The sequence below is a fragment of the Sturnira hondurensis genome, unplaced genomic scaffold (assembly GCF_014824575.4).
Source record: "Sturnira hondurensis isolate 20B ecotype Veracruz unplaced genomic scaffold, ASM1482457v3 Scaffold0020670, whole genome shotgun sequence".
Taxonomy (NCBI): Eukaryota; Metazoa; Chordata; class Mammalia; order Chiroptera; family Phyllostomidae; genus Sturnira; species Sturnira hondurensis.
The window spans coordinates 115,547-237,442 of NW_028093301.1; the positions used below are offsets into that span (position 1 = coordinate 115,547).

General features: G+C 40.2%; 1 protein-coding gene, 1 long non-coding RNA gene and 1 pseudogene across 2 annotated transcripts; 2 read left to right on the top strand and 1 right to left on the bottom strand.

Annotated features, from left to right (window-relative positions):
- Positions 1-18,183: 18,183 nt before the first annotated feature.
- On the bottom strand, positions 18,184-21,434 carry LOC118976091 (uncharacterized). Its single transcript, XR_005064196.1, has 3 exons — positions 20,653-21,434; positions 20,320-20,439; positions 18,184-18,702 (listed from the first exon to the last, which is right to left on the bottom strand). It is a non-coding gene; the product is annotated as an uncharacterized LOC118976091 (long non-coding RNA).
- A 150-nt stretch (positions 21,435-21,584) lies between these two features.
- AKAP10 (A-kinase anchoring protein 10) lies at positions 21,585-107,441 on the top strand. Its single transcript, XM_037030362.1, has 15 exons — positions 21,585-21,831; positions 35,754-35,801; positions 37,417-37,599; positions 40,345-40,902; positions 58,392-58,490; positions 65,147-65,231; positions 66,012-66,135; positions 67,512-67,648; positions 69,771-69,915; positions 71,632-71,802; positions 81,460-81,569; positions 84,498-84,580; positions 91,981-92,033; positions 92,645-92,740; positions 104,503-107,441. Exons 1-15 carry the CDS (start codon positions 21,744-21,746, stop codon positions 104,506-104,508), a joined length of 1,986 nt encoding a protein of 661 aa, XP_036886257.1. The 5' UTR covers positions 21,585-21,743; the 3' UTR covers positions 104,509-107,441.
- On the top strand, positions 38,815-39,159 carry LOC118976097 (cytochrome c oxidase subunit 7C, mitochondrial-like; annotated as a pseudogene).
- Positions 107,442-121,896: the final 14,455 nt, after the last annotated feature.

Below are 121,896 nucleotides of genomic sequence, written 5' to 3' on the forward strand. Positions count from 1 at the left end.
CCACCTTTACCAGACTCAGACCCAGTCCTAGGTGATCATAGCACCCAAGAGTAACATAAGTAAATGAGTGCCCTGGAGCATGCCAATGATGCCCCCTGGAGTTGTGCACCAGCAACTTTGCTGGCACCTGCAGAGAATAGTGTGACAGCCCAGGAGCCAAAACATGAACCTCAGAGAGGGAGAGATGATGGTTAAGTGGGTTACCAAATGTTGGTAGAGGGAACCTACCAAATTTCCCTGAACTTCCTCCAGAACAGGGGCTGGTGCATTGATCCCTGGGCTGACAGACCCCTCCTTTCTTGAGGCCATGGTCTCTATCCCCAAGTGCCTTGAATTTCTGTGGCTGTGCTGGTGAGGTCCTTGTCTTGAGGTCCTTCTATCTGCTGAGAGTGAGTGTTGACAACTGTGAGTGCCATATAGCAGTTGTGTAGAGAGAAGCGAGATGAAGTGGCAAGAAAACAGGCTTCCAAGCAGGATTTGGGCAAACTTTTCCTATAAAAAGCTAGAGAGTAAATATCTCTGGCCGTAAGGGCCATTTGGGATGTTTTGCAACCACTCAGCACTGCTCCTATATGTGAAAGCAGCCAGAGAGAACATGTAAATGAGGGGGTATGACTGGACGCCAATAAAACTACTTACAAGAACAGGCAATGAAGTGGCTGGATTTGGCCTTCCAGCTATAGATTGCCAACTCCTGAGTTTGAATTCTGCCCACTACTGGTCATTTGTAGGATCCTGACAAGGCATTCTGAGCCCCAATGTCCTATCTGTAAAATTAAAATTATGATACCTATACCTCAAGGATGTTAGAAGACTTTGAGAAATTGCATAAAGAGTTCCTTGCCCATAAAAGCATCCTGTGGATAGCTGTGTCACTACAGGTAAGACTCCAGAAGCAGTGAAGTCAGCATGGGCTGGATTAATAAGCTGCCAGTGAGGAGAGACCAGACAAAAAGTTCCCTCTGGCTCCTTTATACACAGATCACCCCCAAAATACTACCCCCTCTTTCTAGGACCTGGCGTCACCACCCCTTCCTCACCTTGCTTTGGGCGTGGCACAGCTCCAGTCTTTCCAGCTCCCTGGTGGCACAGTTAGCCAGAGTTGATTCCAGAAGCATGCACAAAGTGAGTCTGCACCAGACTGAATTACTATTTATTGCTATCTCTGCCTGTCTGCAAGGTGACTGATTGTTGCCTATGCACCAAGGGCAAGGCTATTTCTCTGGAAACTCATCTGTTACAAAAAATTCTTACAAACATTTCTGCCAAAAAGCAATTATAGGCTTTGGTAGTCTTCTGCATAGAAAGTGCACCCTCTGGCCATCTTGGTTTGGTGAATCCCACTTCAGGAGAATTCTATCTACTACCTTGTGGCTCTCATGTGGCCTTGCTTGATTTGAAAACAAAAGCTCTCCTTGACTCTCCTTCATTTCTGCATTCAGATTCCTGCGTCATATTTGTTTTCCAACTCCCCTAAGTCAGGGCAAAGAACACTGGAAACCTCCCGGCTGCATTCTCAAAAAGATACCCATGTGAAATCTGACTATTATTTTCAAAGGAAATGAACTATCAGATATGTCAAACCAAATGTTTATGCTGTGTAGCACAAAGAAAAGGGGCTTCAGAAGCAGACAAAACAATGTTCCCACCCTTGGCTCTGCTTTTTCTTAGCTGAAAGGTCTTAGGCCATTCATTTAATCTCTCTGAAGACTGGTTTTCTCATGTACAAAATGAGACACCCTAGACCAGGGGTATCAAACTCATTTTCACCAGGGGCCATATCAGCCTCCTGGTTGCCTTCAAAAGGCTGAATGTAATTTTAGGACTGTATAAATGTAGCTACCGTATTTTTTGAACCATAAGACATACCTAGGTTTTAGAGGAGGAAAATAGAAAAAAAATTTTGAAGCAAAAAAAAATGTGGTAAAGTATTTAATAACATAAATAACATAATATTTCATTCATGTAAATGTAAACAGAACTCAACATCAGCATTAACAACTATTATTTTTCCCAAATTGGTGGAGAGTGGGAAAAGTAAGTCTTATAGTCTGAAAAATACGGTACTGCTTAACAGTTAAGTGAGAGCTTGGCGCTGCTGTAGGGTAGAAACAAGGTGACAGGCTGGATAAAACAAGGTGGAGGGGCAGATTCGGCCAGCCTGCAGGCCTTGTGTTTGCCACCTGTGGCCTAAACTGTTGTGAGAATTAAAAGTAACATTAATCAAATGAAAAATTACTTAGACAATATCTGGCATACAGTAGGCCAGATATGGCCTACTCCACAAATGTCAGTCTCTCTCTCGTGCGTGCACGTGTGCACGCGTGTGCGTGTGTGTGTGTGTGTTGCATGGCATTGAGTGGCTCCAACTCCAGGAGACCCTGTTGAATGAATGATGTCTTGTTCTGTCCTCAAAACACCAGCTCAGCTCCTGCAGACTCACACCTGTGGCTTCTGTCATGCAGCCAATCCATTTCACATATGGTCCTCTTTCTTTCCTACTGCTTTCTTTTTAAAAAATTTTTTATTATTGACTGTATTACAGATGTCCCCATTTTCCCCTCCTTTGCTCACCTCCACCCAGCTCTCACCCCCTTCCCTCTGGCCATTATCATACTGTGTCTGTGTCTGTGTCTATGGGTTAGGCATATATGTTCTGTGCATAACCCCTTCCCCTTCTTTCATTCAGTCCTCCCCTCTCCCTCCCCTCAGAGAGCTGTCAGTCTTCTTTGTATCCAAGCCTCTGTTTCTTATTCCTTACTGCCTTCTACTTTTCCCTGCACCGTTTTCTTTTCCAAAGAGCCCTGCCTTCTCATGGTGTGCCTGGAGTCAGTCAACTTCAATTTGGTAATTTTTGCCTCCAGTAATTTCAGGCTTCATTGGCTCTAGGACCCACTTGTTTGTCTTTCTCACAGTCCTGGGATCTGCAGAGCTCTCCTCCAACACCATCTCTCAAATGAGTTGGAGGTTAGTCTCTTTCCCCTCTCCTTTTATCTAGATGCTGAAGCAAGATAGGCAACTAAAGAAGGGAACAAGGAGCCTGATTATAGAGGTTTAGACTCACTACTCTCCCTTTGGATGAGGGTGGTTGGGGGAGAGAGACAAAATGATTTTAAGTTAAGCCACTGTCTACAGTCTAGTTATTACAAGCACCCAAACTTATTAAATCAGCCTGAAACTCTTTTCATCTGCAAAAATGAGAGGATTCATCTTGTGAGGATTAAAAAATGTGTCCAAAAAAAGTGTGTCTACTAGGTACTCAAAAATGGTCACTGACATTATCACTGTGGTGGTAGTTACTGTTATTATTATACCACAAGGAGCTTCAGTTTTCTAATCTGTAGAGTGTCAGACTAGTGTGAGGCCATTGGTAAGTTTCCTTATAACTTTGACAGTCACTAACTGCAGGGTTCTCTGGTGAAATATATGAGCATGTCTAAGACATCTGGGATAAAAGATCACTCAAGGGCCATAAATGTGGTAGCACACTTGACCCTGAAGCGCAGCTGTTCCTGATGGGTTAGATACAACTCAGCTTCCCTTTTTATGTGTACAAAACAAGAACACAACAACAACTAAAACAGGTTGTCTAGCAGTCCATCTATTCCATTTCTTTATAGCCCTCACCTCAACAGAACATTAAAGATATGAGCAGTCAAACCTATGGTCCCTATGGGTACCCTAGAATCTGCAACTTTAGGGCCCTTACAAACACATGCTTTGGGCTTCATTTCTAGTGCTCTGAACTTGTTGGTCTGGAGCTGGAGTGGAGCACCTGTGTCTGTCCATGGCTTCCAACTCTGCTCTTGTACCTCTCCAGACTCGTGATCTCATCTGGCTTTCATCCCACCTCTGCATGGGCTCCAGATGGCTTCCCACAGGGAAAACCAGATGGCACCTCTCACCCCTGCTCTGGGGACACCACGTTCACAAGGCCCTGGAGTCTGTAGGAGCAGTTCTGCAGTACAGGCGAGGTGATGCCCTGTGGCACTAATCATTCATCAACAGGAGACAGGAGCTGGCAGGTGCAGTTTGTCCAGGTTCCTGCAGCACAACCCTCCAGCAATGGAATCCTTCTCACTTAGTGGTGGCCCACTCAACAACAGTTTCACATGGTCTCTCCTTTCCCCACTGCATCCACCCCTTGTCCCTCACCCCTGCTTTCTGGCACTGTGCTCCTAACACAGCCCTGCCATGGGCCCTGTACTACAGCCCTTGCTTCCTTGGTAACCCAGGCTGGGCCTAACTGGTGGTTGAGATTTGGGAGTTAGAGTATTTACCAGCATGACAGTAATAAAAACACCATTGCTGTGTGGAGGGGCAAATAACCCCATGCATGTAGGGGGAGACCCATGAGTCACAATCCCTCAGGCTTGCACCTGTGATCAACTGAGATGAAGTTTGGGGAAAGGTGGTACTTGTGGCACTTAAAATGTAAGGACCATGGAGCGGTCTGGCTTCTGGCTGAAAACAAAACAGTAGGCTCAGTGTAGCCAGTTGCCAATTCCAGTCACACTAAGAAAGCCACAGAGTCCCTTTGGCAGCTGTTAAAAGCTGCTGCAGGATAGACTTTCTGCAAAGCAGTCCTGGGAGTGGCAGACAGAATACACAGTCTTGACTGGTCTCCAAGTCAAAGTCAGAGTCCAGTGAAGAAGAATGGGTGTGAGCTGGGAAAAGGAACCTATGAGTAGATAACCCTCCAAAGCTTGAATTTGCAGATCCTCAAACCCCTTCTTCTCCCCAGAGGGGACTGTAGAGTGACCTCAGCTAAGGCAAGTGCCCTGCAAAATGCCACTTGTTCTACTGGAGATCCACTTCCCCACTCTTGATTGTTTCAAAGCTGTAGCCAGAGTCAAGTCCCCGCAATGCCTGAGTAAGAAAATCAGTTCCAGCTCTGGGACAAAATAGTACCTGTGCCAAAGGACTCACGGGCCCTGGGTAGTATGTGTTGCAGACCGCTCTGCCTGGTTCTAGGAATTCTATCTCTATCCCTTGTGGCTAAGGACGAGGGACCACCTTTGGAATGCCAGCCACAGGAGACAAAGCTTGTCTCTGGTAGCAAATGCTGCCTCAGTTTCCTCTCCTTACCCCCAAAGCTTGGTCAGAAGTCAATGACGAGTAAGACCCATCACAGTAGGGGGCAACCTAAGCCAGACTCAATCACTTGGGAGGCCTTCATGGAAGGACTCAGGGGGGCTGCAACAAAGAGGGAGCAATGGACTCTCACCCCCCCTCCAACTTTGACATAGCCCGAGTCCCCATGTTCTCAGGGAGAAGCACTCCCTGGCTCTAATCCCCTTAAGCCTGAACACCTGATGGGGAGAGGCGCAGCTCCTTGCCTTGCAAGAGTGTGTCCTGGGGGGAAATCTGGCATCACAAAGACTTCCTGATAAACCTGTGAAATCTGCTCTACTAAGAGTGCTTTCATTCATATGTCAAGGGTTCCAGCAGGAAACCTTAAAACTCTGTTCCTGACAGTCTCTGACTCAGACTAAACCCTCAGATTTCTTTGAAATGTTACCTACTGTTTGATCCTTGCTGCTCTGTATTCCTGTGTATTACAACCCAATAAAAGCCCTTGGAGGAAGGGGCTCAATGCCTTTTTCCCCTGAGAAACCGGCCATTGCTCACAGCCTTTTTCCTCTGGGAAAATGGTCACTTATACTCCCTAAGCAGATCACATCATGTCTCAGTCATGATTACTCTCATCTGTGGCAGCTGGGGGTACTTGTGAGGAAAGTTTCCCCCACAAGTATGCATAAAAAGAATCCATCAGTGGATTGAGCACAGGCCTGCGAACCAGACGATCGCGGTTCGATTCCCAGTCAGGGCACATGCCTGGGTTACAGGCCAGTTCCCGGCAGGGGCCAGTTCCCGGCAGGGGCCAGTTCCCAGCAGGGGATGCACGAGAAGCAACCATACATTGATGTTTCTCTTCCTTTCTCCTTCCCTTACCCTCTAAAGATAAATAAATAAAATATATATATTAAAAAAGAAGAAGAAAGTATTAAAAAAAATAATCCAGGGGTTGTGCAGAAGAGTGGATTTTGAAGCTGTCAGACTGGGGGAGAAGTGAAATATAACCTTGGGAGAGGGGAATTTTTTCTCAGTTGGGTTCTTCATCCACACATCAAAATCCATAACTGTGGCAAGAATATCCATGCTGGTCCTAATACACTGCTGGGATGGAACTTGGACTGGAGAAATGAGGAGTACATCACCAGAACTTCCTTGACATCATATTGATGAAAGAGCATAAGGGTTAAGGAGGTAGAAGGGTGGGTATTGATTTACATGTAGGATCTGAGAACCAACTGAATGGCACTGACTTATTAAGTCTATGGACCTGCGATGCTTGATGGCAGCAGTCTTCTGTTAACCAGCATGGACAGCAAGGGGTGAAACTATCAATGTGAATAGTGGGACTTTGGAATGGCAGAGGCCAGGAGACTGATTTAAATACCAAAGGAAGGAGTAGGTAAACCCTGTGCTCACCTCCTCTTGTGACCACATTAAAATTACAAACAAACTACAGAAAAACCATCATTGAGGACAGCCTGAAGTCTAGCTGAACAGAGGTCCTATAACTAAGGATATACAGAAGAAGCCACATCAAGACTAGGAGGAGGGGTAGAGACATGGAATAGGCTGGTCCCACACTTACGTATGGCAAGAATCAGGAGGGATATCTCAGCTGCAGAGGTTTCCCCTGAAGAGCAAGAGGTCACAGTACCAGGAAGAGAAGTCCCCCCAACTTCTGAACTTTACAACGAGTAGAGATTGTGACTGAGTAAGACAGAGTGCTTCTGGAGCCCTGTGCATTCCTTTTAAACGGACTGGACATGGACTTACTTGCTCACAAACTCCCTCACTCTGAGATCCAGCACTGGGGCAGCAGCTCAAAAGTCACTAGGTACATATGGGCAGGAACTGCACTGTCTGCTTCAGGGCAAGGGCTGGCAGGGGTACAGCTTTCTCCCATCCCGAAGTATTAGCAGAAGCTATTGTTTCTTTGCTGAGTGAGCCCTTTGCCTGCATTACATCTGAGTCTCTACCACCAGGCTAATACCTGTTCCCCCCTCTCTCCAACGCCAAACCCTCATCCCTGCCTTGTTGATTCCTTGTGACCCTACCCAAACTTCAGTCCCACCCATGCCACTTCCAGTTGTGTTTCTGTACAAACAGCCTGTTTTGGCTCATGCTGTGGACTTCCCTAAAAACTCTCAGAGGTTCACAAACCACAAACAAGCAGCACTGCCCTCAGTTGTTATGCCTAACAACTGTACCTGTTGTTAAGCATACCCATGCCCAGCACAAGTGGGAGCAAGCCTCAGTTTGTAGCTTAGCCATTCCCAGGCACCTCCAAGCATAGTGCAAGCGGCAACCACCTGCAGAACACTTGGTAACTCATACCAAGTGGCCCCAGGCAGAACACAGGCAGTAGCTGACCTTGGCCTACACCAGAGCCCTTCCCAATAGGTCCTAGAACCAATATACTAAGTGGCTAGCTTTAGACCACACCAAAGCACCACCCAAATACCTCCATGAATTACACAACCAAAGGTCCAACTTGGCAGGAACCAGAGTCTCATTAAAGTGAATCCTGCTCCATAAAGGCAGCCCCTGCATAACAGCTCCTCCACTGTAGTCATAGCCAGTCCTCACCACCAATCAGCTTGAGGATCGCTCCCTCCCACTAATGTGACAACAACAATCAAGGCTCAACTACAAGAGTAGTGCACACACAACCCACCCAAGAGATACACCTGGAACACCAGGTTCAGATGACCAGGGAGACATCACCACTGGGTCCCATAGGATACATTCTACATAAGACCACTCTACCAAGACCAGGAGATAGAGCAGCTCTATCTAATACATAGAAACAAATATAGGGAGGTAACCAAAATGAGGAGACAAACATTGCTCAAATGAAAGAACAGAAAAAAAAACCCACTCCAGAAAAAGAACTAAATAAATGATACAAGCAATCTCACAGATGCAGAGTTCAAAACACTGGTTTTAAGGATGCTGAATAATCTCAGTGAGAACTTCAACAAAGAGACAGAAAACATAAAAGTGGAGACTGAAAACAAAAAGAGAACTGGTCAGAAATGAAGAATACAATAACTGAAATAAAGAATACATTAGAGGGAATCAACAGTACATTAGATGAAGCAGGGGATCAAATGAGCAATTTGGAAGATAAGGTAGCAGAAAACACCCAATCAGAACAGATGAAGGAAAAAAGAATCCAAAAAATGATGATAGTTTCAAGGGCCTCTAGGATAACATCAAGTATACCAATATTCATATCATAGAGTACCAGAAGAGAAGAGAGAAAGCAAAAGATTGACAGCCTATTTGAAGAAATAATGACAGAAAACTTCCCTAACCTGATGAAGGAAATATACATGCAAGTCCAGGAAACACAGAGCATCCCAAACTACATGAACCCAAAAAGGACCACAATGAGACACATCATATTTAAAATGCCAAAGGTTAAAGAAAAAGAAAGAATCTTTTTTTAATTGATTTTTTGAGACAGAGAGAGAAACATAGATTTGTTGTTCCACTTACTCATACATTCAATGGTTGATTCTCATATCTGCCCTGACTAGGAATCCAACCTGAAACCTTGACATATCAGGATGATTCTCCAACCATCTAAGCCACCTGTCCAGGGTCCAAAGAGAGATGATTAAAAGCAGCAAGTAAAAAAGGAGTTAGTTACCTACAAGGACAGGTAACCTGATGTCTCAACAGAAACAATGCATGCCAGAAGGCACTGGCATGAATATTCAGGTGATGAAGAGCAAAGACCTATAACCAAGGTAACACTACCCAGGAAAGATATCATTTAGAATAAAAAACATATAAAGAGCTTCCCAGACAAGAAAAAGCTAAAGGAGTTCACTACTACTAATACACTATTACGAGAAATGTTAAAGAAACTCTTTTAAGAAGAAAAAAGGTCAAAATATAAATAATAAAATGGCTATAACTATGTTTATCAAAAATTACTTTAAATATAAGTAGATTAAATGTTCCAATCAAAAGACACAGTGGCTGAATGGATAACAAAATGAGATCCTTACACATGCTGCCTATAATAGACTCATTCCAGATAGAAAGATGCATACGGGCTGAAAGTAAAGGGGTGGAAAAATATATTTCATGAAAATGGGAACTTCCTGCCTCACAGGAGAGGTCATAGGAGAGACCCACAGGGTCCTTGAATGTACCCAAGCCTGCCCACCCACCCAGGAACCAGCACCAGAAAGATCCAATTTGCTTGTGGATAGCAGAGGAAGTGACTGAAAGCTGGCAGAGAGCTAAACAAGTGCCATTGTTCCTTCTTGGACCCCCTCCCCCACATACGGCAAGCAGCAACTTGGGTGCCCCGTCCTGGTGAATACCTAAGTCTCTGTGCCTTACTACATAACAGGAGCACCTAGACAAAAAATTGCCCAAGTTAAAGAATAAATCAAAGTTCCACAAAAAATACAACTGAGTGACAAAGAGATAGCCAACCTATCAGATGCACAGTTCAAAATACTGGTAACCAGGATTCTCACAGAATTGGTTGTGTATGATTGAAAAATAGAAGAAAAACTGAAGGCTATGAAAAGGGATATAAAAGAAAATGCACAGGGAACCAACAGTGACAGGAAGGAAACTGGTAACTCAAATCAAGGGTTTGGACCAGAAGGAAGAAATAAACATTCAACCAGAACAGAATGCAGAAACAAGAATTAAAAAAATGGAGAGAGGCTTAGGAACCTCTAGGATAACTTTACATGTTCCAACATCCAAAACATAGGGGTGGGGTGCCAGAAAGAGAAGAATAAGAGCAAGAAATTGAAAATTTATTTGAAAACATAATAAAGGAGAACTTCCCCAGTCTGGTAAAGGAAATTGACTTCCAGGAAGTCCAGGAAACTCAGAGTCCCAAAGAAGTTGGACCCAAGGAAGCACACACCAAGGCACATCATAATTACATTACCCAAGACTAAAGACAAGGAAAGAATCATTCTCTTTAAAAGCATCAAGAGAAAAGGAGAGAGTTACCTACAAAGGGGTGCCCATAAGACTACTATGTGATTTCTCAAAAGAAACATTGCAGGCAAGAAGGGGATGGGAAGAAGTATTCCAAGTCATGAAAGGCAAGGACCTACATCCAAGATTACTTTATCCAGCAAAGTTATCATTTAGAATGAAAGAGCAGATAAAATGCTTCCCAGGTAAGGTCAAGTTAAAGGAGTTCATCATCACCATGCCCTTATTACATGAAGTGTTAAAGGGACTTATCTAAGAAAAAGAAGATAAAAAATAGGAACAGTAAAATGACAACAAACTTACAACTATCAACAACCAAACCTAAAACAAAAACAAAAACAAAACAAGGCAAACAACTAGAACAAGAACAGAATCACAGAAATGGAGATCAGGGTTATCAGCGGGGATAGGGAGGCGAGGGGATGGGGGAAAAGGTACAGAGAATAAGTAGCATAAATGGTAGCCACAAAATAGACAAGGGGAAGTTTAGAATACTATAGAAAATGTAGAAGCCAAGGAATTTATAAGTACAACCCATGCACATGAACTAAGGGAGGGCTGGGAATGTGGGTGGGAGGGGCTGTGCAGGGTGGAAGGGAATAAAAGGAGGAAATGGGACAACTGTAATAGCATAATCAATAAAATATAGTTAAAAATAAAATGCAGTATATTAACCTCAAAAAACAAAAACAAACAAATGATGATATTTTGATTGGTATAGGATTCCAGGTTGGTAGTTAATTTTTCGAGCACATTGAAGATTTAATTTCACAGCCTTCTGGCTTCCACTGAAATTGCTGAAAAAAATCAGCTGCCTGAGTGCCATTCTTTGGAAAGTAATTAGTTTCCCCCACCCCAGCTATTTTTAACAATTTTCTTTTGTTTTTATTTCTGAAGTATTGTTATTAGTAATCTAGGTATGGGCTTCTTTTCCTTTATTTTGTTTGGGGTTCATAGTGACTCCTGAATTGATGGGTTGGTTTCTGTCTTCACTGCAGGAAATTGTCAGCCATTAATTTTTCAAATATTTTCTTCCACTACATTCATTCTCTCTCTTCTCCCCTTCTGGGACTTTGATAATCAAACATATGGCAAACATTCCCCCTGTATTTTCCCTGTCTCCTAACCTCACTACATGTTTCATTTTGGATATTTTCTTCTCATTTGTCTTCCAGTTCACAAATTCTTTTTAGTTATAACTCTGCTTACAGACTCATCTATTCAGTACTTTGATTCAGTTGTAGAATTTCTAATTTCTTCTTTCTCACGTCTACTCTGCCAGTTTTTATAGTGTCCAGTTCTCTGTCAAAATTTTATCTTTTATCTCCTTGAACATATAAGCACAATTATTTTAAAATCTATGTCTAATAATTCTACTATATGGCGCTGTGTGACTGTTTCTATTGCTCGTCATTTCTTGTGGCTCTTTTTCCTAACATCTTATCTCTTCATATGCCTGATGAGGGTGATTGTGTGCCAGACATAATACTTGAAACATTGTTCGTGGAAATAACTTGAGAACCTGAGTGATCTTATTCCAAGAGGATTTTCATTTTCTTCTGTCAGCCACCAGAGGGCACCAGCAATCAAGATTTTCTTAATTTACAGGCAGGTATTTACATTTCCTAGGCCACATTGCTGACTTGAGGCCAGGTTGCAATCCCTGCAAAGGCTGGTTTCCTTCTAGTGTAGTTTTTGATAATCAAACCCAAAACAGGCTGTGGGAGCTAATTTTTGTGTTCTAATCTGTGAAGCTGTCAAAAGCATTACTTATTTTAGTTTCTCAATCTCTTTTCTATGAATACTGAATTATCCCAAAGCAAGAGACCTCAAATGCAGTACTTAATTCACTTGATTTTTTGTTTATCTTGTCTATCTTTACCTGGTAATTCTTCATTAGCTTCTTTTTATTTAATTTATTTTTTTTATCTTCATTAACTTCTTATTGCCTCAATGTCTATTGATATTTTATTCACCTTTTTTAGTTTTTCTCAACAGGTAGGTAGTCCAAATAACCTGTTCCACTGTTCCTGGAAGTGGAAGTCTCTGCTTTGGAAATTTTAAAAGATTATTATTGTTATAATATCCTGACTGCTTATTTTGAGTACCTTTGATGAGAAAAATGTGCAATAAACTCCCATTTATCTTGCATGATTGGCGACTATAGAAGACACAAATTATGTTAAGCCCAAATTGCTTTGGTTCAGCTTTGATTAAAGCTAAAATCAAAAGTCACAATTTTTAAAAGATAAATTTTACAAAATTATCTATGCAAATTGTTTTGAAAATGTAAAACACTGGGTGAAGAAATAGCCTTTGTTGTCAGTAGAAGGAAAAAATAATAACAACTAGAAAAAAATAAATGAAATAGGTGAACACACAATGCAATATACAGATGATCTATTATACAATGGTACACCTGATACCTATATAATTTTATTAACAAATGTCACCCCAATAAATTCAATTTTTAAAAGTTTTAAAAAAGAAAAAAATTATATAGAATCTAAAGAACAATACAAAAGACCAATAAAACCAAGATCTGGTTCTTTGAAAAGATAAACTTTTAAGAAGACTCATCAAAGAGAGGACCCAAATAAATAAAATCAGAAATGAAAGAGGAGAAGTTAACAAGTGACACCACAGAAATTCTAAGGATTATAAGAAAATACTATGAACAAATTATAATGATATGCCAACAAATTGAACAACTTGGAGAAAATAGATACATTTCTTGGAAACATACATTCTTCCAAGGCTGAATCAAGAAGAAAATCTGAATAGGCCAACAACTACTAAAAGAATTGAATTCGTAATCAAAAAACTCCCAACAAACAAAAGTCCTGGACGAGATGGATTCACAGGTGAATTTTACCAAACATTCAATGAATTATATTTTACAAAGACCACCATTACCCTGATGTTCTACAACAACAACAAAAATACACTAGAAGAGAGAGAGAGAGAGAGAGAAGTATAGGCCAATGTGGTGAACATATATGCAAAATCCTCAATAAATATTAAGTAGTAAACCAAATTCAGTAGTAGTACATTAAAAAGATCATATACCATGAGCAAGTGGAATTTATTCCTGTGATGCAAGATTGGCTCAAGATCCACAAATCAATTAATGTGATATACCATATAAACAAAATGTAGAATAAAAATCATATGATTGTATGAATAGACGTAGAAAAGAATCTGACAAAATCCAGCATCCATTTATGATAAAAACTCTCAGCAAATTAGGAATAGAGGAAACAGACTTCAATACAATAAAGGCCATATATAACACACCCACAGCTAACATCATACCCAATGGTTAAAAGCTAAAAGCATTTTCCTTAAGATCAAGGACAAGACAAGATGTCCACTTTCACCACTTTTATTCAATACAGTATTAGAAATTTTAGCCACAGCAATCAGAGAATAAAAAGAAATAAAAGGCTCTCAAATTGGAAAGGAAGAAGTAAAACTTTATTCTTTGTAGATGACATGATAATATAGATTCCTAAAGATTCCACCAAAAATGTATTAGAACAGATAAATTAATTCAGTAAAGTAGCAGGATACAAAATTAATATTCAGAAATCAGTTGCATTTTTATATACCATTAGCAACTATCAGGAAGAGAAATTTAAAAAGCACTCCCTTTACAATTGCATCAAAAAATACCTAGGAACAAACTTAACCAAAGAGCTTAAAGACCTGTACTCAGACAATCATAAGACATTGAAGAAAGAAATTGAAAAAGATATAGATAAATAAAAACATATACTATTTTTATGGATAGGAAGAATTAACATCATTTACATGTCTATACTACCCAAAGCAATCTACAGATTCAATGCAATCCCTAACAAAATACCAATGGCATTTTTTCACATAAGTAGAACAAATAATCCTACAATTTATATGGAATCACAAAATAGCCCCAGTAGCCAAAGCAATATTGAGAAAGAAGAACAAAGTTGGAGATATCATATACTATAAGGTGATGGTGATCAAAACAGCATGGTACTGGCCTAAAAACAGACACATAGATCAATGGAACAAAACAGAGAGCCCATAAATAAATGTATACTTATATGCTCAACTAATCTATAACAAAGGAGGCAAAAATACACAATGGATTACATGAGGTAAAAGGGGTAAAGAGAGCATCTTCAATACATGCTGTTGAGAAAACTGGACAGACACATGCCAAAGAAGAAAGCTGTATCAATTTCTTACACCACAAAGCTCAAATGTATTGAAAACTTAAACGTAAGGCCTGAAATTATAAAACTCCTAGAAGAAAACATAAGCAGTAATCTCTTTAATACCACTCTTAGCGATATTTTTTGGATATGTTTCATCAGGCAGGGAAAACAAAAGAAAAAAATAAATGGGAATATGTAAAAATAAAGAGTTTTTCCACAGTGAAGGAAACTACCAACAAAATGAAAAGATGATCTCCTGAACAAAGAAGGTATTCATTAATGATATATCTGAAAAGGGGTTAATATCCCAAATATAATAGCAACTCATACAGGTGAACACCAAAAAACAAATGATCTGATTAAAAAATGGGCAGAGGACCTGCATAGACATTTCTTCAAAGAGGACACACAGATGTCGAAAAGACATATAAAAATAGTCTCAGTATCACTAAGCATCAGGGAAATGCAAATTAAAACCGCAATGAAATATCACTTCACACCTGTCACAATAGCTATCATTAATAAATCAATCAATAAATATTAGCAAGGATGTGGAGAAAAGGGAACCCTTGTGCATTGTTCGTGAGAATGCAGGTTGGTGCAGCCACTGTGGAAAACAGTATAAAGAGTCCTCAAAAAATTAAAAACGGAACCACCATATGACCCAGCAGTCCCTTTGGGATATTTATCCGAAGAAATTTAAAACACTAATTTGAAAAGATATATGCCTAAGTTTATTGCAGCATAATTTATAATAGCTAAGATATGGAAGCAACCCCAGTGCCCATCAAAAGAGAAGTGGATAAAAATGTTGTGGTACATATGTACAATGGAATATCACTCAGTCATAAAAAGCATGGCATCTTCCTGGCTGGTGTGGCTCAGTGGATTGAGCACAGGCCTGCGAACCAGAGGATCGCGGTTCGATTCCCAGTCAGGGCACATGCCTGGGTTGCAGGCTGGTTCCCTGCAGGCCAACTCCCAGCAAGGGACACACGAAAGGTAACCATACATTGATGTTTCTCTCCCTCTCCTTCCCCTCTAAAGATAAATAAATAAATAAAATCTTAAAAAAAATAATATGCCAGGTCCCATTTAAAAAAAAAAAAGCATGGCATCTTGCCATTTGTGACAACATGGATAGACCTGGGGGTATTAAACTAAGTAAAACAAATCAGAGAAAGACAAATATCATACGACTTCACTTATATGTGGAATCTAAACAATAAAATAAATAAACAAATACAAAAGAAACAAACCCATAGATACAGAGAACATTTTGATGGCTGCCAGATGGGAGTGGGTTGGAGAGATAGATGAAAAGGGGAAAGAGATTAAGATGTAAATTGCTAGTTATAAAAACAATCCTGGGGATATACAGTACTGTGGGAGCGACTTTCCTCGCAAAGTCCTCCCAGGTGCCATGGATGAAAGTAATCATGACTGAGACATGATGTGATCTGCTTGGGGAGGAGAGGTGGCCATTTTCCCAGAGGAAAAAGGCCGTGAGCAGTGGCCAGTTTCTCAGGGGAAAAAGGCGTTGAGCTCCCTCCTCTAGGGGCTTTTATTGGGTTGTAATACACAGGAATACAGAGCAGCAAGGATCAAACAGTAGGTAACATTTCAAAGAAATCTGAGGGTTTAGTCTGAGTCAGAGCCTGTCAGGAACAGAATTTTAGGGTTTCCTGCTGGAACCCTTGACATATGAATGAAAGCACTCTTAGTAGAGCAGATTTCACAGGTTTATTAGGAAGTCTTTGTGATGCCAGATTTCCCCCCAGGACACGCTCTTGCAAGACAAGGAGCTGCACTCCTCCCCAGTAGTTGTTCAGGCTTAAGGGGATTAGAGCCAGGGAGTGCTTCTCCCTGAGAACATGGGGACTCGGGCTTTGTCAAAGCCCGGTGGGGGCAAGATTCCATTGCTCCCTCTTTGTTGCAGCCCCCCAAGTCCCTCCATGAAGGCCTCCCAAGTGATTGAGTCTGGCTTAGGTTGCCCCCTACTGTGATGGGTCTTACCCGTCGTTGACTTCCGACCAAGCTTTGGGGGTAAGGAGAGGAAACTGAGGCAGCGTTTGCCACCAGAGACAAGTTTGTCTCCTGTGGCTTGCATTCCAAAGGTGGTCCCTCACCCTTAGCCACAGGAGTAGAGATACAATTTCTAGAACCAGGCAGAGTGGTCTGCAACACAGTACAACATATGGAATATAGATGATAATACTGTAATAACTATATATGGCACCAGGTAGGTACTAGACTTATCGGTGGATCACTTTATAAATTATACAAATGTGTAATTACTGTATCACACACCTGAAACTAATCTGTATGTCGTGTAACTGAAAAAATTTTAAATTAAAAATAGTTATAAGTGAATAAATAGATAAATAAATAAATTTAAGTTATAAGTGGGTAGTATATTTGATATTTAGGCATGTCTACAAAGGTTAGATTATAATACATCTTTCAATTTTATTGTATTTTTAAATCCTTACCCAAGGATATCTTTTACTGATTTTTAGAGAGAGAAGGGAGAAGGACATTGATGTGAGAGAGAAACATTAGTCAATTGCCCCTCTTGTATGCACCCCAACTGGGGATCAAACCCGAAATCTAGATATGTGCCTTGACCGGGACTTGAACCCACAGTGTTTTGGTGTATGAAAACAACGCTGTAAACAACTGAACCACCCAGCCAGGGCTATAATATATCTTTTTAAAAATCACCTTTTACTTTCTACTCCTTTTCAGTTAATTATTTAGCTTGGTTATGTTTACTTATAAAAATAATTGATAGTAACTTAATAAGGTGCTCATTTCAGAAAAAAAAAAGAATTAGCCTTTGTTTAGACAGTTGAGAATTTTAAGATATCAATATGCAGGGACAAAAGTCGGTTTACAGTTGCTCATATGGAAAATAATATAATACTAAATACTAATACAAGAATAAACTGTTTCGCATGCTCACAGCTGTAAAGCTACTTTTACCTACCCTGTATATATTTTGGCTCTGTCATAAAACTGTGTTATCTGTTTTATAAAAAGGTTTGAATAGTCTCTCTGAGGTTATGAACGATTGATACAGAAATTATGTTAGAATGTTTGTAGTAGAAGACTGTTCATTAGGCTTGTAATCAGTTTGTCATAGATTAACTTTATTTTTACCTTTTTTAAGATTTTAGTTATTTATTTTTGAGAGGGGGAAGGAGAAAGAGAGGGAGAGAAATATCAATGTGTGGTTTACCTCTCACACACCCACTACTGGGGACCTGGCTTACAACTCACAATGTGACCTGACTGGGAATTTAACTGGCAACCCTTTGGTTTTCAGGCTGGTGCTCAATCCACTGAGTCACACCAGCCAGGGCCACAGATTAATTTTATTTATTTATTTATTTTTAAAAAATATTTTTAAAAGATCTTATTTTTTATTTATTTATCTTTAGAGAGGGAGAGAAATATCAATGTATGGTTGCTTCTCATGTGTCCCCTGCTAGGAACCGGCCTGCAACCCAGGCATGTGCCCTGACTGGGTATCGAACCTCAATCCTTTAGGTTTGCAGGCCCACACTCAATCCACTGAGTTACACCAGCCAGGGCACATTAACTTTATTAGTTGGTTTTGTGATGATTGACTTGCTGATTTTTACCTCACTGGTTTGTTGTTATTGATACAATTGGTATAAAAAGACTGTGAGGATTCCCTTAAAATCGGGAACATAATTAAAGAAACTACTTGTAAACATGTATTTTGTTTTACAGGTAAATTAAAGTGACTCTAATAAATTAACTTGGAAATGCAACATAGAGTATTACTTTGCCACAACTAGGTATTCAGGCTAATGGAGTATTCTTGTTTTATTTCAACTTTATTCATATGTGGATCACCAAATTTCAGAAGATTAAGTGACCAAACTCTTAAAGCTTCCCCAAGTATACACACACTTTAATGGATGATGTTTCAGAAGGCACATGCAAAGCTAGTTATCACTCATTCCCTTATATTTGCCCAATAAATAGATCCCCCGTGTTGGAACACTGGGTAAATGGGTATTAGCTGGAGGTAGAGGGAAAGCTGTGAGGAAATGGCTTTGGAGTCAGACTGACAGTGATTGAAATCCCTTACTAGCCTTGGGATCCTGGATAAATCACTCGAGCCTCAGGGTCATCACCTGGGATTTGAGGGTAATGATGGTAGCCATCTCTAGGGCCTTTCATAGGGGAGAAGGTAAAGAATTAAATGAGGTTGTGATTATAAAGTACGTGATACAGGGAGAGCACATGACAAGTATTTCACAAACATTGAAGGCTGTTAGTGTCTTACTGGGAGGTAGTTGGCTGCCTGGGATGACAAAGGCAGCTCCAGAATTCTTCCAGGAGGGCCTCCAGGGCAGCAATCACATTGGAAGGTGGGTACCACACTGATATTCCATTGATTTTACACCTAGTTGGAGAGAATGAGGAAGAACTGGAGAAGATTTACAGAAACTGGAGTGCTCCTTCCATACCCCTAGTTCACTGCTCCTATCCCACAATTTTCAGGGCATTTCTTACACCCTCCCCTCCCAACAAATACGAAACAGCGTCTGACAAAGGGCTGGATTTCTAAAATGAATAAGAGAGAGAAGGGCACCACATTTTTTGGCTTAGAGTGTCTAACCACCTGTGCTTATAGCACTTCTCCCTTTACACTGGCTTGGCAGAGAAGTCCCACTTAGCACCCCCGCCCTGCTCCTCCTTGACTTCATTGAAAGTCTTCATTTTGGTTTGAGCGGGGGACGTAGGCCATGATCTGTGGTTTTATTGGTCACAAACAGAAGAATGGTTGCTCCTGAGCAGAGGCTGGTTTCCAGGGACTTCTCTGACCCACAGGGGCACCATTCAGAACCCTCTGCAACTCTCTCCTGAGGACTGGAGGACACAGCCAAACAGACATCCACTCTCAGCACCAGTTCAGGTTGAGGATATAGTGGGGCATAGAAGCCTTGGCCAGTGTCTCTTGCTCCTGCTGAGACACACTCCCCTTTGCCCAAGGAGAGGCTTGACCTTGGGTTCTGGAAGACCATTCTCTAGCTTGTGACCTTGGGCAGGTTATTTTGTTATTATTATTTGTATCCTCACCCAAGGGCATTTTTTCATTGTTTTTAGAGAGAGGGGAAGGGAGAGAGAGGAACACTCATGCAAGAGAGAAGCATCAATTGGTTGCCTCTGGCACATGCCTGGAAGGAGGATTATAGGCACCTGGGCCTGGACCCAGGATAGGAGCTATAACCTGGGCAAGTGCCCTGACCTGGAACCCAGTCCACGACTTTCTAGTTACAGGTGATGCTCCAACCAACAGAGCCACACTGACCAGGGCACTGGGCAGGTTATTTTTATGTGCCTAGTTTTCTCCACACCAAGACTGACTCCAAAGACTGTCCTTAATCTGGAGAGGTTAGTACAGTACTTGTGCATAGTAAACTTTCAATAAATATCAACTGTGAGTACCTTAAATGCCACAAATTGTTAGACAGGACAAAGATCTCAAGGTCTGGGCTATTCTTACTAAATGCTATTCTTGCTAAATGTAAAAATGTAAAATGTGGCATAGTATTTTGCAGACCAGCTGTAAAGAGGATAATATCGACAGGGGCCCAACCTGGTAAGCGTAGCCAACTGCTAAGAAGAAATCAGCATGGATTTCAGCACATAGTGTATAGAGGCAACAGCTAAGTTTCCCTTCAGGGAGACAGAACTTCAGGTATAAATCCTGTCTCCCTTACTTGCTACAAGGAAGCAAAACAGCTAAGTTTGTTAGACATGAGCCAGGGCAGTCAAAGAAAGGGAAAGAGAATAGATTATCCTAGTGCACTCCTGCATGTCTACAGAGCCTAAAGCAAATCTAAACTGGATGTGCCTCACCACACCAGACTTGTGGTCATCAGATTTCCTACTGAATCTCAAACATTGTTCAACCACATAGGCCACTAGTTCCAGTCACACACCACGTGGGCAGACAAGTGACAGGGGGCGCTGAAAGGACAGAAGCAGAAGTCCAGGAAAAAGAGCCCACGAATACCTGAGCATGGCAACTGAGAAGGCACTCGCACTCCGAGGTGCCCACGCAGTCCCTTCTGAGTGGGCCACCAAAACATCCTTACCCGCCTCACTGCACTTTGCCTCTTGATTGAAGTCTTTCCTTCAAGAAGACAAGAACAGAGTTCTTGCTGGTAACAAAAATTACCTTGTGACAGACACTGCTTGTTTTTGAACAAGAGGCGAACCCCTTGAGTTTAACAAAACCAAAATAGACAAATCAATTAATTTGCTCTAATTATATGGTGAAAAGAGCCCCAGCTGTAGTTAGTCTCAACGCTGACACACTAAATAATGTTGACAAGTTGCCTCTTACCTCTGGACCTCAGTTTCCTTGTCTGTCACCTGATGAACTTCATAGATTTTAAAAACCCAGTCTGCCTTTATCTACTTGCTGTGATCTTCCAGGCTCCTTGGCACCAGGAGCTTAAGGATACGATCTTGACTTGGTCCCTGGGCATAGTCATGGGGTGGTAAGGGGCAGTAAAAGTGGGAACACCTGTTTCCCTCTGGTTTAGAGGCATATAGACTGTAATCAGATTCACAGGAAAATGGCATTTGAACAACGCTTGAAGGATAATTCACCGGAATTTGCTCGGTAAATATTGGCGAGGCTTTTTACCTGCCTCTCGAACCTGAGCATTCCCACAGCTTGCGTTCTGAAAACAAGTTCAATCCTTTTTCATTGCCAAGGTCATTGATGGAGGGAGCTAGTGCAGCCGCATAAAAGGTTATGCCTCTTAGTCTCCACCCGGGGACCCTGGTCGCCTTCAACCCGCAGCCGGGTGGGGGTGGGGGCGTCGGCTTCCCTGGAAAAGCACGGGAAGGTGGTGCACGGTGAAGCTGCTCTGGTCCGCAAGAGCCTTTTAGCCAAACTCGAATCGAGAAACGGGAGGGGTTGGCCGGAGCGGGGCGGTCTTAGCCCCACCCTTTTAGAAAGGTACGCTCCTGACGGTGTCCTCAGCCGGATGCCCGATCCTAAGGCGGCACGCCAACACAGCTCGAGGCTCACGCGCCAGGAGGGTGAGTCCTGCAGGAACTTGGCCTGCACCACTCCACCGAGGGCCAGCGCCAGTCGCCGCAAAGCTGCGGCTAGGATCCTAGGTCAGTGGGTAGTGGCGTAGGCCGCAAAGGTTCAGGGGCACGCGAGCGGGGCGGGGCGGGAAGGGTAAGAGCGCGCGCCTCCCCACCCGGGACGGGGGCGGGGGCGGGGCCGGCGGCGCGGCCTCCCGTGAAGCCTCGCGCGGGGAAGGACCGGAACTCTGGGCTGGCGGCTTGTTGATAATATGGCGGCAGGGTCTTCCTGGGCATCTCGAGCAGGCTGTGGGGCCCACACCTGGAGAAAGGGTCTCTTTTCGGGCTAGTGCGGCAGCCGCTGCGGACCCGGACGCCCGGTCCTGTTGCTGAATGAGGGGAGCCGGGCCCTCCCCGCGACAGTCCCCCCGCGCCTTCCGACCCGACCCGGGCCCTGCCATGTCCTTCTTCCGGCGGAAAGGTAGCAGAGGGGGCGTCGGCGGGGAGCCTGCTGGGCCTCAGGGGCAGTGGTGGGGCTAGTGGGCCTGCGAGGGCCTGCAAGGGCCTCCTACGGGGCGGCGGTGAGGCAAAGGCCCCTTGAGTGCCTCTCTCTGTTCCTCGACTCTGCAGGGAAGGAGAAGGCAGCTTCCTCACGCGAGGTCATTGGGGGGATTGTCCACTGGTCCCACATCGTTTGGTGAAGCGTTTACGAATTAATGCCTGTTTGCGTAGGCATCGCTTTTCGAGGTGGGGGGTGTGTATACACTGTGAATCAAGCAAAAGGAAGTTTTTTTTTAGTACCTTGTTGGGAAATGTTCTGGCTTTTCAGAATTTTGAAAGTCTTATGTTTAAAAGCAACACGTGAAAAAATCGTTTTCGCTTAGTGCTGCTTTCTACTTTTCCTTTTTTGCGGGGAAGAGGAGTTGTGCTGTGCCTAAAATCACATTACTTACTGTTAAATGGTCCCTAATGAAGACTACTTTTGATGACTTAAGTTTACTAACTACTGGAACGCTACGTTTGTAAACACTACTCATATTTCTGATTTTCAGTTTCAATAACAGCTGCCCAGTTTTTAGGTAGAGACAGCGTGATTTTGTGTGTATGTGTGTAGTGGGTTGTTGCATTTCATTAAAAAATACCTACACAAAGTGAACAGTGTCTTTTGGGGCGATAGTGGTCTTGTATCACTTCTTGCTGCTTCAGAGAAAAGTACCAGACAAAAACTGGATTTGCAAAAAGCGTTAAACTAATAAATCAGGGACTTGAGTTTACATGACAGCTCCGCCACTGGGTAACCTAGAACAGAAAAGTGTGCACCGACTTTGCTCTCCTCTCTCAGCTGAGAATTCAGTTTTCCCTAAAGGTTCCATTAAACTATGACTAAATTAAAGGATTCCTTTGAAGTACATACAGAGTTTGGTGGATGAATGAAAACAGTGCTGAGTGGATGAAACCCAGAACTGTCTAATTTGTTTGACAGTTTTGAAGTGGGTTTTTTGTTATTATTCTATGTATAATGAGACAAACTGCGTGTTGCACAACAGACTGTTGTCTCAATTTATTCAACGAATGCTTTTGAAGTCTGCTCTTTGCCAGGCACTGTGCTAGGCTCTCAGCATAGAGAGCTCTGAATAAGACAAAGTCCCCGCACCCGTGGACCTTACTGTCTTCACTGTCTGCTGGAGCAGACACACAGTAAGTCAATCTCAATCTCTGTCAGTCTAGGAAGGTGTTTTGAAAGAGGTAACTTGACAGAGGAAACATTTAGGTTGGATGTTACAGAAAGGCCTCAGCAGATGACCTTGATTTAGAGCTGCAGGATCAGAAGGAGGTAACTTGTAGAGGCCAGGGAAGAGCATTATAGGCATAAAAGACCCTGTCCAAAGGTGGGGAGGCAAGAAAATAAAGTGCCCTTCAAGAAAGGAAAAAGTCATGCAACTCAGGCCTAGAGAGGTAGATGAGTCAGATGATTCAGAGCTTTATAGGCCATGGTTAGTTTTTATTCCAAGTGCAGAGACAATACTAAAGAAGAGTGATTCGATCTTATATTTTGTTTTTAAAAGATTTTTGTTATTCTAAATTCTTTTTGAATACTGTGATGAGAGTGGAAACTGGAGGTGGTCTTATTTAGGGATTTAAATACCATTTTTAAATACTACCCATATGCTTATGATTCCCAAGTTTACATCTCCAGCTTGTATTATCTCCCTTGAATCCAGGCTGGCATATCGCATTGTTGGCCCACTTTACACCTATTAAATATCTAATAAATAGACTGTTAATGGTTAGTTAATTCTATTGATAGATATAGGAGACTATCAAATAGGTGAGTCTTTAACTGACTGTATCTAAAACCTAATTTCAGATTTAGTTCTCCCAAAGGTTCATCAGCTTTTCCCATTTCAATAAATTTCATTTCTGGCTTTTTAATTGCTCTGGCTAAAATTTCAGAACGTTCTTGGATGTCTCTTTCACTCCTGCTCTGTATCTGATCCTGCAAAGCTGTTAGGTCTACGCTAGAACACCTGCAAATTCAACTACTCACCATCTCTAGGGGAGTCACCTCTCTTTAGATCAGGTGGGTAAGGGAGTCCTCTGAGAGGATGCCATTCCGACTTCAGCTTAAATGTTGAGAGGAAGCTGGTTTTATGAAAATTGAAGAAGCAGCAGCATTATTTTGCTTACGATTTGGTTTCCCTTCTTTCGTCCTTAACCCATATGGTACATTTTCAAAATGCCTCTGTTCATGTTCCTCTAATGGCTTCCTGTACATGTGGCCCTCAATAATCTAGGTCCCATTTCCTCTTTGCGTTCACCTCCTGCTCTCTTCTGACACTCTTCTTCCATATATATTGCCCTGCTTGTTGTCAAATATGTCCCCACGTCAGTGCCTTTGTGGTTCTGTTCTCTGCCTGGAAACCTCTTCCACAGATACCCACCTATTCTGCTTCCTCATCTCTTTCAGGGTTGTTTTTTGTTTTGTTTTATTTTTTTAATATTTTATTCATTTATTTTTAGAGGGGAAGAGAGAGAAACATTAAATAAGAGAATAAGAGATTGAATAAGAGAAACATTATTCAGTGGCCTCTTGCATATCCCCAACCAGGGACCTGGCTTGCAACCCAGGTGTGTACCCTGACCAGGAATTGAACCAGTGACCTTTCTGTTTGCAGCACAATGCCCAACCCACGGAGCCACACAAGTCAGGACTCTTTCAGGTTTTTGATCAGTTGGCCTCTTAGTGAAACTTTCTTTGACCATCCTACTTAAGATTATAGTCCCTGGTGCCCGCACTCCCATCCTCTTGCCTTTCTTTATTTTTTCTTTAGCATTTATCACCATCTGCTATACATATTAGGATGGAAGCCCACTTTTTTTTAATATCCTATATCTATGTCTAAGTCAGTGCCTGGAATATGGCTTGGAATTTAGTAAATGTTTATTGAATAAGTAAATAAAAAAAGAAATAGCTAGCAATAAGTCCTGTGCAGGGAATTTAAATAGCAATGTGGGAGCAGATCACCAAGGAACAGCCTAAGAAGATGGAATCTGAGACCTGAATGAGGTCAGAGAGCCAGCCCTATCAAGATAAAAGGAGCTGCCTTCTACCCGGGGAGATCTAGTAGTACACATGCCCTGGGCAGGAATGAGCTGAGTGTTCTGAACACTGAAAGGCTGAATGACTTGGAGAGGAGGACAATGAGGTATATTTTAGAGATAGAGACAGCATAACTTGAATGGTGATTGGAGTAAAGAAAAACAGAAAGCTTTGGGCTTAGAGCTCAAGATAGGAGGAATCAGAAATTCTGTTTTGGCAGTTGTTAGTTTGTGGTTAACTTTTGGACATCCGTGTGGATATGTTAAGGAAGCAGTTGGACATGCAAGTCTGTAGTTCTGGAAGGAGGTCAGAGCTCGAGATCTGGATCTGGATTTATAAGTACTTTGCATAAATGATCATTAAAGACAAGGGACTAGATGAGATCACCCAGGGAGTATACACATGAGTTAGGTTGAAAGGTTAAGCTTCCGTAGCAGAGAAACAGGAAAGAATAATGGCTCAAACAAGACAAACCTTTATTTCTCTCTTGTGTAATAGTCTATATTCCTGGTCATCAGGTGGCTTTGCTTCATAATCATTCAAGGATCATTTTCCTCCCATATTGTTATTTCTCTTGTACTTGGGTTGTGGTCTATTTTTTCAAAGGTGGGTGGTAGCCTCTTCTGACTTTTCTCAGTCCTCTGACCTGTGCATGGTGAGAGGAAGGAGTGTAAAGGAAAGACAAGCTTTGGCCAGAAAATGGCACATACCAATTTTATTTACATTCTGTTGTGAGAGCCTTGTCATGTGGTCTGGGATAATTGCAGAGGCTTCTGGGAAATGAAGAGTAGCTAGCCAGTTTTGTTCCAGGCTGTAGCTAAAAGGGGAGAATGAATTCAGTGACCAGGTAGCATCTCCTGCCATACTGTTGACAAGAAAGGAGCCTAGGAGAGGGCTCTGAGGTTAATATAGCTTTTAGAAGTTAAGTTGAGAAACATACCCAGGGCAAAGGAGAATTGAAAATAAGAAGTCAGGGATATAGGAGTGCAATGTCATGGAAGCCAAGGGAAGACTTCTCCAGAAAGAGGGAGTATTGTGTTGACTGTCATCTGCAAGGTCAAGATAATGTGGAAGTAATCAAACACTTTACGTGGTATCAGAGGAATGGGTGGAGGGAAGAATGTAAAGAAAACAGTAAAAACACCTTTTTAAAGAAACTTTGCAGTAAAAAGTAACAAAAAGTGTCAATAGCTGGAAAGGGATATTGAGGTGTGTTTTTGTTTTGTCTTTAAGAAAAACTACCAGAGCATGTTTGTATGCTGATAGGAAATGATCCATTAGAGAGGGATAAAATGATACAGAACAGAGAGGTGTTGCAGGCATGAGTACAGTTCTTGAGGAGACAGACCTGTGGAGTAGGGAGTAAGCCTGCTGATACCAAGATTACTCAGGACACGCTGCTGCTGGAAATGGTAATCGGTGCAACCGCTCTTGTGAAGTTAAAAAACCTCAAATCATATTATATATTGTTCATAGATAACATAAATCTGTTAAAGAATAAAAATGTGGGTGGCAACAATCAACATTCAATTTATGAATTTGTCTAGGGAGACGGGTAACAAAATCAGGGTGATATTTCAGTTGCCCCTGCAATGTTTCATTTCTTTTAAAAATTTTTCTGGAGCAAATATGATAATGTTAAGATTGATAAACCTGAGTTTTCCTTATATTAAGTTCTGGTCTTATCTGTGAGGATGGGCGGGGTAGGACAAAATGGCGGCTGAACTACAACCCGGAAAAGACGGCTGAGGTCAAACCAGAGAGCCAAAAGGGTGGGCTTTGCCAAAACGGATATCTGCCTAGCAACCTGAGCCCGAGGAGAACCACCAATGATATATTGCTGCTTTGTTCAAAGGGGACCAATCCCCAGCTCCCACGAAGAGAGCCAACCAAATAAAACCCTGCCATATTCCTTGCTTGGGTGCAACTTCCCCGGCCCCACTCTGCAGACAGGAGAACCTCACCTGGGTGTGCAAACCCCAATAAAGCTCTATACTGCCTAACTTTGTGGCTGATGGGCATTTCTTCCTCGGTGGAGCCTAAGAAAACCTTTCATTATCTTCACATTTTAAATGTTTCATAATAAAAAACGTACAAATAAAAAAAGTATCGTCAGTAGTACAAAGTAAGATAGCAGAAATGAACCTAAGTGGATCAGTAATCACAATAAATACAAATAGATTAAAATGTATATGGCTAAAATTCTAGTAAAAGTTCATGTAACTAAAAGATAAAGACACAGGTTGGATGATAAACTAAAATCCATCCATAAGTTATTTGTCAGAGATACAAACTAAACATAAGGGCATAAAGAAATTGAAAATAAATGGGTAAATACACTAGGCAAATGTTCACCAGAAGAAAGCTTGTGCATCAGAGGAACTATTGTACTTTAAAGTATAAAGCATTGTTAGGGCAAAAGGTCACTACATTATGATAAAATCAACAGGATGCTAGGAAGATAAAATTCTTAACTAGTTTGTATCTAATACCAGTATCAAAATGTATAAAGGACAATATACAGAATTACCAGGAGAAATCAACAAATTCATAGAGCTTTAAGAATACTGTTTTAGAAGATCAGTAATCAAAGTAAGCAGAAATGGGCTAACTCACGAAGTAAAAGGATGGTGATCTTTGGATTGGACCCCTGCTGTTTGTATTTCAATATAAAAAAGATAGTGGGAAGGTTAAAAGGAAAAGAATGGGAAAATAAATTATAGCTATACAGACATAGATATACAAACATCCCTGATATACAGAAATAAATTCCAGATAGATAAGAGCCAGAATTTGAAAATGTAAAACTTGAAATCATATAGAAGAAAGTGGAGGCGGAAAATCTGATCTTGGGGTAGGAAAGGATATTTTTAAAATGAGATAAGAAAATACAATTCATGGAATGTAAGTTTGATTACATTAAAATAAACTTGCTCTTGCTAGGTGGCTTGGTTAATTGGAGCATAGTCCTATGCACCAAAACATTGTGGGTTTGATTCCTAGTCAGGGCGCATACCTAGGTTGCTGGTTCAATGCACAAGTGGAAGAGAGCCAATCAATGTTTCTGTCTCTCCCCTCCTTGCCTCCCTCCCCCTCTTCTCTCTCTTTTTCTCTCTCAAATCAGTAAATATATCCTGGAGTGAGGATTGGAAGGGAAAAGGAAAAAAAAAGAAATAAAAACCTCATACAATAAAATATACCAAGGTATTTGCAATGCTAACAACAAAGGATTAGTATCCAGAATATGCATGGGATTTCTACAGAAAATAAAGCACATGAATAGGCAGTCCATAAAAGAGGAAACCTGAATAGCCAACAAACACAAAAGGGTGTTACATTGAAGAAAATCAAGGAAATGAATTAAAAACATCATCAAATACCACTTGAAAACTATTAAGTTGGCAAAAATTAAAAATACCAAGTATGCAAATAATGAGCACAAAGATTATGGAAGTTGATAGAACTACTTTGGTGAAAAACTCACGTAATTTGTTACCTTAGCAGCTTTATTACTAGGGATTTATCCTGGATAAATTCTTACATATAGACATAGGAAGACATGTACTACAATGCTTTTCACATCAGTGTTTGTGAAAACAAAATAAAACGTAAATTTTTTTTAAAGATTTTATTTATTTTTAGAGGGAGGGGGAGGGAGCGAGAGAGGGAAACATCAGTGTGTGGTTGCCTCTCACATACCCCCTGCTGGAGACCTGGCCAGCAACCCAGGCATGTGTCCTGTTTGGGAACTGAACCAGTAACCCTGTGTTCCTCAGGCCAGCACTCAATCCACTGAGCCACACCAGCCAGGGCTAAAACCTAAACGTTACCTAATAGGAAAATGGGTAACTAAAAGTGTAATTGTTTAAAGGAATTGAGCAGCTAAAATACACTAGAACTACATGAAAATTAGAATTGCATCAATATAGACAAATGTCAAATTGTATGAATACAAGTATAAGTGTAGAAAAAGGCAAATCTCTGAGATACATGGATTCAGTTCCAGATCACTGCATTAAAGACAGTGTCATAATAAAGTGAGTCATGCAAATTTTTTGGTTTCCCAGTGCACATTGTTTACATTATAGTCAATGAAGTGTGCAAGCAATAGCAATTATGTTTAAAAATAATGTGCATACCCTAACTGAAAAATACTTTATTGCTGAAAAATGCTAACCTTCATCTGAGCTAGTGGAGGGTCTTACCTCAGTGTTGACGGATGCTGACTGATCAGGGTGGTGGTAGCTGAAGTTTGGAGTGGCCATGGTAATTTCTTAAAATATGACAGCAGTGAAGTTTCCCACAGTGCTTGACTGTTCCTTTCATGAATGATTTCTCTGTTGCACGCAATGCTGAATGATAGCATTTTACCCCCACTAGAACTTCTTTCAAAATTGGAGTCAGCCCTATCAAACCCTGACACTGCTTCATTAGCTAGGCTTCTGTAGTGTTCTAACTCCTTTGTTATCATTTCAGACATCTCTACCGCTAATAGATTCCATCTCAAGAAACTACTCTCTGCTTGCCCAAAGGAAGCAACTGCTCACCTGTTCAAGTTCCATCTGGAGATTGCAGCAGTCCTGTCACACGTCCAGGCTCCACCTGTGATTCTCACTCTCTTCCTATTTCCACCACACTTGCAGTTACTTCCTCCACTGAAGTCTTGAGCCCCTTGAAGTTATCCATGAGGGGTGGTATCAACTTCTTCCGAACTCCTATTAATGTTTATATTCTGATGTCTTCCCACAAATCACAGATGTTCTTAATGGCATCTGGAATGGTGAATCCTGTCCACAGGTTTTCAGTGACTTTACTCAGATCCATCAGTGGAATCACTATGTATGGCAGCCTTAGCCTTACAAAATATTTCTTTTTCTTTTTAAAGATTTTATTTATTTATTTATTTTTAGAGAGAGGGGAAAGGAGGGAAAGAAACATGTGCCAGAGAAACAGCAATTGGTTGCGACCTGGCCCACAGCCCAAACTGGCAACGTTTCATTCCAGGGGCTGGTACACAATCCACTGAGCCACACCAGCTAGGGCACAAGATGTGTTTCTTAAATAATAAGATGTGAAAGTCAAAATTACTCTGTAACACATGGGCTACGGCTTGGATGCTGTGTTAGCAGGCATGAAAACAACACCAGCCTCATTGTACATCTACCTCCATCAGAGCTCTCGGGTGATGGGGTGCATTGTCAGTGAGCAGTGATACTTTGAAAGGAGTGTTTTTTCCTGAGCAGTAGATCTCAGTAGTGGGCTTAAAGATTTAGTAAACTATGTTGTAGACAGATGTGTTGTCATGTAGGCCAGAGGTGTCAAACTCATTTTCATTGGGGCCACTTCAGCCTCAGGGTTACCTTCAAAGGGCTGAAATAATTTTAGGACTGTATAAATGTAACTGTTAAGGAGTTGCAGTTACATTTGGCCCTTTGAAGGCAACCAGGAGGCTGATGTGGCTCCTGGTGAAAATGAGTTTGACACCCCTAATGTAGGCTTTGTTCTATTTATAGAGCACAGGCAGAGTTGATATAGCATAATTCTTAAGGGCCCTAGGATTTTTGGAATGGAGAATGAGCACTGACTTCACCAGCTGCATTTCCATAACAAGAGAGTCAGACTGACCTTTGAAGCCAGGCCTTGTGTTCTGTTCTCTTCTCTGGCTATGAAAGTCCTAGATGGCAGCTTCTAATTAAAGCCGCCTTTGTCTACATCAAAAATATGTTGTTTAGTATTACTGCCTTCATTGTCTTAGCTAGGTCTTCTGGCTAGCTTGCTGCAACTCCTACCTCAATATTTGATGCTCCACCCTGTGCCCCCCTTTTTAACATTTGTATTTTTAGAGATGGGGGGAAGGGAGGGAGAAAAACATGGGTCAGTTGTCTCTCACATGCCCCCAAAAGGGAGCCCAGCCTGCAACCCAGGCATGCACCCTGACTGAGAATCAAACTGGTGACCTTTTAGTTTGCAGGCCGGCACAAGCTACTGAGCCACACCAGCTAGGGCCACCTTGAAATTTTATGTTGTGAAGATGCCTTCTTAAACCTCATGAACCAGCCTCTGCTAGCTTCCAACTTTCCTTCTGCAGTTTCCTCACCCTTCTCAGCCTTCACAGAATTGAAGAGTTAGGGCCTTGCTCTGGATTAAACTTTGACCTCGGGGAACGTTGTGGCTAGTTTGAGTTTATCCAGACAATGTAAAACTTTCTTCATATCAGCAATAAGGCTGTTTTGTTTCTTATCATATGTGTCTTTACTGGAGTTGCACTTCTGATTCTAATTTCCTTCAAGAACTTTTCCTTTGAATTCACAGTTTGGCTAACTGGTACAAAAGGCCTAGCTTTCGACCTGTCTTGGCCTTTGATATGCCTTCCTCACTAAGTTCAGTCATTTCTAGCTTTTATTTTATTTTTTAAAATATATTTTATTGATTATATCATTACAGTTGTTGTTCTATTCCCCCCTTCATTCTCCTCCACCCTGCACACCCCCTCCCCCAACATTCCCCCTTTTAGTTTATGACCATGTGTCTCAAGTTCATGAGATTCTATATTTCCCCTACTATTCTTGCCCTCCTCCTATCTATTTTCTATCTACTGTCTATGCTATTTTCTGTACCTTCTTCCCCCTTCTCCTCCTCCCACTCCCCTGTTGCTAACCGTACATGTGTTCTTCATTTCTATGGTTCCACTCCTGATCTAGCTGTCCTCTTGGTTTGTTTTTGTTTTTGTTTTAGGTGTGGTTGTTAATAACTGTGAGTTTGTTGTCCTTTCACTGTTACTATTTTCATCTTTTTCTTAGATTAGTCCCTTTAACATTTTATATAATAAGGGCTTGGTGATGATGAACTCCTTGAATTTGATCTTATCTGAGAAGCACTTTATGTATCCTTCCATTCTAAATGAAAGCTTTGTTGGATAGAGCAATCTTGGCTGTAGGTCTTTGGATTTCATGACTTGGAATACTTCCTTCCAGCCCCCTCTTGCCTGTAAGGTCTCTTTTGAGAAATCCGCTGACAGTCTGATGGGAACTCCTTTGTAGGTGACTGTCCCCTTACCTCTTGCTGCTTCTAGAATTCTCTCCTTCAGGTTAATCTTGGCTAATGTAATTATGATGAGCCTTGGTGTGTTCCTTCTTGGGTCCAACTTCTTTGGGACTCTCTGAGCTTCCTGGATTTCCTGGAAGTCTATTTCCTTTGCCAGACTGGGGAAGTTCTCCTTTATTACTTGTTCAAATAAGTGTTCCACTCGTGGCTGTTTCTTTCCCCCTTCTGGTACCCCTATAATCCGGATGTTGGAACGTTTAAAGATGTCCTGGAGGTTCCTAAGCCTCTCCTCATTTTTTTGAATTCTTGTTTCTTCATTCTTTTCTGGTTGGATGTTTTGTTCTTCCTTCTGGTTCATTCCATTGATTTGAGTCCCAGTTTCCTTTCCACCACTATTGGTTTCCTGTGCATTTCCCTTCATTTCAATTAGTTTAGCCTTCATATGTTCCTCTAATTTGTGACTATAATCAACCAGTTCTGTTAGCATCATGAAAAACTGTGTCTTGAATTGTGCTTCTGAGGGGCTGGCAATTTCTCGGTCGCTGAGAGTTATCGGCTCTGGGACTTTGAGTTCTTCTTGTGACATCTTTTGGGCTGTTGGTGCCTGTTAAGTAGCAGGATCGGAGCCCTAGGTGTTCACCAGAGCAGGGCAACTAAGTCGCTGGGTTGTGATGCTGTATGTGGGGGCAGGGTCAGAGGAGCAATGGCGGTGCCCCCTGCCTGCTCACTTTTGCTGGGTTTGGCGCGAATGTGCAACCGCGCTCGGCCTGCCCCACACCCTCACCGGGTCTGCGATGCTACCCTGGCTGCCTACGTGCCTGAGTTGCCTGGGTCGGGGGATCCTTCCTGCCGCACCCTGCTCCACTGCTGACTCCGCCCCTCTTACCGGTTCAGTTGAACAGTTCGTTGTTGTTGGACTTCCGTATAGTTCAGTTTTCTGTTCTTTGGGTGTGTCTTTGTTTACTAAACCTTTGTTGTATTCAAACTTGGTTGTGGGAGAAGGCACAGTGTTTCCACCTATACCTCCATCTTGGCGGAAGTCTCCTCTAGCTTTTAATTTAAAGTAAGACTTCTTTCACTTGAACACTTAGAGGCCATTGTAACGTTATTAATTGGCCTAAAATCATTATTGTTGTGTATCAGGGAACAGGGAGGAGCCAGGAGAGGAGAGATGGGAGTGCCTGGTTGATAGAGCAGTTGGACCTCATTCAGTATTTATCAGTTCTACTTATTGTCTTGTATGAGAGCTGGTCGTGACATATCAAAACCATTAAAATAGTAACATCAAAGGTCACTGCTCACCATAACAAATACAATAATAATGAAAAACTTTGAAATATCGCTAGAATTACCAAAATGTGGTACAGAGACACAATGAGTAAAAGCTTTTGCAAAAATGGCACTTATAGGCTTGGCTAGATGCAGGGTTGCCACAGACTATCAATTTGTAAAAAATTGCAATATCTGCAAAGTACAATCAGGTGCAGTGCAGTTAAAGAAGGTATGCCCAAACCATTTACGTAATTTTTAAAGATGTGCAGAATAATACCATGATTTACTTTTTTATATATTCATATGTAGTAACAGCCTAAAAACATGCATGGCAGTCAGTGCACCTAATTTAGGATATATTTATGTACAAGAAGAGAAGAGGAACATAGAGATCAGGTAGTGAGTCATAAGAACCTTTAACTATATGTGTAATATTTAGAGGGGGAAAAGGAAATAAGGCTGAATGCTAATATTTGGTGAAGTCAGGTTGTGTGTGTGCTTGCATGTTTGAAATACTGAATAGAAGATCTTATGGGTGAGATAACAATGCATCGAGTGTGGCAAAGTGGAACTGTAGAAGTATATTTTGGTGATAGAATCAGTTGGTCTTAAAAGTAATGATTTGGGTGTGGGAAGTAAGGGAGAGACCATGTTAAGGATGAGTCCAAAATTGGGGACTGAGAAACTGTTTGGAGATGGTGTGTCCTTTATGAGAGAACACTAAGACTGCAGTAGGAACAGGTTTGGAAAAAGATGGTACATTTCGCTTTGGATAAAGGGAATGATAGATATAAGGTAGGTGGTTAAGTAACTGAATTTAAGATCAAAGAACGATTTAGAACCCTGGCTGGTGTGGCTCAGTGGATTGAGTGTTGGCCTGCAAACCAAAGGGTCACGGGTTTGATTCTTAGGACACATGTCTGGATTGTGGGCCAGGTCTCCAGGGGGCGTATGAGAGGCAACCACACATTGATGTTCTCTCCGTCTCTGTCTCCTTCCCTTCCCCTCTCTAGAAATAAATTTTTAAAAATCTTAAAAAAAAAGATTTAGACTGGAGGTATAAATTTAGTAACCATGGCATATCTCTGGTATTGAAAGCCTTAAGAATAGATAAGATTATCCAGGAAATACATACACATACACACAGTGGGACACAGTTGTCATACAAATCAATAACAGAACAATTAATAAGTAATGATACGGGAATAAGCTTTTGTGTACTTACAGTGGTAAATCTACTTTTGCCCATGCCTCTATGTGTTGAAAAGAAAGGGGATCCAAACCCTTTCCCCTAGAAACTCCCAGTGGGCAGAGGAGAGGTCAGCCAAGGGAACAAGCTAAGGAGTGGCTAGAAAACCAGGACAGTGGAGTGTCATGGAAGCCAAGATAAATTTGTATTTCAAGTGGCTGAAGTCCATTGGCAGATCGTGGAAGGGCTGCAAAGACCAGTGATATGTACTTGAAATGATCTTAACATCTGTCCACGTTTATTTCCACACACTTGCATGTGGACTTTTTGAAGGCAGGACTGTCCTCTCTAAGTCAGGAGAGTGTCTGGTACATAATAGGCACCCAAGTATTTGTTGATGGATTGATTATCAGATACTGTAAAAGCTAGTTATTTCTTGCTGCTGCCCTTCAATGTTTAAGAACACAAGTAGAGAGATGGTTACATTGTGGGATTTATCCTGATACTATTTTCATGGTGAGAGTAAAGAAAATGTCATGTTAGAAAACCACCAGAAAAGAGGATTAAAAATAGTCTTATGTTAGATCCTGTAAGAGTTTGTACTTGGCCTAGGCTGCCATGCACCTTCCTTTCTGGGACATGTTGTTAGAATATCTGCAATAGAAGCTCCATTGTTTTGTGTGATTTTTTTTTAAGAAACAAGTTGTTAAACCTTGAGTATTAGAAGTTTTGTAATTTTGTAAGTTTAGAATATTTGTGTTTGATGCTGTGGTGGGGGATACACAACAAACAAGATGTGATACACAACCAAAGAACTTTTTCTTTAATAGTGGTTAGTACATGGTAACATTAGTTAACGTCCTAAATTTACTGTGTGATGGTTACTCCTCTAAGCCCTTTAGAAGTATTTATTTTTTCATCTACAACCCACTAGGCTAGGTATTATAATTACTGACCTGATTTTATAAATTAACAAAATTGAGACCCAGAGGAGTAAAGTTACTTGTTCATGATCCCATGTCCAGTAGGTGGCAGAGCCAGAATTTGAACCGGGAATTCTGACATCATCTCTCCACAGCACACTCAGCGTTTGAGACTGAATGCTGTTCAGAGGTCACTTCCTTAGAGAAACCTCCCCTGGTGACTGTGTGCCCTGACCCTTCCCCCAGTCATCTAGCCATGTATAATAGAATTTTGAATACTCATCTGTTAGAATAAAGCTTGTCTAATTTTTATAGTGTATAGAATGTATCTTTTTTACTGGAAAGGTTGGTCATGATGCTCTTTTGTCTTCTAGTGAAAGGCAGAGAACAAGATAAGACTTCAGATGCCAAGTCAGTTAAAGGTGAGTTCAACAGCATTACATGGGATTAAAAAGTGATGTGCTTTGCACTTATGAACTTTTTAATCCTGTTGTCTTCTCTGTTCTTTTGCCATTAATCATTTCTGCCTTTTCTTAGAATTATTTACGATTGACTTATTTCTATTTAACTTTTGTATGCTCTTCAACACGTAGCATATGGTAGGCTTTTTTACTAAGCATCTGTTGGCTATCCTAGTAATTACAGTGAACCAGTGCCTTTCTTATTAATCACATATTTTATTGTTCCCCGTGATTTGTTGACTTTATTTTTAAAAAACCACGGAAAGTGCTGTTAACTTACAGCTAAGTGATGGCACTGCTAGCACAGGCTTGGTTTTCTGTTTATCCAGAAGTATGGGTGGTTACAGTTTGCACTTCATTACTTTGGATGAATGGCCTTAACTTAAACTTATTCTAAGTACTTTATTGGAATCAATGTATTGTCCCTATTCATAAGACTTTCTTAAGGTATAATCTCTCCTGTACTTTTGACTGATTTCATTCTGTCAATGTGTAAAGATTAGAATGGGAAATTGATAATGGAAGTTATTTCCATAGCCATTAAGTATAATTTTATAAATGGAATTTATTTATATGAAATCTGTGGATTGCTCCTTATTTAGATTTTTCTTTCAGATGTTTATATGATGTGTGACTAGCATTGAATATTAAGTCTATGTGCTCAGTTTTCCAGAGCAACTAATTATAACTTGTCAGAGATTCGTAAGATGATTTCGAATACTGCTTATTTCTAATAATTAAAAGTCGGTTGAATTCCATGTTAGGTCATAACTACCCTTTAACATGATTGGCGTTGGTAGAGGCTAAAAGCTGTTAGTAAGCAGAGCCTTGTGAACTAGATCTGGTTGTACTAGAAAGGAGGGAACTGGATGTCTCAGGCATACTACTCTTGTACACTAGCAGTGCAACTTTGGAAGTCACGTCACTTTAGAGTCTTCATTTGTGTAATGAAAGGATTGGCCTACCTAACTTCTAAACCTATACCAGGCTAAAAAAAAATTTAATGCTTGCACTCTGTTTATGACAGTAAATAATCTGTACTTAGCATTCCTAACTTAATTGAATAAAATCATTTGAAGATAACTTCATTGCATAATTCTCCCAACTCTTATTGAATAACCAATAAATATAGATACCTCAAAACAGGTATAAATATTCATGCTCTTAATCTGTGTTCTTTTATAAACACATCTCAAGGAATAATAGATTAAATTACAGTTTTCATTCTGTACTTTTAGTTTTGTTCCTTGGGCAAGCAAGGGTTAAGGAATGAAAAGGGCCAATTTTCAGAAAGTCTGCTGGCTGTGGTATTGTCTGCCCTCAGCTTCTCAAAGAAAGATCTCTTTCACATTCCTTTTGGCACAGTATTTTGAGGTTATAAATAATAATATGGCATTTCTTTCTACTTTTCTGCTGTTTGATTAATTTACCTTTCCCTTAGCCTTGTTGAGTGTGCTCACTTAAGAGAAATGTTACAGAACTTAATTTTTGAAGTTCTTTTTAAGCCCTCTTTTGAAACAATTTAGAAACTACCAATTTTTGTTTAATTTTTAACAATTTTTTGAAAAATTTATAGCCTCAATATCCGTACATTCCCCACAAAAAAGCACTAAAAATCATGCCTTGCTGGAGGCTGCAGGACCAAGTCATGTTGCAATCAATGCCATTTCTGCCAACATGGACTCCTTTTCAAGTAGTAGGACAGCAACGCTTAAGAAGCAGCCAAGCCATATGGAGGCCGCTCATTTTGGTGACTTGGGTAAGTAACAGTCACTTTTTGTTAACTTACAAAGGAGGAGGGAGTTGAGTATATTATGCGAATCTCCTGTCAATGGATACTGAACTGTATAATTAGAAGGAGCTTTGAAAAAGGTGTATTTTAACTAAAATAGCAGCTGTAAGTATAATGGAAGCACCGTTTGTTCCTATAAATACAAAATGTAAAGCACATCCAATGGAAAAATTGGCCATTTCCAGAAGAAGGTATACATTACATTGCCTGTGTGAAAAAGATGTCTCATTTCACAAATAATCAGGGAAATGCAAATTAAATAAGAAGTTAATGTGCCCCCTAACACATTAGCAACTATTTAAAGTTTGATGATTTGAGTGTTAATGTAGATGTAGAGAAATAGCCACTTCTTTTTAGTGGAACTGTAAATTGTTGAAGAATTTTTAGAAGGCAATTTGGAAGTATTTATCAAAATATATACAATCTATTGCCGTGGCTGGTGTAGCTCAGTGGATTGAGCGCGGGCCTGCGAACTACACGATCGCGGTTCGATTCCCAGTCAGGGCACATGCCTGGGTTGCAGGCCAGTTCCCAACAGGGGACTCTTGAGAGGCAACCATACATTGATGTTTCTCTCCTCTCCTTACCTTCCTCTCTAAAGATAAATAAATAAAATCTTAAAAAAAAAAATATATATATATATATACAATCTAGTCCTCAGATACACTCACATATATTCATAAAGATGTATACATGAGTATATATAAGGCTATTCATTGCAGTACTGTTGTGATAGGAAAAAATTAGGAACAGCATATAAATACCCATTAATAAAGAAGTGGGCAAATTTTGGTATACCCATACTCAGGAATACTTTGTAGACCTTTAAACGTTTGAAGAAGACATGGAGAAATGTCCAAGGTATGTTAAAGTGAAAAAAAGCAGGTTACATAGCAGTATATATAGTAGGATTCCTGTTGTGTTAAAATAACTTATTATCCCCCCACCCAAAAAAGATATACAGGAGAGTTCTTACAACTGCACATGAACCTACTGTGTCTCAAAATTAAGTTTAGTTGAGAAAATTGTAAGTCTTGCAGGGGGTCAGGATATCCTGAAGTTCATGAAACTGATGTGTACAAAGATGAACTAGTTAACATTGACAAGAAAGTCAGCAAGGATGATGACACGTGAATTGCTTCAAAGAATATGATTTGAATAGCAAAAGGTTAAGAAAAGCCCTTTTGAAAAATTGATGAAGGCACGAAAGGGGACAAGGTAGCAAAAAAAGGTCTTAGTGTGATAATGCCATTTTTTCTGTTTTTAGTTTATGCCTGTTTCGCAGGGCTTCCAACAGCAAAATGTTGGGACAGAACATTCTGAGATTCACCACCTCTGTGGTCTGTAGGAGCCACTCACTATGAGGAAGGTCCAGGAAGAATTTGTCATTTTTGGTGGAAAACAAGGGTGGTTACTAGCTATGATGACTTTGTATTTTGGATCTGGATTTGCTGCACCTTTCTTTATTGTAAGACACCAACTTCTTAAAAAATAAGGTTTTAGGTAATCCATGAAACAGATATGAAGAGGAGCATTTTTTTTTTAAGATTTCATTTATTTATTTTTAGAGGGGAAGGGAAGGAGAGAGGGAGAGAAATATCAATGTATGGTTGCCTCTCATGCGTCCCCCGCTGGGAACCAGCCCGCAACCCAGGCATGTGCCCTGACTGGGAATCGAACCTCGATACTCTGGTTCCCAGGCCAGCTCTCAATCCACTGAGCCACACCAGCCAGGGCAAGAGGAGCATTTTAAGAGGTGCAGTCTCTTTGAAAAATGGATCAAACTTTTGAACTCAACATACTAGATGTGTTTGTAAATAAACTTATGGCATGAATTTTTAATGCTTCTCTGGAATACAAAATGTGATAACTAAAAAATGTGATGAAGCCATCAGTTAATTTTATGAAAATGAACCTCTTTATGTTATCCTGTGACAGTTAAAAAAATTTAATTTTTTTCTAATAGCTGTGGTTTTACTCATAATTTAAATTTAATTAAATATAAAATAAACTTGTTTATATTAAGTTTAGTTTTATTTTTAAAGATAAAATTCCAGAGCTACTCTATTCTATTTTAAATAATGCTGAGAGTTCATAACACTTTTCTAGCTATGTCTGCACATCCACAATTGTTCCTTAGGGTTAGTTCCTAGAAATGGAGTTACTAGATTGACAGTCATACATGTTGCTAAGGTTTGCTGTCTGTTACGGAATGCTCCTCCAAAAAGATTTTGCCAGTTTACAGTCTCATCATCAGTGGCTGAGAATGCTCCCTGTTTTGTTGTGCACTACTTGTTAGTGCTTGTTACTGATTTTTGAAAAAATATCTTTCAATTTGACAGGCAAAAGTGTTATATTTATTTGCTTTCCTGGGATTTTTAATGAGGTAGAATATTTTTTTAAAACTTTACTAGCATTTTTTTCTTGCTTTGGGACTAGTATCTGAGTTTTTTTTAAAGAAGATTTAAGTGGTCTGAATAGCCATTAAAAGAGATGTAAGGATCATTTGAGTAACATAGAGCTTTTTAATAATTTTAAAAAGTTTTGCACAGGTGCTTGTTTAGAAACCAAAACCGTAGTGTTTCTAGTTCTTTATTCAATTACATTGCTAGGAAGTAAAGTTTTGAAGAACTTTGATGCTAAAAGTGAATGACTAACTTGTCATTTACCTGTTTGTTGCTGAAACTGCTAAAATTCTTTTGCTCTTTTCAGGCAGGTCTTGTCTGGACTACCAAATTCAAGAGGCCAAATCAAGCCTTTCAAAGACCCTTGAACAAGTCTTGCATGACACTATTGTCCTCCCTTACTTCATTCAGTTCATGGAACTGCGGAGAATGGAGCATTTGGTTAAGTTTTGGTTAGAAGCTGAAAGTTTTCACTCTGCAACGTGGTCCCGAATAAGAGCACACAGTCTGAACACAGTGAAGCAGAGCTCATTGGTTGAGCCTGTCTCTCCATCTAAAAAGCAAGAAACTGCAACATCTTTTGTAATGGAGTCTCTTGACGAGGGATTAGAGGATTCTAGCTCAGCCCAGTTGCTTATGACTCAATCAGAAGGAACTGATCTAAATTATAGAACTAGCAACTCCCAGAATCACTGGCTCCTTTCCCAGGAATGTGACAGTGCCCATTCTTTCCACCTTGAAATGGCCAGAAGAGAAGCTCAGGAAATTTCCGTGGAAACCCAAGAATCTTCCCCAAGACTTAAAGTAGCCAGGACAAATAGTCTCTCTTCTCCACTAAAGGAATTATCAGGAAAACTAATGAAAAGTAAGTATGTGGTTTCCATTTCTCTCTTTATTCTGGTTTTGTTTTGTTTTGTTTTGTTTGTTTTTTAGCATTGTACAAAATGGAACTTGAGATAGGGAATAAAAGGGCTGGAATAACTTTTTTCTCCCACATCAACTTTCAAATTTGGGAGGATTTGGTGAGTGCCCTGGAATAGGATCAGTGTATAGGAAAGGAGCCAAAGGGATATCTATAGTGATTGGATCCTCTAAGGAGAATTTTAGCAGAATTAACAAATGAAGGGTCAACTCCCATCCTGCTGTTTCCTTCTACAGATTTTGAAATCAAAGCATTATCCAGATAGGCTTAGTCCATCCTGTCTGTCTTAATTTTATTACAACCTGACTGTACTTTACAGATAGATTTATTTTTTAATTGCTAGTAGGTGACATTTATTGAGTTCTATGCTAAGGGCTATACTTGGATTTCATATAGTAATAACAACACTTCTGTGAAGTAGGCATTATTATCCTGTTTTACATGAGAAAACCATGGCTTAGAAAGGTTAAGTAAGTTGAGGTAGGCTATATAGTAAGTGGGGAGCTAGAAATATAGCCCAGGCCCAGAACAATAACACCTTACTTTTTTAATTCTCTATTTGGAAATTATGCACTCATTTTTCAATTATTACCTTCTGGAATTCTAATTAGACAGCTTCTGTTTTTGGTCCTATTTGTTCCTTGTTTCTCAAAGGGCTAAATGATTTTCTTTTTGTTCTTTTGCTTGTTCACTTTTTTCTTTTTCCATTAAGATTTATTTTTTTTAGAGCAGTTTAAAGTTCACAGCAAAACTGTGAGGAAGGTACAGATTTCCCATACACTACCTAAGCGTTGTTTTGGTTCAATCTTCTGAAGCAAATGGTTCAACCATTTTTTGAGCCCTGAGCAATAGCCCTTGAAACTGCAAGCTCTAAGTCTCTTGAACTTGGTGGTTTTTCTCAGGTGAATGCCCTCCCTGTCTTACACTTTTATTCTTGATTTACATTGGCTTCTACGGGTCCACAATTCCTTACCTACAATTCAGAAATCTAGCAAATGTCAACTGCTACAAGTTATTTTTAAAGTCAGTGAAACTTGCCCTGAACCAGTATGAACTGGTATTATTGCAGAAATATGAACGTGTTTGATTATGAGGTACTGTCCCCATGCTACTGGGGTATTGGTACAGTATATGTTAATAGTGTGTGACCTCTGTAAACACCTTCCCCCCAGTTCTGAATTCTAAAAGATTACCAGCTCCTGAGGTTTCAGATAAGGTTTCAGCCTATGTTTGTTTCTGAGAGGTTTTCTTAGGCTCCGCCGAGAAAGAAACGGTCAATCAGCCATAAAGTAGGCAACAAAGAGCTTTACTGGGGTTTGTGCACCCGGGCGAGGTTCCCTGGTCTGCAGAATCAGGCTGGCAAAGTCACACCCAGGCAGGGAATGTCGTGGGGTTTTATTTTCGTTGGCTCCCTGTGGGAGCTGGGGATTGGTGCCCTCTGAACAAAGCAGCAACACAGCATTGGTGGTCTCTTCCTCGGACTCAGGTTACTGTGAGGATGTCCATCTTGGCAAAGTCCAGCAGGAGCTTCCTTCTATCCCCGCCCACCCTAACAGTTTCTGCCTCTCATTTCCCATACTTGACCACAAACTCCAGTACACTTTATAAAAGCATTTCAGGAGAATTTAGTGTTGGGAAGAATTTTGTTGAGCATCTAGCCTACCCTGTTTTTAGAAATGGAAGTCCAAAGTCTGTTCCTATAATTTTAATATACTTTATTGTTTTTGGAAACTGTCTTTGTTTTGGTGGTACTTTATTTCAATAAAAAATAGAAAAAGTAGTGGAGTTATTACGAGAATACTTGTTTTTTTCTTTTTGCATTACCTTCAAAATTTATGTGCAGTTCAATTGACCTTTTCGACTTATACTTGTATGTATTTTGACACATGCATAGAATCCTTAACTGTTATCGCAAGCAGGCTAAAGATCAGTTTTGCCACCTTTTTAGTTAAATACCTCTGTATTCCAACACTTGGAATCACTGATCCATTCTCATTCTCTAGTTTTGCCTTTTCCAGAGTGTCATATAAGTGAATTTATATAGTATGTAGCTTTTTAGCCTGGTTTCTTTTACTCTGCATAATAGCTTTGAAGTTCATCTGTGTTGCTTATATCAATAGTTCATTGCTTTCTATTGCTAAGTAGTATTCCACTGTATGGTGGTACTGTCCATCCACCTATTGAAGGACATTTGGATATTTTCCAGCTTTGATGATTATGAATAAAGCTGTTATAAACATTTGTTTACAGGCTTTTCTATGGACAAAGTTTTTATATATCTCTAGGGTAAATGCCTTATGGGGGTGTTGGACTATGTGGTGTGTATTTAATTATGTAAGAGACTCCCAGACTGTTTTGTAGAGTGTCTCTACCACTTTGCATTTTCACCAGCAGTGTGTGAGTTCTATTTGCCTGTCTCTTTGCAAGCACTTGGTATAACTGGCTTTTTGTTTATTTGGGTGTTTTTAAGCCATTCTAACAGATGTGTAGTGGTATCTCATTATGGTTTTACCTTGCCTTTTCCTAATGGTTAACGATGTTGAATCATGTACATCTTTGCCATCTTTGGTGGATTGTTCTTTGGTGAATTGTTCAGGTCTCTCCCATATTTTGTTGGATTGTTTTATCATTGTTGAATTTGGAGAGTTTTTTATATGTTCTAGATATAAGACCTTGATTTTCAAATGTTTTCTCCTAGTTTATAACTTAATTTTTTTCATTCATCTAACAGCATCTTTCACAGAGCAAAAGAACTTTCTGATTAAATTCAGTTTATTAATTCTTCTTTTATGGATTATACTTTTGGTGTCATACCTGAGCGCTTTGCCTAATCAAAGGTCATGAAGGTTTTCTTCTATGTTTTCTTATGAAAATATTATGATTTTGTACTTTACATTTAGATGTATCGTCTGTTTTGAATTAGTGTAAGGTATGATGGTTAGGTCAAATTTTTTGTTTTATTTTTGCATGTGGATACCTGATTATTCCAACACCACTAATTGAAAAGACTGCTCTTGCTACATTGAATTGCCTTTGTACTTTGGTTGTCTTAGTGTAGGTCTATTTCTGGACTCTGCTCTGTTGCATTGTATGTGTCTTATTTCTTCACCAATGAGACTTAGTTAAAGCCTTAAAATTGGGTAGTATGAGTCTTCCAACTGTGTTCTTTCTTTTTCAGATTATTTTGTCTGTTCTAGTTTATTTTACCATAAAATTTAGAATCTTATCTCTATTATGAGAAATCCTGCTGGAATTTGTATTGGAATTGCATTCAAGCGTTTGGTCAGTTTGGGGAGAATTTACAATTTAACTGTATAGGTTGTTACAGTCCAAAGACATGGTATGCCTCTTCATTTGTTTAGCATTTTATAGCTTTTAGCATAAAAATTCTTTACATGTTTTGTCAGACTTACATCTAAGTATTTTATTAGTGCTTTTATGAATGGTATTTAAAAATTTTTTGTTTCTGATTTTTTAATGCTAGTTTATAGAAATATGACTGACTTTCATATGTTGACCTTTTGTGACCTTACTAAACTCACAGACTACTTTTAGGAGCTTTTTAGGTAGATTTCTTGGGATTTTCTACATAAACAATCATGTTATTTGTGGATAGAGACTGAATTATTTCTTCCTTTCCAATCTGTTTTTTTTTTTTCTTTCTTCTTGTCTTACTGCACTAGCTGGGACTTCCTGTACCATATTGATTAGGAGTGGTGAGAACACAGTCACTGTTAAGTACGAGATTGGCTATGAGGTTTTTTATAAATGCCCTTTATCAAGTACATGAAATTCCCTTCTCTTAATTGTTTATTTAGGGCTGTTTGGATCTTGAATGGTGTTGAATTTTGTCAGATATATTTTTGTGTCATTTGATATAACCATATGATTTTTTTTGTCTGTTAATAGAACATTGATTTTTATTTAATATTTAGTAAGCTTGCATTCTCATGGCAAGACACATTTGGTTGTGGTATATTATTCTTTTTATATTGCTGGATTTGTTTTCCTAAGCATTTTTATTTCTAGACTTATGATGCATGTTGATCTTTAGTTTGTTTGCTAGTACTGCTTTTGTCTGATTTAGGTATCAGTGTGATGCTGGCCCCAAAAATGAGTTGGGAAAGTTTTCCACCTCTTTCGTTTTCCAAAAGAGACTGTGTATTGGTAGAATTGGTATTAAATGTTTGGACCCTGGCTGGTGTGGCTTAGTGGATTGAGCACCAGCCTGCGAACCAAAGGGTCACCGGTTTGATTCCCAGTCAGGGCACATGCCAGGGTTGTAGGCCAGGTCCCAGGACAGGGGGGCTTGTGAGGGGCAACCACACATTGATGTTTCTCTCCCTCTCTCCTTCCCTTCCCTTCTCTCTAAAAATAAATAAATAAAATATTTACAAAATGTTTGGTAGAGTTTGCAAGAGCCTGGAATTTTGTTTTTCAGAATGTTTTAAATTATGAATTCAATTTCTTTAGTGTGTGTAAGACTGATCAGATTATCTTTTTAGTGATTACCAATTTTAATTGTTTATGGTTTTTAAGGAATTGTGAATTTAATCAAATTCTTGAATATATGAGTATGCAGTTATCTACCATTACCTTAATACCTGTTTAATCTTGGGTTTACAGTGATATCCCTTTTTCATTCCTGACATTGGCAATTGTGTCTTCTTTTTTGTTTGTAAGTATGTGTAAGGATTTATTTGTCTTTTTCCAAGAATCACCTTTTGATTAATTGACTTTTATCTGTTGTTTTTCTGTTTTCAGTTTAATAAATTTTATGCTCTGTATGTTTTTCCTTTCTCCTGCTTGTTTTGGATCTATTTTATTCTTTTTCTAGTTTATTAAGGTGGAAAATTTAGATTGCTCATTTGAGATCTTTTTTTTTTAAGATAAGCATTTAATGCTATAAGTTTCCTTCTAACCACTGCTTTAGGTACATCCCACATATTTTGAACTGAGCAAGAGTTAAATGTCTAACTTCCCTTGGTTCTTACCCTTTTGCCCATGGATTATTTAGAAATATGTTGAGAGGATCCAAGATGGCAGCAAAGGAGGTAGAAGTTACACTCACCTCCTTCCAGGACCAAACTGGAATTACAACTAAAATATAGAACAATCAACCTCAATAACCAACTGAAGACCAGTTGAACAGAAGTCTTTACACAAGGATTTACACAAGAAGCCACATCAAGACTGGTAGAAAGAGTAGAGGTGCAAAAAGTGCTGGTTCCGTACCCATGTGCAGTAGCTAAGAAACCAGAGAGATATCTCATCTGTAAAGGTGCCACTCTTAAGGAGTGTGGGGTCTCAGCCCTATACTGGGCTCTTCAGCCCAGAGCACCAGAGCCAGAAAGAGGATCCCACATATTATCTGGCTGTGAAACTCAGTGGGGATTCTGTCCATCGGGAAGAGACAGGAGTCTTCTGCAAATCCACATGCTCTCTTAAAGGGCCAGTGCACAAAATCACATTCACAGCCACTCACGCTGGGCTCTGGTAGAGGGCAGGTGGTGACTCAGAGTAGACTGGAGTCATGCAAGGAGAGACTAGGTTTTATGGCTCCAGGTAGAGAGCAGGATGAACAGCCATTGGTGTCGCTGTGCTGAGTTTCTCTCCCACATAGCCCACAGATGCCATCTTTCTTGGGTTGAGTACTCCCCACCATACACCATCAGCCTGTGAGAATGAAATTGCCTTATGACCATTGCCTCCACATCGCTGATAACTCCCTGAGACCTCACCTCACAACAAAGATTTGCAGGCACCTGGTGATTCACTGAGACTCAACCTCATAGAACTCACATGCTGAAAGAGGCTCTTTCAGTGAGTGAGCCTAATAGGCAGCTGGCAAGTGGAGGCTGATTGCAAGATGCCTTAGGCCTTTTGCCTACCTGGCCCTAGACTTAATAAAGGTGGAAGCTGGTTTGGGGGCTGAGTTTCACAGCCAGATGATATGTGGGATCCTCTTTCTGGCTCTGGTGCTCTGGGCTAAATAGCCCAGTATAGGGCAGAGACCCTACACTCCTTAGGAGTGGCACCTTTACAGATGAGATATCTCTCTGGTTTCTTAGCTGCTGCACATGGGTACAGAACCAGCACTTTTTGCACCTCCACTCTTTCTACCAGTCTTGATGTGGCTTCTTGTGTAAATCCTTGTGTAAAGACTTCTGTTCAACTGGTCTTCAGTTGGTTATTGAGGTTGATTGTTCTATATTTTAGTTCTATATTTTACCTTTCCACACAAGTCCAGGCCCAGCAGAGACAGCCACAAAACTAGATCCCTTTATAGCTTCAAACACGTTGGCAAGGGGTAGTCAAAGTCAGTGTGTGACATTGATTGGCACTTGATTCCCCTGCAATAGACTCCAGAACCAACAGACCCAGGGGAAGACTTAAGTCATTGTCAGAGCAGAACCCAGGTAGCTCCACAAGTGGCACACCCAAAGGGAGATCTTAGAATGCACCAGTTCCTCCTGAGTTGAATTCTGCTTTCTGTGGTCAGCACCTGAACAGCTGCTAGTACACTGTGGATGGGGTTGATCCTCATAATCAACCAGTGTGACGGTTGACCCCATGCACAAGCAGACTAACAGCAATCAAGACTCAACTAGAACAAGAGGGTCCACATAATCCACACAAAGAACATTCCTGATCACCCATATCAGGTGATCAGGGAGAGTATCTCTGGGTCCCACAGAACACCTATTGATAAGGCCACCATACAGTGACTGGGAGACAAGGCAAATGTACCTAACACACAGACAAACACACAAAGGCAGCCAATATGGAAAGACAAACAGGCCCCAAATGGAAGAACAGGAGAAATTTCCAGAAAAATAAGTGAGATGGAGACAAGTAATCTACCAATACAGAGTTCAAAACAATGGTGATAAGAATACTTAAGGAACTGAGTGAGAAGTTTAGCAGCATAAAAAGGACATAGAAATTATAAAAAAGAGAACCACTCAGAAATTAAGAACACAGTATCTGAAAAGAAGAATACAGTAAAAGGAATCAAAAGTAGGCTAGATAAAGTAGAAGATCAAATCAGTGATTTGAAAGACAGGATAGCAGGAAAACAAAGAATTAGAGCAGCTACGAGGGGAAAAAAAAAGTTTAAAAAAATGAGGATAGTTTAAGAGACCTTTGGGATACCAAAGTGTAATAACATCTGCATCAGGGGTAACAGAAGAAGAGAGAGCAAAGATTGAGACGCTTCTGAAGAAATAATGACTGAGAATTTCACCTAATCTGGTGATGCAAAAAGATACACAAATCTAAGAAGAACAGGATGCCTCAGAGAAGATGTATCCAAAGAGGCCAACACCAAGACACGTTATAATTAAAATGGCAAAGGCTAAAAACAGAAAATCCTAAAAGCAGCAAGAGAGAGACAGTAAGCTAAGAAAACAATCCAGTTTACCATTGTATTAAAAAATACCTAGTAATAAATTTAATCAAGAAGGTAAAAGATCTGAACTGGGGAAGTTATAAGCCACCAAAGAAAGAAACTGAAGATGATACAGGTAAATAAAAGCATATACTGTGTGTGGATTGGAAGGGTTAACATCATTAAACTGTCTATACCTGGCGAAGCAATCTATAGATTCAACACACTTCCTTTCAAAATATAAATAGCGTTTTTAATAGAACTAGAACAAATAATCCAAAAATGTATATGAAACCACAAAGGACCTCAAATATCTACAGCAATCTTGAGAAAGAAGAATGAAGTTGGAAAAATCGTGCTACCTGAATCAAAATATATTTCAAAGCTGTAGTAATCAAAACAGCATTGTATTGGTATAAAAAGAAACATAGATCAATGGAAAGAGAGAGCTCAGAATAAAATTCACACCTATGTGGTCAATTAATATTTGATGGAAGTGGAAAGTACGTACAATGAGGCAAAGGTGGTCTTTTAAATAAATGGTGTTGGGAAAATTGGACAGATAATGTAAAAAAATGAATATATACCATTTTGTTAACACCATATATAAGAATAAAATGAAAATGAATTAAAGACCTAAATGTAAGACTGAAATCTTAAATCTTTTGGGAGAAACATAAGCTGGAACATTTTGGACATTTCTCTTAGTAATATTTTTGATACATCTCCTCAGGCAAAGGACACAGAAGAAAAAAACAAATGGGACTACATTAAACTGAAGAGATTTTGTACAGCTAAAGAAACCATTAATGAAAATACAATCCACTGAGTGGGAGATGATATTCAATGATAACATCTGGTAAGAGATTAATACGCAAAACTTATAAAGAAGTCATACAATTCAATACCAAAAAAACACAAACCAATTTTAAAATGTACAGAATCCAGTGTCACCCCAATACATTTCAATAAAAAGGAAAAATATGGGCAAAGGACTTCACTAGACACTTCTCCAAAGAGGACATACAGATGGCCAACAGACATACAAAAAGATGCTCATTGTCACTAATCATTAGAGAAATGCAAATTAAAACCACAATGAGATATCACCGAACACCTCTCAGGGTGGCCATCATAAACAAATCAATGAACAACAAGTGTTGGAGAGGATGTGGAAATGCAGATTGTTGCAGCTACTGTGGAAAGCATGATGCAGTTACTTCAAAATATTGAAAATAAGCCCTGGACTGTGTGATTCAGTTGGAACATTGTCCCGTTACCTAAAGATTGTGGGTTTGATTCCTGGACAGAGCACATACCTAGTTTGCAGGTTTGGTGTTCAGTTGGAGCACATACATCTCTGGTTCAAGCATGAATGATCCTCAGTCTAGTATGTTCGGAAAGAAGCCAATCAGTGACTTTCTGTTGTATTGATCTTTTTTTCCCTCTCCTTTCCTCTCTGTAAAAAGCAATGAAAAATTGTTCCTGGTTGAGGATAAATACATATTATGAATGAATGAATGAATGAATGAATGAATTGCTTTATGACCTGACAATTCTACTTCTGGATTCATACAAGAAGAAACACAAGGCACTAATTATGCACACCTACATTCACAGCAGCATTATTTATAATAGTGAAAATATGGAAGCAGCCTGTGTCCATCAATAGATTATTTGGAAAAGAAGAATTGGTACATGTGTGCAATGGAATATTATTCGGCCATAAAAAATAAGGGCATCCGCCCTGGCTGGTGTGGCTCAGTGGATTGAGCATGGGCCTCTGAACCAGACGATCGCGGTTCAATTCCCAGTCAGGGCACATGCCTGGGTTGCAGGCCAGTTCCCTGCAGGCCAACTCCCAGCAGGGACGCACGAAAGGCAACCATACATTGATGTTTCTCTCCCTCTCGTTCCCCTCTAAAGATAAATAAATAAATAAAATCTTAAAAAAAAATAAGGGCATCTTACCACATGGACAGCATGAATGGACCTAGAGGGTATTATGCTAAGTGAAACAAGTCAGAGAAAGACATTTATTATTTCAATCATTTTGGAATCTAAGGAATCTAAAGAACAATATAAAAGAACAAACAAAACAGAAACAGACTCATAGTTACAGAGAATAAACTGATAGTTGCCAGGGGGAGGAGTATTGGGGGACTAGGTGAAGAGGTGAAGGGATTGAGAATTACAAAATAGTCATTAGGATATTAAGTGGAGCATAGGAAATATCAGTGATATTGTAATAACTATGGATGGTGCCAGGTGGGTACTGAAAATATTGAGGGGAACACTTTGTGATGTATATGAGTGCCATTATGCTGTGTACCTGAAACTAATACAAAGTAAAATTGGATACAAAATAAAATTAGATATAAGCTGTAATTGAAAAAATTAGATTTTTTAAAAAGATATCTATTATTTAGTCTCCTAGTTTGGGGAGAATTTTTTGTTATTGATTCCTGAACTATATTATGGTCAGAATATATTTTTATGACTTCAAATTTAAAAAATTCTTAAAAATTCTTCAGTGACGTAGCACATAGTATATCTTGGTGAATATCTTGTACAATGTAGAGTTTGTGTTCGGCCGATGCTGTGTGTCATGCTGCTGTTTATCTGTGGTAACCTCTCATGTTCTGAAGTAAGAACTGTCTGCTGCCAGATTTATATAGCCACTACAGTTTCATTTGATTAGTGTTTACATCGTACCTTTTCCCATGTATTTACTTTTGACCTACCTTTATCGTTCATTTTTTTAAAAATATTTTATTTATTTTTTAGAGGAGAAGAGAGGGAGAAAGAGAGGGAGAAAAACATTAGTAGGCCCCCCGCTAGGAACCTGGCCAGCAACCCAGGCATGTGCCCTAACCCAAAAACATCAGATACCCCCAACTGGGAACCTGGCCAGTGATCCAGGCCTGTCCCCTAACCCAAATCGACCTAGTGACCTTTTAGTTGCAGGCAGGTGCTCAATAGCCCACACATGCTTGAGCCATTCATTGTTTTAAAAGTAAGTTTCTTGTAAGTAGCATGTTTGCTGAGTTGGTTTTTTCTTAATCTATTCTGACAATATTGTTTTTTGTTGTTGGTAATTTTATTTCAGTGTAAATTTTAATGATTTACATTAAATCACTACAGTATGGTTATTTGAATTGTAATATGTAAATATAATTATTGATATTTGTTATTATAACCTGAATGTAATTTTATTGAGTGTAATGCTTGGATTTAGTTTACTATTTTATTATTTGTTTTTTGTTTCCTCTGTTTCCTATTCCTTTATTTCCTAGTTTCCTAGTTTCTGCTTGTTATGGATTGTTTAAATTTTTTTTAGAATATATTATTGAGTTCTTGGTTGTAGCTCTTTGTGTAGGGTTTTTTGTTTGTTTTTTTAATTTTTATTTATTTATCTTTAGAGAGGAAAGGAAGGAGAGAAGGAGAAACATCAATGTATGGTTGCCTCTCATGAGTTCCCCTGCCGGGAACTGGCCCACAACCCAGGCATGTGTCTTAACTGGGAATCGAACCGCAATCGTGTGGTTTGCAGGCCCACGCTCAATCCACTGAGCTATACCAGCCAGGGCCTGTGTAGGGTTTTCAATGGTTTCTCTGGAGATTGCAATATATATAGTTTTCGCAGTCTTAAAAGTGAAAGGATTACTTTTAAGGATTACTTAAAAGTAATCCTTTATCACTTCAAGTGGCAAGTAGTGATTTTACGGCCACATAGTCTGTTTACCTTACCATTTTACATATTGTTAGTTGTCATCTACATATGTTAAAAAAAAACCCATTAGATAATTTTAAATTTTGCTTTCAACTGTGATATGTGAAGAATTTCAGAGAAGAAAAATTGGCTATTTTATTTAAACCAGACATTTGCTGTATCTCTTTCCTTCATTCCTGAAATTCAGTTTTCATTTCTGTTATTTCACTAGTGTCTCAGGAATTTTCTTTAGCACTTTAGAGCAGGTCTGCTGTCAATTCTCTCAGTTATCCACCATCTAAGAAATGGTTTATTTTCCTTTTTCTTGAAATAATTTTCACTTGGTAGAGAATTCTAGGTTGGTAGTTCTTTTACCACTTTAAAATGTTGTTTGCTTCCTGTGGCCTCCATGGTTTCTGGTGAGAAATCTGCCATCTTGGAATCCTTACACTTAACATGGGGTTGTGTGTGTATGTGCGTGTGTTGCCACTTTCAAGATACTTTTGTTACTTTTGTTAGCAGTTTGCTTATAGTGTCTAGACATAGAGTTTTTTAGTTTCTTCCTATTTGAGATTCACTGAGCTTCTTGCTTGGTTTTATAAATTTGGTTTCATGCCATATTTGGGGGAATTTTTTGTCAGTGTTTCTTAAATTTTTTTTTTTTACACTGTGTAAATTTTTCCTTTCCTTTGGGGACTCCAGTGACCCAAATCTTATACGTTTGTTATTCCCCTGTAAGTTCCTGAGGCTCTGTTTACTTTTCTCCATAAATTATTTTCTTGGAAAATTTCTTTTCATCTATCCCCAAACTTACTCATTCCTCTATCATTTCCATTATGCTTTGTCTTCCAGTGAATTTTAACTTTGGGTTGTTACGTTTTTTAGTTCTAATATGTCCCTTTTTAAAAATCTTCTGTTTCTCTCTAGTGCAGTCTTCTATTTGTTTCACATGTGTTTGACCTCTTGGAGCATGATTATAATAGGTTCTTTTTTAAAAAAATGGTTTTTGGTTATATAATTCCAGCACCTGTGTCATCTTGTTAGGTCTAAGGGGTTTGACCCCTGGTCAGGGTATATACAAGAATCAACCAGTGGCCCTGGCTGGTGTAGCTCAGTGGATTGAGCGCGGGCCTGCAAACCAAATAATCGCGGTTCGATTCCCAGTCAGGGCCATGCCTGGATTGCAGGCCAGTTCCCAGCAGGAGACACACAAGAGCCAACCATATATTGATGTTTCTCTCCCTCCCTCCTTCCCTTCCCCTCTAAAGATAAATAAATCAAATCTTAAAAAAAAAAAAAAGAATCAACCAATGAATGCCTAAATAAATGGAACAACAAATTGCTATTTTTCTGTTGTGTTCTCTTTCTCTCAAAACCAATAAATAAAAAATTAGGCCCTGGCTGCTGTAGCTCAGTGGATTGAGCGCGGGCCTGCGAACCACACAATCGCTGTTCGATTCCCAGTCAGGGCACATGCCTGGGTTGCAGGCCAGTTCCTAGCGGGGGACTCACAAGAGGCAACCACACATTGATGTTTCTCTCTCTCTCCTTCCTTTCCCCTCTAAAAATAAATAAATAAAATCTTTTAAAAAATTAGAAAAACAAAGTACTTGTTGAGAGGGTGGGATTTTCTGTTGTTATATAATTGTTTTCTGAGTGTGTTTTAGGTTTCTTCTCGCTGTTTTTCTCTCTCCCTGTTTTCCTTTTTTCTTAATGTAGTGGGCTTACATGGGAGATCTTAGAGTGGTAGCAATATGTTTTAAGCTAATAACATTAATCACATACAAGAACTCTTTGCTATTAGTTCTCCCTGGCCCCATCCTTACCCCAGCACTTTTTGACTCAAATAAGTCATTTTAATTATTTTCTATAAAAATAGGGATAAGCTACTTTGCTAACCCCACAAGTTCTGTAACTATGGTTTACACACCCAGAGAGGGTCCCTGAGGTTTATTCAAGGGGGTCCATGTGATCAAAATGATTTCCACAACAATTCCAAGATGTCTTTTTTGCCTAATCATGTGGCAAATATACAGAAGCACTTAAACACAGAAGCACTTCTGCATACTGAAGCATATTACTTATGTTAAGGAAAAGTACATGTGTAGTTGATTGTTCTTGTGAATTCAAGTAGCTGCTTTTTAAATGGAATACAAGTTTTACTTAAAAGAGTGACTGTAGGGGACTTCCGCCAAGATGGAGGCATAGATGGAAACACTGTACCTTCTCCCACAACCAAGTTTGAATACAACAAAGGTTTGGAGAAACAAAGGCACAGCCAAAGGACAGAAAATTTAATTATACGGAAGTCCGACTACATCTAACCGTTCTACAGCAATGGTAAGAGGGGCGGAGCCAGCACCGAGCAGGGTCGGGCAGGACAGGTCCCCCAACCTAGGCGCACAGGCAGCCCGGAACCAGTTGGGGTGCGGGGCAGACTGACCGCGGTCGCACATTCGAGCACAGTGAGATGGACCACGCAGGCCCCAGGGGGCGAGGGCTGACAGCGGCGGTGGCACACTCGTGTGCAGTGGGACGAAACTCGTGGGCATGGTGACGACAGCAGCTGCGGCACCGGTGAGGGCCGCGGTGGCAGACGGACGCCATAGTCCTTCTTTGACCCCGCCCCCACATACAGTGTCACAACCCAGCGACTTAGTTGCCCTGCGCTAGTGAACACCTTAGGGCTCCGATCCTGCTACTTAACAGGCACCAACAGCCCAAAAGATGGTGCAAAAAGAACTCAAAGTCCCAGAGCCGATAACTCTCAGCGACCAAGAGATTGCCAGCCTCTCAGAAGCACAATTCAAGACACTGTTTATCAGGATGCTCACAGAACTGGTTGATTATAGTCACAAATTAGAGGACCATATGAAGGCTAAACTAACTGAAATGAAGCAAAATGCACAGGGAACCAATACTGATGGAAAGGAAACTGGGATTCAAATCAATGGAATGGACCAGAAGGAAGAACGAACCATCCAACCAGAAAGGAATGAAGAAATGAGAATTCAAAAAAATGAGGAGAGGCTTAGGAACCTCCAAGACATCTTGAAACGTTCCAACATCTGAACTACAGGGGTACCAGAAGGGGAAGAGGAAGAGCAACAACAAGAAAACTTATCTGAACAAATAATAAAGTAGAACTTCCCCAATCTGGCAAAGGAAATAGACTTCCAGGAAGTCCAGGAAGCTCAGAGAGTCCCCAAAAAGGTGGACCTAAGGAGGAACACAACCAAGGCACATCATAATTACATTAGCCAAGATTAAAATGAAGGAGAGAATCCTAGAAACAGCAAGAGATAAGGAGACAGTCACCTACACAGGAGTTCTCATCAGACTGTCAGCGGATTTCTCAAAAGAGACCTTACAGGCAAGAAGGGGCTGGAAAGAAGTATTCCAAGTCATGAAATCCAAAGGCCTACAGCCAAGATTGCTTTATCCAGCAAAACTTTCATTTAGAATGGAAGGACAGATAAAGTGCTTCTCAGATAAGGTCAAGTTCAAGGAGTTCATCATCACCAAGCCCTTATTATATAAAATGTTAAAGGGACTTATATAAGAAAAAGAAGATGAAAAATATGAACAGTGAAAGGACAGCAAACTCACAGTTATTAACAACCACACCTAAAACAAAAGCAAACCAAGAGGACAGCTAGATCAGGAGTGGAACCATAGAAATGAAGAACACATGTAGGGTTAGCAACAGGGGAGTGGGAGGAGGAGAAGCAGGGAGAAGGCACAGAAAATAGCATAGAGGGTAGGTAGAAAATGGATAGGGGGAGGGCAAGAATGGTGGGGGAAATATAGAATCTAAAGAACTTGAGACACATGGTTATAAACTAAGGGTGAGAGAATGGTGGGGGAGGGAGTGTGCGAGGGGAGGGGAATGAAGGGGGGAATAGAACAACTGTAATGGTATAATCAATAAAATATATTTTAAAAAAATAAAAGAGTGACTGTAGACAAACTATGGTTATGCAGACTTGGATATTTGACAGATATTTTCTTGGGAACGAATGAAGTAAACTTGTTATTTCAAGAACAGCTGACAGTATTTGTTGCCCAATGGTAAAATTTAAGGCTTTTAAGTGAAAATTATAGTTTTGGAAAACTTGTATTCCCCACTCTGCCCTCACAACTTTAAAGAGTCTTCCGATGAGATCATTGGTGATACTGAGGATGTGATTTCTTTTTCTACTCTCTCTGATGCAACATAGATTTGGAAGATGTGCATAAGCCAGTAAACCAGTAGTTTCCAAAATATATGATGGAAATATATGATGTTATAAAATCATGAGTTTGGGAGATAGGCCAGTCAGTTTTAATATAATAGAATATAAATTCACTGTTGTAGTTTCAGAGTCTACATTCTTACTAACCTTTAAGAAAGTACCATTTGCCAAGTTCGGGTGCAGAATCAGAGAAGACTATGTCCACAGTTATCTTAAAAAGCTATTAAAACATTCCTTTTTTGAAGTACACATCTCTGAAGCCAGATTTTCTTAACATGTAAAAAAGAAACCCATTTTTTCTCTTCACAGCTCTTCTGATACAAAATGTATGCTTTTCTAAGCAGTTCTCTAATTTTCTGTGGACAGTAACTGGGAATTTTCCAGTTTAATTCATTCTTATATTAACTGCCTGGACTTAGTGCAGAATCCACAAGTTAAGGGCTCAGTCTCACCAGACTGCTTCCACCACTACTTCAGATGCTAGTTGTAAGTCCAGACACAAGTTGTCACCTGTACTTCTGGCCAACCAGCTATAAATCAGGGATTTTTACAACAACTTCCTCTTGTTCAGTAATTTGCTATAATGGCTCAAAGAACTTAGGGAAACACTTTTGTTTACTGGTTTATATTAAAAGATAATAGAAAGTAAACAAATGAACAGCCAGAGGAAGAGGGACATGGGGCAAGGTCCAGAGTGGGGTCAAGTGTAAGAGCCTCTGACTCTGGAGATCTGGTGTGCTATCCTTTTGGCACATGGATGCATTTGCCAGCCTGGAAGGTGAAGCACTTCATTGAGGGTTTATGTGGTTCAGGTATATGGGCATGATTGATTAAAATATTGACCATTGGCCTGGCTGGTGTGGCTCAGTGGATTGAGCACTGGCCTTTGACCCAAAGGGTTGCCAGTTCAATTCCAAGTCAGGGCACATGCCTGAATTGCAAGCTAGGTCCCCATTAGGGGGTGCTTGAGAGGCAACCACACATTGATGTTTTTCTCCCTCCCTTCTCTTCTCTCTAAAAATAAATAAATAAAATCTTAAGAAAAACAAACTTTAAAAAAAACATTGACCACTGGTTATTAATTTATGATACCTAGCCTTTCTACCTTCCCCAGAGGTCTGGCAACCAGCACTCTTTCTGCCAGTCACCTCGTCACCACAGACTTTTCTTTGGTTGAGAGGGGCTTATTATGGATAATAGCAGATGCTCATACTGTCCCTACCACTCAGAAAATTCTAAGGATTTTAAGAGCTCTGTGCCAAGAACCAGAATGAAAAATGTTATTTTCTGTTATATCATGATGTCACAATATACATCAACCAAAAAAAAACCACACCCAAGTGAATGCCAAAGCAGATGTGAGAATCTAGTAGTTTGCTATCAGGGCAAATGTTAATGCCCTCTTCTGACTAATTTTTTCAGTTTGGAAAAGTTATTTTCCTCTAAAGCAAATATCTATGTTAACTTCTAGCAGATTTAACATTGTTAATTGTAACTGAGTCAGTTTTCTCATTTTTAATTTCTAATACCATATCATCTATAAATAAAACTCACATAAACAAAAATTGAGGTCCTCAATTTTTAAGATGTCTAAGTCCTGAGAATATAAAGTTTGTGGTTCATTGTATTAACATTCTAGGGTTTTGAAGATCAAATTAATGTTCATGAATGTGAAATCATTTTGTAACATATTTAAAATGTAGATTTATAGGTAATTTTTGAGCTCCTCCCTTTATATTGCTGATCAAGTCTTTCAAGTTCAGACTTTGAAAAGGAGAATGGAAAGAGAGCATGCATGTGTCATTGCTCTTATGGAGCTTGTTAGCTTAGTAGAGGAGGAATGCACATATAATTCCTCCGTTCCACAAATCAAACTGTGAACAGAAATATTATGATGAGATTTGTTTTATCCTAAATATATTTTCATGTGTATTTGTACTTGTAGTGCACATACAGGTACAGACATTTGTGTGTATGTGCATGTTTGTGTATGTTTAGGTTCACAGCAAACGAAGCCCTGCTGTTCATGAATATAATCCATTGCCAGTTCAATTTGCATTGTGAGTTTTAAAGTTTTCCCCTTCTTCCTTTACAGGTATAGAACAAGATGCAGTGAATACTTTTACCAAATATATATCTCCAGATGCTGCTAAACCAATACCAATTACAGAAGCAATGAGAAATGATATCATAGGTAAGCAGTGCTTGAAGCTATGGCCAAAGAAGTGCCTATTTTTCTTTTTTTTTTCTTTTTTAAAGATTTTATTTATTTATCTTTAGAGGGGAAGGGAAAGAGAGAAGGAGAGAAACATCAATGTATGGTTGCCTCTCCTGAGTCCCCTGCCGGGAACTGGCCCACAACCCAGGCATGTGCCCTGACCGGGAATCGAACCGCAATCATGTGGTTTGTAGGCCCGAGCCCAATCCACTGAGCCACACCAGCCAGGGCAGAAGCGCCTGTTTTTCATTATATGAAGTTCTCTTTTTTATCAACATGGAATCCTAGCCTGTTTTCAGATATCTTTTTTTCCCCCAGGTGTAATAAAACGTGTTTATTTTAAAGATTACAGACTGACTCTAAAGCACAGTTCTGTGTCCTTTCCAACTACTGCCACACAGTCTGACATTGCTTCCTTGTAAAGAAACACTAATCTCTTTCTTTGCATTTTTAAACCATTTTAAAATATATATATTTAATTGGTTATGCCATTACAGTTGTCCCATTCCCCCTTTCATTCCCCTCCACCCCGCACACCCCCTCCCCCTATTCCTCCCCCTTTAGTTCATGTCCAAGTGTCACAAGTTCTTTAGCTTCTACATTTCCCATGGTATTCTTGCCCTCCCCCCTGTTTATTTCTTACCTACCGTCTATGCTACTTATTCTCTGTACCTTCTCCCTCTCCTCCTCCTCTCACTCCCCTGTTGCTAACCCTCCTTGTGGTCTCCATTTCTATGGTTCTGCTCCTGATCTAGCTGTCCCTTAGTTTGCTTTTGTTTTAGGAGTGGTGGTTAATAACTGTGAGTTTGCTGTCCTTTCACTGTTCATATTTTCCATCTTCTTTTTCTTAGATAAGCCCCTTTAACATTTCATATAATAAGGGCTTGTTGATGATGAACTCCTTGAACTTGACCTTATCTGAGAAGCACTTTATCTGTCCTTCCATTCTAAGTGAAAGCTTTGCTGGATAGAGCAATTTTGGATGTAGGTCTTTGGATTTCATGACCTGGAATACTACTTTCTAGCCCCTTTTTGCCTGTAAGGTCTCTTTTGAGAAATCCGCTGACAGTCTGATGGGTACTCCTTTGTAGGTGACTGTCTCCTTATCTCTTGCTGCTTCTAGGATTCTCTCCTTCATTTTAATCTTGACTAATATAATTATGATGTGCCTTGGTTGTGTTCCTCCTTAGGTCCACATTTTTTGGGACTCTCTGAGCTTCCTGGACTTCCTGGAAGTCTATTTCCTTTGCCAGATTGGGGAAGTTCTACTTTATTATTTGTTCAGATAAGTTTTCTTGTTGTTGCTCTTCCTCTTCCCCTTCTGGTACCCCTGTAGTTCAGATGTTGGAACGTTTCAAGATGTCTTGGAGGTTTCTAAGCCTCTCCTCATTTTTTTGAATTCTTGTTTCTTCCTTCTTTTCTGTTTGGTTGTTCCTTTCTTCCTTCTGGTCCACTCCATTGATTTGAATCCCAGTTTCCTTTCCATCAGTATTGGTTCCCTGTGCATTTTGCTTCATTTCAGTTAGTGTAGCCTTCATTTTTTCATCTAATTTACAACTAAAATCAACCAGTTCAGTGAGCCTCCTGATCACCAGTGTTTTTAACTGTGCATCTGATAGGTTGGCTTTCTATTGGTCATGTAAAAGTATTGGCTCTGGGGTTTTGATATGTTCTGTTTGAGCCATAAAGTTTTGGTTTGTTCGCGCCTGTTATGTATGAGGGGCAAAAGCTTACGTGTCCACTGGGGCTGGTCAGCCCAGTCCCTGGGTTGTGACTGGGGGCGGGGTCAGGGAGGGAGCAATGGTGTTTGTTGGGCTCTCTCTCTCGGATAATGGTCCCCTCTGCCACTTCCCACAAGCAAATTGGGCCCTTCTGGTGCTGATTCCTGCGTGGGTGGGCTTGCGTTTGTTCTAGTACCCTTTGGGTCTCCCCAGCGAACTCTCCTGTGGGGCTAGGAGCCTCTCACGGCACCTCAGCCCCTGAAAATTTTTCCAATTGGTGCTTTTAGGCTTTATTTCTCTTTGCTGGGGCCCTGGGTTGTGCAGTCTGTCTAAGTGACTGTTTTTAAACCTGCCTGGTTTTTCTGTCCGGGAATGTGTATACATGGTCAGCCAGCCACCCTGCGAGCCTTACTGGGTTTGCTTGTTTTGACCCTGCATCCACCTGAGTCGCCAATCACTGCCTCCTCCTGCTGGGCCCCTCTCTGCTGGCCACCGACTTCGCCCCTCTTACTGGTCTGGATGAATGGTTTGTTGTTGGACTTCAGTACAGTTCACTTTTCTGTCTGTTTTGGTTGTGGTTTTGTTTCTAAATCTTTGTTGTCCTTAAATTTGGTTGTGTGAGGAGGTACAGTGTTTCCACCTACTCCTCCATCTTGGCCAGAAGTCCCCATTTTTATTTTTTAATTATAGTTGACATACATCATTATATTAGATTCAGGTGTTCACCCCAGTGATTAGACATAACTTACTAAGAGATCATACCCATCTGATACAGTACATAGTTATTACAACACTATTGACTATATTTTGTATGCTGTATTTTGCATTACATAACTATTCTGTAACTACCAATCTGTACTACTTAATCCCTTCATCTTTTTCACACACCCACCCCTCACCCTGCCTCCCATCTGTTTTCAGGTATCTGTAGCTCACTTACAAGCTTACCCTCTTATATGTTAGGCACAAATTCTTAGACTTTGACTTGAATAAAAACAACAGCAGGAACAATAATATCACACATATATTTACTGGGTCCCAGACAACATTCTAAGTACTCCATGGGTAAACTCATTTAATCTTCTAAAGAACCTTGCAGCATAAATATAATTATTATTTTATAAATGAGGAAATTGAAGCACATAGAGTAAGTAATTTTCCCAATATAAGCTCAGATATGGCAGAATCAGGATTTGAACCAGACCTGTACACATTAAGCAGTACGCTATTTGGCAGTGTTTTTTAATCTAGATTGAGACCAATCTCTATGTCCTCATCCCACTGCCCGAAAAACAATAGAGTAGAAAATCAAAGTACTTCACAGTAGTAAAGGCAAAGAAACATAATTTCAGGAAGTTTTTTTTCATTTTATATACATATATGTATGTGTATGCTGAGCCACATAGCATGTTTCTCTATAAATCACAAAAAAAGTTAAGAAAGCTTACTGTGTTGCCTCAGCAAAGCCTTATGTGCACCTGTAATCACAGATAAAAATGGTTCATTTATTCATCGAACAGCTATTTCCATCAAGTTCTAGTAGTAAGTTCTGTATTTTTGTTATGATAAATTAGTATTTTTTATTTATGAAATATAACAGGTTATTCAACTCTTAGCAGATTCTTCCCAGCATGAGGCTCTTTCAGTCTTTACTGTAGGTCCTTTGTACTCACTCATTACTGGAGGCAGCAAAACCTCCCCCAATCTCAGCTGTGCTCGTTACAGTCAGCCCACCATACTGGCCAGTGAACAGCCATTAGCTGTTTTGGGGTCCATCAGATGCGGCCCCCATTGTTTACCTTTTTTCTCTCTGACAGATACCTGTAACACATAGGTCTTAGTGGCTCTTGGTGGTTTGTCCTTATCTACCAGTATTTGGGGATTTTTACCCAGTTTTGTTGCAGAGTTGTCATGGGATTTTGGTTTTTCTATATAGTTTGTCTGTTTTTATATGGGAATTTGTTGCTACTGTCTTCAAGACTTCCCTAGACTGACTTTTTCTAATAATACATCTGGAGTGTCTTAACTGATTAGAACTTGGCTGGTTAAAGAATTGGATGGCTATTGGTACCTTAGGAGGTTTGTACCAATTGATAAACAAGCTAGGGTAGGGGGGACACAGAAGAGATTTTGAGCCCAATAGAACATTTGGAAATAAAAAATGTCATTGTAATTCTAATTTTTATTTTCTTAAACTTTATCAAATTAATGATGTAATCCCATGAGGAGAGAAATCTTCTGAAGGGTCAAGGTGACAACATCTAGTGATTGAGGGATCTGAGAAAGTTTCCATCCAGTGTCTATTATTATGCATTTTAAAAGGTCAATTACCTATATATCTTTAGAACAATTACTTTTTGTTTTTTAAACTCATTCTTCCAAATCCTGCCCGAGTTATTGGTCTCTTCAGTTGGCATATTTTAATACAGCTGTACTTTAAGTAAGTTATTATTTGAAGTCTACACTTAAGCTACTGTTATTGTGTCCCTTCTGCATAGTTTTATTGTAAATGTAATCCATGGGGTTTTGATGTTTCTGTCTAATCACTTAGTTTTTCTGTGGGGTTTCAAACTGACCCAAAGTCTGTGTTCCACAGGGTCCTCCATTTTCCATAAATCCTTGAAGTGGTGGGATATTAGAAATACTTGGACAGTACAGCTGACAGAATTTGCTTTTGGTTTGAAAGTGAGTGGTGTGAAAGGGAGTAAGGAATCCATCATGACTCAATATCTGAGAGAGGAGTTACCATTTACAAGATGAGGAGGAGAGTGGGTTTTATAGCTTGTGGGGAAAGTTGGGAGTTCAGGTGTTTGGTATCCAGAAGGTGAATGTCAGGTAGGAGTTTGTACATCTGTGTGAGGAGTTCATGAGAGAGGTCCAGGTTGGAGATATGTGTTTGAAAGTCATCAGCATATGTTTAATCATGAAACTGGATTACTGTCGAGTGTATGTGATGAGTTAAGACGAGAGACCTAAGGACGGAATTCTAGAGCAGGCCTAACATAGAGTCTGTCAGATGAAGGAAGAACTTGCAAAGGAGAGTTAGAAGTTAACAGCCAGCCCTGGCTGGCATAGCTCAGTGGATTGAGCTCAGGCCTGCAAACCTAAGGATCATGGCTCGATTCCCAGTCAGGGCACATGCCTGGGTTGCAGGCCAGTTCCCAGAAGGGGACGTACAAGAGGCAACCATACATTGATATTTCTCTTCCTCTTTCCTTCCCTTCCCCTCTAAAGATAAATAAATAAAATCTTTAAAAAAAAGAAGAAGTAACAGCAGTAGTAATGTAGACCCTTCTACATCAACTGTGTATGAAGGGTAGTTTTTTTCTGGAAGTCAAAATGTTCTGGAAACATTTTTCTGGAACTGAAAAATGTTTCTGGGGGTGAGGGAGTGATCGAAGGTGCTAAGATATGCTAATAGATTAAGTAAGATAAATAGTAGGAATGGAATGGATTTGGCCATCTTATGGGCAATTGGGCCAGCAATCATCTTAATTAGAGTGGACCTTTAGGGACAAAAGCTTAATTGGAAGAGCCTTAAGGGAGAATAGGAGGAATGAAGACAGCAAGTATGGGTACCTCTTAGGAGGCATTTTGCTCTACAGGTGAGCTGGAAGGGGATGCTACATCAAGGGACAATGGTTTGGGGTGATTTTTTTAAGGTGACATGTTAAAAAGAGATGGATGGTAGCATACAAACAAGTATACAGTGTATTTAGCTGGTGGGAATGAGGCAGTAGCAAAGAAAAATTTGATGCAGGAGAGAATGGGGGACAATTGCTGTGGTAAAACATTTATGAGAAGGTGGATAAGGATGGGGTCCTGTGCTCAAATAAAGGGTTGCTCAGGCAAGTGTGAGGACCATTGATCTGCTGTAACAGGAGAGATAGGTAAGAGATACAGGTGGGTTGGTAGATGTAGTGGGAAGTAATAGAAATAATTTTCTGATTGTTCCTATTTTATTAGTGAAGTAGGAAGCAAAGGGAATGGAAGAGGTGTTAAGATGTAGAGAGATGTGCCATGTCTAGGAGAATGTAAGAGTAAATGTACCAGGAAACTGTAGTACAGGCCTAGGGTTTCAGTAAGTTCCCACTGAGGTCTTGGACCTAATGTGAAACCAGCCATCATGGTTGTATGTTTTTTTTTCTAGTGATGTTTAATAGCTAAACAGCTTATTGATGTTCTGTAGTTTAGGCAGTTTCTAACAGCACATTTTTTGTCTTTAAATTTCTATTGAATAACATTTTTGTAAACTTTTTCCAGATAAATCTTTACACGAATCCATAATCCTTTAGGTTATAGTCCTAGAAATAAAATCACTGATGGAAAGGGTGTGTTCATTTTTAAAGCTTATGCTAGAAACTGCTAATTGTCCCTCCAGAAAGATATACTAATTTATATTCCCACGATGTTAAGCATTTAAAAATATGGATTGTTAAAATACTTTTGTGCTGGTTTACTAGACAAAAGGTGGAGTGCCTTCTTATTTTAATTTGTAATTATATTTATTTGATTACTAATAAGCATGCATATGTTTTCATATTTGCCATTTTATATTTGTTCCTTTGGAGTTGTCTTTTCATGTCCTTTGCTCTTTTATCTTTTGGGACATTTCTTAATAGTTTGTAAGACTCTTGATATACAGAAAATAATCTGTCATACGTAGTGGGAACTGTCACACATGCCACAAATTTTTCCCCTAATTTGTTTTTTGGAGTGTTTTGATGTATAGAATTAATTTTATGTTAAGTCTATATATGGTTAGAAAGACCTTCTGTACCTCAAAATCAACTATTCTATATTTTTTAGTTTCATTTAAAAACTAATTTATTTGTCTTTATAGTTATTTAATATTTGATTCATAAATTTTGGATTTAATAGAAATGTAATTATTTATCATTTCTTTGACAGCAAAGATTTGTGGAGAAGATGGACAGGTGAATCCCAACTGTTTTGTTTCAGCACAGTCCATAGTCTTTAGTGCAATGGAGCAAGAGTAAGTTAATTTCATATTTTTATATTTTGCATTCTTTCTTGAGAGTTTGGGTTTAGTATTAGGAATGGATTTCACTAACTGAAAACAATTTATCTTTGAGTATGTAAGTATTTTGGTTTGTGGGATCTCATAGGCATAACTCTTAAGACTATCTTGGTTAATGTTTTTTATGTAAATTATGAAGTCTTAAAAATAAAATAAGTTTTTATTTGTGATGTTAATATTTTCTAAGTTAAAAGAGTTTGTTTTTAATTCTGAAGTCATTCTGGTTTAACCGTAACAATTAGAATTGGTTTGTTTATTTAAACAATGCATGTGTCTTTGGGTAAATATCCTAATTTGTTAGTGCATGCTGGTTAAACTGCCTCCAAAGGGCTTTTTTTTTTTATTACTTACTGCTGCATGCTCTTAAAAAGAATCTTCGTGTTCATTCTTATATTTAACATTTGTGAAAGGGTGCTTTCTGTGTTCAAGGCCTAGTTAGATATAGTACCTGCCTGAAAGGAAGTTGCAGCCTAATGAGAGAAATAGGTCATGCTCTTCTGTTACTGTAATTATTAGGTAGCATGTGTTGGATATCAGAGGAAAGCTACAGAGTCACCAAGAGGCAGGAGAGATACTTACAGGGAGAGGAATCAGGAGCTGCCCCAGGGGAAGGGAGGTGATGTTTACCTAGGCTTTTAAGATAATATAGGCACAGTATGGAAAGAGTGTATTTTTCCCAATTAAGCTCTTTCCCTTGGCCGTTACCTCAGATTGTTCCTTTTTGTCCATGTGCAGGCACTTTAGTGATTTTCTGCGAAGTCATCATTTCTGTAAATACCAGATTGAAGTGTTGACCAGTGGGACTGTTTACCTGGCTGACATTCTCTTCTGTGAGTCAGCTCTCTTTTATTTCTCTGAGGTAAAATCTGCATTTCCTTTTATACTCTGTTAGGACATTTCAGCCTCTAAAATATAAATGCTGGTGACCTGTCTATAGAAAATACCATAGAAGAAACAAATCATTTTCCAATAGGTCAACTAGATTTAAATAATTTTATTATTGTTTAAATTGTATGTAATGGCAAGAGAACTTTAATGACATATTAGATTAAAGAGAGAGCCTGAAAATTCAGTATAAAATAACTGATTTTGGAAAACCTAATTAAGAAGAGGCATATTTTTAATTATTTGGAGCTGTTTTAAAACCACAGAATTTGATACTTGATTCTAGTATGCAGATATTTGCAGACCAAACTTCAGAAGAGAAAAAGGAAAGTAGTATTTTTTTTCTAGTATCATCACTTTTGCTTTAGTCACTTAGTGGGACTGCACAGTAAAGCATCTGCAAAACACAGTGAGTATACTAATCTCTTTGGGGGAAACATTTTGCATACCATGTATTTGTATATAACATGCGCCCATGTATAATGTGCATCCACATTTTTGGCTCAAAGTTTCAGGAAAAAAATCTCTTGTTTTAATTTTTTAATTCAGATTTTTATTTCTTTATATTTAGATACTTGGTTTTTTGTATTATAAAGGAATTTTAGCATTTATTTTTTAGCATATTATGTAGCAAATAATTACAAAACACAAGAACAGATGCAAGGTATTTCAGGTAGTATCCATGTCTAATGTGCACCCTTATTTTTCCCTCAAAAATTTGGGCAAGAAAGTACACATTATACACAGCAAAATATGGTAGTATAACAGTATTTGTAGGCTTCAGCAAATGAAATTCTTTTCTTGCAAGCAAATGACTATGAAGCAGAGGTAAGAGGATTCCCCAGTCTCACAAAGCAATAAACTTCAATACAGCTTGCATTCTGTGTCTTCACAAGAATACAGTTAAGTTTCGTTGATTTATTTTTTTCACTCCCTCTCTTTTGCCACAAGTTTGTTCAGGTTACTATGGCTGCATAGAATGATGGAAATGATCAGAAATAAAAGAGTTGGTCTAGTTACTTTATTCTTTGCATGTCTGCCAGCAAGGAACCACTAATCCATCTTTACTATAGTTTTTACTCCATTTCACTAAAGTTTGCATCCAGCCGTGTGGTGCTTGTATTTTTGTAAGTTTTTTCGTGTTTTTTTCCCCCCGAAGTAATGTTTTTAAACTTTTCAATTTCAAGTGACTGTAAGTTGTGATTGGCATTAAGTGAACACGTAGACCTGTTAGGTTTGGGTTTTTTTTTCTCATATCCTATATTTTAATAGTTAGGGCTTATAAATTAGTGGCGGTGAGATACATCTGAATGTGGTCTTATTTTCCTCTTTTGTATTTTTCCTTCCTAGTACATGGAAAAAGAAGATGCAGTGAATATCTTACAGTTCTGGTTGGCAGCAGATAACTTCCAATCTCAGCTTGCTGCCAAAAAGGGCCAATATGATGGACAGGAGGCGCAGAACGATGCCATGATTTTATATGACAAGTGAGTTTTATTGCAGATGTATTCAGCATTTAACAAATATTTACCAAGTATTTGATACATACTTCAGAAATACAAATGAATGAACTCAGTCTCTTCTGTCAAGGGACTCGGGGCAGCATAGAGCTGCTTTGCACATGATGTGTGTGCTTAGAGCAAAACTTTCTGCTAGAGAAAAAGGGGAGTCTTATGTGTGGCAGGTAGAACAGTGGTGTGGAGTTCATCGAGGGTTTCACAGAAGAAAGATTTAAGTTGGGTCCTGAAGAAGGAGTTGAGTTTTGCTAGCCAGAGAAGACAGAAAAGAACATTTTAGGCAGAGCACTGACAAGCAGAGTCATAGAAACTTGAGGGAATGCCGTACTTTCAAGAAACTTAAGTTTGGGTAATTGAAACTTGGCTATGGAATATTAGAAGAAGATGTAACAAATTGGAATAGGTTAAAGGGTCCTGAATGAACATGTATGGCATGTTGTGCTTTCTGATGCAGATCGCTCAGCCAGCTTAAGTAATCAGTGAATAATTAGTTTTCACTAGAAAGGAGAGGGCAGTGCAGTCTTACAGTGAACAGAACTGAAAATATCAAACAAGTGATAAAGCTGAGGCCAGCTTCACTTAACTTTTCTTATTTTGTGAAGAAAAGTAATGTGTTATTTGTATCCACAAACAAGTGCTAAGGGGATAGCTTCAGGGGAGAGAAGAACCCATGGAAGTTAGGGTTGGAAGAAAGCAGAGAGCCTCCAGATCAATGAGAGTTGCCGGGAGCTTATTCAGAGTAGGTTCCAGGCCTCTGTGAGTGATGTTCATTCAGCAGGTTTGAGGTATGACTGGTAATCTTTATTTTTAGAAGATACCCCAGATGATTGTGATGAACAGCCAGATTGAGGATCTAGTCTGATTTTCCTATTTTGCAGATAAGAAAACTAAGGCCAGGGAGGTAGTGACTTTCTCAAAGTAACAGAACAGATTAGTGGCAGCACTTGGACTGGAATGCAATTCTTCATGTTTGTCCAGTGTTTATTGTAGTATATTTGTGGAAAATATTATGTAAGAAACATTGTTATATGGTCATTGAAAAACACAGGTATTTACATTTAGAGATTTAGTCTGGGATGTCCCAAAATTCAAATCACAAAGGAATATTTAAGTATTTATTTGTTACAAGATGGAAGATTCTCTTTTTGCTAAGAAAGCACTGATAACAAAAAAAACAAGAGTTTTCTTTCTGCTGTAACAGAAGAGTGGCACTAATAAGGTCCTGGCTGGAACTCAGTCACTACACAGGGCACAGATGCTGTTTCCCCAGTGCTCCCATGTCCATGTGCGGGGAGCCATTTCTCAGTGAAGGTTACTATTAGAGTCCCTCATCCGCCTGTCGGCATCATCACAATCATGCCTTGTCCACCTTCCTGTAATGTATATCACAGAGAGGAGTCGGAAGCCATTAGAATACTTGGCAGAGACCATAAACATGTCTTTATCTTTTAATGCTTTTTTCTTTTTAGTATCCACTTTACAATCAGCTTACCAAAACACTAATTGCATTATATCCTGTTAAGTTAAAAATCTTTGTTATCATCAGTTACTCATTTTCCTTTAATACTAGTCATCAGCAAGTCCTATTATTCTATCCAAATACATCAAATTCATCCACTTCACCCTCAGTGCGATTTTGTTTTGAATTTGTACATGTATGTTATATGTGCCTCATAGTTGCGATAGTATGTTCTCATCGAATCCTGTGTAGGGATTTTTTTCTGATCTGTTTCCAGGGGAAATGACTGTCTTACCCTCATTCAAATTCATTGCTTTCTACCAAGTGCTGAACAGAGAATAGATTCCCATTAAACATGTGTGATTGATCAATTTCTTTGCATGGTTGTAGCCTGACCCTAGAAAATCTTAAATGAGAACTAAGTGTGAGGGAAGGCAGACAGAGGCAGCAAGCAAGCTCAGCTGTCTTTGGCGTAATGGAAGTAGAGGTTGCAGCCAGGCTGTCAGCACACAGCTCTGTAGTCCAGTTCAGGCCGAATCAGATACTCCCAGAGGAGGGTCTCTGGTGTGGATCGCAGATGTTGTGTGTATTTGATGCAGACTTTGTTTTACTTTGGCTATCTTTCTACCATAGGTACTTCTCCCTGCAAGCCACACATCCTCTTGGATTCGATGATGCTGTGAGATTAGAAATTGAATCTAATATCTGCAGGGAAGGTGGGCCACTCCCTAACTGTTTTACAACTCCATTACGTCAGGCCTGGACAACCATGGAGAAGGTAACCCAAGAACTTTGAAAGTGTTAAACTATAAGATTTACTGTTAGAACCAATAAAATACAAAATGAGAAAAAACAAATCAACAGAACAGTGGAAAATTTAAGTAGCACAGTATAATGATTAAGAGCAGTCTTTGAGTCTGACTCTTAACCTTTGTGAGCTTCAGGTAGTAACTGAAATTCTTTAATGCCATTTTCCTCAACTGTAAAACGGGGGTGATATGGATACTTATGTTGAAGTTATTTTGAGAATAAAAATGAGGTAAAATGTATATGAATAAAGTGCTTATTAATCAGATAGCTGTATTGGGGAAGGTTAACTTAGGAATGAACCAGAAATTTTCACCAATATTTTTCAACAGGGTTGGAGCACTAGTTTTATATAGTATCATGATCACTTATTAGGGTATCACTACTAGCTTATTAATAATAAAGTATTAGAGTTTGTGGATGGTTTATTCTTCTAATGAACTAGAATGAATGGCTTTTATAGGGAATTGCATAGAGCCCAGGATAAGCCCATGAGCTGACATCGCTGACATATGTCTTGTGTATCTAGGTGGAAAGAGTTCAGCAAGCACTGTTATATAATATCCACATAAACACTGAACTCCAGTAATATGGAAAAGTTAAATATAAAAATCAATCATTAAAAAGCTAGTGGTAAACTGAATAGAGTATCAGCTTATTGCCCAGGGATAATAATTTTTTCATGTTTAAAATTAAAATCTTTCTGATCTTAAAGGAAAAGTTCCAGGTCTGTGTCATATAAAGAATGTAAACTTCTTGGGTAATAAAGAAAATGAAAATACAGAGAAATTGAATTCTAATAATATATTTTACCAAATGTGTGTATGTAAAGAACTTACACTAATTCTAAGAATCAAGTAGGTAAATAAGAAAAAGACAAAGGCAATTCCTTCACCATTTCTGTGAGTATTTCTGTGCTAGCTCTTGGTGTCAGTGGTACACAAAAGAATCATGACTTCTGCCCTCCTGGAGCTCTGTCTGTGACAAGGCACACATTAAACATGGCCGTAACTATGTACAGTTGTGCTGAGTGCTGTGAAGGAAAGATTGGTGAGAGCAAATGCCAGCAATAAACACGAGAACTTATTCAGCATCATTCATAATTTTTGAATGCGAACAAAAACATCCATGCGTTATTAGGCATTTATTTAACAGCAATTTGAAAAACACAACCCCATGTTGGAAAGCCTGTGTCAAAACAGATCCCTCAATGTATTGCTAGTGGGACAAAATGACAGCATACTTCTGAAGGGTAATTTGGCCATATATGTCAAAGGTAAAATGTCCATACTGTTTAACTCAGTAATCACACTCCTAGTAACTTATAATAAGGAAATCAGTTCAAAAGTAAGTCAATACATACACAGAGACTTTAATATTTATAACAAACCAGAAAAAATCTAGTTTCAGTATATATCCATTGCCTAGACTATTTTCTGGTCATTAAGAGTCTAAATATCAAGGTTCTGTAATAGTTTCAGCAAATGGTTTTTTTGGGGGGTACCTATAAATTGCCCACGTATAATTTCATTTATAATGTAAACTTTGTATAAAGGGATAATACTTAAAATATAAAAAGGAAAATCATTTGTGCTAGCTAATAGAAATATAGGTAAAGTTTTGTTTTAAATAAGGTTTTGATTGTATTTGATTTCATTTTTAAAATAATGTTGGTCCTCCCATTTAGGTGTTCTTGCCTGGCTTTTTGTCTAGCAACCTTTATTATAAATACTTGAACGATCTGATCCACTCAGTGCGCGGGGATGTATTTCTGGGAGGGAATGCCTCGCTGACTGCTGCCGGCTCTGGCCCTCCTGACGACCCTCCCCAAGGCGGTGCTGACAGCTTGGCATCTCAGGTACTCTTGGCATCTCAGATTTGCCTCTGCCTTTAGAAAGGTGTACCAATCCTTTCCTTCAAATCCAGTAACAGATCCCATTTGTAAGTTTTAAGTTGTTGAAGAAACAAAGGAGGAACAAAATTAGCCTCTACTGTATATTCCTATCAAAGTGTTTGCACCCTGGCTGTGCACCTCGGTTAGAGTGTCGTCACAGTGTGTCTGAGCTGCAGGTCAGGGCACAAGCAAGAATCAGCCAGTGAATGCATGAGTAAGGGGAACAACAAGTTGATGTAGCTTTGGAAGAGTGCTTTGTGTGCTTATTTGGGAAATTTTAGTAACTAAATTTGGGGTGCTTTTTTATAGAATAATTGAGTGAACTGCTAGATTTCTTTTTTTTAAAGATTTTTTTATTTATCTTTAGAGAGGAAGGAAGAGAAAGAGAGAAACATCAATGTATGGTTGCCTTTCATGAGTTCCCTACTGGGAGCTGGCCTGCAACCCAGGCATGTGCCCTGACTGGGAATCAAACTGCGATCGTGTGGTTCACAGGCCCATGCTCAATCCACTGAGCCACACCAGCCAGGGCCCTAGATTTCTTAATGTTATAGTTCGCTGAAGAGCTTTTTGATTTCATTTTGAACTATAGCGATTGTACATTTTCTTTTTTTTTTTTTGAGTGCTTTCATATATCAAACCTTACTGATTTTCCCCCAAATCCCATAAAGTGGGTTATCCTCAAGAGAAGAGATCTAAGGAAGTACTAAATGAACTGGTTTTATTAAAGTCCCGCAGTAAGTGGTAGAACCAGAACTCTTCTATGTCTAGTGTTTTTCACCACAAGTTTAATAACATAGCGTGATTATTTCACCATCTGTTGACAAATAAATAACACTTTGGATTGTGGACACTGGGCCTTGGACACATTTTCTTAATTTATAAGACAGCACTATTTTATTGCCATAAATAAGGCTTTCGGTATGTTTTCCTCCTCTGGAGGTTGCACAGGAGGTAACCTGCTAGATGCGGTGCCATTTTGTTTCTTTTGTATAGGCTAGAATGTTTTTAGCTTTTTTAGGCATTTTAAAGGTCTAGGTACTAATTGTAAAAAGTACTTTTACATTGTGGTTGAAGTATAACCTACATATTGTAACTAAAATAGCTTGAAGACTTTCCATAAACAGAACTAACCCTTAGCCAGCATCCAGACCAAGAAACGGAGTTTTATCAGTACGTCAGAAACTCTCTTGTACCAGCTTCCAGTAACTAGCCTCCCCTTGCCAGGATGGCTGCTGTCTGACTTCTGATGGCATAGATCAGCGTTTTGTTTGTTTTTGTCATTTTATAACTGGAAGCACACTGTATGTATTTTTTCTTTTTCTTATACAGATTTATTGAGATACAATTCACATACCTTACAGTTCACCCATTTACATTGTGTAATTTGATGCTGTTTAGTATATTCACAGAATTGCTTACCTGTCACCACAATCCAAAGAAATCCTGTCCTTTAACTGTTGTCCTCCCAGTGCTCCATTCCTCCAGGCTACGCCAGTCTACTCACTTCTGTCTCCATTGAGGTGCTTATTCTGGATATTTCATATAAATGGAACCTTACCATAAGTGGTCTTTTGTGACTAGCTTCTTTTACTTAACATTTTTTCTTAGCATAATGTTTTCAGTGTTCATCTCTGTTTAGCGTGTAACAAGTTTTATTACTTGTTGTGGCAAAATAATAATCCATTGTGCAGACACACCACATTTTGTTTACCTACCAGTTGGTGGACATTTGGGTTGTTTCTGCCTTTGGCTATTACAAATTAGTGTTGATATGTTTTTGTTTCTCTTGTGTGTTGTAAAATAGATAAGAATAGAATTGCTGAGTCAAATGGTAACTCTTATCTTGATTACTGTTGCTTTGTAATAACTTTTGAAATAAGGAAGTTTCTGAACTTAGTTCTTTTTCAAGGTTGTTTTGACTATTTGGAGTCCCTTGAGTTTCCATTTGAGTTTTATGATCAGCTTGTCAATTTCTACAAAGAGGCAGACAGGATTCTGATTAAGAGTGCATTGACTCCATAGATCAATTTGGGGGTATTGCCATCTTAACAGTATTAAATCCTCTGGTCCATAAACATGACATGTCTTTTCATTTATGCAAATCACCTTCAATTTCTTTCAGCAATATTTTGTAGTTTTTAAATATAAGTTTTGTATTTTAAAAATTTTATTTCTAAATATTTTATTCTTTTTGATGCAAGTATAAGTAGAATTGTTTTCTTAATTTCATACTCAGGTTTATTATAAGTGTGTAAGAATATCAAATAATTTTTTATTGAGGTAAATTAATTTAACATGATAAAGTACACATGTAAGCAACACTTTGTATATTTCCGATGTTGTGCAGTCTGCACTACTGTCTGCTTACAGACCTTTTCATTGCCCTAAGTGGAAACCTTGTGCCAATTAGGCAGTCACTTCCCATGGCCACCTATTTTCTCCTAAGAGTTTTAGGCTTTTGATACATTTTGAGTTAGTTTTGCATGTTAAGGTCCAACTTGATTCTTTCACATGTGGATATCTAGTTGTCCCAGCACCATTTATTGGCGGGGGGACGGCGGGGTGGGACTGTTCTTTCACCATTGAATGGTCTTTGCATCCTTGTCAAAAATCATTTTACTATAGATACATGGGTGTATTTCAAGATTGTCAGTTCTGTCAATCTGTGCTCTTGCCCTTATGTCAGTACTACATTGTTTTGAGAAGTCTTTGTCCTCCAACTTTGCTTTTATTTGCAACATTGTTTCAGCTGTTCTGGGTCCCTTGCAATTCCTATGAATCAGCTTTTAGTTTTTTTATCAGGTTTTCCATTTTGATCAGGATTACATTGACTCTGTAGGTACTTGGGGAGAGTTGTCATCTTAACAATAAGCTGTCCAGCCCATGAACGTGAGATGACATTGTTTATTTAATCTGTCTTTAATTTATTTAAGCAACATTTTGTAATTTTCAGTGTATAGGTTGTATACCTAAATTTTTTTTAATTTAATTTAATTTTTTTATGTCTCACTTCTTTTATTTATTTTTTAAAATATTTTATTTATTTGTTTATTTATTTTAGAGAGAGGGGAAGAGAAGGAGAAAGAGTAGGAGAGAAACATCAATGTGTGGTTGCCTCTCACATGGCCCCCACTGGGGACCTGGGCTGCAACCCAGGCATGTTCCTTGACTGGGAATTGAACTGGTGACCCTTTGCTTCACAGGCCCATGCTCAATCCACTGAGCTATACCAGCCAGGGCTAAAAAAATTTTTTTAATTACACTTACATTCAATATTATTTTGTATTACTTTCAAGTGTACACCATAATGGTTAGACAATCATATGTATTACAAAGTGTTCTTCCACAATATTTCAACTAACCCACCCAGCCCACACATAATTAGTACAATATTATTAAATATATTCCCTGTGCTGTAGTTTATATCCCTGGGGCTATTTTGTACTACCAATTTGTACTCCTTAATCCCTACGCCTTTTTCGCTCAGCAGAATTGTTTTCTTAATTTCATTTTTTTAATTGACAAACTGTTTATTTCTAGGTATATCCCACCTGCCCACTTTTTGAATTTAAATATTCTGTAAAGATTTTTTTAATATCAAGCCCTTGCATGACATTAAGTTGTGATTATACTTACTTATCAGTTGCTTATTGCTGAGACGGTTCTTAATGACCATTTTCTTCTAGAGTGAATCAGGACTAGGCAATTGAAGTTATGAGTTCAGCTTTTGTGCTTACATTGTTTTCCCTGAAGTTGTACATATTTTTCTTAAAACTTTTTCTCAAGCTGTCAACTTGTTTTATCTTGAATTAGATCAAATTCTTCCTTTCCAAGAGTGTTTTTAATTTGTGTGTGTGTTGGGGTTTTTCTTTGTTCTTTGTTTTTGCAGTATGGAAAAATAAACCTTACACACCCTTCTATTCTAAAAAGATCACACATTATGAAACTGCCCTGACTGGAGTAGCTCAGTTGGTTGGGTGTCATCCCACAAAGTTAAAGGTCACTGATTTGATTCCCAGTCAGGGCACATGCTTGGTTTGTGGGTTCTGTCCAAAGGCAACCAATTGATGTTTCTCTTTCAAATCAACGTTTCTCTCCCTTTCTTTCTCCCTCTGTTCCCTTCTCTCTAAAAACAAATATGGTAAGTAAAATCTTTTAAAAACATGGTGAAACTGATTTTATATATAGTTAATCTCATTTTTAAAAGACTTTATTTATTTATCTTTAGAGGGGAAGGGAAGGAGAGAGGGAGAGAAATATTAATGTATGGTTGCCTCTCGTGCATCCCCTGCTGGGAACTGGCCTGCAACGCAGGCATGTGCCCTGACTGGGAATTGAAATGTGATTCTTTGGTTCGTAGGCCCGGGCTCAATCCACTGAGCTATGCCAGCCAGGGCTAATCTCATTTTTTGATTCATGATTGATAATGCATAGCAATGTAACTGCCTTTTGTGTGTGATCTTCTGCCTTCAACATTACTAAATCCATGTTAGCTTTAATAGTTTTCTTGTGGATTATTTAAGTTTTCTGTGTATAAAATCGTGTCATTTGTAAATAGAAAGTTATCTTTCTTCCTGTCCGCTTTGGATGCCTCTTACTTCCTTTTCTTGCTTAATTGTTCTGTCTAGAACTTCTGGTACATTGTTGAATAGAAGTGTTAAAAATGAGCATCTTTGGGAGACTTCCGGCCAAGATAGAGGCATAGATGGAAACACTGTGTCCCCTCCCACAACTAAACTTAAAGATAGCTAAGTTTTAGAAACAAAAATGCAGCCAAAACTGTGAAAATTGAACTGTACGGAAGTCCGACAACAACGAACCACTCAGCCAGACCAGTAAGAGGGGCGGAGTCAGCGGCGGAGCAGGGTCGGGCTGGAAAGACCGTTCTGTCTGACCAACCCAGGAGTGGGGGTGGAGGTGGTTGGTGGATCCCAGGCGCGGGGTGGCGACAGGCGGATCCAGTGAGGGCTCAGAGCGGCTGGCTGACTGCGGTCACACATTCGCGCACAGATAAACCAAGCGAAGGAGTGAACAGTGAGACTGCTCAGGCTAGGGCCCCAGCGACGGGAATAAGAGCCTGAAAGCACCAACTGGAAAGATTTTCTCGGGGTCAAGGGGCCGGGAGAGGCTCCCAGGCCCACAGAGAGTTCATTGGAGAGAACCACAGGGTCCTGGAGAGTACATGGGCCCACACATCCAGGAACCAGCACCAGAGGGGCCCAGTTTGCTGTGAGAAGCCGCAGAGGGGACAGAAATCTGAGAGAGAGCCTAGCAGAGCAAAGTGCCATTTTTTCCCCCTCTCTGACCCCGCCCCTACATACAGCGTCACAGCCTAGCAACTGGGTCGCCCGGCCCCGAAGAACACCTAAGGCTCTGCCCCTCAAACATAACAGGTGCAAACAGACCAAACATTATGACTCAAGAACAGCTCAAAGCCTCAGAGCCTGTAAGTCTAAGTGACCAAGAAATAGCCAGCCTGTCAGATGCACAGTTCAAAATACTGGTGATCAGGATGCTCACAGAATTGGTTGATTTTAGCCACAAATTAGAGGAACATATGTAGGCTAAACTGATTGAAGTGAAGGGAAATGCACAGGAAGCCAATAGTGATGGAAAGGAAACTGGGATTCAGATCAAGGGAGTGGACCAGAGGGAAGAAAGAAACAACCAAACAGAAAAGAAGGAAGAAACAAGAATTCTAAAAAATGAGGAGAGGCTTAGGAACCTCCAGGACATCTTTAAACGTTCCAACATCCGAATTATAGGGGTACCAGAAGGGGGACAGAAACAGCCACGAGTGGAAAACTTACTTGAACAGATAATAAAGGAGAACTTCCCCAATCTGGCAAAGGAAATAGACTTCCAGGAAATCCAGGAAGCTCAGAAAGTCCCAAAGAAGTTGGACCTAAGAAGGAACACACCAAGGCTCATCATAATTACATTAGCCAAGGTTAACCTGAAGGAGAGAATTCTAGAAGCAGCAAGAGGTAAGGGGACAGTCACCTACAAAGGAGTTCCCATCAGACTGTCAGCGGATTTCTCAAAAGAGACCTTACAGGCAAGAGGGGGCTGGAAGGAAGTATTCCAAGTCATGAAATCCAAAGACCTACATCCAAGATTGCTTTATCCAGCAAAACTTTCACTTAGAATGGAAGGACAGATAAGGTGCTTCTCAGATAAGGTCAAATTCAAGGAGTTCATCATCACCAAGCCCTTATATGAAATGTTAAAGGGACTTATTTAAGAAAAAGAAGATGAAAAATGTGAACAGTGAAAGGACAGAAAACTCACAGTTATTAACAACCACACCTAAAGCAAAAGCAAACCAAGAGGACAGCTAGATCAGGAGTGGAACCATAGAAATGAAGAACACATGGAGGGTTAGCAACGGGAGTAGGAGCAGGAGAAGGGGGAAGAAGGCACAGAAAATAGCATAGACGGTAGGTAGAAAATAGACACGGGAGGGCAGGAATACTGTGGGAAATACACAATCTAAAGAACTTGTGACACTGTGACACATGGACATGAACGAAAGGGGGAAGAATGGTGGGGAAGGGGCGTGTAGGGTGGAGGGGAATGAATGGGGAATGGGACAACTGTAATGGCATAATCAATAAAATATATTTTTAAAATGAGCATCTTTGTCTTGTTCCTCATCTCAGGGGGAAATCTTTCAATTTTTCATAATTTAGGAATATGTTACTTGTGGGTATTTCATAAATACTTTTTATGATTTGGAGGAAGTGCCCTGGTACTCCTAATTTGTTGAATGCTTTTTATCAAGAAACTGTGTTGGATTCTGTCAAATACTCTTTCTTCATCAGTTGAGATAATTATTATTTTTTTAAATATATTTTATTGATTATACCATTACAGTTCTATTCCCCCCCCTGATTCCCCTCCACCCGCACACTCCCTCCCCCACCATTTCCTCCCTTAGTTTATAACCACGTGTCTCAAGTTCTTTAGATTTTATATTTCCCCCATTATCCTTGCCCTCCCCCCTATCTATTTTCTACCTACCCTCTATGCTATTTTCTGTGCCTTCTACCCCTTCTCCTCCTACTCCCCTGTTGCTAACCCTCCATGTGTTCTTCATTTCTATGGTTCCACTCCTGATCTAGCTGTCCTCTTGGTTTGCTTTTGTGTTAGGTGTGGTTGTTAATAACTGCGAGTTTGCTGTCCTTTGACCTTATCTGAGAAGCACTTCATCTGCCCTTCCATTCTAAGTGAAAGTTTTGCTGGATAAATACTTGGAATACTTTGACTTGGAATACTTCTTTCCAGCCCCTTCTTGCCTGTAAGGTCTCTTTTGAGAAATCCGCTGACAGTCTGATGGGTACTCCTTTGTCGGTGACTGTCTCCTTATCTCTTGCTGCTTCTAGGATTCTCTCCTTCATTTTAGTTTTGGCTAATGTAATTATGATGTGCCTTGGTGTGTTCCTTCTTGGGTCCAACTTCTTTGGGACTTTCTGAGCTTCCTGGATTTCCTGGAAGTCTATTTCCTTTGCCAGATTGGGGAAGTTCTCCTTTATTATTTGTTCAAGTAAGTTTTCCACTCGTGGCTGTTTCTTTCCCCCTTCTGGTACCCCTATAATCCGGATGTTGGAACGTTTAAAGATGTCTTGGAGGTTCCTAAGCCTCTCCTCATTTTTTTGAATTCTCATTTCTTCATCCCTTTCTGGTTGGATGGTTCGTTCTTCCTTCTGGTCCATTCCATAGATTTGAGTTCCAGTTTCCTTTCCATCCCTATTGGTTTCCTGGACATCTCCCTTCATTTCAGTTAGTTTAGCCTTCATATGTTCCTCTAATTTGTGACTATAATCAACCAGTTCTGTGAGCATCCTGATAAACAGTCTCTTGTATTATGCTTCTGAGAGGCTGGCAATCTCTTGGTCGCTGAGAGTTATCGCCTCTGGGACTTTGAGTTCTTCTTGTGACATCTTTTGGGCTGTTGGTGTCTGTTAAGTAGCAGGAGCGGAGCCCTAGGTGTTCACCAGAGCAAGGCAACTAAGTCTCTGGGTTGTGATGTTGTATGTGGGGGCGGGGTCAAAGAGGAACAATGGCGTCCTGTCTGCCTCCCGCCATCGCGGCCCCCACTGTTGCCGCAGCTGCCACGGTCACCGGGCCCACTCGTTTCGTCCCACTGCACACGAGTGTACCACCGCCGTCAGCCCTCGCCCCTTGGGGCCTGTGTGGTCCGTCTCACTGTGCTCGAATGTGCGACCAAGATCAGTGTGCCCCACACCCTAACTGGGTCCGGGCCACTTGCGCGCCTAGGTCGGGGGATCTGTCCTGCCCGATCCTGCTGGCTCCACCCCTCTTACCCTCCCTGTTGAATGGTTAGATGTAGTCGGACTTCCGTATAATTCAATTTTCTGTCCTTTGGCTGGTCTTTGTTCTCCAAACCTTTGTTGTATTCAAACTTGGTTGTGGGAGAAGGCACAGTGTTTCCACCTATGCCTCCATCTTGGCGGAAGTCCCAGTTGAGATAATTATTTATTCAGGCTTTTGGTTTTTGCTCTTGATATAGTATATGCACTACATTAATTGATTACCAGATATTAAGCCAGCCTTTCATTCCTGGGATAAATCCCACTTGGTTTGTGGTATATAATTATTTTTGTATGTGTCTAAATTTGACTTGCCAGTACTTTATTGAGGACTTTGCATCTATAATGAAGACAGACTGGTCTGTGGTTTGTTGTGCTGTCTGGTTTTGGAATCCAGATAGCAGTGGCCTCACAGAAGTGCTGCCACTTCTTTACTCTGGAACTTCTTTTTTTTTTTTTTTAGTTATTTTTTAATTTAATTCTAGTTGAAGTACAGCTTTCTGTCTTATATTATGTGCCCTTCTTGCTGCATTAAGAGAACCCTCCCTCACCTTCACCCTCAAAGAATGTTCTATAAGTATCTGCACAATTATTTATTTTATTAATTTAACCTGTTCTTTAGTAATGAGTATTAAGGTGTCTTCTGTCTTTTGTTATTTTAAACAATGCTGCAGTGAATAATCTTATATATAAGTCATTTTGAAGAACTGTAAGTCTGTAATTAAATTTCTAGAAGTGAAATTTCTGGGTCAACCCATGGCTACCCATGACTCTGCATTTCATAAAAGCATCAATTTTGACTTGCTTTTTATGTGCGGGTGAGGAGTGGAGAAGTAGAATGGTGGAGGGGACCTTAATACACTCAGGTAGCTGGTCATCTTAGAAAGTTCCCTTCAGTTTGTTTTGTCATCTGGCATTCATGCTTATCTTGTGAAAATTGGGCTTTACATTCATTAGGCATATGTATATGTGTGGATGGGAGTTTTGTACACTAGGAACCCTAATGCTGTGAAGACAGCATATCTGTGGGAACTTCAGTGGTTAAGAAAAACAGATTTGGCATATGAATTCATCTTGTACATTTTAATAGTTGCTTTTTTCCTGTAGTTATATATTGATACATTTCAGAATCATTGCTGTTAAGCATCACAGTAATGATGGGGTTGAGTGAAAAATTACATGTATTTGAAACACTGCAGATTTTGTAAAAATCTGTCATATTCCAAAATCAGGAGTGATTTGATTCTTAAATAATATACCACTAATTTTACAATTTCTCTTGTAGACCACTGTGAAAAAAGCTAGTGTTAAAATTCTGAAAAATTTTGATGAAGCAATAATTGTGGATGCTGCAAGTCTGGATCCAGAATCTTTATATCAACGGACATATGCAGGGTAAGCTTGGCACATGTCTAGAATTTTTTCAAGTATAGGGAATTTTGCATCTTTTTATATTTTAACTTAATCTATTTTAATCTACTATTATATGCCCAGCACTTTTACAAATAGTGTACAATAGGACATGTTTCAGAGTGAAGGCTCAGGAATGACTGCTGGGTTTTAGTCTTGTCTCAGCTACTTACTGGCAAGTACTTCACCTCTTTTTTTTTTTAAGATTTTATTTATTTATCTTTAGAGGGGAAGGGAAGGAGAGAAGGAGAGAAATATCAGTGTATGGTTGCCTCTTGTGAGTCCACTCCTAGCAACTGGCCTGCAACCCAGGCATGTGCCCTGACTAGAAATCGAACCGCTATCATGTGGGTCACAGGCCCACGCTCAATCCACTGAGCTACACCAGCCAGGGCAGTACTTCACCTCTTTATGTCTCAGTTTTACCATCTGTAAAATAAGGATAAAGTTACTTCATTGGGTTATCAAGAGGATTAAAGGAGATAACATATAAAAGCATTTAAAGCATGCCTACTATTTAGTAAGCACTCCACAAGTATTATTATCATCATTATTCCATCACCATGAATGGGATAGATGCAGTGTCATGTTGATATGGTACGTTGGGGGCTATTTTGTCCATATTTTATTTGATTCACATGTTAACTATTTCAAAGGCCCTGTCTTAAAAGCAAAAATAAAGTACAAAGATGCTAATATCACTTATTATGGTACAAAGATGCCAGTATCATTTTACTTTATGACTAATAACTTGTAAAAAGGAATAAAATGATTCTTTTGTATTTGAGAATTAACTTGGTTGTTTATATTGTCCTGTAACAGAAAGGCAGTGGTTTGTAGGATATGCCACTTACTAAATTTCATGAAAGATAAAATTATGGAATCACTTCCTCTTGCCTAAATAAACCTCTGCAATAGCTTGATTACTCAACCCCAACCCCAGTCCCAGCAGTGCCATAAAAAAGGGATTTAAACATGTTTAATTGCTTTTATCAGAAAGTAACAGTGATAGTTGGAAGACCAAGGAGCATGAAAGGTGCTTTCACATTGTCTTTGGAAAGCACACTTCAGCTGTGTCAGCATTGCTTTCTTCTTTTAGGAAATGGTGCACTATAAGCCTAAATGAGTTAATTTCCAAAGATGATATTTATTCTTAAAGAATAGTTGGTTCATTTATTTAAAACCTTAAGAAAGTGTGAATTGCAGAGTTTTTTGTGTATAGAATACAGTTTTTAAAAAATAATTTATAAAATTGGTTATAAATAGAGGTGATTTTTCCTCATCTTTTTAAAAAAGATTTTATTTATTTATTTTTAGAGGGGAAAGAAGGAGAAATGTGTAGTTGTCTTTCATGCACCCACTAATAGGGACCTGGCCCACAACCCAGGCATGTGCCCTGACTGGGAATTGAATTGATGACCCTTTGGTTTGCAGGCCGCTGCTCAATCCACTGAGCCACACCAGCCAGGGGGATATCTCCCCATCTTTAAAGGTAGTTTCCAGTGTTTACTTTTATGATTTTAGCATCTCCCTGAAATTTTTGTCAAGGGAAACAAATTTCTGTCAGTTGGTGTAGTGGACCCATATATGAAATTACTTATCTCTAAATATGAAATGACAGAAAGGCTATCTCTAAAATCAGATCCACTTTGCCTGAAAGGAAATAATATATAAGTATCACAAAGTTTGTTTTTCTTTTTTTAACTAACTTTTAATTACAACTATATTCATCTCTTCCTATAAAAAATTAAATGTGTAGATAACACTAATGTCCCCTTTGATCACACACCAGTGCATATTTTCTCTCCTTCCTGATTAGGATAATCATTGTTATAATATAGTGTATATTTTTGTTTGTTTATTTTTGTGCAATTGATACCACAGTGTATTCTGTTTCTTATGCTTTTAGGCATAGTGAATTTTGTAGATTTTTCTATGTTAGTCTATACAGATTTACCTCATTTCAAGTATCTCATAGTATTCTACATATAATATTAATTAGAACTTATAACTATGGCAAAATGTTCCATTATAACATGTTGTGCCACTACTTGGTCATTTAGGTATTGAGTATTTCAGTTTTTAATTTTTCACTGTTAGACACAGCATAGCAAAGCACCTCCTTTTATATCCTTCCTTGTTCCACGAAGCAGATTTAAAATTTTAATAGATCTTACTAATTTACCTTTAAAAGTATTTGTACATTTTACATTCTTACCAGGCATTAGTAAAGATACCAATTTTCCCCACATTATTGTCAACATTAATATCAGACTTTTAATTTTTTTTAACCAATCCTGTATTATTGCTCATGAGATGGAGATTCTTTTGGCATTTTTGTTGGTTGTTTAGGACTTTCTTTGAATTGACTCTTCATCTCCTTTTCACATTTCTCTCTTGGGTGATTTCTGAATGACTTGTTGGAATTCTGTATGTTTTTGGATATTAATTATTAGTTAGTAATAATCTGTTAAAATAAGACCTTTCATTATGTTTTTTTACCTTTTAACTTTGCTTTATATTACTTTAGCTTTTTAGCATAATTATGTTATATATCACTCTACTTCCATAATATATTTTATCCTACCATTTTTTTCTCTTTTATGAAATTATCTGGCTATCCTTGTGCTTTTTCTTTTCTGTTTGAATCTTAGAAATGTGAATTACCTGTGAACTTGTCATGTTTCATAAACCTTTTTGGGAATTTGAATGGAATTGCATTAAATTAAAGATTATTTTGCTGTTTGTGAGGAGCAGTTCTATTTAAAAGTAAGCCTCACTTCGAATAATGTGAGATAGCTAAAAATTGTATTTCTTGCTTTTTAAATTTAGATGAGATGCTTTAAATTTGGTATTTTTCTTCTGAATTTAAAATTGATTGTTAGAAATTATATTTTTTTCATATTTACATAGGAAGATGACATTTGGAAGAGTCAGTGATGTGGGACAATTCATCCGGGAATCTGAGCCTGAACCTGATGTAAAGAAATCAAAAGGTTTGTGCTGTTTTTATACTTCATATTAAGCCTTTACTCACATTAGTCATTGGCTGTAAGTGAAGGATCATTTCAGATTTAAACTGTTTATTGTATAAATTAATTGCTATACATTTGACCTGTGTTTATAGTCACAAGTGAGTATAAAGGCTTCATGTAATCACATCTCTATATATAGTCTTTTCTGTCTGAATCAAAAGTTATTTAACTTGCTTTACCATGCAGAAGACACATCTGTGTAAAAAAATTCTTGTCACCTTTTTATTTAATGGTGAAAATACCCACTTTAGGTTGGACTTGAGGTTTATCTTGAGACCCTTTATCTTATTAAATTTCCTCTAAATTGCTGAAAGTTGTTATGAAATGTATATGGAAATCATTAATAGGTAAAATTAAAACCCTTTGTTTAATTGGCAGGAGAGTACTTGGTCAATTCCAGGAGTCAAACACAAAAATTCTTTTTGTGACACAGTGCATGTTTTTGGAATACTTTGGGAATCAATGTGGATCCATTTAGATGATACATAGAAATTTTTCAGTGTAATGGTACTGACAGTATTGTGTTGAGTAAAAGATACTAACTTTTGTAAGAAGAAAATACTCCATTTTGATGGGTGTTTATAATTTTCCTATTGAACTTAATAGTATTGCATTCCTATTATGTTTATCTTACTTTTTAAAGCCACTGTTGTTGGGCTAATGAATCCTGCCACTTTGGTTGATGAACAGTCTCCTTTTGGATTATATATACCTTGACAAAGTATGTAAAAAATACAATTGTTAAAATAATTTAGACCCCAAAAAGGGCCTGTTACCTACTTGACCTCACTAGTTTATTCAAGTAATTAATTTTATTTACTGTTTTGTCAGAGAAAGAAGTTTGAGCTCTACACAGTTGGGGAAAATGTAGACTGAAAGAAGTCTATACAGTTAATTCAGTAAATAATTTTTGAGTGCCTATGTGTACTCACATGCTCAGGGCAGGATAAAATATACAGATCCTGCCATTAAGACACAGTTTTGTAGTATCTTTCATTGGGTAAAAGAAGGAGGTCACTGGTGGCCTTAGAGCAGAGGAAGTACTAGACAGCCTCTTGGGGGGCTTGGCCAGGAAGTAGTCTGCATGGTCAGTGGGGATGATAGAGGCTCCAGTATTAATAGAATCTCAGAGCTGTTTTGTTTTTTTTATTAAAGCAGGTCTTATTTCTCTGGCAGCATGTTAGAGGAATTACATGTTAGAGGAATTCTTCCTCATGAAGAATGTTACTGCTCCAGAGTGCTGAGTGCTCTTTAGCAACACTGGTTGTGCTGGGTGTTTGCAGTTTGTTTTTGTTTTATGTGAATTGAACTATATTATAAGTAGTTAAAGACATACAAGAACGTTTTCCCAAACCAGTGTCTCTGCTCATTCTATTTAAGTCTCTTCATTTTATTTATTCATTCATTCTAAAATGTGAGTGCCTACTATATGCATCTACCATTCTAGGTATTGGGAAGAAAATAAAATTCTTGCCCTCGAGGACCTTACATTAGAATGGAGGAGACAGTGAATAAACAAATGCTTTGTATGTGCATGTGTTTACATACTTAATGTATACATGCAAGCAGGGTAAGCAACCAGGAGAGTAGTGGGGAGTGCTGTTTTAGTGGTGATTGTCAGGAAATGTCTCACTGAGGAAGTAGCATTTTGAGTAGCATCCCAAGCAAAACAGGGCAGTAAGTCTTGGCAGAAGGAACAAGAATAGAGTTCTTGAGGCTTCAGAGTTCTTCGTGATCAAGGAAGAGCACAACCAGTGTTGCTAAAGAGGAGTAAGGAAAGGTGCTGTGGTTGAACACGAGTAAAGCTGGGACTCAAAAGTGTAGGGGACACATTGCAAGTTGGAGCAGGGAAGTAACAGTATATAATTTATGTTTTGAAGCAGTGGCTCTAGCAGATAATTTGAGAAATAGAGTCTAGGGGTTTAGGCTGAGAAGCAAGGAAACAGCATTCTTGCCATAGTCTATGTAAGGGATGACAGGGGTGGCTGTGGATTATGTGTGGGATAATGGTTGTATTGGGGTTATATTTGAAGGTAGAGCCAACAGGATTATATCTTTCCCACAAGCCCATCCATCAAGTTACCTGCATTATTAATTTGAGACATGCCTGTGTAAAGGAATGACTTCTGACTAAATAAATTGACTAAATAAATCTGTATATCCTGGTACTTCCTCTACTTGTCCAGATGTCTCCTTAAGTCATGTACTTTTTTGGCAAGTAAATGACGTAATGTAGGAGCCTACAGATTCAATTCATTCAGCTCAGAAGTCATTTAAGTGATTCCTGTGTGCTGAACACTGTACTAAATGCCAAGGAAGCAAATAGAGGATGTAGTCTCAGTTTTGTTTTAATCCAGTTTACTCCCTTTGTTATGACACTGACTTGGTAAACCTTTAGTTATCCTACCCTAACCTGTAGTTATCCTTTGTCTATCTTATTAGACACTATATTCTGTGATTCAAAAATTATGCCTGGCACATGGCAAGCACTCATTACGTATTTGTTGATTGAATTAACCTAGAAGAGTTTCAATAGAGATATCTGGGTGGCAAGATTATGAATCTCATTTATTTTAGGAAAAAAATTTTTTAAACTGGCAAAGACACTAAAGATTACTTTATTCTTCTGAGGATACTCACAGAGCCTCATTTCCCCCTTCTCAGACCCAAAATAGTGGAGATTTTCTTAGCATTTTCAAGTTCATGCAAATCTTAGATGATACATCTGTGGATACCACCTTCTTATCCTATAAATGAGGAAGTTGAGGATGAGGGAAATTGTAATTTGTTAGGGATCAACATGGCAGGTTTAATAGCAACCCAAGAGCTTTGGTTTTTGACAGTAGTTGGTAGTTCAGCCCCACTTCTCCCTTCCTCACCTTCCTTCCTGAGGGTTCTTTCAAAGAGTATCCATCAGTTACCAGTCTACAGTTTCAGTTTGGGTTTTGAAATCCCGATAGTAGAGCACAGAGAAAGGATTGAGTTTTGAGAAGGGTGTGTCTCAGAGGCTTCTGAAAGTATGAGAACTTTGCTTTCAGGGCAATCAAGGTAATTTTAAAAGTTACATAGAAATCATCTAGGAGAAAGTGTAACAAGAGGGAATTGTAAAGGGTGTTGTGAGCATGTGATCCCTGTAGTGGCTGTCCTCTAGTGTCTGGATGCAGTGGTGGGAGATGAAGCTGTACTTACGTCTCATATTAAGAAACCTGGATTTCTGTCATATAGGTATCAGGGATTTCTAAGCAGAATATTGACTAGATGCATTTTTCTAACAGTACTATAGGAACAAATTACAGTTAGGGAGAGACTGCAATGAGACTGAGAAATCAGTGGGGTAGTAGGATTAGCTAGTGTTGTACATTGGGGAAAAAAGAGGATTTGAAGGTAGGTAGTGGTAGCAGGAATTAGGAAGAATGTCAGATTAATAAGACTTCCAAGGGGGAATTTAGAGACTGCATCCAAGGTAGAACTTGGTGGCAGATTTCACATGGAGAGTAAATGAGGAAGGTAAATTGAGTTTTAAAAAATGGGTTCTCCGGATGAAAAAATATGTTAACTTTCAAGAGGATTAAATTGATTTCTGAGATAGAGGATAAGCTCCTGTTGGAACATGTAAAGTTTAGGATGCCTTTAGGACAATTTACGAATATGGGTTTGACACCCGAGGACAAGTTTTTGAGTGACTTGGATTTTAAAGGAAGTTAAAGCCACAGTAGGGGGTGAGATATCTCAAAGAAAATGTGTTGAGGGAGAAAAGAAGGATGGGAATGGGATCCTGGAGAAGCCTCATGTTAAAGGGAGAAAGAATACATAGAGAAGAATCAAAGATGTAAATACTAAAAGAGAGGACTTCATTCAAAATGGGAGCATGGGTAAACACAGCTCACCTCCTCACACAACCACACCAAAATTACAACTAAACTATAGATCGACTGTTATGCAGAACCACCAGACATAGAGCTGAATGGAAGTTTTACAACTATGGAATTAAAGAAGAAACCACATCAAGACTGGTAGGAGGGGCAGAGATGTGAGGCAGGCTGGTCCACACCCATGTGTGCCAGATAAAAATCAGGAGGGATTAACAGGAGCAAGAGACTTCATTTCTACACCAGGCCCTCCAGCCCAGGGTTCTAGTGCCAGGAAGAGAAGTCCCCGTAACTTCTGGTAAAAACCAGTGGTGAATGAGGCTGCAGAAGACAAACTGCTGGAGTGTTTGGCAATTTCTCTTAAAGGGCCCATACACAGACCTACTCAGACTCACTTCCTTCGAGCTCCAGCACTACAGCAGCAGATTAAAAGGCACCAGAGTTATACCAGGAGGAATTGAAGTGTCTGACATCAGAGTGAGAGCTGAGGGAGCAGCTCTCTCATAGACAGAAGTGCTGGCAGAGGCCACTGTTCCTTTTCTGAGCCCTACCCTGGTGATTCCCTGAAGCTCCATCCTGCCCAACTTTTGGGCCCACCCAAGCTGTTTCCTGTGGCTTTTCCATGCAAATAGCTTCTCTTGGCTCATGCTTCAGATTTTCTTAAAATGCTCTCAAACAAGCAGCATCTGGGCTCAGCGTGCCCCGTGCCTATTGTTAAGTGGCCCCAGGCTCATCACTACTAGCAACTGACCTTGGTTCATAGGTTGGACTTGCTTGGGCACCTCCAAGCCCAGCAGAAGTAGTAGCCATCTGTAGATTGCTTTGTAGCTTATGCCAGGTGGCCCTGGACAGAATACAGGTGGTGGCTGACCTTGGCCTGTACCTTCCAAGATGTGCCACAGCCTGTGTATAGTGTGGACAGCTACAGACTATATTGGAGTGCCATCACTTAACCACTTCCACAAGTGGTATACTCAAGAGGTAGAGCACAAGTGGACTCAAGTGGTATACTCAAGACCAGAGCCCTGCTGAAGTAAGTCTTGCCCTGTGGAGTAGACCCCTGCACAAATGATGCTCCACAGTGGTTGGAGGTTGGGGGTCAGTGGTCACAGTTAGTCCTTGGAGCTAATCAGCCTGGTTAAATCCCTCCCATTGAAGTGCCAATAGCAGTCAAGGCTCACTACAGGAGGAAGGTATACACAGCCCACAGAGTGGGCACGCCTCGAGTACCCAGGTTGGGTGATAGGGGAAGCTGTGCCACTGGACTCTATGTGACACTTACTACATTAATCCACTCTTCCAAGCCAGGAAGTGGTGGTAGCTCTACCGAATACATAGAAATAAACTTTGGGAGGCTGACAAAACGAGGAGACAAACATGGCTCAAATGAAAGAACAGAACAAAACTCCAGAAAAAGGGCTAAACAAAATAAACAGTCTACTAGATGGAGAACTCAAAACACTGGTAATTAAGATGCTCAGTGAACTTCGTGAGATTTCAACAGTACAAAAAAAGGGCCTGGAAAACATTAAAAAAGAACCAACCCAATAAGGGATATACTAACTGAAATGAAGAATAACTTACAGGGAGGAAGCTAAAAATCAGGTCAGTGATTTAGAGTATAAAGAAGCAAAGCACACCCAGTCAGAACAAGAGGAAAAAAGATCCAAAAAAAGGAGGGTTGTGTAAGGAGCCTCTGGGACAACTTCAAGTGTACTAATATCTGCATCATGGTGGTGCCAGAAAAAGAAGAGGGAAAGCAAGAAATTGATAACCTATTTGAAAAAAATAATGATGGATAACTTCACGGACTTGGTAAAGGTAATAGACATACAAGTCCAGGAAGCACAGAGAGCCCCAAACAAACCCAAAGAGGCCCACACTAAAGCACATCATAATTAAAATGCCAAAGGTTAAACACAGCATCTTAAAAGCAGCAAGAGAAAAGCAGTTGGTTACCTACAAGGGAGCTCTCCTGAGACTATCAGCTGATTTCTCAACAGAATCTTTGCAGGCCAGACCCTTCTGGGGTCTGTAAGAAATACTCAAAGTGATGAAAAACAAGGACCTGTAACCAGGATTATTCTACCCAGTAAAACTATCATTTAGAATTGAAGGACAGACAAAGAGCTTCCTAGACAAGAAAAAACTAAAAGAGTTCATCACCACCAAAGTAGTATTATATGAAATATTAAAGGGCCTTCTTTATGAAGAAAAAAATGTTAAAAATATGTACAATAAAATGGCAATAAATACATATCTATTAACAACTGAATCTAAACAACAAAATAAACAAACAAGTAGAACAGAAGCATTCATAGATACAGAGAGTGTCTTGATGGCTGCCAGGTGGGAGGGAGATGTAGTGGAGTGGGTGAAAAAGGTGAAGGGATTAAGAGATACAAATAGGGAGTTACAGAATAGTCATGGGGATGCAAAGTACAGCATAGCAAATACAGTAGCCAAAGAATATATATGCATGATCCATGGACATGGACAATGGTGTTAGAGTGAAGGAGGGTCTGGGTTGGGGGTGCCAAAGCAGGAGAAATTGGGACAACTCTAATAGCATAAACAATAAATTAAAATTAAAAAATTTTTAAAGAAAAGGAGAAGCAAAATGTAGATATTAAATGAAAAGGAGAGAGTGTTAGCAAATAGCAGATCATCAACAGTGTGACTGACAAGGAGAGCTTTGAGTAATTTCATGGACATTTGAGACTTTGGGTAGATCATAGGATGACTGTTGACTCTGGTTGGCCATAAAATTTAACTAGGCTAGTATTCAAACTTTTAGCTAGAAATGAAAAATATTAAGGAAAAAGGATCAGGTTTTGTATTTTTCATGAATGCTATGTATGGTTTTATCCCATTGAATTAATCAGGAACTTGCCTAAGAAATAATCTACCAACTACTTGGTTTAAGGCAAAGTTAGGACTTGAGCCTTATTTGCATTAATCAAAGGATAAGCTGTGTATTTCATTCATGGAAATAAAGGTTAGCCTACTACCTTGGTGACTTTTTAGCATCTGAGAGTCTAGTTGTAGATAGGCGTATGTGTCTTCTAGGAAGTTGAGGTGTGCTGTGGCTTGGACAGAGTATGGCTATTTAAAACTCTGCTCTTACCCAGCTGATTTATGTAACATGTCATTGCATAATTTGTACTTGAAGCTGTTTTGTATAGTAGCTGCTCTGGAAGGTTTGATTATATAACAAGTAAATTGATGTCTCCTGAGGTATTCCTATATTTTTACCCAAAATTAAATCCAAGTCATGGTTTTGTTTTTTATTTTAGTTTGCCGCAAATCTACCATTAGATGATAGTTTCTTTTATGAAGTGAAGAAAAATCCAGAATTCAAAAACAGCTTTTCAAAGGTTTTTCAAGTTTCTTCAACCTTTTTCAAAGGTTTTTCAAAGGTTTATAAGTAATAGCATTTTTAATGTAAAACTATGCATGAAATCTACATTCAACTTTGGCTTTGTTTACCAGGATCCATGTTCTCACAAGCTATGAAGAAATGGGTACAAGGAAATACTGATGAGGTAAATTCTACTTTTAGTGTAAAGAGATTCCTGTTTTTAAATGGCACCTTGTCTAACTAAGGTTTCCAGATTTCTCTCTAGTCGTATGTTGAAGCAGCTTGGCACATCGTTACTTCCTTACCCAGGATATAAGAAGAAGGGGTGAGCCCTTCTTAACATCTATTAATTACCTGTTGGAGGTAGTGGAGGTGTCTTCAGCCCAGGGATTCTGGCCACTGAAAAATAACCATGCCTTCAAGTTTACCTCAACCAGCAGGCATCAGTAATCATTAAAGAAACAAAAACTCAAAAGTTTCCCTTCTGTCATTCAAAAGTCTTCCTTGTTGAATAGTTTAATGCATTGAAAGATGAGAGGAGGAGGAAAAAACGTTTTGACCATCTAACATGAAAATTGTGTGATGTTGGGTACCCAAGTGGCCAACTTTGGAAGACAAGAGTATGTTAATATATCCTAGCCTGAGGGTGGCCTGAGTTCTTTCATACATGCCCAAGTGCTTATCTAAGTAAGTAGAGATGATATGCATATACAACTGTCTTTAGAGCACTGGTAATATATGTCTTGGTTCTTCTAATGAATAACTGTTATCACCAGTTTCAATTACTTCTTTTAGGCTCAAGAAGAGCTAGCTTGGAAGATTGCTAAAATGATTGTTAGTGATGTTATGCAGCAGGCCCAGTGTGATCATCCATTAGAGAAGTCTACGAAGGTAAGGATGACTTACCTGGTATAGCTTGTTTAAAACTGACAAGAATTGGATTCCAGATATATCAAAATAAAAAAAGACATAAGAGTGTAAGCTTTTGCCTTTGAAAGCTTAATTACTATAGGAATTACCCTCTCATCGTAACAAATAGAAAACTGACAAACTAAATGAAACAACTACTTCCAGATATCAGGTAACAGGCAGTAGAGGGTTGAAATCCATTTAAAAAAGGGTAACATTGAGATAATCCCTAGCTCACTGATCAGAAGCAATTTCCAAAGCAGGTAGGGGAAAGCCTAAGAGAGTTCACAGTCTTGCTGAATTAAGGAGTCAGAAATTGACATTTAGGGAAGCCCAAGGCAAGGTGGCTAAAAGTCATAGAACAGGGTACCAGAAAAGAAGCTGCATGGAAAGAGAGCTCCAAAGATACTTAGCGAGGTCCCTTCAAGTTTTGGGTACATATGTTGGGTGAAATGTCCATGGCCAGGGAAAGAATACTGGAAATTAGTGGGCTGAATAATTCCTGGAACATGAGACTAGGATAGGTCACGTTTCTACTTGCCAGTGTGAACAGATCTTGTAATAACACAAGGCATAGGTAGTCCTTACTACTGGGCAAGCCTTACTACTGGAGCTACAGTAGCCCTAGAATAAAGTACCTTAACCAAGCTTTAGAAACAGTTTTTGGAAGAATCAAACTGCTCTGTAAGTAACAACTGCATACCAGAACAAAGGCCACCCCTCCTTAAATGAACAACAAAATTTAGCACTTAACTGTAAAAATATAATATTTGATATCCCATCAAAAATTACCTGGCATGCAAGGAAGCAGAAAAACTTGGCTCATAATCAGGAGAAAACAAACTCTAAAAAATACTAAATAGAAAAAAAACTCTGGTGAAAGGAGGAAAGGAAAGGATCAATGGGCAAATAGAAGACAAATAGCAAAATGGTAGATTTAAACCAAATCATATTAATAATTACATTAAACATAAATGATTTAAATATTCTAGTTGAAACACGGAGATTGTCAGGTTGGATAATAAGGCAGAACTCAATTATATGTGGTTCACTTCTGAACAGTACAGATTTGAACTGTGTAGGTCCATGTGTATACACAAAGTGTTTTCCATTGACTGAAGGTCAGTTAATCCATGCAGTTTAAACCCATGTTGTTCAAGGGTTAACTGGCAGTTGGAAATTTGTTTATGCAGAGGGCTGATTTAAGTCATGTGCCAATTTTCAACTACACAAGCAGTTGTGGCTGTTCACCCCATCTTCATTCAACAGTTAACTTGTACTATCAGAAACACATTACATGTAAAGATACAGGTTAAAAATAAAGGGATGGAAAAGATATACCATGCAAAAACTATAACATAGATAGCAGCATTACTTTAAGTCGAATAAACTTGAGAAAATAAGGGATGTTACCAAGCACAAACAGGGACATTGTATATGATAAAAATGTCAGTTCCTCAAGGATCTAAATGACGTTTTTTTAAAACAATGCATTCAGCAACACTAGAATATATATTCTTTTGGTGTGTACATGGAACATTCCCCAGATATACCATATTCTGGGCTACAGAACAAGTTTCAATAAATTGTAAAGCATTTAAGACACACAGTTGTTCTGTGACCACAAAGGAATTAAACAAGAAATCAGTTAACAGAAAGATTATGTGAAAAATCCCCAAATATTTCAGAATTAAACAGCATACTTCCAAGGTAGTTCATTAGCCAAAGAAGAAATCAAAAAGGAAGTTGAAAAAATATTTTGGACTGAGTTAAAATGAAAATAAAACAGTATTTTGGGGATAATGCTAGAGCAGTTCTTACAGGGAAATTTATAGCATGAGATATACTAGATAAGAAAAAAAGTCACAGTCTATTTTAAGAAGCTAGGAAATGAGAGGCATATGATAAAGATGACAGCATAGGTAAGCATGGTACTCACCTCCTCCAACAACTACATCAAAATTAAAACTGAACTATAGAACAATCATCATTCAGAACCACCTGAAATCAAACTGAATGGAAGTCCTACAAGTAGGGAATTGAAGAAAAAGCCACATCAAGACTGGTAGGAGGGGTGAACATGGAGCAGACTGGTCCTACACCACATATGGTGGGTAAAAATCAGGAGGGGTATCTTAGCTGCAGATGACCCCTGAGGAGGGAGCATTGCCAACCTCACACCAGGCCCCACAGCCTCAGGATTCCAGAGATAGGAAGAGAAGTCCTAATAATTTCTGGCTGTAAAAACCAGCAAGGCTTAAGGCTGAGTAAGATGGAAACTTGTGTAGTTCCAGGTAGTTCCTCTTAAGGGGCACACACATGGACGTACTGAGACTCATTCACTCTAAGCTCCAGCGGCAGGGGGATTGTGGGTCGGGGACAGCACTTTAAAAGACACCAGAAGCATACAGGGAGGAACTGAGTTGTCCAGCATCAGGGCAAGAGCTAGGGGTCAGCTTTCTCCCAGACAGAAGTGCTGGCAGAGGCCACTGCTACTCTGATGAGCCCTCCCTGCACAGAGCCAGCAGATGGGCGCCATGTATGATGAGATTTCATCAACCTGGCTTACATTTTTGGCCCCACCCTAGCGGTTCCCTCAGACCTCACCCAACCCATTTTAAATTCACTTTAACCTTATTATTTTTAATTTATTTTTTATTTTCTAAGTCATTTTTATATTACAATCGATACACATTATTATATTAATTACAGATGTACACATCAGTGATTAGAGATGAAAGAATTTGCTCAATGCTCATCCCTATAAATCTTGCACCCAGCTGACACCATATATAGCTATTATAATATTATTAACTGTTCCCTGACTGTACTGTGCATGCCCATGAGGTATCCTGTAACAACCAATTTGTACTTCTTAATCTCTTCACTTTTTTTATCCATCCTCCCAACCTGCCTCCCATCTGGCAACTGTCAAGAAGTTCCCTATCTGTGAGTCTGTTCCTTTTTGCTTTTTTTGCTGTTATTGTTTAGATTCAGTTAATAGATACGTATTTATTTCCATTTTATTGTACATATTTTTTTTACAATTTTTTAAAAAAATATTTATTTATTTTTAGAGAGAGGGGAAGGGAAGGGGAAAGAGAGGGAGAGAAACATCAATGTGTGGTTGCGTCTCATGTGTCCCCTACTGGGGACCTGGCCTGCAACCCAGGCATGTGCCCTTACTGGGAATCGAACCTGCGACCCTTTGCTTCACAGGCCCGTGCTCAATCCATTATAACAGCCAGGGCTTATTGTACATATTTTTAACCTTTTTTTTTCTTCATAAAGAAGACCCTTTAACATTTCATACAATGCTTGTTTGGTGGTGATGATCTCTTTTAGCTTCCTTTTGTCTAGGAAGCTCTTTGTCCTTCAATTCTAAATGATAGTTTTACTGGGTAGAGTAATCCTGGTTACAGGTCCTTGTTTTTCATCACTTTGAGTATTTCTTACAGACCCCAGAAGGGTCTGGCCTGCAAAGTTTCTGTTGAGAAATCAGCTGATAGTCTTAGGAGAGCTCCCTTGTAGGTAACCAGCTTTTCTCTTGCTGCTTTTAAGATTCTCTCTTTGCTTTGCCTGATGTGACTGAATGGATTGAGCACAGTCTTTTTTTTTTTTAAAGATTTTATTTATTTATTTATCTTCAGAGGGGAAGGAGAGAGGGAGAGAAACATCAATGTACGGTTGCCTTTTGTGCATCCCCTGCTGGTAGTTAGCCTGCAAGGAACCGGCCTGCAACCCAGGCATGTGCCCTGACTGGGAATCGAATCGCGATCGTCTGGTTCGCAGGCCCGCGCTCAATCCACTGAGCTACACCAGCCAGGGCTGAGCACAGTCTTGTAAATCAAAATGTCACTAGTTTGATTCCTGGTCAGGGTACATGCCTGGGTTGCAGGCCAGGTCTTCAGGTGGGGGCGTGGGAGAGGCATCTAATCTGTGTAGCTCTCACACATTGATGTTTCTCTCCCATTTTCCCTCCCTTCTCCTATCACTAAAAATAAATAAAGAATCTTTCTTTAACCTTTGGCATTTTAATAATGATGTGTTGTAGTATGGGCCTCTTTGGATTCATTTCATTTGGGGCCCTCTGTGCTTCCTGGACTTGTATGTCAACCTCAACCAGGTTGGGGAAGTTTTCCATCATTTTTTTCAAGTGGGTTTTTAATTTCTTGCTTACCTTTTTCTGGCATTCCTATGATGCAAGTGTTGGTATGCTTTCAATTGTTACAGAAGTTTCTTACACTGTTCTCCCTCTCCCTCTCTGTCTCTTGCATTCTTTTTTTTTTTTTTTTTGCCAGTCTTTTTCTTTTTGCTATTCTAATTGGGTGTTTTGGCTTTCTTATATTCCAGATTGCTGATTTGATTCTTGATTTCATCCATTCTACTGTTGATTTTCTATAAATTACTCTTCATTTCAGTTAATGTATCCTTCACTTCTGACTGTACCTGTTTTATGCTGTTGAGATTCTCACTAGGTTCATTGAGCATTCTTTACAACTATGTTTGAACTCTGCATCTAGTAGATTGCTTATCTCCATTTTGTTTTTTCTGGAGTTTTTTTTCTGTTCTCTCATTTAGAACATGTTTATTTCTCTGTTAATTTTGGCAGCCTCCCCATTTCTATGTATTAGTAGAGCTACTATGTCTTCCTGGCTTGGTAGAGTGACGTAATAAAGTAGATTTTCTCTAGCGTCCAGTGGCATAGCCTCTCTATTCACCTAAGCTGGGCACTTGAGGTTCACCCTCACCCTATGTGGGCTGGGTATATTCTCCTCTTGCATTTGATCCGGGACTGCATTTGGCACATCAGTGGGCAGGACTTACCCCCAGGCCTATCAGCTATAAAGACTGCCTGAGAGCAGTGACCACCATGGAGGGTCACCTGTGCAGAACAAGACTTCCTTCAGCAGGGCTCTGATGTCTGCTGAGTCTGTCCCTTGAGTGTGTTGCTTGTGGAGGTGGTTGGGTGGCAATGCTTTGATGTGACGTTAAGCTGTCCACTGGCTGCACTGGCTCTGGGGCCTCCTGGGAGGTGCAGGCCAAGGTCAAACACTACCTGTGTTCTGTCCAGGACCACCTGGCATGAGCTACAAAGTGATCTGCAGATGGCTGGTACTTGGCTGGGCTTGAAGGTGCCCTGGCGAGTCCAAGCTGTGAGCCAAGGCCAGCTGCTGCTAGTGCCAAGCCTGGGGCCACTTGGTGAAATTGTATGGGGCTTGCTAAAGTCAGATGCCTCTTGTTTGAGAGATTTTAGGAAATTTGAGGAACATCTGAAACATGAGCCAAGAAAGTCCATTCATAAAGAAAAGCTTTTGGTCTTTCAGCCAAGGTGGAGGCGTAGGTGGAAACACTGTACCTCCTTGCACAACCAGATTTAAAGACAACAAAGATTTAGAAACAAAAACACAACCAAATAGAAAAGTAAACTGTACTGAAATCCAACAACAACGAACCATTCATTCAGACCGGTAAGAGGGGTGGAGTCGGCGGCCAGCAGAGAGGGTTCCTAGCAGGAGGAGGTGGTGATTGGTGACCCAGGGTGGCACAGATGAAAACCCAGTGAGGCTCCCAATGTGGCTGACTGGCTTCGGACACACATTTGCACACAGAGAAACCAGGCAGGTTTAAAAACAGTGAGACAGACTGCACAACCCAGGGCCCCAGCAACAGGAAATAAAGCCTAAAAGCACCAACTGGAAAAATTTTCAGGGGCTGAGGTGCCGGGAGAGGCTCCTAGCCCCACAGGAGAGTTCGCTGGGGAGACCCAAAGGGTCCTAGAACAAACACAAGCCCACCCACCCAGGAACCAGTACCAGAAGGGCCCAATTTGCTTGTGGGAAGTGGCAGAGGGGACCAAAATCCAAGAGACAGCCCAACAAACACCATTGCTCCCTCTCTGACCCCGCCCCCAGTCACAACCCAGGGACTGGGTTGACCAGCCCCAGTGGACACGTAAGCTTTTGCCCCTCATACATAACAGGAGCGAACAGACCAAAACTTTATGGCTCAAACAGAACATATCAAGTCTTCCAGCCAAGAAGGAGGCGTAGGTGGAAACACTGTGTCCCCTCCCACAACTAAATTTGAAGATAGCTAAATTTTAGAAACAAAAATGCAGCCAAAACTGTGAAAATTGAACTGTACGGAAGTCCGACAACAACGAACCACTCAGCCAGACCAGTAAGAGGGGCGGAGTCAGCGGCGGAGCAGGGTCGGGCTGGAAAGACCGTTCTGTCTGACCAACCCAGGAGTGGGGGTGGAGGTGGTTGGTGGATCCCAGGCGCGGGGTGGCGACAGGCGGATCCAGTGAGGGCTCAGAGCGGCTGGCTGACTGCGGTCACACATTCGCGCACAGATAAACCAAGCGAAGGAGTGAACAGTGAGACTGCTCAGGCTAGGGCCCCAGCGACGGGAATAAGAGCCTGAAAGCACCAACTGGAAAGATTTTCTCGGGGTCAAGGGGCCGGGAGAGGCTCCCAGGCCCACAGAGAGTTCATTGGAGAGAACCACAGGGTCCTGGAGAGTACATGGGCCCACACATCCAGGAACCAGCACCAGAGGGGCCCAGTTTGCTGTGAGAAGCCGCAGAGGGGACAGAAATCTGAGAGAGAGCCTAGCAGAGCAAAGTGCCATTTTTTCCCCCTCTCTGACCCCGCCCCTACATACAGCGTCACAGCCTAGCAACTGGGTCGCCCGGCCCCGAAGAACACCTAAGGCTCTGCCCCTCAAACATAACAGGTGCAAACAGACCAAACATTATGACTCAAGAACAGCTCAAAGCCTCAGAGCCTGTAAGTCTAAGTGACCAAGAAATAGCCAGCCTGTCAGATGCACAGTTCAAAATACTGGTGATCAGGATGCTCACAGAATTGGTTGATTTTAGCCACAAATTAGAGGAACATATGTAGGCTAAACTGATTGAAGTGAAGGGAAATGCACAGGAAGCCAATAGTGATGGAAAGGAAACTGGGATTCAGATCAAGGGAGTGGACCAGAGGGAAGAAAGAAACAACCAAACAGAAAAGAAGGAAGAAACAAGAATTCTAAAAAATGAGGAGAGGCTTAGGAACCTCCAGGACATCTTTAAACGTTCCAACATCCGAATTATAGGGGTACCAGAAGGGGGACAGAAACAGCCACGAGTGGAAAACTTACTTGAACAGATAATAAAGGAGAACTTCCCCAATCTGGCAAAGGAAATAGACTTCCAGGAAATCCAGGAAGCTCAGAAAGTCCCAAAGAAGTTGGACCTAAGAAGGAACACACCAAGGCTCATCATAATTACATTAGCCAAGGTTAACCTGAAGGAGAGAATTCTAGAAGCAGCAAGAGGTAAGGGGACAGTCACCTACAAAGGAGTTCCCATCAGACTGTCAGCGGATTTCTCAAAAGAGACCTTACAGGCAAGAGGGGGCTGGAAGGAAGTATTCCAAGTCATGAAATCCAAAGACCTACATCCAAGATTGCTTTATCCAGCAAAACTTTCACTTAGAATGGAAGGACAGATAAGGTGCTTCTCAGATAAGGTCAAATTCAAGGAGTTCACCATCACCAAGCTCTTATTATATGAAATGTTAAAGGGACTTATTTAAGAAAAAGAAGATGAAAAATATGAACAGTGAAAGGACAGCAAACTCACAGTTATTAACAACCATGCCTAAACCAAAAGCAAACTAAGAGGACAGGTAGATCAGGAGCAGAACCATAGAAATGGAGATCACAAGGAGGGTTAGCAACGGGAGTGGGAGGAGGAGAAGGTACAGAGAATAAGTAGCATAGATGGTAGGTAGAAAATAGATGAGGGAGGGCCAGAATAATATGGGAAATGTAGAAGCTAAAGAACTTGTGACACATGGACATGCACTAAAGGGGGCAGTGGAGGAGAGGGTGTGTACAGGGTGGAGGGGAATGAAGGGGGGAAATGGGACAATTGTAATGGCCTAATCAACAAAATATATTTTTTAAAAAGGCTCTTGGAGACAGCTGGGGTGGGCCCCTAAGTTGGGTGGAGCTGCAGATAACAACTAGGCCAGAGGGAACTGTGTAAGCCAGGTAGATGGACTCTGAGATATAGCACTGACCTGCTGGCTCTGTGGGGGGAGGGCTTATGAAAGGAACAATGGCCTCTGCCAGCACTTTTGTCTGTGAGAAAACTTCCCCACGTTTTTGCCCTGATGCCATTCAGCGACTCTCCACATGTCCTGGTGCTTTTCAAGCTGCTCCCCCAGTGCTTGAGCTTAGGGGGAGTGTGTTGGACTATGTCTACAGGTGGGATTTTTTGAGTTGCTCAGAAATCCAGAGCCCTCTGATTCTCTCCTTCTCATTTCCTGCTGGTTTTTACAGCCAGATGTAACGGGGACTTCTCTTCCTGGTTCTGGAACCCTGGGCTGGGTGGCCTGGTGTGGGGCTTGGATCCCCTGCTCCTCTGGGGGACCTCAACAACCGAGATAATTCCTCCCTGCATTTACCTGCCATATGTCAGTGTGGGACCAGCCAGTTTTGCATTTCCACCCCTCCTACCAGTCTCAGTGTGACTTATTCAATTCCTTAGTAGTGTGGCTTCCATTCAGGCAGAATTCTGGCGATTCCAAATGATGGTTTTTGTGTAGTTTAGTTGTCATTTTGTTGTGATTGTTGGAGCAGACGAGTACTGTGTTTACCTACTCCATCTTGCTGGGAAGTCCTGGCAAAGATTTCTTAGTTGACACAAAGCATTAGACAAAAAAAATTGATAAACTGAATTTCATCAAAAATAAAAATTGCTCATCAAAAGACACTGAAGAAAATGAAAGGGCAAATTATGAAGTGGGAGAAGATATCTGCAGAACATCTTTCTGATAAAGGAGTTGTATCTAGAATATATGAAGAGCTTAAATTCATTAAGAACAATAATCTGATGGTTTTTAAATGGTCAGAAAATATGAACAGACATTACACAGAGAACATAGACAGATGGCAAATATTCATATGCAGAGAGCTGAACATCAGTAGTCACTAACTAAGGGCACAGTGGTACACAGCTGCATACGTGGAATAGAATAACCAAAATTAAAAGGACTGACCGTACCATGTGTTTGCAAGGATGTAAAGCAGTTGAACTCTAAATCTTGCTCCTTATTTTGCCTGGCAGATAGAAACCAGGCTACCAATGTTCTAGGAGCCAAAGGGAAAGAAAGCTAGTGAAGTCTTTGGAGTCATTATATGGACCCCTCTTTAATGCCCTCTTTTCATTTTAGTAGCACCCTTGTCCTTGGTCACACCTCATGTATCTTAGCTTAAAGACCCTATTTTTAAACTGCTTAGAGAAGCATTTCATATTCTTCTGCTTGGGATGGTTTTCCTCCTGTGCAGTCACCTCACTGATCAGAGCTGCAGAACGGTAACTGCAGATCATTCACTACTAAAGATGGGCTTTTAAGAAATCCTTACATTTGTTCCCAGACTCTGAGGCTCTACATTGGCAAGCAAGGCACTTTGTAGCTTTTCCCACTTCACTCTTAGGATTGAGGTTTCATGCATCTTCTAAGTGACTTCCATTCATCTATTTGCTTCCAGCTTTTGAAATATTGTGGTTGGTTCCTCTTCTCTCAGGTTTTTCGTTCATGTGAATTTGTGACAATTGATAATGCCATTTTATGACAGAATGAGTATGATCAGATCGCCACCCTTACCTGGAGTTCAATAGCTACAGTCATTAGGAATGTTTGACATGCCACAAGCTAATACTGTGTTTGTCTAGAGCTTCACCATCTACTTCTAGTTTTTATTCACAAGAGCCACACAAATAATGGTTAGAAAATTGAAGGCAGCCACTTAGTCCCCTCCCAGAGTTTTCTTCAAGCCAAACATTGCCAGTTCCTTCAACAGGCTTACTTTCTCTAACTTAAATTGATTCACAAAGACTTAATGTGATAGGAGAATTTCTGTTCATATTTTTTGTGAAGTTATTAAACTCAATCATTTACATTAGCCAAAGCTTAGGAATCAGAGTAAAATATGTTCAAATAGCATCCCACATAACCCTCCGTAGTTTCGAAGACTCGAATTTAGATTTAGGTCCAATATCACTCTTTCCTTGTTAATTTTCTAGCCAACTTTTCACTCTAAGACCTGTTGTTACCAGAGCTTGGTTTAATTATTTTTTTTTTATTTTTATATTTTTCTATTACAGTTGACATACTGAGCTTGGTTTAATTTTGATCTTTTCACCAAACTGATTCTTACCAAAGCTCTTGTTCAGTTTCACAGACTCGTATTTCTTTTTTATGTAAAGGTGATAATTTTGTCTATATTTGGCTTTATTGGCTCAAACATAAAATAGCAAAGAGCAAGATAAAGGTGTTTTAAGAAGTGCAAGGTATTTTTGTGATTCCCCATTATCGTGTTGATGGTCAGATGTTTGAGAATATGAAGTGTTTTTTTAGAAACCATTTTGGAAAGCAGATGTTTAAAATTAGGCTTTTCGTTTGAGGTATATGTTCAGATTTTATTATCATGTGCTTTTCATTTGGGGATATGCAGATATATTTTGCAAGATTTTGTTTTTTAATCTCGCTAGGCCTTCTCTTTGGCTGGCCAGGATGAATGTCTGTTTGGCATGTCCTTGAGGGCCCAGTCGTTTATTAGTATTGAAAAAGCACTAGGCTAGCAGAATTCATTTAGTCCATTTTTAGTCAATATGTATGACCCCTTACAAGTTATTTTCCCTCTCCAGTCTCTTATTTTCTCATCAGTAGATCAGAGAAATTGAAGAAGAAAATCTCGTAAGACCCCTTTCTATTTCTCATACTATGATTTTATGAATGTGAGAAGTTCTACATCCATAAAGGAATGATCAGCCTCTTTATTCTATATCTCTCTGCTTTGATTCTCCTACTCCACATTTGCCTATAGACTGTACTTGACTGTACTTAAAGTAAACTGCCTGCCAGCATTACTGAACTATTATTCCAGGTGTATATATCCTATCTCACAAATGAGAAAGATCAACTCTTCTGTGACGTTTCCTCCCTAGTGCTGTGAGTAAACAGGGACTGTCCACAGCTTGGTCTTTTTTTCTTCCTAAGGCATTTGACTCCTTTGTACCATGGTTCTTTCTTCATTTAGTGAGTTCCCTGTGGATGGTCATTTAGGTTGCTTTGTGGTTTTTCCTTGTTACAAACAATTAAAATGCTGTTTGAATGTATATATATGTCTGTACCCTTTGTTATGAGTGTGCTGTTGGGTTAATTCCAAGAAGCAGCAATATTCTATCCAAAAAGCAGATATTTTGCCCTGGTTGGGTGGCTCAGTTGGTTGGAGCGATTTCCTGCAAACTGGAAGGTTGTGGGTTCGATCCCTGGTTGGGGTGTGTACGGGAAGCAGTCAGCTGATGTTTTTCTCTCTCTCTCTCCCTTCTTCTCTCTGTAAGAGTGATGAAAAAAAAATGTCCTTGGGTAAAGATTAAAAAAAATAAAAGTGGATATTTTGTTCTAATACATATTGTAAAAATGGAGAGATAAAAGCATCGTTGGGTGCCAGTCCTTCTTACGTAACCTTGGGGTGAGTTGCTTGACCTCCTGAAGCTTCCATTCACACATTTGTAAATAAAGATAACGGTAGTATTTTACTTTACGCATTGTTGTCAGTGCTGGCAGATAGTAAACATTTACTCAATGTTGGTTCCCTTCTTCTTTAATCTGTAACATTGTGTATCACTGGTATAGAAGTGTACCTTACCTTTTCCTCTTTCTTTTTTTCAGCTATGACTCAATCCTGAGATAAAGGAAATCTGCTTTTGAAAAATAAGAGAATGTTTTTCCTTTGGTTGGATTCTTAACACAGCCAGTGAAAACAAAGCACTGTATTTCTTTTCTCTGATTTATCAACTGTTGTTCCCAAGAAAGAATGGCAGACAATCCTAGACTTCCACCATAAGCAAAGTGACATGTAGACATATTTGCTGCACATCATGATCACAAGTGACAGTCATAAAGAGACAAAGTGGTATTGTTTACATTAGAGAAGATTGGTCGTTTTCCAATGGCAATAACCCACTTATGAGAGAGTTTAGTCACTGGAACAGACAGGGACCACATACTGTGGCAGGCACACAAGCATAGTGCTGGTATTTGATGCACATCCTGTAGTGGTAACCCATCCTTAACAGTACCGTAAAGCAGGTGCCCAAGGGGCTTGGCTTTGGCCTCTTGAAATGAATGGGAGTGAGCCCCTCAGAGAGCCAGGCGGCTTTGAGTGGCAGTGCGATGCCAACAAATGTTTTCCTTCCATGGATGGGGGCGGAGGATCGTTGTATGGGCTGCTTTCACAGAGGCATTGATTTGGAAGAAGCTTATAATGTCACAGGTCAGGTCTCAGTGACATGGTCCTTCCTTTTGCTGGCAGTATACAATTCTCACATCTTAACTGCTCCTGAGATGCCCTGTACTTAAGGCCAGTCTTCCCCTGGCAACCATAGGGTGCATCAGCTTGATTTTGAGCATTACAACTTGCTCCTCTGGAATTCTGTACTCCAGGTTACTTAACTTTCCCTTTAGGATACAGGTGGAAAGGAGTAAATAATAATGATCACTTCATTGTCCCCCCTGTGAGGCCTGGGACAAAATGTTTATTACCAGATTGTATGATGATTCTTTAAGAAGGGGAGCAGGTGCAGAGGTTGAGGGGAGGACAAGCAGTCAGTTTTGACTGCCTCCCCTTTCTTTGCTTTGATCTGGGAAGTATGCAGTTATGGCCTTTTTCATGTCTGTCTTCAGAAGAGAGAGAGACTGCCCGTTGCACTCCGGCTCAGTTGGCTTCGAGTCTGGACTGCGCCTCGGTCAGCAGGGTGCCCCCCAGGAGACATGCTCCACTGGCCGGGTGAGGCCAATACTTCCACACCATAGGTGGCTGTTGGAGGGGAAAGAATGTTGTCTTAGGTGTCACTGCTTTTGCTCAGACTTTGCAAAAAACTATATACATATATATAATTATTAATCACCTCTGACCTTGAGGAAGTCTTGAATGAACAGAGAATTTATTCCATTGCAATATTTGACTGTGTAGAGAGGCACACTGTTTCATCCACCGAAGAAGCAAAAAGGCTGTGTATAAGTTTTTGGTACTATGTACCACCTCTGTTATTCTTCTAAAGCTGAAGTATTAATGTACTTAAATCATATTCTATTTAATTGTGTTTGATTTTAAATATATATATGAATTATATTTAAAATTGTGTCAACTTTTCTGCTTTCAGGCATTTATAGCTCTTCTATTAAAATATGTTAATTCTTCCAAACATTTCCATTTGTTTTACAAAAAACCCAGAACATGAGCCACTGCCAGATCCAGCCTTGTGTTTGGAGCATATGGTGTAGACCTGAGGCTTTATGAGGTCTATAAAGTGTGGTTTAGGGTGACCCTTGCTGTCTCTGCATGCTTTGGATTAACAATTTCTGTAAAGCTCTAGGCTATTTAAATTAGTGCTTTCAGTTAAGGTATTATTTAGTCATTTCTTTGTATACATTTTGTTCTTCTGAGCTAGAGATATCAGTAGTTGTAGGGTTCTTCTAAGAAGAATAGCAAGCTTGAGACTCGGTTTTTTCATCCCCTCCTGCTATGGGACACAGAAGCATAATGTGTCCTGAAATATTAGCAAGATTTAATATTTGATCTAAAGTAGATCATTGTACCTATTTTCCACTGGGATTGGACTCACCTGTGGTCCAAGCTCTGTGCAGTGTGCCCACAAAGTATGACTTCCTAATGGGATGTTTTTAGGTTCAAGGAATTAGTTAACTGTCCATCCTTATTATGTTGTTGAAATCAATGCAAGTTGTTAGAAAAAATGTTAATGGGAAAATGGTACCTTTTGTAACTCGATGTATGTCTATCACTCCAATAAGATTTAATGAAAGTAAAGCACAAATGAGAGCCAAGTCCAGAGAAGAGCAATAAAACAGTAAGCAGCGTTTAGCTGTACTTGGCTGCAGTTTTCAGTAGACGTTTATGGACTGTGAGTAATTTATTGTGCTGGAACTTTGATTAAACAGGAATTTGGAGGGGAGATCACTCTGAATTGTAGAAAATTACACGTGCGGCTGTTTAAGTACTGGTAGCTAAGCACCTAGGTGGCTGGCCTCTTTCACATTGTCAGGGTACCTGCCTGACTCACACTGACCCCATCCTCCCCCTCCCACATACCTGTTAATTGAACCTGAGTCGAACTCCTAATGCAAGCAGGCCCAAGAAAATATTTCATCTTAAGAATTTTGCAGGGGACATGAGGGATACCAGCCACCATCTCACAAAGTTGGAACCTGGAGCCAGTACTGCAGGCACAAGCAGAGGGTCAGATGTGGGAGTTCAGGGAGGTCGTTGGTTTAAGGGAGCAGTGCCTTGGGTGCCTGAGAACTCGGCTGATTTGTGAACTGAGTCTCCCACCTTTGCTAAGGATGCCATGTGCCCCTTAGGTAGCCCTAGAATGAATTTTGGCTTTTTGAAAATCTAAAATGAGTTTATATTACCTGTACTGAAAAGGCCCTTGATTAAAATACTACCAGACTGCTCCAGTTACTAATGACTAGGTATGCTTACTGTATTTGCCACCTGCCACAGGATTCTGGAGAACATTTCTTTAGTAAACCTTCCTTGGTCATTTTGTGTATTCTCTCAGGGTGAAACTCTAAACTAAAGGAAATAAAGACACTTCCTTGTCTTTACATGGAGGAGCTACTGAGGCCCAGGAGACAGGCCGGTGTCTGTCCCGAGCAGAAGGGTTCCCATTAGCATTCAGGCCTCCTGTACCAGGGCCTTCCCGCACATCTCACCCTCCTGAAGGACATGCCATCCACTTCTGGCACCTTTAATAGACCCGGAAATGAGAGGGCCTTTCCCTTAATGAGTAACTGATGTGAACTTAAAACGATGGATGGCAGTAATTATTAGAAAGTTTGTAAGTGCTGGCCATGTCTTTGTGATGGGCAAGATCTCTGGCCGGCCACTGGTTGAGGGAAAGTAAGTCCCAGCAAAACCTTCCAAAGCTACAACTCAGCAGAGGCCCTAGGACTCCCTCTCTGAGGCCTGTTACAGAGAACACTGTGGACCCACAGGAGGCTCCACCTGGGCAGCACTGTGATGGGCCCAGACTAGGCAGCATGGGTTTCATGGAGGGCACTGATCCAGAGGGCGTTTGTGTTCAGAGGCAGAAGCCTATATGCTTTCCTGTCACACAAGGTGGTGAGTATTTCTGACTTAGTAATTTTATGCCAACATTTGCTCAGTCTGTTACCTTCCAGCTTCCCGCTCTGGCACAGTCACTGTGTCAGAACTCACATAGGATAGGCCAGCCTGTTGCCTCAGGGCAATAGTGCATCCAACCGCCTAGCCACTGCTGGGGCTCCCATGACTGCTTCTTCATTGTACCCTGAGTAGCACTTGGGAGCACAAGGTGTGCTGCTGGGCCCTCTGGACCTAGCCATTGCGTGGGATGAGGGCAGGGGATGTGGCTAGAAAGTGAGCTTAAGTTCAACTTGAAGGAGCTGGGATTTGCCAAGAAGCAAGTGCCCTAGCCTGACTTTACCTGAAGGCTCAGCCCTCAGTGACCCCAAGCTGGCCTTTGCCTCTGTCACAGTAAGAGCCCCACATTTTGTAACCTCATAGAAGCAGCTCTGGCTGAAGGGTACCTGGGGCCCCCAGACAGCTTTGTGGGCTCAGTGAAGCCCAGCTGGCTCCTCCCAAACCTTAGGTTTGGCAGAGAGCAGCCTATGTTCCTTCCAATTACAGAACTGGTTTAGCAAATGTTCACCCACTCAGAAATACTTTAATGTCTACTATGTGCCAGACACTGGTGCAGGGACACAGGAAGGGATAAAAGAAACTCTGGGCCCCTTAGAGCTTCCATTCTGAGGAGGAGATGAAGTCTGAAGTTTTATCAAAAATGTGTGCTGGTGTTTTTGACTCAAGATGACCTCTGGAGCCTATGATGCAGCACCCTTTCCTTACCAAGTCCTGCTGGAAGTCACCAGTCTTTTCCAAGCCCATAGGGAGATCCTTAGGGAGGGGTTCCTCCTGTGACCTCTCACCTTACCTTTTCTCGAGTCCTTCAGAGGCCCTGAAGGACCATTTCATGTGCCCACTGCAAGAGTAGTCAAGTGTCCAGCACCTGGTTGACAATAAGGGGTGGGCACCCTGATGTCTGAGGCTGGATAGAGTAAGTCACTCTGAAAAGCGAGAGGCCTAGAGGAGGCCACAGGAGCAATCTCAGCCCTGTGGGGCTCTGCAGAGTTTTGGGAAATGTGACTTCTTGGGAACTAGAAATAAGACTAGTATGAAGTTAATTCTCTGCATGTACAAAATCCTGACCTTGGGAAAACCCTAGCCAGCCATTGAGCTCATTACCTGAGGTGCCTAGCTCTTTCTGAGTTCTGCTTTAATGAGAAGAATGATAACCGGCAGAGCTGAGTATGTATTGTGTGTCAGGCCCCACCTCATTTGATCTGTAAAGGAATTTCTCCAGAGCCCACATCCAGGAGTCCAGTGCCAGCAGTGAGACCACCCTCTTCCTCACCGCCCACCATCCTGCAGACCTGCAGTTCTTGTCCCACAGAAGACTGGTATAGTGGATGTCAAAGGGTCAAGACAAATTTAGGAGATTGTGACTTTAAACACATCCCCCTTTCCCTCTGGTAACCACCATACTATTGTATATGAGTTTTTCTTTGTCTTGTTTTTTTATTTGTTGCTTTCGGTTGTATATCTCATGTGAGTAAAGTCATACGGTTCTTGATGTTTTGTCTGACTTACTTTGCTTAGCATGATGTTCTCAGGATACAGCCATGTTGTTGCAAATGGCAGTATTTCATCCTTTCTTGTGGCTAAGTAGTATTCTGTTGTATGTGTGCATCACATCTTTATCTAATCCTCTATTGAAGAACACTTCAGTTATCCCCACTTCTTGGCCACCATGAATAATGCTTCAGTGAACATAAGGGGACATATATCTTTGTAAATAAATGTTTTCAAAGTTTTCAAGTAGATACCCAGAAGAAGGGTTGCTGGGTCATAAGGATGGTAATTTAATTTTTTTAGGAACTGCCACACTTTTCCATAGTGGAAAACTGTCTACATTCCCACCAGTAGAGAGAGAGAGTTCTTTTTCTCCAAAACCTCTGACACCTGTTAATTGTTTTGTCGATAATAGCCATTCTAACAGGTGTGAGGTAGTATCTCATTGTGTGTGGTTTTAATTTGCATTTCCCTAAGAGTTAGTGAAGTTGGTTATCTTTTATATATCCGTTGGCCATTTGTATATTTTCTTGAGAGAAGTGTCTGTTCAGGTCCTCTGTCCATTTTTTAATTGGATTGTTTGTTTGTTTGCTGTTATATGAGCTCCTTACATATTTTGGATACTAACCCCTTGTAGCTGTCTGCAGACATCTTCTCAAATTTGGTCAATTACCTTTTTGTTTTGTTGACAGTTACTTTTGCTGTGCAGAAGTTTTTTTAGTTTGGTATAGTCCCATTTATTTCTTTTTGCCTCCACCTCCCTTGCCTTTGGGGTCAAATTCATAAAACCCTCTTTAAGACCAAAGTCCATGAATTTAGTAACTATGTAAAGGGAGTAAAATGTGACAGAAGGAGATTTTCATTGGTAAACACACAATGCAGTATACAGATGACATAGCACAGAATTGTACATACACACACAAAATTAAACACATCCCATTTCATTACCTTAAAACAGTACTTAAACTTTCACATGCATCAGGATCCCCTGGAGAATTCGTTAAAACATGGATTGCTAAGCCTAACCCCCTGAGTTTTAGCAGGAGTTAGTTGGTCTGGGGTCGAGCCTGAGAGCTCGCATTTTTAACAGACTCCCCAGTAATGCCACTGCTGCTCTGGAGACCACACTGAGAATTGCTGCCTTAAAATCTGTAAATGTGGAAATGCATATTTTCATTCCTTTTCATTGGAAAAGCCCATGTTTTACAGATGTGTAATTTAAGACCTGTTACTTATGGTTCACTCAAACAAGTACATAAATTCTTTGTTAGTATTCAGATGCTTATCAACGCCAAGAGTACCCCAATGGTCTCTGTCACTAGGCAGGTCCAAGACCACAGAGGCAGGTCTCTCCACTGGAGTAAGGCTTTGAAAGAGGCCACTGATGGGCCTCAGCCCTGCGGTCTTCAGCTCCCCTGCCCCCAGTGCCTTCGCTGGAGACAGTGCCCCTGACACACTCCGCTGGGCTAACTTCTGGCTATTGGGCCACACTTACTGTCCCTGTGGAACCTTTTGCACAAATGCCATCTGGTCTGTTTCCTTTCAGTTTACCTCCCAGGTCCTAGATGCCAACTGCCCTCTGAAGTCCTGGCCTGTCTCTTCTGCTGTCCTCCTCCAGCCCCCATAGGCCACTGGTACCTCATTCCTCCTTTCCTCTCGTCAGTTCTGCTTCCTCCCTGTTTCTCCCTAAAGCATGTTATTTGCTGAGGCCTGTTTTACGCCTGTTCTTGCTAAGGATGTAGCAGTGCCTAGGACAAACATACTGCTTGCTCTTCCTACAGGCTAGAAAACATTATGAGTGTCATGGGAGTGAGCTAGGAACCTGTCAGGGAGAGGGTGTGCAAAGTCTAGGTAGACTCCCCCCTTGGAACCCACAGACATCCAACCACGCCAGTCTTTCTCCAGGACCTTTGTATGTATCTTTTCCCTCAAGACATGGGAATTCCTGCCTTGTGCGGGCCACTCCCCGCCAAAGGACCAGGCCTTTGTGTCAGCATCGTCCATGTCCACCCACCCCTGGCCAGTGCTGCTTCTAGGTCCTGCCTCCCTGTGCTCCACTGCTATCTGGGGGCCTGTCTTCTCACCTCTGCCACCTGCTCAGCTCCAGGACTCCCCCACCATCTCTCTCCAAGTCTTTCATGTGCCACTTCCACATTTTGTCACTCCATTCTCACTCCAGGACACATCACTATCCATGATGACGATGGCTCCACAACTCACACTAGAGCTCTTTGGCTCTTTCTGTGTCCAAGAACACATTTTACCCTTCAGACACTCCCGTAGCCAGACTTCAGTGTCTCCTGCAACTGCTCTACCTCTGGTTTCTCCTCCTATGTAGCCCACAGCGACCTCCAGTGATGCAAGTTTTGCAGGGTTATAGATTCCTCCTATTGGAATGAGTGGGAAGAGGGGAGCAAAGAAATGTAGCAATTATCCCAGGGGGTATTCCATTCCTATTACAAGAGTTGGGTTTTGTAAACCAGCCTTTTAAAGAGCAATTTCAAAAGCAATAAGTATGCAGTTCATTGTAAGGATTGCAAACGTGCACCTACTTGGGGAGCTGGGGTGGTGGAGGACTGTCCTGACATCGTGAGTTGGATCAAACTTTCCAATGATGTTGTCATCCAAGTGTTTTAAAGTGCTGCATCTCCAACACCTTAGGTGCAAGTGAAGGAGATACACTTCAAGAAACTGTGGCTCTAGATAATGAGGAAGACATTGATGTCCAAGATGCATGTAGAGAGTTTGAATGAAATTTTTACCTGAAATGTCAATGGAGGAAAAAAAGCAATATTTTGTATTACTGTATTGTATGTAATGTTATTTTAAACATGCATGTGTAACTAAATTAATAAATAGTATAACCAGACATCTGACTACTTTGTCAACATTCCTAAGAGTTAAATACTCAGATCAATACCTTAACTTTTTTCATTTGCCTTAAATATAGGATCCCATACCATTAATGAACTCCCTGTTGTTTGCTGAATAAAGCCCAGATTTCTTATTTAGCATTTAAGGCCCTGACAGATAAGCACCCTAGACCTTGGAACACCATCTTAAGCCACACCTCTCATCACTCTTTCCTTACCATCCTACACCTCAGAGCCCCTGCCTCTGCTCAATGCCCACAATTTAAAATGTCCTCCCCCACAATCTGCCTAAAGACATCTGTCTGAAGGCTGGCTCAATTCCTCCTCTTCTCCCAAAACCTTCCCTGATTACAGTCTCAATACACCTCATACATCATCCAATTTGGCATCATTGAGGGTCAGTTCTGGGCCTATTTGCTCCAGCAAATTTGAGTGTTTCCCAGGAGTGGCCTGGGTTTGACTCAGGGCTCATAGCTCAAGAGATGGTAGGGAGGCTGGACATTGGAAGGGGGGTGGGGAATCTGCTTTAAGTGAGCCAGGCCTAGCTAATGGCCTTCCACCTGCCCAGGATTAGAACTAAGCCTTCCTATGCTTTAAGGGGTCCCAACCCATTCCTAACAATGGAATGGTTTAATTTGTCTCTCTCATGCTATCATGAGGTGTGACTGGCAGGTACTTGAGTGTCCCCGAGACCATCTCAGGTCTATAAAGTCAAAACACTTTCATAGTAACACTAAGACATTCACTGCCTTTTTCACCCTTTCACTGCCTTTTTGCAGTAATAGTACAAAAGCAATGGTGGGTGAAACTTTTGGCATCTTAGCACAAATCTGGACAGTGGCACCAAACTGTACAGGTAATCACTGTATTCTTCACCACCATGTGCTTGCCACTAAAGGAAAACAAAACCAGTTTCCCATAACAATGGCCTTGATGAAGCACTAAAAATTATTCCATTAAGTTTCAACCTGCAACCCTGGCTGGGTAGCTCCATTAGAACATCTTCCTTATGCATCAGGGTTGCAGGTTTGATCCTTGGTCAGGGCACATTCAAGAAGCAACCAGTAAGTGAAACAACAAATCATTCTTTATCTCTTCCTTTCTCAAAAACTTAAAAAAAATTCAACCTGCAGTACATGTTTTTTATTATGTACGAAAAAGGAAGTGCACCTCAAACACTTCTGCACACTGGAGTAAAATGGCTGTCCCCAGGGAGAGCGTTCCTGCAGGAGTCAGGGCTGTGAGCAGAACCTGCCACTGCTGAAGGGAAAATCATGAAAGAACACACTGGGTTTTCGGGCATTTTCTTGAAAAGGGATGAAGTGAGCTTCTCCAAGAAGAAAACATTGACAGTATTTATTGCCAAGGATAAACTTTGAATTTTCAAGTAAACATTACAATTTTGGAAAACAACATTCATCACTGTGAGCTTGATAGCTTCCTGGTACTTAGACATTTCTGATGAGATCTGACTAACAAGTTTGATTTTTAGCCCTGGCTGGTAGGGCTCAGTGGATTGAGCACTGGCCTGTGAACCAAAGGGACACAACTTCCATTCCCAGTCAGGGCACATGCTTAGGTTGCAGACCCAGTCCCCAGTAGGGGCACATGAGAGGCAACCACACATTGATGTTTCCCTCTCTTCCCTCTCTCTAAATATAAATAAATACAACATTTTTAAAAAATACACTGTTTGATGAAATGTGTCAACGTTCTCCAGATGACCAATGTGTGATGTACAAGACCATGCACTCAGGTAAGAGATCTGATCCAGGTGCAGGAGAATAAAAAGCTCATGGACGTGGTCTCAGATTCTATGCTGCAACTCGCCTTTAAGAAACACTTGTCAGATTTTAGTGCTGGGTCAAATATCCACAAAGCTGTTAAAATACTCTTCCCTTTTCCAACTACAAATATATGCGGCCAGAATTTCTTCATATGCTTCAGCCAAAACAGATTGAATGCAAAAACAGATAATGAGAATCCAGCAGTCTTTGTTTAGACAGATACAAAGGAGATTTGCAGAAATGCAAAACAACACCCACTAAATTCTTTTGTTTTAAAAGGATCATTATATTTACATAATTACATATAATATGTAATTTATGTTAATGTATATGGTCCTTTTTAAATAAAATAAATATTTTAAGTGTTTTTATGTTTTAACCCACACAAACTAAAGTTTTTTGGAGATCTTCAAAACGTTTGAAAACAGGAAGGTTTCTGAGATGAAAAAGTCTGGGAAGCACCTGCTAGTCCACTGTCAGGTTAGTGGTGGAAGCCATGGCAAACAGGCCAGATCTTGTCTACACTGTGCCATTCTCATGAAATGAGTTCAGTTCCGTATCATGCCACATCCTTGCTGTGGGATCTTCAGCCTTCTCTCACCTACCTCACCTCCCTGGACCTTGTGTTGTCCATAGAAAGGCAAGTGGCAATGCTTTGGCAGCTGCTGGTGGCAGAGTGAAAAAAGTTCACTGACTTGGAAATACTCGTAGTAGGATTAAAAGATCTTAATTTTTAAAAAATATTTATTGTATTACTTTTCATTACCATTTAGTCCCCTTATACGCCACACCCTCAGCAATCACCACAGAAAAGGTCTTGACGATAATGATGGGTGGTGTGGCTCAGTGGGTTAGGAGCCAGCCTGTGAACTGAAACTGGTTTGATTCCTGGTCAGGGTACATGCCTGGGTTGTGGGCCAGGTCCCCAGTTGGGGGCATGCAAGAGTCAAAAAATCAATGTTTCTCTCTTTTCCCCTCTCTCTAAAAATAAACAAATAAAAAATATATTTTTTAAAAAGATCTTGATGTATTATGAAGAGTTGGTTTTCTTTGGTTTATTACAAAGACATCCTCTTTCTAATAATCATATTTCCAAGGCAGCTGTCATAGTGAAGATCCAACATTCATGCAGACCCTGCATCTCTAATCATGAGGGCTTTATTTTTAATTGTGTAATTGCCAATACAGGGAAACAGACTTCCTTTCCTCCCCACTGTGGTGAGAATTGCTGATCTGATGTCTTCACCCAGTTTAAGAGGAAGTGAATGTTGTGTCCTGACCAGAGAACCCAAAGCTACCTCTTCTGCCTCTTGTGCACCTGGCCTGGACACCCTCCCACCTGAGGTTAACCACATAGCTGACATGCTGAACCTCTTGGGAAGGAAGTGCATGGAGGGTGTGGCCTTCCTCAAAAGAAGGAAGAAGCAGACCGTGGGCAGCAAGAACTCACTCTGTGTGTGGCCTCGGAGTAGGAGCAGCAGAGATCAGGGGAACTAGATGGAAAGCCCTGAGGCAGTGGGGTTAGCCCTCAGCACTGGATGACCAGGGATTGGGCTGGGGATTTGGACACCAGGAGAAGCTGGCAGTCACTCGCAGTCCTCCGTAAAGCTTCCTGAGGGGCACCTCCTCTAGACAATTCACACAAACCTGATTTCATGGCACCCAGAGGATACGGTGCAAGGTTCTTTGAAGAAGGTTCACATTAATGAAGTCCCCAGACGCTGTGATACACTAGTATCTGCCAAAGAGCTGATTTATTGATTTATGAGGGGAAAAAAAAATCAACGTTTAAAAGAAGTACACCAGTAAGAGCACTTGACAAAATCCAATACCCAATTGTGATAAAGATGCAGAAAATTAGGAATAGAGAGGTACTTCTCTCAACTTTGACATTCATCAAACCCCATAGCATGCACAATAGCAAGAGTGATGTAGGTTCAGCAGTTGTCACAAACGTCCCACTCTGGTGCTGTATGTTGATAATTCGGGAGTCTGGCTGTGCATGTGTGTGGGCAGAGGGTATATAGGAAATCTCTATATACCTTGAGGTATATTGAGGGAAATACCTTCCCCTCAATTTTGCTGTGATCCTAAAACTGCTATGAAAAAATAAAGTGTGTGTGTGTTTTTTTAAGTAAACCAAATGATGTTGTTCCCTTGTTTAAAACCATATAAAGTTGCCCTGGCCAGTATGGCTTAGTCAGTTGGAGTGTCCTCCTGTACACCAAAGGGTCATGGGTTTAAAGGGTCAGGGCACATACCTGGGTTGCATGTTCAGTCCCTAGTTGGGGTACATATAGGAGTCAACCAATCAAATGTTTCTCTCTTACATCAATGTTTCTTTCTCTCTCTTCCTTCCTCTCCCTCTCAAATCAATAAAAATACATATTTCTTAAAAACATATAAAGTCTTCTTATCTGACCCAAGAGAAAAGCCAAAGCCTTTATAATGACCTACGAGACCCTGCAGCATATGGCCTATTTTTCTCTGTGACCTTATCTCCATCACCCTCCCCCTTACTCCACATTGGTTGCTAGCATGCTCCTGCCTCAGGGATTTGGCACTTGACATCCTTCAGCCTCAAGTGCTCTCCCTCTAGCCCTGGCTGAGTGGCTCAGTTGGTCAGAGTGTCATCCTGATACACCAAGGTTGTGGATTCCATCCCAGGTCAGGGCACATACAAGAATCAAAGAGGGGATCAGAGATAAGTGGAACAGCAAATTGATGTTTCTCCCTCTCTAAAAATCAATCAATTAAAAAAATAAAAAATAAATTCTCTTCTGATCTGGACTCAAAGGTCACCTTCTTAGGCGAGGCCATCCCTGGTAATCTTGTCTCAAACTTTATCCCTCCCTCCATGCTTCCTATCTCCCTTCCCAGAGTAGTTTTCTCCTTAGTAACTGTCACCAGCTAACACTTGCAATACCTGACTATTTAGTCAGAAGCTCTGACTTCTTTTCTTTTAGACTGTCAAATAAGAAAATGGCAACAGCCAAGACAATAGTCTTCTGGTGTAAATGAATCAAAATATACCTATTTTTTGTCAGCAGCAAAAAATATACCATACTTTTTGGAGTGCCACAGAATTTTGGTAATTAGTTTATGTGTGCCAGGAGACAAAAAGGGCTGAAAATTGCTGCTCCAGAGAATTAGCTTTTTGAGGGCAGGCAGTTTTGTTCACTTATCAACTCTTGTTGAATGAATGAGTAAATGATGATCTGATGGGCTAGAATGCTTGTGTCAGAAGGTCATCACATGCCTTGGCACTGCAAAGCCACATGGGCAGCCAAATCTTCAGAGGTACTGAGCGAGCTAGAATCAGATCCAAGGTTATCTGCTGATATTGGCTAATGGTACTGGAGGCACTTACCACATCAAGGCAACTAAAATTGTGACCAATCCCTGGTCTCTACATTGTCTCCTTGACTCCACCTTTGTAGTCTTCCAAGGTCCACAGCCCCTCTCTGACTGACACAGACCTTCTTAATTTACACTCAACTTTAAGATCTTGGTGACTTGGGAATTGTACTTTTTTTCTCTAAAATATTTTGCATGAACTCTGTAGCAAGACATTGTGCTGATTTTGAACTTTGACTCTTGGAGCCCACATTCTATACCTTTGGCCTTTCTGTGAAATGTCCATGGCACACACTTGTGTCCTGGTAGTCCTAGTGCCTGGCCCAGTGCCCCGATCCCCTGAGGAACCTCATGTAATACATTATTCTGGGAATACTAATGAACAATTTTTAAAAGTAGAGTTTTGGACTTCTAGTCAAGATGCCAGCATAGGTAGACATGGCTTGCCTCTTAGCACAACCACATCAAAATTACGAGTGAAATACAGAACAACCTTCACTCAGGACCAATCAGAAATCAAGTTGAATTGAAGTCTGACAACTATGGAATTAAAGAAACCACATCCATCCAGGCTGGTAGGAGGGGGACATATGTGAAATGGTCTGGTCCCTCACCCACACATGGTAGATAAAAATTTGGGAGAGATATCTTGGGACCAAGGAATTCCAGCCCCATACCAGGCCCTCTGGGCCAGGGTTCCAGTGCCAGGAAGATAAGTACCAACTATCCTGGCCACAAAAACCAGCAGAAATTGAGTTGGTAGAAGAAACAGCTGCAGCTCCAAGCAGTTCCTCTATAAGAACCCACACAGGAACTCACCTACTCATACTCACACCCTCTGAGCACCAGCTCTGGGGAGCAGCTTGAAAGGCACCCGTGCTATACAGGGAGAAACTGAAGTGTCTAGAATCAAGGTGAGGAGAGGCCATTGTCCCTTTTCTAAACCCTCCACTCGAGCAACTTGATGTCATATCTGAGACTCTGTCAACCTGGCTAACACTGTTTGGTCCACCTTGGAGATCCCAGAGACTGGCCCCACCCAACTTACAGACTTGCCCAAGCTGCATTTCCATATGAATAGTTGGTCTTGGCTCATGCTTCACAACTTCCTAAATTCTCTCAGACAAGCAACAACTGACCTCAGTGAGCCCCAGGCCCAGCACTAGCAGCAGCTGGCCTAGATTCACAGCTTGGCTTCCCCTGGGAATCTCCAAGCCCAGCACAAGTAGCAGCCATCTCAGATTGCTTTATAACTCAGGAAAGAAGACCCTGGGCAAAACACAGGTGGGGGCTGACCTTGGCCTACACCGCCCAGGACACTCCAGGGCCTATGCACCCACTGGAAAGCTACATATCACATTGGATCACCACCACCCTGCCCCTGCACAGCTGATCCTCCACAGAGATGAGAGGTTGGTGGTCAGTGGTCACAGGCAATCCGTGTAGCTGACTGGCCTGGGTATATCCCTCCATTGATCTGCCAACAGCAACCAAGGCTCACCTACAAGAGGAGGGCGTACTCAGCCCACATAAAGGGTGCACCTTGAGTACCCAGCTTGGGTGATAGGGAAGGCTGTGCCACTGGACCCTACAGGACACCTACTATGTTAGGCTATACCACCAAGACAGGGAGTCAGAGCAGCTCTACCTAATACATAGAAACAAACACAGGGAGGCTGCCAAAATAAGGAGACAAAAAAAAAAAAAAACCCCACACAAAAAAACTATGGCCCAAATGAAACAACAGATCAAAACTCCAGAAAAAGAGCTAAACAAAATGGAGATAAGCAATCTATTAGATGCAGAATTCATAACACTGGTTATGAGGATGCCCTAGGAACTTAGTGAGCACCTCAGCAGCATAAAAAATATCTAGTAAAAAATGAAGTATATGCTAATTGAAATAAAGAACAACTTACAGGAAACCACAGTAGAGTGGATGAAGCCGAGAATCAAATCAATGATATGGAACATAACGAAGCAAACAACTGATCAGAATGACAAGAAGAGAAAAGAACCCAAAAACATGAGGATAGTATAAGCAGTCTCTGGGACAACCTAAGAGGGCCAACATTTGCATTATAGGAGTGCCAGAAGGAGAAGAGAAAGAGGAAGAAATTGGAAATATATTTGAAACAATAATGAAAGAAAACTTCCCTAATTTGGTGAAGGAAGTAGACATGCAAGTCCAAGAAGCACAGAGTCCCAAACAAGATAGATGCAAAGAGGTCCATGCCAAGACACATCATAATTAAAATGTCAAAAGTTGAAGATAAAGAGAGAATCTTAAAAGCAGCAAGTGAAAAGAAGTTAACACCAGGGGAGTTCCCATAAGACTTTCAGCTAATTTCTCAAAAGAAACTTTGCAGGCTATAAGAGATTGGCAAGAAATATTCAAAGTCATGAAAAGCAGGGACCTACAGCCAAGATTCCTCTACCCAGAAAAGTTATCATCTACAATGGAAGGGCAGATTAAGAGCTTCCCAGACAAGAAAAACTAAAGGAGTTCATAATCACCAAACCATTATTATATGAAATGTTAAAGGAACTTATTTAAGAAAAAAAGGTCAAAACTATAAAATATAAAATAGTGAATCTAAAAAACAAACTAAGCAAACAAGGAGAACAGAGACAGAATCATGGGTACGGAGAACATTTTGATAGTTGCCAGATGGGAGGGAGGTGTGGGGGAGTGAGGGGGACTGTGGGGGAAGAGGTGAGGGGATTGAGAAGTACAAATAGGTAATTACAGAATAGCCATGGAGATATAAAATACAGTATAGGAAATGGAGTAGCCAAAGAACTTACAGTATGACCCTCAGACATGAACAATGGTGTGGGGATTGCCTGAGGGAGTGGGGGTGCTGGGTGGAGGGCAGCAAAGGGGGAAAAATTAGGACAACTGTAATCAATAAAATACAATTTAAAAATAAAAAAATAAAAGAGTGTCAATTTAGTATTTTTGGAAAGTCTAAATTTCAGATAGATTTAAAAAATTAAATGAAAAAAAGAGAAAACTTCCCAACTGAGACAGGAAACCCAAAAGTTAATTGGGAAAAAAAACAGAAAGATGTTTGAAAATCAGAAGTGTATCAGGAAGGATACCATAAACTAAGCTGACAGGTNAAGGGGGAAAAATTAGGACAACTGTAATCAATAAAATACAATTTAAAATAAAAAAATAAAAGAGTGTCAATTTAGTATTTTTGGAAAGTCTAAATTTCAGATAGATTTAAAAAATTAAATGAAAAAAAAGAGAAAACTTCCCAACTGAGACAGGAAACCCAAAAGTTAATTGGGAAAAAAAACAGAAAGATGTTTGAAAATCAGAAGTGTATCAGGAAGGATACCATAAACTAAGCTGACAGGTAGATTGCAGATTTGAAAAAACAGTGTTTTCAAGGCAAATGACAAGTGTATGTGTGTGTTCTATTATATTGTCCTACTGTATTAGATGAAACCTATGATTTTCCACCTCATTTGCATCTCCTTTACTACTCACTCAGCTGACACAACACTTCTGGCCCCAGGTGTGCAGGGAGTTTTCCCCACAACAAGCAATCCTCTGCTACACCAGATTGATGCTCTGCAAATTAACTCAATTATCTACTTGGAAAAAGCATCAGATCCCACAGGTTAAGGGCTCAGTCCTACCAGACTGCTACCATCCTCCTTCAGATGTCAATCACAAGGAATAGGTCCCCAGGTTATCCACAACTTCAGTCCGACTCTCCTATAAATCAGAGGTTCCCATGACCCCATCCGTGGTTGGATTACTTTGCTAGAGTGGCTCACAGAACTTGGAAAAACACTTACTCACATTTACCAGTTTATCAAAGGCTATGATAAGGACACAGATGACTGGCCAGATGACGAGACCCAGGATGAGGTCTGAGAGAGTCCTGAGCACAGGAGCTTCTGTCCCCTTGGAATTGGGGTGTGTCACCCTCCTGGTGTGGGGTTGTGTTCAGTGACCCAGAAGCCCTGTGATCCTCTACTAGTGGGATTTCATGGAGCTTCCTCACATGAGCACAACTGATGATTATTTCATTTCCAGCCCCTTTCTCCTCTGGGGAGATATGGAGGCAGGGCTGAGAATCCCAAGCTTCTAACCAGAACCTGGCTTCTCTGGTGATCAGCCCCACCCAGGAGCCACCCAAGGTCTCCTCATTAGAACAAGAGGCCCTGTAGGGCCATTGGCCAGGTTGCTAGGTTGATTGGAGCATTGTTCCATACACCACAAAGTTGCAGGTGTAATTCCTGGCCAGGGCACATACCTATGTTGTGGCTTTGGTCCTCCGTTGGCTGGGGAGCCTACAGGAGGCAACAGGTCAATGTTTCTCTCTCACATTGA

Bases quoted from the DNA above. Each gene is read 5' to 3' on its own strand.
- AKAP10 (XM_037030362.1), top strand. From the start codon at position 21,744: ATGAGGGGAGCCGGGCCCTCCCCGCGACAGTCCCCCCGCGCCTTCCGA. The intron at 37,600-40,344 runs GTAAGTAACAGT...TGCTCTTTTCAG, and splicing joins CGCTCATTTTGGTGACTTGG to GCAGGTCTTGTCTGGACTAC. The intron at 40,903-58,391 runs GTAAGTATGTGG...CTTCCTTTACAG, and splicing joins ATCAGGAAAACTAATGAAAA to GTATAGAACAAGATGCAGTG.